Genomic DNA, 121896 nt, shown 5'->3' with positions numbered 1-121896 from the left:
TGGTTACTCCTGTGCGCTGGACACAGGTGAGAGCTTCTCGCGGTCGGTGGCTAATAAGTGCCCTCCTTCACTTCGACGGTTCGACCCAATGTAAGGCATATTTTTTCCTCTCGGAAGCACCAACTGGCAGTGTGTAGCGCTGGTGTTAGAAGCAAGGATCACTCGGGAGGCCAGCGAACAGCGACGCCATCATAGGTACACAAAAAGTTAGAAAAAAAAGCCGCGTCTATTTCGCCAATCGTGCAGACCCACAACAGTATCTCTGTCCGTGTGAACTCTTGTCTTGCCGCAAAACAAGCCCAAATTGTGCGACACTGCACAACCGGGAAACAATGCGTGGCCTTGTGGCGCTAGTCGCGTGAGGTCGTTGAAACCCTGTGTGGCGTTTAGTGTGGCTCTCCTGAAACAATAGATTCCGTACTCGCATGACAGTCGTGGATCCCTACCAATTGTAACAACAATATCGTGGTACAATAAACGGCAGAGTTGATATGCCATGATCCTGTCGCTGTGGAAGCCTGGCATGTGACTTTAGACGTTTCTCCTTCTGACACTTGGTGTGACACAATTTTCTCAAAAACAACGTAGATCCAAACGCAATACTCGAATGAGAAACTTGCTTAGCGACCTTCCATTAGTTGCACATTGCTGACGGAATCACTCTTACCAATTTCGTTAGTTTGTACTGAAATGCTAGTCATTTACATTCACCAGTACATACTGTCCTCCGTCGCAATTTGACGTTTGTTTCGTGTCGCTAAATGCGAGCTAAAAAGTTCTTGTGATATATGTGTGTTTTTGGATTGTTTTTCATAAGGAAACGAAACTTCTTTCCCACTAATGGCCACTTTCTTTTTGAAACACTATGTGTATGATGACTTTGTAATGGTTTGTGTAATTTACGGCGCTACAGTCCTACGATACAGACGTGCGGCATACCTGTAAACTATGCAGAAGTACACAGTTCAGTTACTGTTTTGTTATCTCTGGACTGTAAAGGCATTAGATGCTTCCACTTTAATCAGTTTCTTGAACCCCGGCAACAGAGTAGACATTTTATCAAAGAGTCTGATTAAAATCTGATAATGTATATACGGCTAATAACGGACACTGTATGTCTTCAATTTCTCCCTCCACATGCTAGCCTGCTGACCTTTGTACAGCGCCTTGCTTCCTGAAGACGTGGCTATTACCTTTTGCCGCAGTTATAAGCCAGATGAGGAGTCTCAGAGTACAACAACCATGCAGGCAATAAAAATGTCTCCCACGTGCGTCCTTGTGCTGCTCTGGATGGCGATCATCGTCAAGGTAAACGCAGCGCAGCAATATCTCACCCGTGACAGTGTGTACATCGCAGTGCAATTTCTGTCTGGGGGCTTTACGGAGTCGTACATGCAACGTAGTGCGGATGTGTAAGTATAGACATATAAGCAAGGTATTAGCGTGGCGTTCGTGGCTTCCCGACGTGCGGAAACGTAAAATATGACGACGTTATTATCATATGCATCCATAAAGGGCCAACCTGGTATTATTCTTTTCTTGGCTGTCGAAGGACAAATGACGGTGGACACCAGTCAGAGACTGAAGAATACGTAAGGATCAACATGTCTGTGGAAAACCACCGTTGTGGAATAGTGCGCCAAGTTCCGTGCTGGTTGCGGTTCGATAAAAGATGGTGGTCGATCTGAGAGGCCAGCCTCACCTATTACGAACATGTTGGAGAGACCCGGGCATCTGCCGTATACGATTATCACGCTATCGTTCCCTTAAAAGAAACCCCGAACTAATGACGATTCCTGACGGACGAGGATGTGCAGCAGGCGGTTACGGACTTCTTCACGCAGCAGGCCACAATATTTTACCAAACGGGTGTCTTCAAACTGGGATAATTGCCTGTAGGGTCACACCGATTTTGCCTGATTAGCATATCGATTCTGGACTATACTTCTTGTTCACCCCTTGTATTTTTGTCGTTGGAGGCTTTATTCTCGGCTCTGACATCTTCACACTCTAAAATAGTGTATTAATTTCTCTAGCGTGATACGTATGTCTTAACAAATATGGAATCTGAAATTTATGTTTCATGTCAGGAAAGGCCTTTTTTTTTAGTGTAGCACTAGCAGCTATCTATGATTGTCTTTTTGCCATCAAAGTGCCACAATTTTTGCCTGATCAGTGTTTTACGATGCAATCTCTTAGTATTCACGAAGAAATATAAATTTGTTTCTGCTACTAACTTTTAAAACGTTTATCTCGTACATAACGTCCCACGATTGTTAATTTTGATGCCTAAACGCTGATTTACAAGATCGTCTACCAGTAGTTCTATTCGTGCCTTCGAATTTCTCTAACGTTTCCCTCTTATTTGTAACGCGTTGCATGTGAGCAAGAATGTAATATATTCCCCATAAAGGAAGAAACGATGTGGCATTTTATGACACAGAGTGTTTCACAAGGTGAAACGGATGAAGATTTGAGAACATATTTGCCTTGGTGCCAGCTGTAAACTGCCAGTTTATCCGGTAGAGGTCTCTCTTTAAATCTCGCTGGCTCGTTCGCTAGTTCATTGGCCATCGTGCCTCGAGATAAGACTGTCCAAAAGACGTTTTAAGTTAGAACTGTGCGGCATAACATCTCCTACTGGTGATAGCATCTGACAGTGGAAGGAGCAATTTCAAGACACTGGTACTTTTGTCAGGCGAAATCCACAGGCCAGGACTGTGACAGCACGCATTCGGCAGAGTTTCGCACAAACTTCACATAACTCGTCGTGCTAGCCGAGTCTTAACCATTCATCATGTGGCTTTTGGACGCGTTTTGTTACCCCGTTTATTTTCAACCAATACAGGATTCCATTGCAACAAGCCCTTCATTATGGTGACAACACATGTAGCGTTATGTGTCATTCTCAGCGTGGAGATGGAAGAAAGAAGTATTGTCTCATGTCTGGCGTTCAGCGAACCGTCAAAGAATAAAAATACGGAAAACACAGCTGTCAGATACCAAATTCCTGCATAAAGGGACTTCCAAAGCTTCATGCGTTTTACGCCGTTTATCGGGAAAAAAGAATTGCGAACCGTTCTTTTATTACGGACATAATGGAGACATGGATTTTTCCTCAGTTCTGAGAACACGTCGAAAAGAATGCATCACCGCCACATTAGTAACTGTAGCTAGGAGCATTTCTTAACAACGAGCTGCCTCAAAGATGGGTGAACCGTAAGAATAGTACGGATTTCACATTGCACCATTGGCCTCTGTAACGATTAGTTATTTGATATAAGAATGTAAATGTGCTTCAGACTACATCACTAGCGCATATGATAAATTCTATGTGAAATATGTGAATCATGAGTTTGAAGAAAAAAAAGCTGATGTACGAATTATTCTTTCTTCAGCTCTTGCGCTTTGCATCTTGTTCGCTCTCTGGAATGGACGTGAAGAGTAAGAGGTTCTGTATTTAATTTTTTAGCGTACTTAATAACTGGAAATGCCCTTTATTTCATTAGTTTCCGACACTTTTATGATGCTGTCCTACTAACTGTTAGCCGTTGATATGTATCTATGTAATAAGCCGCTGGAAGTGGACGGCTGGGTGACGTGCCATCAGCGCACTGCCGAATGTACAGTTACGTTTTCTCAAGACGAGCTTGCGTTCTAATTTTCGTTTCATGAAGTTCGATTATCATTGCTGTTATGGTGCAAATCGTTTGTTATACCTCACGGTCCTGCGTTACGAAGCTGTTCCGCTCTCCAACGACGATTTTTCAGTCTGAGTTTTACAAGAATGTGATCATCTCAAGAACGTGACATTATTCCACGAAGTAGTATTTGCAGTTTTACCACTCATATAAAATTCTACTTTTCCATGTCATTATCATTACACTCCTGCTGTTGTCAATGTGGTATGTCCCGCCTCTCGAAGAATTAACATTCACAAATATCACTTCATTATTTTATTTATTCTTTTTTGTTCGGTACATTACACCTTCAAGTTTCCCTGACGTCACGGTACGTGATTTCTTTTTGGAATGGTTTGTGTAAGCGTCCACCTACGTGGCCGGCCATCCGACAACTTTGGCTAAGTGCGACGTTGCGTAGCAACAGCGTCGATGCCAGACGGGATCGCGAGGATATGCTACATGTTCGACTGTCAAATGGGCATTTCGTCGTGCTACCCATGGAAGGCAGAATGGACATTTATGAATGTGAAATCAGAACTTTGACTTTACAAGTAATTGTAAAAAGTGTTTCAAGGGAGTATGTTCATGCCATGTAAAAGATTTATCCTTGTAAAATCGGATGATGTTTTGAAAAATAAAGACTTTGTGTCTCTTTGCACAACTTGAAACTCAACCCAAGTTTTTATTCTCATTCATGTAGAAGATATAGACCTGTGAAACTGGATGAATCTTTTTCTAACAACCTATATTGTCCCCTTCATCATGTACAAATCTTTGTTTCAGTGCCTTCGAATGTTCTGAGTAACAAAAGTCTGGGAAAGGGTAAACGTTCTTGGTTGAATTGTAAAACATATTTGTGGCTTCCAAAATACCTATTCCCATATTGATTCACTTTGTGATTACTAGGATATCATTAATTTTTTTACTTTCTGTATATTACTTTGTTGAAAAAAAATGCTCTGCTACCATGAAGTTCTCATACTTTCATCCGGAATTTAATTTCTCGGTTTTATTTACGGCCATTTGTAGACTTGTAATTCAAATCAGTGCCGATTTTCATGAACTTGATTAGAATGTAACATACTTGAAACTAAAGACGAACTGTTGCTGCAAAGTTAATATTAACAAAATCAGCTAATGTTTGCCATGTGAATTAAGTTAGGTACTTTTCATAAAAATTATTACCTAAATTTATATTGTTATTGTCAGTATCTGTGATTCAGGATGTTGTCTGTATGAATTCCTACCGTTTTTAAAGTATATAACGAATGCAAAGGCTTAAAAAATATTACATTAAAAATGCGGAAAATCTCCTTGACAAACCTCTATTAGAAGCAATGAAGGAAATCTACGTACTTATGACATATCTCTTTCAAGGTTAATTTCTCTTATCTCAAGAGGAAAATGATTCTTTAAGAAGAATACGCATTGTCATTCCTTCAGTGTACCTATGTACATGGTTTCTGTGATCAGAGGCAATTAAAGAAACTTATCAGGATTTCATATTCAACAGTACTCAGATAAATTATCACAATATTGATTAACAACTGAGTACGACTGTACTGGAAAATTATGCAATCACATCTGATACTTACTTCCTGAAATTATATCTCAATCAGTATTCGATGGTAGCGATCCAAGATCAATTTCGCGTAATATGGCTGAAGTTAACCTGGAGGCAAACGGAAGTGAAAAATGGGTAAAAAAAGCGAAAAACGGTATATTCTGCATGAAAATAATTTTTCTTCGTTGGCTAACATCGGTTGCTTGTCATTTTAAACTCCAGATGGAAAAATTTTCCTCAGGAGGATTTCTGTCAATACCGATTTTGACAAAGAAGGAAGGAAGGAAGGAAGGAAGGAAGGAAACTGTATCAGACTCAGTCAAGATTATGCACTGTATGATGAAAAGTATTCGGACACGCCCAAAAACATACGTATTTCATATTAAGTGCATTGTGCTACCGTCTACTGCCAGGTACTCCATATCAGCGACCTCAGTAGTCATTAGACATCGTGAGAGAGCAGAATGGGGCGCTCCGCGGAACTCACGGACCGAACGTGGTCAGGTGATTGTGTGTCACTTGTGTCATACGTCTGTACGCGGGATCTCCACACTCCTTAACATCCCTAGGTCCACTGTTACCGATGTGATAATGAAGTGGAAACTTGAAGGGACACGTACAGCACAAAAGCATACAGGCCAACCTCGTCTGTTGACTGACAGAGACCGCCGACATTTGAAGAGGCTCGTAATGTGTAATAGGCAGACATCTATCCAGACCATCACACAGGAATTCCAAACTGCATCAGGGTCAACTGCAAGTACTATGACAGTTAAGAGGGAGGTGAGCAAACTTGGATTTCATGGTCGAGCGGCTGCCCATAAGCCAGGCATCAAGCCGGTAAATGCCAAACGACTCCTCGCTTGGTGTAAAGAGCATAGGCATTGTACGATTGAACAGTGAAAAAACGTTGAGAGGAGTGACGAATCACGGTAAAGAATGTGGTGATCAAATGGCAGGCTGTGGGTATGCTGAATTCCCGGTGAACATCATCTGCCTGCGTGTGTAATGGCAACAGTAAAATTATGAGGCGGTGGAGTTATGGTGTAGCCATGTTTTTCATCGAGGGGGCTTGCACCCCATGTTGTTTTGCGTGGCACTATCACAGCACAGGCCTACATTGACGTTGTAAGCACCTCCTTGCTTCCCACTGTTGAAGAGGAATTCGGGGATGGCGATTGCATGTTTCAGCACGATCAAGTACCTATTTATAATGCACAGCCTGTGGTTACACGACAATAACATCCCTGTAATGACTCTGTCCTGCACAGAGTTCTGACCTGAAACCTACAGCACACCTTTGGTATGTTTTGGAACGCCGACTTGGTGCCAGGCCTCACCGACCGACATTGGTACCTCTCCTCAGTGCAGTACGCCGTGGAGGTTGGGTTACAATTCCCTAAGAAACATTCCAGCACCTGACTGAACGTAAGCCTGCGAAAGTGGAAGCTGTCATCAAGACCAACGGTGTGCCAACACCATGTTGATACCGATGGAGGGCGCCACGAACTTGTAAGTCATTTTTAGACAGATGTTCGGATACGTTTGATAACATAGTGTAACATTCCAACGAAAGATGAAAATGAAAAAGAATTTTTTTTTATTTCATTACTGAAGAATGGAAATATACTTTACCGCTACCAAACCACCTCTCAGGAAAATAAATGTTTAATTTATATCTGAGTTCAATATGTTTTGTTTCTATAAGCTGTAAATAAAACGCATTTGTCTTACAGAAACCGTGTGTATTCGTTTAAAAACTTATTCCTAATATCATTTTTCACAATTGTCAGAAATGTGTGGAAAATTTGGTTACGAATATTTTTAAACAAACGCTAAGGTGGTTCTTAGGATAAAAAAAAGGAAACACTGAAAATGAGAAAGATGTGTACGCGACAGCAAAAAAAAGTGGGTCACGCCTGAATTACAACGTGTAGGCTGAACCTGAATGTATGCAACCAACATAGCATATCTGTATTGCACATCGTCGCAACCCTCCACAGTACAGTCGTTGTAAGATACTCAATGGGTACCGCTAGAGACTACTAGAGAACACTGGTCTTTATGACAGTCCGTCCAGATGTAAAGTAACACCACGATAGTAAAGAAGAAATCAGACAGTCCTTAACGTTTGAAACTAAACTTAATTACAATAAGTGACATTTCAAACATAATGGGACAACTAATTTTGTCACATAAATCGTTCAGTAATCCTTAGGCACAATTAAATATTAGAGACAGTATATGGATTTATAAAGTTGTATGGCAATTGGAAACAAGTTCTTTGCTGTCTAAAAGGTTTACCCAACACATGCTGATCGTCGTTCAAAGTTCAACAGGGAGTGGTTTCGCATCAACTTTATGTAATACTAAGTAGTTAAAAGAGAACTTGATTATCGGCGGCAAGCACTCTACGGAAATTGCAACATGAAAAGCGAATCACAAGTAATATCATTGTTCACATTACTCATCAACAGGTACTTGTACACAAAGTTGTACTTTAAATGACATGGCCAACGTCTTCGTTCTGGATCCAGATGCAAACCCAGAACGTAAAGCCACTGTTAACCAAGCATAGCTTTGTGCCTTATCGAGACGCGATCACTAGACAGAAAGAGACGTCAAATATTGACGTTTGCACCAATATCAGTTATCAATTCTCAACTTGAACGTAAATGAGGATAATGTTTGTACAAAACCAGGAACCCTAACATGACAATTACCTTCTTGGTAATTAACCTCTAAAGACGTTGTATATTGTTGCATTGTCAAGGAACAAAGGATGCACATGTTTACAATTGAAATGCCGCCATGTAATGCTGGTGACAAGGATGAAAACCCTGCACCTAATCGGATTGTTGAATAAGTACGTAAAATCAGAATGTAGATATCACAGTTTGTCACCAGTAGTGGGGTTGGAACCTTATATGACGACTGAAGTTTTATTTCCTGACTGTGATTCGAACCCGGCGCCTACCGCCGTCGTTGTCTAACCAGGAACATACGAGAAATGTGCAATGTTGGTCCACCGTTAACGAGATGTGCGCACGTTTAACTAGAAATAAGACGACGATAACGTCTATGCTGACTGAGAGTCGAACGCCGCACACATGGTAATGAAGACACGTTAATAATCAAATTCTTATTTAGTAGTATCTAGGAGAAGCATGTTTAGTTGCAAACCTTAAGACCTTTCTCATCCCTAGTAAAGTGTTGCCTAATATCTGCGATATCATGGTGTTAATTTACAAGTGGATTGACTCCCGTAAAGAGCAATGTTCTCTAGTTGTCGTGTATCATTGAGATGTAAATGAAATGCCTCAGCAGAAGGTAATTTCCGTCGTGCAGCACGTATTGTCTCAGAGACACTGAGTACATGTTATAAGTGCACAAAACGTGTATTATATACTACGTATATACTATTATTTGGAGACGCTGCATCCAAGCTTGTTTACTTTTACATTCCGCTTAGTTCAAAAAATGGTTCAAATGGCTCTGAGCACTATGGGACTTAACATCTTAGGTCACCAGTCCCCTAGAACTTAGAACTTCTTAAACCTAACTAACCTAAGGACATCACACACATCCATGCCCGAGGCAGGATTCGAACCTGCGACCGTAGCAGTCCCGCGGCTCCGGACTGCAGCGCCCAGAACCGCACGGCCACCGTGGTAGGCTCCGGACTGCAGCGCCCAGAACCGCACGGCCACCGTGGTAGGCTCCGCTTAGTTGTCGTGGTTGAATACACATTTACTGCAGAGCGCTTACAAGAAACAACAGTTTCGTGCGTCATACTATTGCTAGCTAGGTGAAATATTTTGTGGTAGCTATGTTTAAAATGAATGTATTTTTGAACGTATTGTTCGTCAAATATTTGAATGAATCGTCAACTGTATGTGTGCCTGTACATGTTATAGCATAATAGCTGTAGCTGCGTTAATTTATACAACAGACTTGGGTAGGTGAGGCGTAACTTTTTATAGTTCAAGGGGTGATCGTATCCTTGCGGCCCGGGTCTGTACTAGCCGCGGCTCGCGAGCTACGGGCCAGCCAGGCTGACCGAGGTGAGACGGAAGTGAGCGAGCTGGCGGTGGCGTTTGTGGGCCAACAGCCCGGGACGAGCCAGCACGGCTGCGCCGCATGCCTCTCCTTCTGCCGCTTCGTTTGATGTAAATATGTTTACCTCCCCTCCTGGCATCAGTATAAGAGCGGAAAGCAGAAATACACATCAGGCTGACTGCCGTAATGGCTCGCTGGGAGAGGCATATTCGAGATAGAGTCGTCGCTTTCATTTAAGAAGCAGGATGTTCCATCAGAGAAGCTGGCAGACGGTATGGCGTACCACATACTACTGCAACGAGATGGTGGAGGACCTGCCTTGAAAGAAGCACCACCAACAGTTCTTCTGGCTCAGGCAGGAAGAGAGTGATCTCACAGCAGGAAGACAGGGACCTACTGTCTAGGAGCAGAGAAATCCCTTTCTGAACGCGAAGCAGTTGCGGCGGGAGACCAACTTCCTCGGCTCCTGTGATACGATTCGCCGAAGTCTGAGGAACGCTGGACTGCATTCACGACGATCCGCCGCGAAACAAGGGCTCAGCGAAGACAACGCTTTATACCGGCTAGCATTTGCGGAGCTCCATCTGAGGGCGTCGTGGGATAACGTCATTTTCACTGATGATCAGGTGTTTTACACCAGTAACGACGGTCCACGAATCGTTTACAGGCCGCAAGGGACTCGCCATCGACGCGAATATGTAACCACGACGAGAAGAAGTGGCCGGCTATCTGTTACCTGCTGGATTTGATTTCTGCGAGGGGGGCGGGAATTCTTCACAGGCTAGAATTAACTCTGGAGAGCGTGCAGTATGCCCACATATTGGAAAATGTGATGCATCCGTCAGTGTGAATGCTGTACGCAGAAGGGGACATCACATTGCAAGAGGACCATTCTCCCATTCACAAGTCTGTATTTGTTCAGCAGTGGCTCTCCACGATTGGTGTCAACGTCATGGACTGGCCGCCCCGGGCGGCTGATATGAACCCCATGGAAAACATGTGGGCTGAGGTAGCCAGAACATTAACAGAGAACTGGTCACGAAATCAACAAACTACTGCGGACGCTCTTTGGGACTGCGTCCTGGAAGCCTAGGAGGAAGTTGATTCTTCAGGGCTGTTACGTTCGACGGCTTATACATTCTATGCCAAGACGCATGATAGAAGTACAAAATAATGAAGGATTCTGGATAAAATGTTTTGTTATGTCTTCTTTTTCGTCATTTTTCCTCACTGGAAGCTAGTGGAAGATCGTGTGGCAACAGAAATGATACAATATGGCTTAGTTTTCCTTCGAATTGCCTTTTTAATTCAAGTGGGTTTCTTCTGAATATACAGTTTGTTAAATATCCTATTTTGATTTCATTTATAACCTGTCTAGATACTTACAAACTAATCAGCGTAGATGGACTCTGTCACAGTAGTTTTTGTTATTTCCAATACATCTCTCTCTCCCCCTCCATCCATGTACACAGCCTCCATCCTACGCACAATACGCAATATATTCTGTTTTCTCGTTGTTAATATCTCCTCTATTCTCTCTCACACTCTCTCGCTCTCTCACAATATCGCCGCAAGTGCTCTTCTGTTCCTCTCCCCCAAAACTTTATAAACAAATCTAGCGGCTTCCATTGACGCTACATTTTCTCTTTTAATTGCTACTGTCTTTACTCTCTATCATTCCTCTCAATACCTATAAAACCTTATTCTTTGATCTCGATTTCCCTATAACCCAATCTGAAAACAGTCCTTCCTTAACCCTCGGTCTTAAGATAAAACGAACTGTGGCAACATCTAAGTAAGCAGTACTTTGAAAGAATTTCGTGCTAGTATTTTGCAGTTCTGCACTTCTATCCATTCCCAGATCTTGCCCTCCTTCCTGTTACTCTTCGCTTGACATCTGCATCTAGATCTAAATGAATACCCTACAATTCATAATTATGTGCTTGGCAGGGGGTTCTGTGGTCTGGTGGATTAATCTTGTATTGATGTGTAAAACGTGTAGATTCACATCTCACGTCAGGCGTAGATTCTTAACACAAAGTAACGCTCCTTCTCCCCTAGTAACCCCAAGTGCAGAATGCCAGTAAGCTCCGTAGTTCAATATCCGCAGTAAAGATAACATCACTTCGCTGCCGACTGGGGCAGAGCGGCATTCGTTTGAGCTGTGACAGATGGAGAAACCCCGGAAGGCAGAGATTTTGTCACCAACAAGCTGTCGTAAACTAGGAAACGTATTTCATTTAATGAACCAATGGCCATGTAAGTTCACAAGGCTCTTACTTTATTTGAAACTGAGACGTTGATAATTGTGGTGCTAGACTGGGATTCGCATTCGATTTCACTGTGCTCCCCAAGATTACAAACTCTTCTAGGCCTTCTCGGAAGGCACCTATCTGGTTCCGAATCCTGATCAGCACAAAATATTCATTATTTCATTTCAAGCCCTAGCATGTGCACTCCGAACTACTCGTGAAAAATAGTTGCATTTTCAACGTCTCTTTGTGCGTTGTCAGCTGTAACGTATTCGTTTCAACTCACAGCCACATCATGAGCTTTTTATCAGAACATTACAAGATCAAACGTTTCCTTACATCTTTTCAAGTTCAAATATTCCTCTCCATCCTACTGGCGAAAACGGATTTGGGTTTGACATTGTGTTCGTTGTGATCACCATCGAAGATATGTTGTGGATTCAACTTCTAGCCAGCAGAGTACTTTCCATCACATCATTGAAAGTACAAACATGCAACTCCTAGATATTATTGGAAAAGAATTTGGTAGTTAAAGTGTCTTCATGACCACGTGTCCGGGGTTTGAATTCCATTCAGCACAGAAATTTTCGTCGCCTGATGTCTAGCTAAACATGCGCACATCTCGCTACTGGTGAACCAACAATAGCTATTTATCATCTGTTCCTGGCTAGAAAAAAATGTTTCAAGTGGCTTAACATCTGAGGTCATCAGTCCCCTAGAACTTAGAACCGCTTGAACTTAAGTAATCTAAGGACATCACACACATCCATGCCCGAGGCAAAATTCGAACCTGCGACCGTAGCGGTCGCGCGGTTCCAGACTGTAGCGCCTAAAACCGCTCGGTCACTCAGGCCGGCGGCCTGGCTAGAAAACGACGGCCCTAGATGCTGGGTTCGAATCACAGTCAGGTAAAAACAATTCTATCGTCATTTAAGGTTACAACATCTCGCTATTGGTGAACATATTTGATATTTAACTTATCATTTTACGTACGTCATTAACAATCCGATTAGGTGCTGGGTTCGCATCCCTGTCACTAGCTTCATATGACGGCATTTAAATTTTAAACATGAGCATACCTTGTTCCTTGTGAATGACACCATAATAAATGTCGTTGGGGGTAGTTCCCAGGAACGTAACTGTTATGACAGGATTCCCAGTTCAGTACAAACATTCTCGTCATATATTTTCAGGATCCGAATTGATAACTGATATTGGTGCAAACGCCTACACTTCACGTCTCTTTATGCCTAGTGATCGAGTCTCAATAAGGCACAAACAAAGCTTAGCTTAGTTAAGAATGGCTGTAGGTGCTGGGTTTGAATCCAGGTCCAAAACGACGACGTTGGTCGAATGATTTAAAGTTCAGATTTGTGTACACAATGATATTACTGGTGATTCGCTGTTAATGTTGAAATTTCCGTAGAGTGCTTGTTGCCGTTAATCGAGTTTTTTTACTGGTTCGTCCAATATCCAATTTCCAGAGCCACTCGCCGTTGAGCGACGTTCAGCACTTGGATGGAAAACCTTTTCGAGAGCGAAAAACTTTTTTCCAATTGCCGTACAGCTTTGTAACTCCGTATATTGTCTCAGGTATTTAGTTTTGACAATGGATTACTGTACGATATATATAAAAAATCAGTTTTCTCAAGACTTTTGGAATGTCACTTGTTGTAATTAAGGTTAGTTTATGAGTGTTATGGGGTGTCTCATCACTAAGAATGTGTTTACTAATAAGTTTTGTATGACGATATTAGTTGACACTTAGGCTGACTGCCATAAAGACCTATGGTCTCTAGTAGTCTCTTGCGGTACCCATTGTGTGTAGTCAAATGACTTTACCCCACGGGGTTTTGGTGTTTAGAGGACCTGCAACACATTTACGTTATGTTGGTTGTATTCGGCAGTGGCCCATTTTTTTTTTTTTTGTCAAGTGTACAACTTTTAAATTACCCGTGGCGTATAACATGTTCCATCCTCAAGGTGTTCGCGAATCACTTTGCAATTATTTCTAACTGAGCAGAAATTTTTCATATTCTGTTTCTTTCCTTTTTAATTTGTGAATATGACAATTTTACCTTCTGAAAAATTACCTGCAACTAAGGACCACCCTAGTAAACATGTGTGTAGAGCGGTACCCTGTCAATAAAAATATAATAGTGGTTCAACTCTGCAGAATGAAAGAAACTATAACGGCTATAACTTGTGTATTCGCTTATAACTGAAATGGTGTGACGTTGCTACAGTGTGACGACGTGCTGGTGACCGTGCAGCAGGGCACGCTGAGGGGGACCACGGCCACGAGCGCCTACCACACGTCCTACACGGCCTTCCTGGGCATCCCCTATGCTCAGCCTCCACTCGGGGAGTTGCGCTTCCAGGTGAGTAATCACTGTGTAAACGACACAATAAACATTGATCATTTAAATTAGATGTTCCAGAGACATATTAAATCTCCTCTTTATCTATGATAGAGAATACATACCAAACCAATGAATTAAATTTTTTACCAAGGCCGGTATTTGAAGCCACGTCTTCTGCTCAATAGTAAAATGTACTAAGCACTGCTACTTCCTGACTCTGTGACTAACACAGCTGCACGGATTACCTTGCAACAAATTTTCGTTCATTGTTTCGGCCTGTATTCATGATCATAGATGAAGTTGAGACTTAACATGTCTGTGCAACACATAATTTATATATGAGTAATATTTTACATACGATTGAGGTACAAGCAGCAGTGTCCCCATTGCGTTAAATGGGAAGGTGCTATTCCAACGTTGGAGAGTCTCTGCGGTTCAGATACGAATTAAGAAGGGGAACATCGACATAGGCTGAGGCGAGAATTGGAGTTTTTACTGGGAGGGAGACATACTAGGCCATGGTAATCCTTGCAGTTATTCACTCACGTTGTCATACACGTGGTTAGCGCATCTGTCTAGTGAGTAGGAGTCCCAGGTTTGAATTCTGGCCTTGGTGCAAATTTTAATTATTTGTTTCGGCCGGTTTTCATTATCATGGACATAGTAAGTGATACTCAACAAATCTGCCTACGGGTGACCTCTGTTTCCAGGTGTGTTCCAAAAAAGTCAGCCTATTAGCGTTGAGCGTCCTGATTATTTTGAAGGCACTCGACCTGCACCTGTATCCATTTATAACTTAACGATACTAGGAGGAAACTATAAAATGACAATAAATACGACAGCAGACTATATGGGTATGTACGGGTGGTTCCTCTTCAGTTTCTTCTCATGCAATCGATGTTCCGACAACTCTCCTAGGTTACTCTTCAGTAGAAGTAAACATAAAGCTTATATTTTACAGTGTTTAGCTAACAATGGACACTAGAAGATCCCAGCAGGTTGGTCAATATGTCGTTTGTGTAAGAAGGGGTCTAACAAACTTTTCTGGTAATTACAAAATTACCTTAGGTGGTAATATCTGCTATAAATACTCTTACTCAAGTTCTGCGTCTAAACTCATAAATTTTTTCTTCTAACGTCACGTTTACCAACCACTGAACCTGTTTTTATCATCCGATTTTATAATATTGAATAAGCCATATACAGCTATTTAGTCAGGTACCCTCATAAATTATTAGCGTAACGGATAATCAGGATGTATTAAAACGTGCGTAGTGGTAGGTGCGGTCGAAGAGAACGGTTTTGATTTCATTTCAATAAGACCACTCCATTCTCTTTTTTAGAACACACGTATTTAAGTCACGTCGATGGTTTGAGACTTACGTGTGAAAACGAATCTGGACTGGAATGATGGGATGAAATCAATAAAAGAATGAGATCATTATGACAAAGAGTGGCAGTTTACTTGAGAAAAAAGAAAAACTGCACAATGCCGAGTAGGGCTCGAGCTCTCAGGGTTCGGTATAAATTTGATTATTTATATAGATGGTAATAATAATTTCATGTGTCTCAGTGCACTATTACCAATGCCTTTTCTGTGAGTTGCATGTCTCTGACCTACACCAGTTATCCAGCCAGGGAGAAAGGGACCTACAGTTCAACGTGAAATCCGCACTACGTGTTCTCTCTGGTGTGTCCTCACATCGTTGAGAGTTGAAGCCTAGGCTAAAACGAAGACTGAAAAATCCGTCGTCCGAGCGAGATACGATCGTACAACCTCTGTGTTGCAATACACGCGCTTTACCTCTAGATCACGTTTTATACAGTCTACCGCTCCACAAACATTTTTTAATTTTTTTTTTACAAAAATGGGGCCTTCATCGATCTCTATGATCCGACCAGAATATGCCTTCACTGGAGAGCTTCCTAGCTTCCTTCAGCCGCTTTCAAAATATCCTGAAGTACTTAAATCTTCCTCTCAAGATGAACTAAAATTTGTATGTTCTCCTAAATCTCAAACTGTCTTTTTCTAAGCGTAAATGATGACATATTTGTAGTTTGACAGATGAACTGAAAGTGCTCTAGTTTGTAACTGAATAACGGGAACTAAAAAATCTTGCATAACAGTCTAGTTTTTCAGTCTTCTCAACAATGACTTATTCATGTGTACTAAATAAACGTATAAAGACTTTCTCGGCATGGCCTTCACATTCCCGGCTAATGTAACTTAAATAAATGTCATCTGTAAATATATGCATAGATACACATACAAGCACACACACTTACACACAAACACATACACACACACACACACACACACACACACACACACACACACACACACACACATTGTACTGATTGCTTGCTTGGTCATTAATTGTTGTCTTCAGTAACGTAGTATCCACTTTGTCTTTACGAATTGAAGGATCACCCTCAAATTTATAACGGATAGGGCGTATCGTTCTGACTATTTGATCAGGTCTGCTGAAGTCATCGTTTAAAATACCTTCCTGCGGTTTTTCTTATGTTACTTTGTTATACTTAAGATATTTGCGAAGTTCTCTTTATACTGTTTTGTCGCCGGCAGCCTTCGACGCTGTATTATGACGTACGTGAAGTCTTCTTCAATTTTTTCTTCGTCGTTTAGAATATATTAAACTGTGTGTCCTTTTAATTAGTGTACCGAAATCCTTTCGAGCCTAGCATATGGCACGGCATTCGGACTGGGGAAGTTTGCTGGTGTTATGGTATCTGGGGGTATTCGAGTACTGTGTACCAACAGCAGCTGAATAACGCACCATATCTGTCTGACCTTGTCACAAACGAAACTTTGGCCTTCACTATCTCATAGGTTACATGTGTTGCACATACATGAATTGGCTAATTGAATGGAATATAGTTTGACATTTGTCGATCTCGTTGGATAGCGATTTTTGTGTGTAGATAGTATCCCAAATAACACACCAGTTATGATCCTTGTCTTTTTCTTCTATATTTTTCATGGGATTCTACCAGAATTTAATAAATTTTTATTTGCTTTGGCGGAATACTTGTTCGAACGTAACTGTATGCTCCAAGGAAGTGCCTGAAATAGTAGAGGTCACGTGAAACATGATGAACATCAATCGGAGCATTTTGGTGAGGAGATTATATTTAATTGATCAGGTATACAACGAGCATTCTTCGGAGAATTGCATGTACTGTTAAAAGAACGAGTTTATGCCTTTTTGCTTACGTCCCTGCGGTTTAACCCACCGTTCCGCATGGGGAAGTCAACGTATCATATTCGTCTTCAAAGATATTTCCTCTGGCTACAAACTGGCCAAAGGCGAACAACAACCTTTTTAGTATGCCGCTGGGAATTGGTAACACTTTCGGAACATAGTCTAAGTTGGATATGATATAGGTAGGTACCAGTACATGTTCTTGTAATGTATCTAATTTCCTCACGCTTTAAGCCGTAGGCATGATATAATTTTGTTGAATATTTTTCTATTATTTAAGTCAGTGGTGTTCTGTATCCTTTTCCTTAATCCTACGCACAAAAATTTCTTTCTAGAAAGGTCTTTTAATTGTGTACGGTCTTACAGAGCTATGCCGCGTCCGATATGTTTTAATCCGTATATTTTCCAGTTCAGTTTGGCACAAGATGCAACTTCATATTTCTGTATTGTTTGAAGTGGAGACTCTATTTATTCTGCGTTCATGGCAACAAATCCAAAATCATCTGCGTAACTGCGACACACAAAGTTCCGTCCATTGATAGTCAAAATTTGTAGCTGTTTCCTCTGTATAGTAAGCAGTGGTTCGATAGTAATCGAAAATGGTACCATGATAGACACTGAACTGACTAAACTTACTGAATTGTCAATATTAATAGAGCCACTGAGGTGACCATTAAATAAAGTCCTTGAATACTATTTCTGAACATATTTTGTATTATTCAAGTGCACTGGTGCGGGAATCTCGTTTCATGCAGTATGTGAAAAAAGAACTAATGGCTCACCCTATCGAAGGTATTTTCTAATTATAACGTTACGACGGTGCATTTCATCCTCCAAGACTACTCTTTGATATTATATCGCTATGGCTCGTTAGTTGATCTGCCTCTGTCAACACTTGTTTGGCATTTTCCAGTGATCTTATTCATGACTGTCTTCAGCCTTTCGCTTACTACATGTACGAATATTTTATAATCGCTGCTGAACAGCGTAATGGGTCAAAAATTCGTGAGGTTGTTACTGCACGGTTTTTTAGGCTGTAAGGCTACAATCCCATGTTGGAATTCTGGTGGAATGAAGTTGTTTGGTTCCATCAGTTCATTCAAACGGCAGTTAGTTACGACTTCATTTGCTTGATACAGTTCCGCTGGTTGGCCATAAAACCAGGAGGTTTATTCTACGGGTTTTGCACTAAAATGTCTTCTAATTCTTCTTGAGTCACTTCTGCTTTCTGCTGGTTTGCATCCACTGTACTAAGTCTTTGAGACAAGTTTGTTTTAAACCCTGAGAACAAATTCTCATCAATAATTTTATTTGACGCGGGGGCAGTGTAGTTATTATGAATGACATTCCTAACCTCGTACTGTTTAGTAACTGTCACTCTGGCGTTGGGTTTGATTTTTGTCAACTTTTTTAACTTCCTCGTCTACTTCCACGTATCATGCGATACATGTCTGCGTCTTCTTCCTGGAATGTATTTAGGGCTGCCGCCCTAAATTTAAGACTTTCTAGTTGTTTCCGTTTCAGAGTTAAAATGTTTTCTCGAACTTGTTTGATTTTCGAAAAATTTGCTATCACAATGGTGTCAAGTTTGTACGCGTCCCGGAGAGACCGAAAATAAAATTCATTTGTTCTCTGGTACCACAGACATTTCTACCAAGAGTAATTCATTAAGGGTTTCCTGCTTTTAGGTTTAGCGTATTGTAGCCATCAATCTAACTCTGAGATTTATGTATTGTATTCGATTTGACATTCACTTCTTGACGATCAGTATTACGCAAATGTGCTGTATTGAATTACTTTTGCTGCTTTGTCATGTTTATGATACAGATATAGGCCGCTTGATTCGAGAAAATCGTAGTCTATAGTTCGGGTGTAACAGTTGGGTCGCTAAATTCTACGATACGTAAACTCTATCTAGCCGACTACTAGAATAACTAATTGCATGCGTCGATGATGAGCGTCTACCCTGTATGTTGTTGTTGTTGTTGTTGTTGTGGTCTTCAGTCCTGAGACTGGTTTGATGCAGCTCTCCATGCTACTCTATCTTGTGCAAGCTTCTTCACCTCAAAGTACCTACTGAAACCTACATCCTCCTCAATCTGCTTAGTGTAGTCATCTCTTGGTCTCCCTCTACGATTTTTACCCTCCACGCTGCCCTCTAATACTAAATTGGTGATTCCCTGATGCCTCAGAGCATGACCTACCAACCGATCCCTTCTTCTGGTCAAGTTGTGCCACAAACTTCTCTCTCTCCAATCCTATTCAATACTTCCTCATTAGTTATGTGATTTACCCATCTAATGTTCAGCATTCTTCTGTAGCACCACATTTCGAAAGCTTCTATTCTCCATGAACCATGGACCTTGCCGTTGGTGGGGAGACTTGCGTGCCTCAGCGATACAGATGGCCGTACCGTAGGTGCAACCACAACGGAGGGGTATCTGTTGAGAGGCCAGACAAACATGAACCAAAACGGCCTTGCTGTGCTGGTACTGCGAACGGCTGAAAGCAAGGGGAATCTACAGCCGCAATTTTTCCCGATAACATGTAGCTATACTGTATGATTAAATGATGATGGTGTCGTCTTGCGTAAAATATTCCGGAGGTAAAATAGTCCCCCATTCGGATCTTCGGGCGGGGACTACTCAGGAGGATGTCGTTATCAGGAGAAAGAAAACTGGCGTTCTACGGATCGGAGCGTGGAATGTCAGATCCCTTAATCGGGCAGGTAGGTTAGAAAATTTAAAAAGGGAAATGGATAGGTTAAAGTTAGATATAGTGGGAGTTAGTGAAGTTCGGTGGCAGGAGGAACAAGACTTTTGGTCAGGTGAATACAGGGTTATAAATACAAAATCAAATAGGGGTAATGCCGGAGTAGGTTTAATAATGAATAAAAAAATAGGAGTGCGGGTAAGCTACTACAAACAGCATAGTGAACGCATAATTGTGGCCAAGATAGACACAAAGCCCATGCCTACTACAGTAGTAAAAGTTTATATTCCAACTAACTCTGCAGATGACGAAGAAATTGAAGAAATGTATGATGAGATAAAAGAAATTATTCAGGTAGTGAAGGGAGACGAAAATTTAATAGTCATGGGTGACTGGAATTCGTCAGTAGGAAAAGGGAGAGAAGGAAACATAGTAGGTGGTTATGGACTGGGGCTAAGAAATGAAAGAGGAAGCCGCCTGGTAGTATTTTGCACAGAGCATAACTTAATCATAGCTAACACTTGGTTCAAGAATCATAAAAGAAGGTTGTATACATGGAAGAACCCTGGAGATACTAAAAGGTATCAGATAGATTATATAATGGTAAGACAGAGATTTAGGAATCAGGTTTTAAATTGTGGGACATTTCCAGTGGCAGATGTGGACTCTGACCACAATCTATTGGCTATGACCTGTAGGTTAAAACTGAAGAAACTGCAAAAAGGTGGGAATTTAAGGACATGGGATCTGGATAAGCTGAAAGAACCAGAGGTTGTACAGAGTTTCAAGGAGAGCATAAGGGAACATTTGACAGCAATGGGGGAAAGAAACACAGTAGAATAAGAATGGGTAGCTATGAGGGATGAAGTAGTGAAGGCAGCAGAGGATAAAGTAGGTAAAAAGACGAGGGCTGCTAGAAATCCTTGGGTAACAGAAGAAATATTGAATTTAATTGATGACAGGAGAAAATATGAAAATGCGGTAAATGAAGCAGGCAAAAAGGAATACAAACGTCTCAAAAATGAGATCGACAGGAAGTGCAAACTGGCTAAGCAGGGATGGCTAGAGGACAAATGTAAGGATGTAGAAGCTTATCTCACTAGGGGTAAGATAGATACTGCCTACAGGAAAATTAAAGAGACCTTTGGAGAGAAGAGAACCACGTGTATGAATATCAAGAGCTCAGATGGCAACCCAGTTCTAAGCAAAGAAGGGAAAGCAGAAAGGTGGAGGGAGTATATAGAAGGTTTATACAAGGGCGATGTACTTGAGGACAATATTATGGAAATGGAAGAGGATGTAGATGAAGACGGAATGGGAGGTAAGATACTGCGTGAAGACTTTGACAGAGCACTGAAAGACCTGAGTCGAAACAAGGCCCCCGGATTAGACAACATTCCATTAGAACTACTGACGGCCTTGGGAGAGCCAGTCATGACAAAACTCTACCATGTGGTGAGCAAGATGTATGAGACAGGTGAAATACCCTCAGACTTCAAGAAGAATATAATAATTCCAATCCCAAAGGAAGCAGGTGCTGACAGATGTGAAAATTACCGAACTATCAGTTTAATAAGTCACAGCTGCAAAATACTAACGAAAAATTTATTACAGACGAATGGAAAAACTAGTAGATGCGGACCTCGTGGAGGATCAGTTTGGATTCCGTAGAAATGTTGGAACACGTGAGGCAATACTGACCTTACGACTTATCTTAGAAGAAAGATAAGGAAAAAGCAAACCTACGTTTCTAGCATTTGTAAACTTAGAGAAAGCTTTTGACAATGTTGACTGGAAGACTCTCTTTCAAATTCTGAAGGTGGCAGGGGTAAAATACAGGGAGCGAAAGGCTATTTACAATTTGTACAGAAACCAGATGGCAGTTATTAGAGTCGAGGGGCATGAAAGGGAAGCAGTGGTTGGGAAAGGAGTGAGACAGGGTTGTAGCCTCTCCCCGATGTTATTCAATCTGTATATTGAGCAAGCAGTAAAGGAAACAAAAGAAAAATTTGGAGTAGGTATTAAAATTCAAGGAGAAGAAGTAAAAACTTTGAGGTTCGCCGATGACATTGTAATTCTGTCAGAGACGGCAAAGGACTTGGAAGAGCAGTTGAACGGAATGGACAGTGTCTTGAAAAGAGGATATAAGATTAACATCAACAAAAGCAAAACGAGAATAATGGAATGTAGTCAAATTAAATCGGGTGATGCTGAGGGAATTTGATTAGTAAATGAGACACTTAAAGTTGTAAAGGAGTTTTGCTATTTAGGAAGTATAATAACTGATGATGGTCGAAGTAGAGAGGATATAAAATGTAGACTGGCAATGGCAAGGAAAGCGTTTCTGAAGAAAAGAAATTTGTTAACATCGAATATAGATTTATGTATCAGGAAGTCGTTTCTGAAAGTATTTGTTTGGAGTGTAGCCATGTATGGAAGTGAAACATGGACGATATCTAGTTTGGACAAGAAGAGAATAGAAGCTTCGAAATGTGGTGCTTAGAAGAATGCTGAAGATTAGATGGGTAGATCACGTAACTAATGAGGAGGTATTGAATAGGATTGGGGAGAAGAGAAGTTTGTGGCACAACTTGACTAGAAGAAGGGATCGGTTGGTAGGACATGTTTTGAGGCATCAAGGGATCACAAATTTAGCATTGGAGGGCACCGTGGAGGGTAAAAATCGTAGAGGGAGACCAAGAGATGAATACACTAAGCAGATTCAGAAGGATGTAGGTTGCAGTAGGTACTGGGAGATGAAGCAACTTGCACAGGATAGAGTAGCATGGAGAGCTGCATCAAACCAGTCTCAGGACTGAAGACAACAACAACAACAACAACAACAACTATTCTCTTCTTGTCCAAACTAGTTATCGTCCATGATTCATTTCCATAGATGGCTACACTCCATACAAATACTTTCAGAAATGACTTCCTGACACTTAAATCTATACTCGATGTTAACAAATTTCTCTTCTTCAGATACGCTTTCCTTGCCATTGCCAGTCTACATATTATATCCTCTCTACTTCGACCATCATCAGTTATTTTACTCCCCAAATAGCAAAATTCCTTTACTTCTTTAATTGTCTCATTTCCTAATCTAATTCCCGACTTAATTCGACTACATTCCATTATCCTCGTTTTGCTTTTGTTGATGTTCATCTTATATCCTCCTTTCAAGACACTATCCGTTCCGTTCAAGTGCTCTTCCAAGTCCTTTGCTGTCTGTAACAGAATTACGATGTCATCGGCGAACCTCAACATTTTTATTTCTTCTCCATGGATTTTAATACCCACTCCGAATTTTTCTTTTGTTTCTTCACTGCTTGCTCAATATACAGATTGAATAACATCGGGGAGAGACTGCAACCCTGTCTTACTCCCTTCCCAACCACTTCTTCCCTTTCATGTTCCTCGACTCTTATAATTGCCATCTGGATTCTGTACAAATTGTAAATAGCCTTTCGCTCCCTGTATTTTACCCCTGCTACCTTCAGAATTTGAAAGAGAGTATTGCAGTCAACATTGTCGAAAGCATTTCGTAAGTCTACAAATGCTAGAAGCGTAGGTTTGCCCTTCCTTAATCTAGCTTCTAAGATAAGTCGTAGGGGTAGTATTGCCTCATGTGTTCCAACATTTCTACGGAATACAAACTGATCTTCCACGAGGTCGGCTTCTACTACTTTTTCCATTCGTCTGTAAATAATTCGCGTTAGTATTTTACAGCTGTGACTTATTAAACTGATAGTTCAGTAATTTTCACATCTCTCAACACCTGCTTTCTTTGGGATTGGAATTATTATATTCTTCTTGAAGTCTGAGGGTATTTCGCCTGTCTCATACATCTTAGTCACCAGATGGTAGAGTTTTGTCAGGACTGGCTCTCCCAAGGCCGTCAGTAGTTCCAATGGAATGTTGTCTACTCCGGGGGTCTTGTTTCGACTCAGGTCTTTCAGTGCTCTGTCAAATTCTTCACGCAGTATCGTATCTCCCATTTCATCTTCATCTACATCCTCTTCCATTTCCACAATATTGTCCTCAAGCACATCGTCCTTGTATAGTGGTGGTGGTCGTTAGTGTTTAACGTCCCGTCGACAACGAGGTCATTAGAGACGGAGCGCAAGCTCGGGTTAGGGAAGGATTGGGAAGGAAATCGGCCGTGCCCTTTCAAAGGAACCATCCCGGCATTTGCCTGAAACGATTTAGGGAAATCACGGAAAACCTAAATCAGGATGGCCGGAGACGGGATTGAACCGTCGTCCTCCCGAATGCGAGTCCAGTGTGCTAACCACTGCGCCACCTCGCTCGGTCCTTGTATAGACCCTCTATATACTCCCTCCACCTTTCTGCTTTCCCTTCTTTGCTTAGAACTGGGTTTCCATCTGAGATCTTGATGTTCATACAAGTGGTTCTCTTATCTCCAAAGGTCTCTTTAATTTTCCTGTAGGCAGTATCTATCTTACCCCTAGTGAGATAAGCCTCTACATCCTTACATTTGTCCTCTAGCCATCAGTGCTTAGCCATTTTGCACTTCCTGTCGATCTCATTTTTGAGACGTCTGTATTCCTTTTTTTCTGCTTCATTTACTGCATTTTTATATTTTCTCCTTTCATCAATTAAATTCAATATTTCTTCTGTTACCCAAGGATTTCTACTAGCCCTCGTCTTTTTACCTACTTGATCGTCTTCTGCCTTCACTACTTCATCCCTCAAAGCTACCCATTCTTCTTCTACCGTATTTCTTTCCCCCTTTCCTGTCAATTGCTCCCTCATGCTCTCCCTGAAACTCTGTACAACCTCCGGTTCCTTTAGTTTATCCAGGTCCTGTCTTCTTAAATTCCCACCTTTTTGCAGTTTCTTTAGTTTTAATCTACAGGTCATATCCAATAGATTGTGGTCAGAGTCCACATCTGCCCCTGGAAATGTCTTACAATTTAAAACCTGGTTCCTAAATCTCTGTCTTACCATTATGTAATCTATCTGAAAAGTGTCAGTATCTCCAGGCTTCTTCCATGTATACAGCCTTCTTTTATGGTTCTTGAACCAAGTGTTAGCTATGATTAAGTTGTGCTCTGTGCAAAACTCTACCAGGCGGCTTCCTCTTTCATTTCTTTGCCTCAGTCGATATTCACCTACTACGTTTCCTTCTCTCCCTTTTCCTACTACCGAATTCCAGTCATCCATGACTATTAAATTTTCGTCACCCTTCTCTATCTGAATAATTTCTTTTATTTGATCACACATTTCTTCAATTTCTTCGTCATCTGCAGAGGTAGTTGTCATATAAACTTGTACTACTGTAGTAGGTGTGGGCTTCGTGTCTATCTTGGCCACAATAATGCTTTCCCTATGCTGCTTGTAGTAGCTTACCCGCATTCCTATTTTCCTATTCATTATTAAACCTACTCCTGCATTACCCCTATTTGTGTTTATAACTCTGTAGTCACCTGACAAAAAGTATTGTTCCTCCTGCCACCGCACTTCAGTAATTCCCACTATATCTAACTTTAACCTATCCATTTCCCTTTTTAAATTTTCTAACCTACATCCCCGATTAAGGGATCTGACATTCCACGCTCCGATTCGTAAAACGCCAGTTTTCTTTCTCCTGGTAACGACATCCTCTTGAGTAGTCCCCGCCCGGAGATCCGAATGGGGGACTATTTCACCTCCGGAATATTTTACCCAAGAGGACGCCATCATTATTTAATCATACAGTGAAGCTGCATGCCATCGGGAAAGATTACAGCCGTAGTTTCCCCTTGCTTTCAGCCGTTCGCGGTACCAGCACAGCAAGGCCGTTTTGGTAATTGTTACAAGGCCAGATCAGTCAATCATCCTTGACTGTTGCCCCTGAAACTACTGAAAAGGCTGCTGCCCCTCTTCAGGAACCACACGTTTGTCTGGCCTCTCAACAGATACCCCTCCGTTGTGGTTGCACCTACGGTACGGCTATCTGTATCGTTGAGGCACGCAAGCCTCCCCACCAACGGCAGGGTCCATGGTTCATGGGGGGAGGCTACCCTGTATGTGTCAGATAAATGCAGTTCTTGAATTATTTTTTTTTATATTTCAGTGCAGTTACTATAATGTTGAGGTTGATCTATGGCATGAAGAGTGTATTTAAAGTAAATTTGATTTGAATAGTGGCGATACCAGTGCCAATGGCTTGAAATAGGAACAGACATCATCTTTCTGGCACGCATGACAACTTTCGCTTATGTCCCATAACTCCTCCTTGGTGTTGCAACTTATTTGCAGGCGTTGTACTTACGTAGATGGAAACAAACTGAGTATCTAGCCTCTGGCAATTTCGCTCGTGGCGTCATAATAGGAGAGAACACGGAAAAGCGGCCCATTACTTGTAGTGGAAACGAACGCGCACCGGTACAAATTTTACAGTTTCATTGGCAAAACTCACACACAATATTGTTAACTCGGCTTACTGGTTGAATTTTAAGAACAAATTCATTCAGGAATTCAGTCGTTCAGAATAGTTCATAGGGAAGAGCAGACCCACGTTGTTAGTTCAAATTATTATGAATGGTGTGAATTGTGCGTTGTGAGCACACTTGGACGATATTTAATCAAACGGGTTTTACTGACCAATTTTAAATGCGGAACATAACCAAGACCTAGAACCTAGAAGTTGTTTTACCTCAAATTACATGGGTAAATTGTTTCATTAGGACTCACTTAAAACTGTTAAAGAATGTATATACAAATATGTCTCTGATGTCGTTGTACAGATGTAGGAGTTCGGGCTATGAATATTAAAGATTGAAAGTCAGAACTAAGAGGTATGTTCTTTAGTAGAAAATTTTGTTCAAAAAAAGTCCCAGTTCATAAATCTCAGATAGAAGGTACACATTTCAAGTTTTAAATGATACCAAAAATGACTCCATTTGGCTGTAGGCGTTTTTTATTAATTGGACAATTGCGATTTCAGTCTTTGAGCCATTGTCAACTGCAACTTGGAAAGATATTAGTCCATGTCAGACATGTCTGCATAACACGCCACCATCGAAATATTTTAATTCATGGACTGACGTCTTTCCCAGATGCACTATATAGCGGTAAAACTACTGAAATCAGGGTATTGGAAATAATAACAAAGGCATAATATTTTCAAATGGCGCCAAAGTTACGTTTTAAAATTTTTATTATGATTTAGTCTACAGCAAAGGACGTACCATTTAACTCTTTCTGGAGCTGTCATTAGCTAATCGCTAAGTTGTCCGGAGTAGACAACATTCCATTAGAACTACTGACGGCCTTGGGAGAGCCAGTCATGACAAAACTCTACCAGCTGGTGAGCAAGATGTATGAGACAGGCGAAATACCCTCAGACTTCAAGAAGAATATAATAATTCCAATCCCAAAGAAAGCAGGTGCTGACAGATGTGAAAACTACCGAACTATCAGTTTAATAAGTCACAGCTGCAAAATACTAACGCGAATTCTTTACAGACGAATGGAAAAACTGGTAGATGCGGACCTCGGGGAGGATCAGTTTGGATTCCGTCGAAATGTTGGAACACGTGAGGCAATACTGACCTTACGACTTATCTTAGAAGAAAGATTAAGAAAAGGCAAACCTACGTTTCTAGCATTTGTAGACTTAGAGAAAGCTTTTGACAATGTTGACTGGAATACTCTTTTTCAAATTCTAAAGGTGGCAGGGGTAAAATACAGGGAGCGAAAGGCTATTTACAATTTGTACAGAAACCAGATGGCAGTCATAAGAGTCGAGGGGCATGAAAGGGAAGCAGTGGTTGGGAAAGGAGTGAGACAGGGTTGTAGCCTCTCCCCGATGTTATTCAATCTGTATATTGAGCAAGCAGTAAAGGAAACAAAAGAAAAATTTGGAGTAGGTATTAAAATTCATGGAGACGAAGTAAAAACTTTGAGGTTCGCCGATGACATTGTAATTCTGTCAGACACGGCAAAGGACTTGGAAGAGCAGTTGAACGGAATGGACAGTGTCTTGAAAGGAGGATACAAGATGAACATCAACAAAAGCAAAACGAGGATAATGGAATGTAGTCCAATTAAATCGGGTGATGCTGAGGGAATTAGATTAGGAAATGAGACACTTAAAGTAGTAAAGGAGTTTTGCTATTTAGGAAGTAAAATAACTGATGATGGTCGAAGTAGAGAGGATATAAAATGTAGACTGGCAATGGCAAGGAAAGCGTTTCTGAAGAAGAGAAATTTGTTAACATCGAATATAGATTTAAATGTCAGGAAGTCATTTCTGAAAATATTTGTTTGGAGTGTAGCCATGTATGGAAGTGAAACATGGACGATAACTAGTTTGGACAAGAAGAGAATAGAAGCTTTCGAAATGTGGTGCTACAGAAGAATACTGAAGATAAGGTGGATAGATCATGTAACTAATGAGGAGGTATTGAATAGGATTGGGGAGAAGAGAAGTTTGTGGCACAACTTGACTAGAAGAAGGGATCGGTTGGTAGGACATGTTTTGAGGCATCAAGGGATCACAAATTTAGCATTGGAGGGCAGTGTGGAGGGTAAAAATCGTAGAGGGAGACCGAGAGATGAGTACACTAAGCAGATTCAGAAGGATGTAGGTTGCAGTAGGTACTGGGAGATGAAGAAGCTAGCACAGGATAGAGTAGCATGGAGAGCTGCATCAAACCAGTCTCAGGACTGAAGACAACAACAACAACAACAACAAGTTGTGAAAATTTTGTGCACATCACATGTGGTTAGGCAAGTGTTGAGTCATGTCTATTTTTCTATTAATTCTAAGCAAAATCTAGATTTGCAGCTCCACAGTACACATCTTCAGGTTTGTTGGCTATTTCTTGAAACAAAAAATCAAAACTCCAAATGAAAAAAAGGTACTGTGGTTCGGTGGATCGCTTTTTAAGAGCTAAATTACGGATACAGAAGTTTGAGAGTTAGATCCCGGTCGCTTATAGCATTGTTGTGCGTAACTTATCGCCTTTTTCACGTCTGGAAAAGCTCATTAATGAGAAAAACGTCGAGTTGAGCTGTATTTCAGACTACACGTTGAATACAAAAATACACCGCCCGTAACACATGGAACGTCCGTTAAATTCTCTCGTGTTTGAATTTCGTTTACTCCGTTTACTCCTGGAACAAAATCAGTCAGCTGATTTCGAGAATAAATATCTGCTCTTACCCCAACAGATAACGCACTGTGAAACAAACTTCTTGTACCAGCAAGTGGTAGCCTCGTTGGAGCGTGGCTCAAGACCTTGCTGATGGTGCCGTATCTTCGTAGCTCATTCGTACATCCTTAAGCACTTAAAGTTACCTGCTGTTACTTGTAGTACAGATGGTAGTACACAGCGCTTCAGCATGTGAACTCTGAAGATGAACTACACTCCGAGAGCCGTTGCTGCACCCTTAAATAGCAAAAACATTTAGTAAAATTTTAATTTATTGATGAGATCCAATGTCTTCCACTGTGGTAGGTATATATTCGTTGCGTCAGTTGCCTAAAGTTACGAGAGCGTTTATCAGAATTCACGAAGCGCACGTGACCATAACTACTCTTTATCAACACTGCTCTATCGGCCCGAACGAAATAGTTATGTGCACTTGAATTTACAACTTGAATCTGCCACTACGCCGCAGTGCTATGCGACATATGCATTACGCTCTCTGCCTCCCTGGGCGTGAAATCACGATGTCAGGGTAGTTTTGGATCCGCTAGCAATCAATGACTCTATGTTTTCCAGCACGTAAAAATGTAGAAGAACCATCCGTCAAAACTACAGTAGTAGCATAATCACAACACTGAGGCAAGAAACAACCAGATAGGTAACATTGTCCCACTTACAAACATGACTTGGAGTGACGTCGTCTTCTACTTCATAAGCTTTTGTTCATTACCTGTAAGCGTCTAAGACTGTGTAGATAGTTACAAATCAGAATATACTTTACCACAGCCACTCGGAGTGGCCGGCCGGTGTGGTCGAGCGGTTCTAGGCGCTTCAGTCTAGAACTGCGAGACCGCTACGTTCGCAGATTCGAATCCTGCCTCGGGCATGGATGTTTGTGATGTCCTTCGTTATTTATGTTTAAGTAGTTCTAAGTTCTATGGGACTGATGTCCTCTGATGTTAAGTCCCACAATGCTCAGAGCCATTTGAACCATTTTCTTTTGGCCGCGCTGTTAGAGGTGGCATGACACTGACTGCGCCGCCCCTCCCGCTGGAGGTCCGAGACCTGCCTCAGGCATTGGCGTGTCTGTGTTTGTATTGTTCTTAGCATAAATTAGTTTCAGTTAGTTTAAGTAGTGTGTAAGTCTAGGGACCGAGGACCTAAGCAGTTTGGTCGCTTAGAAATTCACACACATTTGAACATTTGAGCATTTGAACTTTACCAACACCAATTCACTGTCTGCACGATTTTAAGTGATCGGATGTTGTCGGCACGACATCAGCAAAAGGACTGATTAGGGTACGCATGTGGCTCTGCCATTCAACAGAAATCCGACCTCTTCCAACATCCTCACTGCTAAGTTAACATTTATGGAATGCAATGACGTCAAAAAGTACACTTTAATAATATTAATCCTCCGCATAATTTAATGACCTAACTAGATCACTCAAAAGCAAAAAATTTCAGAATGATACGTAAAATAGTTTTCACCGCATCCTGACTCTTATAATACATTGTTTTATGATGGACTGCTTTTCGTTTCTTCGGGTGGACTGCCCCACCAAATCATATCTGAGGCGGTGTCGGCCCCTGCAAACTGCGTCGTATTTTTAGTTTTGCCCCTTTTAGTATGCTTCCAGACTTCTAGACACCGTAGTGTGAACTCCTGCCATGCTTCCAGAACTTCTTTTGTTCGTTTACACACTCATTCCAGACAATGAGTTCTTACGATCGCCGCCGCCAACGACGAATTCGGATTACCACCCCTAGTCAAAAGTCAAATATATCGTCATCCCAAGCTTAGATCATGAGGTGGTTTTCAAACTCTCACTTTAATAAAAATTGACATCCATCTATATTCTGTCCATTTGCTTCCTTCTCTTAATCATTATTTTGACGGGGGCAGCCGAGTGAATCGTGACAAAGCATCTAGACCACGTGGCTACCCGACGCGTCGGTGACAGATTTATCTTTACGTTAAAAGAAAAGGCAAATGGTCGAAATTCAATATTTTGTAGCATAACCATTCCATATTTAAAATTTCGAGGAAGTTATTGCTCATTGCAGTCATCTATTGAAGATTAGCTCCAAAAGAGCTACGAAATGGCAGGGATGTTGATCTCTAATTTTCACCTGTTGTCCCTAATAGACCAGACATTCGCTAGGGGATTAAGATCATGTGATATAATGTGCTAGTCAAAGAGTGATAGTGTGCCTGTCTTTATCACAGCAGGATTGTACACGTGTAATCCTGTGAACTTAACTGTCATAATCTTGGTGAATGGGAGTGACTATAGCACAACTGCTCACAGAGAACATTTAAATAACTATCCTTGTTCATGTTCGTGGTAAATTTAAGGAACAGCTCAACTCACTTCCTGAAAAAATTCCGAAATATTAGTGCAAGGTGTTCGGTTTGAACTATGAGCTCACTTGTACGCTTCCTTAGGCTGTCGGTGCGTCCTACGATTTCCAGTGTTAGAATCTAAATTGCGACACGTCGGAACACAACGCATGTCTCCAATCAGCTGCTATCCAGTTTCTGTGTTGTCTGACCCACTGAAGATACTCAGACTTACGTGGCACTGCAATACCCTTTCAGAAGGTAACATAACTTCAAAAAATCCCTTTGATGCACTTGCTTACGTAAAATTATATTCGAAAAGGTCTGTAATTGCTCTAAACTCAGTAGGAGCAGCAATTCCTGGTTGTGGCTGAAAAGATTGTGGTTGACAAAGCGTAATAACAATCGCTGGTTACTGTTGGCTGAGAATTCTTACAAACACTGTTCTTACGTTGTATTATACGGTTGTGAGTGACACATTTCTTAAGGAAATATTCGAGAATCTGCTTTGATACACCAACAAATCATGCAACTTCATTCATGTTGTAGTCGTGGTCATTCTGCCATGCCTCCATATCGAACAATCTGATTGCGATGAATCCACTCAGCCAAAAGCAACATACATACTACTTGATTGCCTTGACTTACATTAGAGTTGAAGGGTGATATTGTATCCTGCGACAAGTTCTACATAAACTACAGTGTACCAGAGCAAACAATGTGCTGTTTTATGAGGGAGAGTTACATCTCGTCTGGTGAGACTATGTGGAAAACAAATTTTTATTATTGTTATTTGTGATTTAGATTGCACAATGGTAATTTTTTGATGTATTCAGAACGGCATGTGAAATGATCTGCATCGCAAAACAATATTTACTTTAGAGTGTGGTAATTGCACTTCAGCATACAAGCTACCCTCTTATCGCGTTGCTCGGCGAAGTACGCATCTTGGCCATAGGAGAGTAATATCATGTGGGAAGGACATTGCGCTTTGTACAAAATTCCTTCTTGAAAGTCCACCCACAAAAGGACATGATTTCTCGGTATGTTTTATCTTCTTTAAACAAATGAGTGTCAGGAAGGTGAGTCATGGATTGAGCACTGACATAATTTATCACTATTTATAATAGTGCCTTTCTTGAAACAGGTATTCGAGCAACTATAAAACCTCCACTGCTTATAAGGCAGCTACTTTCGGAATGTGTTCATATGAGATAGGACAATGTGTATGTAGACGTGAGACAGAAGCTCACAGTTAATTTCTCGCAGCGTCCGCAACCGGCCAGCGGCTGGGAGGGCGTCCGAGACGCGACACAGTACGGCAGCGACTGCGTGCAGGAGACGGGCGAGGGCTCGGAGGACTGCCTCTACCTGAACGTGTACGTGCCGGGGGTGCCGCAGGAGGGCGCCGGGCTGCCCGTGCTCTTCTACGTGCATGGTGGAGGCTTCGTCAGGGGCAGCGGCTCCGACCAGAAGTTTGGGCCGGACTTCCTCGTCTCGTACGGCGTTATACTGGTCACCATCAACTACCGCCTCGGACCGCTCGGTGCGTATTAGCCAACCTAAAATATTGTTACAGACAAGGTACATTATCAGAACACTAACTACTGGGTGAGACAGTTAAGACAAGCCAGCCAAAATACATGTGGCACAAGTAAATACCTCGAGGGGCGGTAATGCCAAGTTAATTGACAACATAGGGATTGTTTTGAGATACGCAAGTAATTATTAACGTTTCTACTGAGTTACGACACAGATTTTTTTAAATGGCGCTGTATCCGTTTTCTGTGTCGTTTGGAAGAGTTTTCGAAGGGAGCTTCAAGTCTATGACATGTGCTTATCTTGGACGAAGTATCAGGTAGCAAAATAACACAGCTACAAATCACTGTCCTCGCATCAGAAGAGGTTACATGATCGCCTGCCTGACTGTAACAAACGTAAGCCAGCACGTCACTCAGGTGCATTTTAACTGTGTATTATCATGAGTATCATACCTAAGACACAAGCGGGTTACCCTGAACAGTGATAGATGCTATAAGGCGGTTCTGGATAGGCGATATAATACACTGGATTTCATCTCGACTTACGGCAGGGAAGGATATCTTCAAAAACGCCCGGGTTTCAGCGTAGAGTTATTGTTTTAATTTTCCGCTGAAATATAAATACAGATGTTTGGAGAGAGTACAGGCCACTGAGCGTTTCCCGAACCATCTAAGGACCTCCATATGATCTGTTAAGATGGCATGAGTTGAATGGTCGGTTCATCCATCATGTTCATACCAAACAGATAGCCGTTTGCAGAATGAATTCTCACTCTGTACGGTAGCGTTTGCTGACAGGAAGTCTCCTGGCAGATTCAAAGTGTTTTCTGGACCGGAAATCGAATCGAGGATCTTTTCTATTTGCTGGCAAGTGCTCTACCATATGAGCACGACTCACGACGTCCTCACAGGTTTACTACCACCATTTCAACTTCTAATCTCCAAACTCCACAGAAGTTCTTCTGGGAAACTTGCAAGACTAGCACTCCTGAAAGAGAGGATGTTTTGATGTGCCACCAAGATTCATATTAGAGCACACCCCGTTGCGGAGTGAAAATTGATTCTGTAAACAATTCCCTAGGCTGTGGCTAACCATGTCTTCGCAATATCCTTTCTTCCAGGAGTACTAGCACTGCAAGCTTCACCAGAGAATTTCTGTGATATCTGCAAGGTAAATGAGTAACTGACGGGATAAAGCTGTGGGGACGGTTGGTGAGTTGTGCTTGGATGCCTCAGTTGGCAAAGCACTTGCTGGTGAAAGGCAAAGAACTCAGGTTCGAGTCTCAATCCGACATACAGTTTTAATGTGTCAAGATCTTTCGAGTAGTTGTATGTCCTGTGGGATGTCTTCCAATCTGTGACAGCATATCTGTAAGATGTTTCTTCTTAGACTCTTACCAATAAAATGGGGACCAGTCGCACATTTCTGGAGAAACGGTGAGTGAACTTGCGCAAGTACGACGTCGTTTATCTAGTTCCCTCATTTAGCGTCAGTTTTTAGTTGACGCAGAACTGTTTTCCAGAGTTCGTTGATAACGTTTGAGGAACGGTAATCGATTCTGAAAGGCACTGTATGAAGCTGTTGATGGCGCAAACACAAAATACGTTGGAATATGGTATTCGTAGAATAGCGCTTTCACAGATCCCATTCGCTCACTCGAGTAGCGTCGTAATGTTTTGTGGATTTTCTGCTGGCGAGATCAGGATCTCTTGCAGATACAAGCACACCACTATTCCAACAGTCTGGCAGCATTTGACATAAACCGATACTATATCCGCTTTATTTATTTTTTATTTTACACGTCTCATTCCGAAGGACCAAATTGAGAAGCAAATCTCTAAGGTAATGGAATGTGTCAGTACATGAAATAACATAAATGTAATAACAGATAAAAGAAAATGGTTATGAACCAAAAAAAGACAAGCCATAAATTTAAGCAAATTCAATCAGTAATATAACACAGAAATCAGATTAAATTTTCAAGGAACTCCTCAACAGAATAAAGGAGTAACCCATGAGGAAAGTGCGTGCATTACTGCTAAGATTTTTGTGTTCTTGTGGTAGCTTACTAAAAAATGGACGCAGCAGTATACTGCACGCTTTTCTGTACGAGAGTGAAAGAAATGAGATCTAAATGCAGACTAGATTTCTGCCTAGTATTAACTGAGCGAAAGCTGCTGATTCTTGGGAATCAGCTGATATTGGTAACAAGAAACGACACTAAAGAATATATGTAAATTGAGAGGCCAATGTCAGAATACTTAGAGTAATGAACACAGGTCGACAAGAGGTTTGCGAACTCACACCACTTTTTGCCCGATCCACCCGTTTCTGAGAAAATATCTTTTGAGAATGGGAGGAGTTACTCAGAATATAATACCATACGTCATAAGCGAATGAAAATGAGCAACGTAGACTTATTTTAGTGTCGAACTATCACTTACTTCACGTACCGTTCAAATAGTAAAAACGGCAGCATTAAATCTTTGAACAAGATGCTGAACGCGGGCTTTCCACGACAATTTACTATCTATCAGAAGACCTAGAAATCTGATCTGTTCCGTTTCACTAATCACATGACCATTCTGTGGAATTAAAACGTCGGGGTTTGTGGAATTGTGTGTTAGAAACTGTAAAATCTTGGTTATACTGTCATTTGGTATTAGTTTATTTTCTACAAAACATGAACTTATGTCTTCAACTGCACTGTTTGGAACTGCTCCAGCGTTGCACACAACATCCTTTACTACTAAGCTAGCGCCATCAGCAACCAGAAATATTTTAGAATAACCTGTAAAACTAGAGGGCAGATCACTTACATAAATAAGGTAAAGGAGTGCCCCAGCACTGATCCCTAGTGCCCCCCTCCCTCCCCTCCCCCCCCCCCCCCATTTACCTGTGCCCCTCTTAGACCCAACATCATAGCCATTCTGAACACTGTGGAGAATGATCTTTTGCTGTCTGTTGTTAAAGTAAGAGGTGAACCAATTGTGAGCTACTCTCCGTATTCCATAATGGTCCAACTTATGGAACAATATTTTGTGATCAACACAATAAAGCACCTTAGTAAAAACAAAAAATATGCCTAGCGCTCTAAACCTTTTGTTTAATCCATCTGGTACCTCACATAGGAAAGAGAATATAGCATTTTCAGTTGTTAAACCACTTCAAAAACAGAACTGCATAATTGATAGCGAGTTATGCAAAATAAAATTATTACTTATCCTTACATACACAGCGTTTTCAATAACTTTAGCAAACAACGATGACATAGACATAGGTCTAAAATTGTCTACATTATCCTTTTCTATCTTTTTATGACGAGTCTTTACTACTGAGTACTTTAATCGTTCATAAAACTGACAAATCTTAAAGAAAAAATTACAAATTTGGCTAAGTACGGGACTAACATGTGCAGCACAGTGCTTTAATATTCTGCTAGGTACTCCTTCATATCCGTGAGAGTCCTTGGTCTTCAGTGATTTAATTATTAACTCAATCTCCATCTTACCAGTATCACCGAGGAGTGTTTCACCCATCAGCCTCGGAAAGGCATTTTACAAGAGAGTTTTATGATTCCCTGTACTAACTAGGTTCATATTCAATTCTCTGACAGTGTCCAGAAAGTGCATTTTCATTATACGCATTGTGAATAGCTGTAGAAAAACTTGTCTGATAGCTCAACAGCATATCACAGACTGAAGAGCTTGAAGCGTACTTTTAGGTACTCGGAATATACCGTTGTCTCCTGATGGTGGGTCAACTGTTTTCAGTGCAGTTGTTGGCTTATTACGATCAAAATTCCATCTAAGTCATACCCTCTAAATTCTATAGAAAAAGCAACTAGTTGCATTAAAATGCAAAGTTGGTGTCATAATCAGGAAGCATTAAAAGTAGAAAATTACTTGCGTACCGGTACGTCAGAATATTCGGTATATTGTCCGATACAGAGTACCAAAAACTAAGCATCAGTATGCCGTATTTGCTTTTTGTAGAAATATTTCTGGTGGCGTTTCGGCTGGTCTCTCTTAGGTGCTCCACCCTAACTAAAGAACAGTACTTGATGTTACATATGATGTCAATGATCTCTGAGACAACCGAATGACCGGTAACAAAAATGAAGTATTGGTTAATCAATGGTACTAACACCGGTAAAAATTTTCGCACCGTGAATAGAATCTAAAAAGGCCTTGATATATTGACTGCTATTCGCCGTTACTGGGTATGAATGTACAAGCATTAAGTATAGTTATTGGGGACCCGTGTCGCATAATTGTGTCAGAAGTAAGCTACGACCGGCGTCAGTGATGACAAAGGGCATATCACTCGTTATCGATGTGTCTCCATCTCAGTCACGAGGTTTAAGAATACCAAATCTGAGGTGGCTGGTCGCCTTCACGCTGCAACAGACGGCTCAAATGCTTTCTTTGAGAACGCTTTACGTACATCATGTGAGAAAAATACCGTTGATGCATTCACGTGGGACGTTCAGCCGTATCAGGGACTTACTACAGGCTATTCATAAATGACAGGCCACTTCAGTTACTTCAGTAACTCGATGAATAATTATGGAAAGGTGAGATTCACTCTTTCAGTTGTTGTTTTATCATCTGCGTTGTATCAACCACTTGTGTCCCAGATACGATAGCTCTGTTAAGGTGTCAATTGGTTTGCAGGCTTCCTGAGTACTGGTGACGAGATGGTCCCTGGCAACGCGGGACTCAAGGACCAGCTGCTGGGGCTCTCCTGGGTGCAGAGCAACATCGCACGCTTCGGCGGTGATCCTCAGCGTGTGACGCTGGACGGACGCAGCGCTGGTGGTATGTCCGTCTCCTTACATCTCATGTCACCGCTGACCGCAGGTTTGTACAACATTTGTATCAGCTGGACACTAACAGGCTGTGGTGTTTGTCAAGTAAATCTGCTTTCATTTTCGGACGTCGCTTTCTCCTTGTGTAAAAGTACCACACCGGGTGGGGAAGCATGCAGTTTGGGAGACGGACCTCCCTGAACATAGCCGCCTCGATAATGCGGGTTTCTCGAGTTGAGATTTGGGAAGTTGGGTAGTAGTTAGGCAGATGGTAAGACCTGAGGGTCGGATAAGAACGCCTGACGTGACGAAACATAAAGAGAATCTTAACTGAAAAGAGCTGTTTTGATTAAAGTGGTTATTAAAATGATATAAATGTAAACGTCGACAGAAGGTAAGAGGTGGAGAAGTCGTAAGGGGAAACGTATTAATTAAGTAATAGAGTGGTGGCATATATATTGAAAATCTATTAACCAAACACGTCGGCATTTTAGTGGTAAAGTATTAAAGATTAACAACCGTGCAAGCACAATTAGCGCTGGTACTTTCCCGAAACATTATTTGATTTAACATACAGTAAATTTTATAGGAAATACTCCAGAGTGACGAAAGACGAGTGAAATTAGTTACCAAGACAAGCATGATTTTGAGTACGAACTCAACTATTTTTATATTAAACGTTTCGTCTGTTTAACACTGACAATAATAACAAGTACTTTTACTTAAGAATGGCTATAGCCACAGATGTTATTTTCTCCACTAAATTTCAGTGTAAAAATGCTGTCAGCCATTTCCAAGATTAAAAAAGAGACTGGGTTTTGGTAATATTCACTCTGTCTGTGCTGTAACTTACCCGCCTTCACCACTATGTAACTTCTTAACCCCAATGATATAGATTCCAGTAGTCTTGATTAAATCTGCGATCCTTAAATGAATTGATTGATGATTCCATGGAGTGTCCTGTGCACCACGACCAGATAATGGATATACTTGGAAGGAGAGACAGCGTTGGTCGTATTTTGTTGTTTTATTAACCGCAAAATCGATTTTCGATGCGGGTTTCTCGAGTTGAGCCATCACATAAATATGTGATCGCTCTAAACTTGTTGACAGCAGTGCCTACCAATGTAAAGTATATATCACAGCAATGAGGATGGTCACTAAGTGATCGAAAATCGATTTTTGCGGTTAAGAAAACAACAAAATACGACCAACGCTGTCTCTCCTTCCAAGTATATCCTTAAATGAATGGTTTTTATAGACTGAAAGGCGGAGAAATGATAGACTAGGTGAGGTCACTCTGCGTCATATTTTTTCCAGTGGGTAGGTTCCAGCTTTTTAGTGCCGTTCTATAGGTCTGCTGCAGTCATAACATGTTTATAGAAATCGAGTAACTTTCCATAGACAATTTCCGTAATGCGTGTGATAGGAGTAAGTCTGAACTTGGATGTTCCAATATTCTGTGCTACAGATTCCTCAATTTGATATTGCAAAAGCACCTAGTACAGAGTGGCTGATTAACATCTTATTCTTTTCCTCTTACAATAAAAGTATTTCATTTTTTTTCGTCTAGTTGGTTCAGAAGACTTGTGACTGTTCACACGTTATTGTTTTACAATCTTGAAAGTAATCAATGAGGAAGGTAACTTTCGAACTCTAGAAAAAGCTAATAGGTTCCCTGTGGATGGAATCGCCTTAGGCGATTTTAGTACAGTACACAAGCTTCCACCTGAACATCATTTAGTTTATGAAGTCAATTGGCACACCCATACGACATTCTAAATATCAAGAGAGAGCGCAATATCTCTCACACTCATTTCATCACTCCAAGCATCGTCCAGTTTCACGTTTGCTTTCTGAAAACATTCAACTGAAGAGGTATCACCCTTGCACAAAGATCTGTTTAGTTAGTTATTCGGATAAAATCTGTCCCATTCTTTCTTTTCGTGTGTCTCAGGTAACCACACTTAGGTGTTTCATTATCTAGAGACGTAAGATCACATTTTCCGTCAACTGCCAGGTAATTAATTGTTGAAAACAAAATGATAGATTTGTTGTAGACTTTGTCTAAATTTGCATGAAATTTCGATCACTAAGTTTTATAAGGAGTTTTCATTGAGATTTGTGTCGTATGGGGTTGTGTTGGAGATTTCTTATGACTGTTATATCTACTGGGTTCGGATGTTATTGAAATGCTATTCATTAAAATTATTTCTTTCAGCTATGACTGCACAGTTGTAACTTACCTATAGAGATGTATGTACTGTATTCCTCCTTTAAAATGTGTACAGAGTTATAGATTTTAAAGTGTATTATTTGATCAGTAAAATAGATGAAGATATACAGGGTGATTCAAAAGTTAAGTAACATAGGACAAATATGGCGCAACAGAAAACCACCGACATACTTTGAAAGATGGTAGTAGAATAAAAGTCTATTAAACATAGGATGTAAAATGCATATCTTACGAACTATGAGCTGAGGGGTGGTAGTGTGGAGATTAACAAGGAAAACATGTCCATTAAGCAAGGGCTCTACAGTGCATACCTCAAGAGTTATGATCACTTGTTCAGTAGTTGAGTTGCACAGTATTAAATACGAACCAATACCTACGGCTATATACATTTTAGAGTCCATGTTTACTGGACATTTATTTCTTGTTTAGTCCATATTACCACCTCTCAAAATATGGAAAGCAAAGAACTTGCAATAGGACTGAATTGTTTTTACAATGTCTAAGATGAAGAAGTGCTCGTAGCTCTGAAGGCGTGCATTTTAGAGTGACTGTTTACTACACGTATTTATCTTGTTGCTGTCCGTACTATTACCTCTGAAAGTTTATTGGTGGAATCTTGATTCACTCTATTCGTCCTTTGGGGCATCGCTTTTGAATCACCCAGTATGTGATCATATCTTGCGTAATGAACTAATGGCATGGTACAAGCTATCGAGAAAAACCTATTTGAACAGATTTTGTACTGTCTGCTAACATTCACAGTACGAAGGTTTACTGGTGGTAGGAACTATTGTCGTATTTTTGTCATAGCTGCAATGGAAGTATGTGCTCTTACGTTGTTGGGCTCGACATTTTCGTAATCCTTTTCGTTTGTTGTTAGTGTTTTGCAAAAAGATTTCATAACGTTGTTCCATACACATCAGAAGTTGAGGTTTCTTGGAAAGAGGTTGGTCCTGTAATTCGTGTTGTAGTACTCATACGCGGCACCCCCATGTGAACATCATACAAAGGCAAGTCGACGTATCCTGATAAATGCAGCCATTCGTCATCAGAATAAATGAGTCTTATTGCATCTTCTGTGTTTAATAGCAACTCGGACGTATTACAGTTAACTATTGACAGGCGCCACATAGTCGTTAATAGTACATCACATGGGGTCTTACAAACCTTGCCCAGCTGCTGTCTAGATACTGACCTAACTCAGGACTTCTGTTTCCTGTTACTCTTCTTGGCATTCCTTGTGTGTTTAACTCACAGTGAACTTGGTTTGGGGCCTTACCATATCGTGTTTACAGTGACGCATTCGCACGCAGTGCCAGTGTTATAGATCATAAGTTTTGGAACTCCGACAGCAACAAGTCCAGCTCCAGCGTCAAAAGTATGCGGCTCAAGAACATCGACGCCAAGAACAGCTGTCACTGCAACAGAAGCAGTACAAAGCACAGTATGTCGCCCTCCTGCGGTATCTGTCAGTACCCAAGGCGAAGCTCCAACCACCCGTCCCCGCCTGCGATGAGTCTTCGGATGGATGAGAAGTAAACTTCGGTCCTCTTGGACTGAAATGTTTTGCCTGTAGCATTTCTGGTATGCAGTCCAGAAATTGCAGCCAAACTCGCAGTACTACTTATTTGTCTTTCACTGTAGTCTGTGTTGTGTTAACTGTTCGCTACTGTCAGCAGACGCACCTTCTTGCAGCTAGACTGCAGTTTATTCAGTGTCATATACAACATGAGCAGCCTTGCGGAGCGTAGGCTACGTTCGTAATCAATGATCTGAGATGTGACTGTGCGCCCTGCCACTGACAGGGATGTTGCAGCTGAAGCTTTGGCTCAGTCTGAGCCCAGCGCTGGTGAAGTGCGTAACATTGCTAAGTCTTTTGAGATTGTTTTCGCAGCTCTGCTTGCCTATACAAATGACAGTCAAATTTCTCATCGTCGCAGGGTCACTCATTTGTTCATTTCATTCAACAGATCACGTAATTCTTCTTCACTTTCACTCAGGATAACAACGTCATCAGAGAATAGCATCAATGATATCCTTTCACCTTGAATTTTAATTCCACTCCTGAACCTTTCTTTCATTTCCACCATTGCTTCTACGGTGTACGGTTTGAAGAGTATGGGTGAAAGACTACATGCCAGTCTTACACCCTTTTAATTCGTGCATTTCGTTCTTGTCGTCCATCGTTATTATTCCCTCTTTGCTTTTGTACGTCTTGTGTATTAGCCGTCTCTCCCTGCAGCTTACTCCTACTTTTCTGAGAATTTCGAACATCTTGCGTCATATTATATTGTCGAACGGTTTTTCCAGGTCGATAAAGCCTTTGAACGTCTTGATTTTTCTTCTGTCTTGCTTCCATTATAACTGCAATGTCAGAATTGCCTCTCTGGTGCCTTTGCCTTTCCTAAAGCCAAACTGATCGTCATCTAACACATCATCAATTTTCTTTTCCATTTTTCTGTATATTATTCTTCTCAGCAACTTGGATGCAGGAGTTGTTAAGCTGATTGTGCGATAATTCTCGGGCTTGTCAGCTCTTGCAGTCCACGGAATTGTGTGGATGATTTTTTTCCAAAAGTCAGATGGTGTATCGCCAGAACCATATATTCTACATATCAACGTAGTCGTTTTGTTCTCACCTCTCCCAAACATTTTAGAAATTCTGATGGAATGTTATCTAACCCTTCTGCCTTATTTTATCTTTTAAATTCTGATTCTAATACTGTATCCAATATTTTTTTCATATCGACGCCCGTTTCTTCTTCCGCCTTATCAGACGAATATTCCCTGTCATAGAGTCCTTCAGTGTACTCTTTCCACCGATTCGCTCTCTTCACTGCATTTAACAGTGTAATTTTCATTGCACTCTCAATGTTACCACCCATGCTGTTAATTTCACCGAAGGGTGTTTTGACTCTTCTGTGTGTTGAGCCAGTCCTTCCGACAATCGTTCCTATTTTGATTTCTTCTCATTTTTGATGCAACCGTTTCCTCTTAGATTCCCTTCACTTCCTTTTTCTTTCATTCCTAAGTGATCCACATTTCTTTATCCCTGTGTTTCCCCTACACTTTTGTACTTCCTTCTTTCGTTGATCGGCTTAAGTATTTCATCTGGTACGCATGGTTTCTTCACTGTTACCTTCTTTGTACCTACGTTTTCCTTTCAAACTTCTGTAATTGCCCTTTTTAGAGATGTCCATTCCTCCTTAACCGAACTGCATCATTGCCTTAGAGAACTTCAAGCGTATCTCTTCATTCCTTAGTACTTCTGTATCCAACTCTTTTGCATATTGACTGTTCCTGATTAGTCTCTTAAATTTCAGCCCACTCTTCATCACTACTACATTTTTATCTGACTCTGTATCCGTTCCTGGGTCGAGTTACAATCCAGTATCTGATTTCGGAATCTCTGCCTAACCATGTTGTAATCTAACTAAAATCTTCTCGTATTTCCTGGCCTTTTCGAAGTACATGTCTTCTAGAACAGTATTCGCTTTTACTAGCTGCAATTTATTACAGAACTCAATTAGTCTCCCTCCTCGCTCATTCCTAGTATGAAGCCCATATTGTCTCCTAACCGTTTCTTCTTCCTCCATGTCCATTACATTTTCATCCTCCTTTACATACTGAATTACCCGTTCTATATACTCAATACTTCCTCTGTCTCTTCATCTTCAGCTTTCGAAGACGACATGTGTACTTGAACTATCTTTGTCGGTGTTGGTTTGGTGTCGATTCTGCTAAGAACAACGCTATCTATCACTAAACTCTTCACAGTAACACACTCTCTGACCTACTTTCCTGTTCATAACGAATCCTATACCTCTTACACCATCTTTCTGCCCGGTTGATATTATCCTGTACTCATCTGACCAGAAATCCTTGTCTTCTTTCCACTTCACTTCACTGAGCTCCACTATATCTAGACTGAGCCTTAGCATTTCCGTTTTCAGATTTTCTAGCTTCCTTACCACATTCTAACCTCTTACATTCCACGCCCCGATTCGTAGAGCGTTATTCTTTCGTTAGGTATTCAGTCTTCTTCACTTGGTCGCCTCCCCCTTGGGAGTCCCCTCCCAGATGTGCGAGTGGTGGACTATTCCGGAACTTTGCCCAATGGAGATCATCATGACACTTTTCTCAGATGTCGGCCACGTGTCCTGTGGATAAACGCTATGTGCTGTTAATGCAGTACTGACCATTGTATTCTGCATCCTCATGCCGTTGATCACGATGATTTGTTCGCCTTTAGGAGCTGTTTCCCATCACAAGGACATGAGAGTGAACTGAACCTGTGTTTGTTCCTCCGCCACTTTCACAAGGCCGTTGGCAAAATGAAAGTGGCTTCTTACGCCGTAAGTCTTCGGCCACCAATGCTGACAATTTTTATTCAAAATTTAATTGGTGATCGGCTTCGAACCCGGGACTGAGAACGCTTAGCTTACTATCCAAAAACGCTACCACTATAATACCACTGGTGTAAACCATAGTGACTTACTTCAGAAACTTCAGGTTCGACCTGACTTCAGCAGAGGGAATTATAGAATCAGATGTCTACAGTGTACAACAGACTGTTGGTCCTGTGACGAATGGGATCACTTCTCACTCATTAGTCAACAAGCGACCAATAGGACGACACATAGATACTGACCGTCACAGCTGTGGAGTGGCCGGCTCACCTACCATCGCCAGAGCTCACTTTGAACATGCTGCTGTTCGGCCAATCCGTAGAATTCCAGCTGAATACCGGCATTCGCGTGTGTTTATTCAATGAGGACTCATGCTGTCGGCTCGGCTCACCCCCACTGGAACAATCCCAGCGACTGATCATGGCTTACTTCCACAGAGTCATACTTCCACAGAGTCATTCCTCTCCTCGGAGAACTGTTGCTGGTGGCTATTTAAAAAACCACTCAAAGCATACTAAACTTCTTAGGTGTACGCTCCCCTACTGCAACTAACGCTTTTGACTTAGATGCCTCTACCAGTTTTGGGTCCAAACTACAGGAAACTTACCTGGGTAAAATCACGTACTGTACTAAGCTTATTCCCTTAGTGGGCATACCGGCTATTTATTAGTCATAATTTTCTGGATGATCAGTGGAGATCTACATCAATACTCCGCAAGTCATCTGACGGTGTGTGGCGGTTGATACTTCTGATACGACTAACTCATCCCTCCTTCTCTGTTCCATTCGTAAAAGGCCCGTGGAAAGAATTATTGTTGGCAGACCTGTGTATTAGCTCCAATATCTCAAATTTTTTCGGCGTGGCCACTTCGCAATTGTGTGTGGGTGAGAGTAATTTGTTGTCCGACTGTTCCTGAAAAGTATTCTCTCCGAATTTCAACAGTCAACCTCTCGGTGATGCATGACATCTCTCTTGTAGCATCTGCCACTGGTGTTTGTTAGCTATCTCTGTTAAGCTCTCGCGCCGACCGAATGATCCCGTGAACAAACGCGCCGCTCACTTCTTACAGTACCACGTGGCAAGGGTTGGAATATTTAAGAACCGTTCTAACAAGCGCCTTGTTAGCCGCTTCTTTCAAGTTTGAGTTACATTTTCTTAAGAATGTTCCAATGTGGCATCTGCTTTTTATACTATTTGTTTTGTGTAGTTATTCGACTTAAGGTCGCTCTGGATAGTTACTTCTAGGTATTTTACGATGTATACTGTTTCCAGCAATATGTCACGAATAGTGTTGTTGTAAAGTAGTGAGGTCCATTTCCTATGTATACATAATATGTTGGATTCATTTACGTTCAGTCAGCAGCCAGAACCTGCATCATTCACCAAACCTCTGTAAGTCTTCCTATCGTTGCTACGTACTTCCTTATAGACAATAGATCTCTTGGTGAGTGAACATTCTTAACAGTTTAGCTATCTGTAATAGCACAAGTACTGTGATAACAAATAAAGAAATTATAATTTAACTACGGGGTCTCCTTGTAACACTAACATGGTGAACATTCGTAACATTTTGAACACCATGGCTGTATACTGATGGAATTCTAATTACACATAACTGCCACCGGCCATTTAAGTGAGTGAACTGCACAATGGTACATCCTCTGCGTACCTTCGAGAGTGCGTGTAATACGATCCGAAAGCAGATATGGACGTTTTATAATGGATTTTGTCCATCTGTATTAGGACAGAAATCCTTACTCTAACCCTTTTACAGAAACTTCTGATTTCTTTTGCTTCTTAACCAACGGAAAAAAGACACACAAAGAAGAAGTTGTGCAGTATAAACAAAAGTTGGTAGGCGTATTTCTACATCTGAAAGATGATGTCCAGTCGTATTTCGCGCCAGTCGCATAAGAGTGGCGCTAGTAACACCACGATGACGATGAAAGTCAGGTTTACTTTAAATACAATGTGTAACGGTCATGTGCGTTCCTTAACTTTGATATTGGACGTGATGAGTTGCTGTTAGTCGTAAGTGCCTTTAAGGTGACAAAGTCGCCAATATCAACATCATGATGAGTTTGAATAAAGTCGTGTAGTGGGGCTACGAGAAGCTAGATGTTCCTTCTGCGATATTGCAGAAAGAAATGTCAGGACTGCAGCTACTGTAAATCATTGCTGGCAGCGGGGGTCACGGGAGTGTACGGTCGCAAGAAGGCCGTGCTCCGGACGGTCACGTGGCACTACGAAGAGGGAAGTTCATCGTGCTGGGGATATGGCACTGGCGCACCGTACAGCATCTGCAGCAGCGGGTTGAGCAGCAGCGAACTGTTACATTACGGTTACTTCAAGGAGAGCTCCCAGCCAGACGCATTGTGATTCGACTTGTTGTGCTACCATTTATGAACAGAATTCCAAGGGAGCGTTTTCCAACAGTATAACGCTCGTCCACATACCGCTATTGTAACCCAGGATGGAGTGTCGACATGTTGCCTTGGTCTGTGCGACCATCAGATCTGTCTCCAATCGAGCACATGTGGGATATCATAGGATGACAACTCCAGCGTCATCTACAACCAGCATTAACCGTTCCACTATAGACCAACCAAGTGGAACATACATGGAACTCCATCCCACAAACTGACATCCGTAACCTTTACAACGCGGTACATGACCATTGCAAGCTTGAATTCAACGTCGGTTACACCGGCTATTACTGTACCACCATTTCACATTTGCAACGGCTTGTCTCACGCTTTCATTAACTTGTGATCTTGCCAATGTTAATCATTTAAATATGTTACCTAGACAAACGTATTCTCAAAATTTCGTTTCTCTAGATTAATTTTTTTTTATCTTTTTGGGTGTTGTGATATTTTTCCGTCGTTGTATTTTTGGATTCTTGCAACTACACTTACGACGTTCCTTGCGAAGTGTGGTATTCCTCCTCCTACTGTAGTCATGAAATCAATTACTGTTCCATAATTATGTGACAGTGTAGGTTCTCACATAAGAACTGGAACTTGTACGACCACGAACGTTATTTTATCACTTCGTTTATTATGCTGAGTCCCATAAATACTCACGATAAAGTCCAGTAGTCTGTACATCAGGCGACATAGGTAAGATGAGCCTGTTCCCGACACGGATGTGCAGCTTCATTCTGCAATACAGGGGTAATCTCTCACGCAAACAGTAATCGACTCATATGTCGGTATGCGACAACAATATCTTCTATGGGTAAACCCTTCCGTGGCTCATAGGGAATAATGGAAATGCCTCATTTCAGCTCGGACACTGCTTCTCTTTGGCAGTCAGTGACATACTTTTCTCACTATTAGAGATGGTGGATATTATTTGAGCTGCTGTTGTGCATCAATAGTCAGCCAAAATCAACGTGAAAGAGTAAGTAACAACAAAACACAAAAGGAAATATTATCACATAAAAATGACGTGGAACTGCACACGAGCCTTATGTTTTGAATTTCTGATCATGTGCGCTAAAAGTGACCAATCATTCGTTAAAGTAATTAGTTATCCGGTCACTCAGTCACAGAGTAGTTGTTTGTAGACCTTATTTTTCCAGGGAAACACGAACATGCGCAGGTAATGAAGAAAAATTGTGTCTATCGCAACTGATTTTGTCATTCTGTAAGCAAAGCTTCCTAACACAGAACTGCATGTAAACATTTGACTTTTGGAAAGTCTTGTGCGTCATACAGTACATTAGAAACGGTTATCCAATTTCTATATTTGATAATAGTCTCTAATTTTACTTCCCAAATGTAACTCCTGCAATTCCTTCATCGATTAAATGAAACCAGCCGGCCGCGGTGGTCTCGCGGTTCTAGGCGCGCAGTCCGGAGCCGTGCGACTGCTACGGTCGCAGGTTCGAATCCTGCCTCGGGCATGGATGTGTGTGATGTCCTTAGGTTAGTTAGGTTTAAGTAGTTCTAAGTTCTAGGGGACTGATGACCACAGCAGTTTAGTCCCATAGTGCTCAGAGCCATTTGAACCAAATGAAACCAATCAACACTGAAACGTACCTGTTAATGGATGAGATTATATCTATCCTCGTGGGATGAGCTAAATGAAATGTACCCACTTTATGGGTACACAAGGGAAACATGAATTAATGTACTGGACTTGCCGAAAATAAAGTGCCCCATATATAATTATAGTTTATTGCCCAGGTGAACCCATAGTCAAATATTAACAGAGGCTAACTAGCTACCGAAATTATAGCAAAAGTAATTAAATTACGGCACATTTATTTCGTAAGAATTTACTCATAGTAGGAAAAAGTAACATAGCAGAAATCTGCGTTCAAGACGAGCAAAATGCGCATGATGCTTTAAACTGTCTCAGTTACACGTCGAACACACTATTGGCTCGCAAGGTACTGGGAAATCCAGTATACGTAAAAGTGGTGTTACCTCAAGAGATCAGGGCAGAATCAACTTCAAACGACGTGGCAGAAATAACTGCTTCACCCATGGTACGAGGAACATGCGCAGGAACGAATACGCGCAACTAGCAGGACATGGCAACACAAGATTCACTGCAATAGGAAGCTACGCGCTATTCGGGAAATAATTGAAATTACATAAATTACAATCATAACTAAAGCTTTAAGAGTCAGCCCGATTAGCAGTGCGGTCTAACGCACTGCTTTCCTGGCGGGAAGGCGTGCCGGTGCCCGGCACAAATCCACCCGGCGGATTGGTGTCGATGTCCCGTGTGCCGGCCAGTCTGTGGATGGTTTTTAAGGCGGTTTTCCATCTGCCTTGGTAAATGCGGACTGTTTCCCATTACTCCGCCTCATTTACACTATGTCGGCGACTGCTTCCCAAACACTGCCTCTACGTATGCGTACACCATAATTACTCTACCGTGCAAACACTGCGGTTACACTCGTATGGTGTGAGAAGTTCCCGGGGTGTCCACTAGGGGCCGAACCGCACAATAACCCTGTGTTCGGTGTAGGGAGGCGGTGGGGTGAGTAGACTGCTGTAGAATGTTGTGGGGTTGTGTAGCACTGAGGGCTACGGTCGGAAAGTTGCCTCTCCATCGTTTCTAGGTCCCCAGTTCAATACAATACAATACAATAAAAGGCTTTAAGAAAAGTGTAAAGTTATCGTGACATTTCTAAATTTCACACAATGTCACTCTCAGTTAAATTTAAACACAGAAGCGGAAACAATTAACCGTCTTCACAGCACCATAGTCACAATCCCATTCTGTGTGGTTCACGATCAGAACCCCATTCCTTACTTCTCCAGAATCGGACCTTGAATGATAGAATGGTTTTATGACTGAATATGGTATCCCACCGAAGACGGGCACCGAAAACCAGCGTCAGGCAACCAAGACTCATTGTTATTTGTCGACCTACCAGAGAAGAGGAAATTTTCCACTCGAGTCCCCTACTGTTGTGTTATGTCACTGAGAAAAGTCCACTCTATAATATGAGCAGACAGTCACCGTACTAGTCTCGTTTTAGCCTATGAGACAAATCCCCTTCCATTCAGTGTATTTTTGAAATATTTTGACCAGACCAATGTACCACGAAAAAGTGCGCTCATTTACACAATGCACAGATAACCGCCATTGCTGCCACTGTCTAGTTGCCCAAAGAGGTTATCCTGTGAGTTGGAAAACTAGCTTGTCCAGCGCATTCCAGCCCAGAGTGTAGTGTGTCAGCCCCTTGCTTCTCTTGAAAGACTAGCGAGGGATGTTCTGCACCACAGTGATGCCCATATGTATTACGTGCTAGATGTCTTCATTCTATGAGAAGCAAACAGGGTGGTCTTCCACGAGGCAGGCGGCTCAAATGAGAACCCTATTAGACGATATCAAAATCTGACTTGGTTATTCCTTTCAATGTTAGGAGGAGTATGTAATTGCATACAAATTGTAATTAAAGGTTGTGCTGTTACTGTAAAGAAATTTCCAATAATTCTCGAAAACGAGAAAAAAAGGTTTGTTTGAATGTGAATGAAATTTCTCCAAGGCCGCATTAGTTGTGCACGGGTTCGTTATTAGGATGATGTTTCCTAATAAAGGACTCCGAATATAGCTAATGCAGCCTTGAAGACATATCATTCATTTTTTTAAAAAGTTAGAAGAATCTTTTACGATTGATTTGGAGAACATTTGGAAACATCTTTGCAGTAATGAAGAATAATATAAGCTGCGGTTTCCTAACTATACAATATTCGAGAGTAAAAGTAGCTACTGCTACACTCATTGCAACCACTTATGCTCTAGCTAATATGTTTACATTAAAATAACTGGCAGAACTTAATCTTAAACGACTTTTGATCACAACAAAAGGATTTCTCATCCAAACTGCACTCAAGTGTACCAAAACCTTCCTATGTTCACTTATTAATTTGTCTCTTTGTTATCCGGCGTCGGACAGATTTGCCATATTAGCTGGCTTGGGAGGGAGTGAGGAGTGCAGGCCCATATCATTATTTATTGATCGTGAAAACCTAAGGAATACCATTGCACACTTCCTTCCTAGAAGCTGTACCACTTTCGCAAACGAGAGTGGCACAACAAATGACAGTCAAGAGAAATATATGAGAGGGATCTGACAAATTTCTCTCAGGATCTACATCCGTGTTTTGCAAGCCACTACGAATGCGTGGCAGAGGTTATCTCCCACTAAACCACCCCTGTTAGTCATTTTTGTTATGCGTCCCATACACTTGAGTAACATTCTTGGACGGATCGAACGAGCTTTTGTAAGCAGTATCATTTTTCGTAATTCTACCTGTGAACTGGAGTCTTCAACTGTTTCACCTTTGCCTGAGCCAATGAGAACATTTCATTTCTTTTCACATTTGTCTGCGTTTTATCTCAAACTAAATATAAAAAAATAATGGTTTTATCATGTTTAGTGTAAAGCCATAAAACGTTTAAACTGTTAACTGAAAGAGCTTGTAAGGGAAAGAAAATCTGGTAGAAACGAATTTAGTAGTGTAGATAATAATCCAACTTGGCTGCCAAGTGCTGACTACCATATTCACCTGTGCTTGTATTGAACTATTGATGTGTGTGTTTTTATGCCTGCCGCAGGTTTCTTCTCGCAGCTGATAGACCAGAGCGGCACCTTCGTTGGCGGCATGTCCGTGGTGCAAGATCCTGGGTACCACGCCTTCAGACTGGGTTCCGTCCTCGGCTACGAGGCAGAAAACTCGCAGCAGCTGGCGCAGTTCTTACGCTCTGTCAACGCCACTGACCTCCTGTTGGATACGTCGCTCTTAATGACAGATGAGGTGAGTCCTGCTCTTACCACATGTCAGAGGATTTCGCAATTTGGAACACTTAGCGTCACCTAAGCACAGCCTGCTACGTACAATGTTCGGTCTGGAAAATTAAAAGCAATTTTCAAGGAACAATATGTAAATTGTTCTCGATACAGACACATAAACAAGATCACTGACAAATAATAATACAGCAGGACAATATACAGGGTGAGTCACCTAACGTTACCGCTGGGTGTATTTCGTAAACCACATCAAATACTGACGAATCGATTCCACAGTCCGAAAGTGAGAAGAGGGGCTAGTGTAATTGTTTAATACAAACCATATAAAAATGCACGGAAGTATGTTTCTTAACACAAACCTACGTTTTTTTAAAATGGAACCACGTTAGTTTTGTTAGCTTATCTGAACATATAAACAAATACGTAATCAGTACCGTTTGTTGCATTGTAAAATGTTAGTTACATCCGGAGATATTGCAACCTAAAATTGACGCTTGAAACCTCCGACGTTCAGTTGCGTGTTGCAACAAACACGGGCCACGGTCGGCGAGCAGCATCTACAGGGACATGTTTACGACGACGACCGTGTTTACGAGTATGGCTGTAGTGCACTGTTGTGGTTTTGTCTAGCTGTCGCAGTGTCGGCATGTAGCGCTTGCTGCTATTATTATTCTGCATTCGTCTCCACACGCAGACCAACTGCAGTACACCGTGTTACCAGGCGTCTGTGCTAGTGTAGTTTTGTAGGAACTGTGACCATGGTGTATTCGAACTCTGAAAACGCGGAGATGATACTCATCTATGGCGAGTGTCGACGAAATGCAGCTGAATCCTGCAGGGTGTATGCGGAACGGTACCTGGACAGAGAGCATCCAACGTGCCGCACATTGCAAAACATCTACCGCCAACTCTATGCAACAGGTATGGTCGTAGCACGCAAACGAGTCCGTAACAGGCCAGTCACAGGAGAAGCGGGTGCAGTTGGTGTGTTAGCTGCTGTTGCCATGAACCCACATATGAGTACACGGGACATTGCGAGAGCCGGTGGACTGAGTCAAAGTAGTGTCATGCGCATACTGTATCGTCACCGTTTTCACCCGTTTCATGTGTCGCTACATCAGCAATTACATGGTGATGACTTTAATCATCGAGTGCAATTCTGTCAATGGGCATTAACAGAGAATGCGTTGCAATTCTACCCGTTTACCGATGAAGCGGGTTTCACAAACCACGGGGCAGTGAATCTACGGAACATGCATTACTGGTCCGTGGACAATCCTCGCTGGCTTAGAAAGGTAGAGCGACAGCGACCGTGGACTGTAAATGTATCGTACGGAATCATTGGCGACCACCTCATTGGTCCTCACTTCATTGCAGGGGCCCAAACAGCTGAAACATACATCGCGTTTCTACAGAATGATCTGACAACGTTGCTCGAAAATGTCCCACTGGAAACGCGTCGACGTATGTGGTATCAGCATGATGGTGCACCTGCACATTCCGCAATTAACACTAGCCTGATCCTTGACAGGATGTTCGACGGGTGTTTCATAGGACTTGGAGGACGCATAAATTGGCCACCAGCCCGTCCTTCTGATCTTACACCTCTGGACTTCTTTCTGTGGGGTACGTGCCTACGACCCCAGAGGATATGAAACAACGTATTGTGGCAGCCTGCGGCGACGTTACACCAGATGTACTGCGGCGTGTACGACATTCATTACGCCAGAGATTGCAATTGTGTGCAGCAAATGATGGCCACCACATTGAACATCTATTGGCCTGACATGTCTGGACACACTCTATTCCACTCCGTAATTGTAAACGGAAACCACGTGTGTACGTGTATCTCACCCCTCATGGTAATGTAGATGTGCGTCAGTGAAATAGACCAATAAAAAGGTGTTAGCATGTGGACGTAATGTGCTGTTACAGTCTCTTCTGCATCTAAGGTCCATCACCGTTCCCTTTGGATTCATACGTAATTCGGTGCTCTCCGATACACACGATCGAACAGCGGAGGAGTGTAATTAACATTTTACAATGCAACAAACGGCACTGATGAAGTATTTGTTTACATGTTCAGATGTGCTAACAAAACTAACGGGGTTCCGTGCATTTTTTTATAGTTTGTATTAACCAATTACACTAGCCCCTCTCCTCACGTTCGGTCTGTGGAATCGATGCGTCATTATTTGATGTGGTTTACGAAATATATACAGTGGTAATGTTAGGTGACTCACCCTGTATTTTGCGGCATTGTCTACACTTATTTTATGGTACAGTATTAGCTAACACCTTTTTGATTCTGTTTGACTCTGAAAAGCAGAGATGCAGTGTGGCATGTGATTCTGAAGGAACATAGAATACCTAAGGCACATGAAAACGTATCCGTACATTCAGCGTTTAGATACTACCATTCACCGTATGTGCCATATATTACAGTGGAAAACTAATGTCATGTAGCGTAGAGATGGTGTTAAGAGACACACGAGTAGTGACGTAATGCAGGCTCCGGATTTCTGGGATACCATCAGTACTTTGGAATGTCGACAGCGAGGAACGCCAACACCACCATCAGCAGCATCTGAAGAATAACCCTAGATCAGGCGTCGAAACGTTCAGTTCGGTTTCAAACATAAAAAAGCTCTAGTAATTCATTCTCGTCTTAAGCGTTTCCCGGGCATTTAGCACCTAATTGGAAAGCTGTAAACTTCAAGGCCACAAAAAATCCGTAGGTTGTTACAAACACTCCAGTGCCGCAGTTTACATGAGTCATCAAGTAAAAAGACGCGCAGGAACACCGATTAGAAGTGAGCAAACCTCAGAAAAAGTGTACATGAAACTTTATTAGTCCTGGAACCAATAACAACCAAACAGAACCTAGTACAAAACTCATGACGCATCAAGGAAATAGGTGTTACCTTATAATTTATTACAATTACAGAATAGTGTTCACATGTCGGTAATAAATCAATATTAGTGATGAAGTGATGTTTCACTTAGCCGGAGAAATTAACAGAAACAATATCATGACATAAGGATCGAAGAAATCACGTACTGTCATTCTGCTACTTTCGATACTCGGAGATGTTTTGTGCCGCTTCCCTATCAACATGTGTTGGATCTATTTTCCTCCAGCGAATGAAACCTTCAGAGGACACGTGTCTCTATACATATTGGAACACATAATGTTATCGACAGATCCGGTAAGTGTTGATTTTCCGACAAGATCCGAATAGTAAAGAAGTGAAGAACGAAGGGACCACCTATGCCTACGAGGGCTATTCGGAATGTAAAGAGCGGTAGGTCGCAAATGGAAACCACAGTGAATATAAAAACTGTTTTATTCACAACAGTTAGCTACAACTCCCAGCTAATTATCCCCATAGTCGCCGAACCGACTTAGACCTTTGTCGTAGCGTTGTACCAACTTTGCAATACCCTCGTTATAGAAGGCAGCCACCAGTGCTTTCCGCCAATTCTCTACACTGGCCTACAGCTTGTTGTCTGTGCCAAAATGTTGTCTGCATAGCCAGCGGTTCATGTGAGCGGGGTGAAACTCAAGGGAGACAATTACGTGCCGTATTGTGGGTAATCAAACATTTCCAATCGAAAACGATGCAGGAGCATCTTCATTGCCCCTGCAGAATGCGGGTGAGAATTGTCTTGAAGAAGAAACCGCATGACAGTTATGTAATGTTGGCTGCATTGCTTCCGGCTAAATTTTTCACCAGGCCCTCGTACTTGGCGGGAGGCACTATTGTTCTAGGAATCTTTATGTGCTCCATGTGTGCTCAGAACTAAAAGTGACGGCGTAACGTGATCGAGGGGCATACTAGAGACACTGCCCAACACACATGTGCAAAACTTCATCGGATTTTCACTGTGGTTTCCATTTCGCGTTCAATGGTTCCTTACTTTCCGAACATCCCTCGTACATCCAAATCAACATGTGCTTAAATATTCCTTAACCACAGAGTAGTGCACTTTGCAGGGTACTTCATACCAGTTTTGGCTACGAAAGCTTCCCATTTACGTTCCATGAGCATCTCTTTTACTTTCATGTGAGCCATAGTGACTCTACGGCGCATCGCTGAATTCGATATCAGCTTCCGTGCTCATTTCGTCTCTCCAAACGCTGCAGCAATGCTCTATTCTTGAGAACACTATCGTCCTATATACAATTTCCGTTATATACACATCAAAAAAGGCATACATCATCTCGGTTCCGAGAGTTCCGGAACCTGTGCAGAAAACTGGAATAGAGATAAACACAAACATCAATTCTGCCTTTTTTATTGCTCATGAAAACCACACGTTGCATGTTGTACCACCACAAAGCGAGACCTTCAGAGGTGGTGGTCCAGACTGCTGTACACACCGGTACCTCTAATACCGAGTAGCACGTTCTCTTGCATTGATGCAAGCCTGTATTCGTCAAGGCATACTATCCACAAGTTCAATGAAGTACTTTTGGTCCAAATTGTGCCACTCCTCAATGGCGATTAGGTTTAGATCCCTCAATGTGGTTGGTGGGTCACTTCGTCCATAAGCAGCCCATTTCAATCTCCCCCAGGCATGTTCGATTGGGTGCATGTGTGGAGAACATGCTGGCCACTGTAGTCGAGCGTTGTCGTTATCAGGGAGGAAGTCATTTAATGCACGATGGGGGCGCGAAATGTCGTCCATGAAGACGAATGCCTCTCCAATATGCTGCCGATATGGTTGCACTATTAGTCAGAAGATGGAATTCACATATTGTACAGCCATTACGGCGACTTTCAATGACCACCAATGGCACCTCAAAAGAGCGGGGGACATTCACCCTGCTGCACTCGCATGGACGGTGTGTCTAAGGTGTTCAACCTGACCGAGTTGCCTCCAAACACGTCTCCGACGATTGTCTGATTGAAGGCATATGCGACACTCATCGGTGAAGAGAACGTGATGAGAATCCTGAGCTGTCCATTCGGTATGTTGTTGGGCCTATCTGTATGGCGCCGCATGACGTTGTGGTGACAAAGATGGATCCCACCATGGATGTCGGGAGTGAAGTTGCGCATTATGCAGCCTATTGCTCACAGTTTGAGTCAACTTGGCGGCGTTGCTGTCCGGTTTCCTCCGAGCCATAACCCGTAGGTAGAGGTCATGCACTGCAGTAGTAGCCTTTGGGCGGCCTGAGCGAGGCACGCCATCGACAGTTCCTGTCTCTCTGTATCTCCTCCATGTCCGAACAACATCACTTTGGTTCACTAAGAGAACTGCAATACTTCGATTATAAAGTGATTATTATTAATTGTTCAACTTCAGAGAAAAGCACAGTCACTGGCAAGTCTTCTACAATTTTATTCTAAGAAAATTACGTAAACCTTACTTTCCTCGTTGTCGGTGGATTGACGGAAGTCCACGGCGACGACACAATGTGGCAGCGGGCTTTTACTGTTGCGACTTGGGCCCACAGTGCGCTTCACATTTAAGCCCTCGTTTCTTCAGCACTATGCCCATTAATCCATAATAACTTGCCCCGCCATGCTTCCAGATATGCCGACCATTACTTTCTCGTCGTACGTAGATTCACACACTAGCTGTTAGATGTAACACAGCTAGGAATAGCAGCACTCGACTGTACGTCTTACTCCGAGCACGGCGTCACTGCTACTACAGCCCGCTGGCGCGCTCCCGCGCCCAGCGGCACGGCAAAACATTAACTCTGACTTCAACGTTAATTAAATATGCCCTTACTTGCCAGTGTTAAATATTACATAATTTAAACATAGTATTTACAATACATATTTACACTAGACAGTACATCGTATACGAACAGTTTCATGCGTTAAGTAAGCGAAAAAATTCATAGCAAGGACTGCGTTATAGCGACACACTAGTTCTGCAAGGTTCACAGGAGAGCTTCTGTAAAGTTTGGAAAGTAGACTATGACGTACTGTCAGAAGTAAACCTGTGAGGAGGCGGCTTCAGTCGTGCTTGGGTAGCTGAGGTGGTAGAGCACTTGCCCGTGAAATGCAAAGGTCCCGAGTTCGAGCCTCGGTCCGGCACACAGTTTTAATCTGCCAGGAAGTTTCATATCAGCGCAGACTCCATTGTAGAGTGAAAATCTCATTCCCGAAAGTGAATGTTGTTAAAATTGAGGAATGGCTGTTGCACCCATAGTGGGGATGAACACTTTCAAATGTAAGCTACCGAATTAACAAGGGTCGACATCAATAAAAAATTAATCATTGTATCAGTGACCCAGCGATAGTGTGGATACCATTTTTCGATAAGTTAACAGAAGTTCAAGATAACGTTTCAAGCACAAAAGATAACGAAATTTTGTACGGGGGATAATAAAATAGACATCATTAACGAAACTAGTACCCTCTAACCAGCCTTATTAGTTTTGGCAGCTTGTTTTGGTCAATAATCTAACAGCAGTAGCTACAACAACAAAGTCTGTAACAGACCACATGGCCACAAGTATGGAAAGTGATACGTGTGATGTAGCTGCACTTTTCCTCCGTTTCTCACAAATAATAACGTAAACAGTACAATGTGGCAAAATACCGAAATTGCAGAGCAACAAGATATCTTTTATTGTAAGACAAAATGTAACATGTAACAAGAGAAGTAGGAAACTATGCTAGAATGATGTGTGCAGAAAATTGAGTGTAATTGCAAAAATTTCTATTTTGTTCACATTATTTAAATTGATTTTTGAAAACATATTTATAGTAAGGTGCTGACCGCTGCAAAAATGTAATGCAGTGTTAGAATAATTTACATCACAGACAATAAAGCAAAGCAGTGTGGGACATCATTAAACATGTAACAGGGAAAAGGCATAAGAACATACTAACAAGGGAATTGGAACAAGTAATAAATTGTCCATGACAGTCAGAAAATTATGTGACTGGTAATTTTTCAGGTACTGTAATGAGATTAAAACAAATATTTCCAATAAAAATAGCATACCTGTAATTAATTACACACCTGTTAATACCAACTACACAGCATATAGACAAAGTATACATATGTGCACTGAAGCAACACATACAAAGTACAAAAAGGTAAGAAACAGTATACTCCTAGTACCACTGAAGTCAATATGACCTCATAACAGTATTGACAGTGTATATTTCTCTTGTATTTCAAGCTATTCTTTTGAAGATATGTAACTTTTCCCCTCTTGTCGACAGTATCCAATAATGCTTTGATGATTTTTGTATTTAAAACACATTATAATTTATTCAAGATGTTTGTAGTTGAACAAATGGGGTCAATATGACCCCTTAAGCTCATTGAAAAGATATGTCTCCCAGTTTTCAAAACTATTACATATAAAATGTATGACTTTCTCTATCTGAATCAATTGTATTGAATGATGTTTTGTTCAGTTTTATACTAAAAACAGACTAAGAATTTATTAATTTTTTTGCTATGAATACTGGACTCAACATGACCCCAGTCCTCTAAGGCAGAGCTGTTCATTATATATATATATATATATATATATATATATATATATATATATATATATATATATATATAAGAAGAAGTCGTAGAAAAATACTGGTTTATTTCCCTTCTGTAGTCAATCTCGAAAGTAATTGAATCACTTTCTGACAAAGATAGATTATTTTGTGAATAGGAGATCAGGTCGATTAAGTATAGATTTTAGTACTTACGCAGAACCTTCTTTTATAGGTTCTGAGGTTTTTTGTGTCTCATTAGGGCACTACTAAACACTTTGTAATAAATAAAGAAACATTAATATGTGATTTAGGTGGTTATATTCACAAAATATTCACAGTAATCATGGACTAATACAATAAATTCATTTCCTTTTTTAATGAATAAAGAAGAGTATTAAACTGCTTGAATAAATACCGCCTTTTAAATGGATCACAGTTCATATTCCAAAGTGATAGAAGTACAAAAGCAACCATAGAAGAATTCACAAAGATGATACATGATACTCTTGAGAAGGATGACTGCTTAACAGATGTGTTCTTAGATCTTTCTGAGGCTTCTGACGTTGTTAACCATACAATTCTACATAATAAGGCAGAATTATTAGGATAAGGAAGATAACTAATAACTGGTTCGAATCATGCCTAGAAGGTTCGGTACAATAAGCAGAGATAATGCAAAACAGGAAAGAGTAACCTCTGAGTGAAATACTTGCCAACACCAGAATACATTGAGAAACGAGTATCTCATGTTAGCATGTTAAGATCAACACCTTCCTCATAATTTTAGTCTTTACTGACAGCATCAACATTATAATCACTGAAAAAGCAATAAAATTACTTCCAGGAAAAGCAAAGGAAGTCCCTGAAGAAAGATTACCATTGATCAGTAATTAATAAAGTTATATTGAACATAAACAAAGGAAATGGAATAAATTTCATTATATAACGATAATATTAAATGAAATGTAGAGGATACCCCTATAGATTGCGTGAAAAAGATAAAAATTCCAAAAATGAACTTTGATTCTCAGTTCAAGTGGTGTGAATAGGTAGCATCCCAACAATACAGTCCGTTAAACTTCCTAACTGTGATCCCATGCGTAAAGAGTTCAGAAACAAGATTATCAATTCTCAGTACTAGAATACTGAAACTGAGAAGCAAATACAACTCCTTGTCAAGAATTCCAATGACAGCATATTGAACGATGAAAGTATTTTTGATATGGAATTACTAATGAATGAAAGAATTGAAGATGGTGTTTCATACAAATAAATGTAAACGCTGACTGAATATTCTAGTTGCTTTAGGTAAACTTGGTTAATTTTGAAATAACAAAATCACAAGTCTAATTCAACACACTTCAGTACTAAATCAATTAATTGCATATATAACCAATTTCGTAATTCATTCTTTCTGAGGCAATTATTCCCATTGATTAATGAATTTAGTATGCCCACAGTGGTCTGCATAAAATTTCTAATAAAACATAACGGTCTGTGATTGTTGCAACACTGAAATGACTTTGTACAAGATAACACATAGATGTCTCAGCATTCTCACACTTACCTTCAAAAATTTATTTTTAGTCAAACTAAGCAACTTACAAAATTAAAATTTCAAACCACTGAAAATCACTATGAGAGATCATCTGTCGAAACAATGCTGAAATACAGCACACAATAATATAGAAAGAAAAGCAAATTTTCTTCAGTGTATAACTTATTTATTGCCAACATTCAAAATAAATTTAATAACAACTTTCGAACAAAAGAAAACAATCCAAAGGCCTGTGACTATGCAAACTGGGTATGAGTTGATGAATTATTCAGGGGAAAAATATTTGATATAATTTTATTTAATCCTGTTATATACTTTAAATATTCTGTCATACCATTATAAATTTTGGAATCAGGAACCTATCTCAAGCAATAGTGTTATAAGACAACAATGTAGTCTGCCACACAAAATCTATGCTGGTGCAGAACGTTATGTTACTGGAAAACTACTGCTTTCAGAAGAGTCGCTGGAATCTATAATTTAAATTATTGGGCACTCTGCCAATTTTACAGTCGAATGCTGTAAACATGTGGAATTGTTGATCTTCAGCAAAAAAGGTACCGAGCTGCTCAGTGTCTAAAGTTTGTGACAACGTATTAATATTTTTCGGTATAAGATGTTGTCACAGTTTCCTTCTGTGCCCACTGCAGCCCACGAGTCTGAGGCCTGTGAGAAACCCACATACTTTCAATTCATGCATTACAAATGCAAGCAAGCATAATCAGTTGTATATGAACACACTCCGAAGCTCAGAAATGCTGCTAATGCACCAACCAGCAGAAATCCTTCCCTGTGTCCAGAGCACGCAGCACACCAAGATTCAAAATTACTGTTACGAAGATGTGTCAACGCTGTCCTTTACAATTCTCTTTGCCCTACTGTATCCCAGTGATTACTATGTTTACATATTATCATTGTAATCATCGATTCCTTTTACGAAAGTGCCCATCATCTGACATTCAATGGAAATGATAAACCTAGGTTACTTTACATCTGAGTAAGAAAACAAAAACTATGCACAACTGAATGATATTTACAAACAAAATGTCGTCTACATTTTGTGGTCGTAGAGTGCTTCATTAGTGTCATTAGTGTGTAACACCCAGTATACATGTTTATACTAAATTCTTAGCCATGGAATTCCTTTCTAGGGAAAAATTGTATAAAATATGAACACTGGTTATCAAAACACAAAAAGTGACTTCGAGAATAATAACCAAAAATAGAAAACTGACATTGTATAGATCTGTTCAGAATTTTGGGTATTTCTGTTACGTCATGAAACTACATTTAGAAGTCCTTTAGACACATAAAAGTAACCTTGGTAAGTACTGCACAGAAAGCTCAGTACATGTGTAGTGAGAAGATAATGACGTAAGACAGATCTGAAAATGAAGAATAAACGTATAACTCGAAACAGCACTTTCCACCTGACGATAACATTATACAGGGTGACACAGAATAACGGGAATATTTGAAATGAATAGTGGCAGCCATGGGCAGGTGGCAGCACTGCAGGTACATGACAGTTAGCGAGTAAACAGTCCGTCATTTCAGTAATCGTGCGTCAGTGGAACAGACAGCAGCGTGAGCTAACCATAAAAATGTTTTATGAAAACAATGATAGTTTGGTAGCGGCGGAGAGGGAGTTTCAACGTTTTTATAATTTAGGATGTCATTATGCCGTTCTGTCAAAGTACGCGATAAAATGAACTTTGGAGGGAATGGATCTGCCCTCAAGATGAAACCAACAGGACGACCATGAAGTGTGCGTTCTCCAGCGCACATTGATGTACGTGAGTTTGTCTTACAGAGCCCACGGCATTCAATTCGTAAGCAAGCAGCAATAGTTAGAATGACCCGGGAGAGTGTTCCCAGAATTCCTCATCTTGATTTAAAATTTCATCCGTAAAATCTACTGATGGTGGAACAATTCAAGGACAACGATTACCGGTTACGATTAGGATTCTGACAACAAATGATAACAAAAATAAACAATAAAGAAGAATTTCTAGACAAGTTGTGGATGTCAGATGAGGCACATTTTCATCTCACAGGTTATGTGAATGAACAGAACTACCGTTAGGTGGTTAAACACGAATCCTAACGACGTTCATGAGCGTTCTTTACATGCTAGTAAAGTGACAGTATGGTGTGGTGTTTCATCGCATGGGATTATCGGACAATATTTTTTCGCAAATGAACGGCAGACACAATAACTGTCAATGCCAATCTTTAAGTGGAGATGTTACGAACTTTCGTTACATCTCGATTGGAAAACTTTCCAAACGTTCAAGAAGCCTGGTTTCAACAGGACGGAGCGGCATCACACACTGCATGGCAATCAATGCCGTATGTGAGAGAATTATTTGGCAACCGTGTGATCTCACGATTTGGTAACATTCCTTGGCCCCCATATCGCCAGATTTATCCGTTTCTGATTTTTTTCTTGTGGTGCTTCCTCAAGAGCAAAGTCTACACGACTCGACCAAGAACCCTAGATGAGTTAAAACAAAGTACACTGGACGCAATTCACAGTATCCCAGCTGAGATGTTGCAGCGGTCAATGAGCAGCAGATTTCATGGATGTATTCGTACAGGAGGACGCCATCTAAAGGACGTAATATTTAAAAAAAAAATGATTAATGCTATTAATGTTTCGGAAATGACAAAACGGTAAGCTTTCAATTACCATGAATGCAGTTTCTTTCTTTCATCACTTCTAGTTTTATTGGATTGTGGAAATGTTCCCGTTTTCTATATTATCCTGAATCATAACTGACCCAAAGAGATTGAAGACATTAATAAAAAGAGTTTATTTATAGAATGTCGCTCAACAGTAGCTGTTAATTAATATGGTTCATACAGTGAAAGATTACTTAGATAACAGACACTAGTGATTTGGTAAAAAATGTAACACAAGTAAATTGTAAAAAACGTTCATAATAATAATAATGATAATAATAATAATAATAATAAAGTATGTCACTGGAGACAATATTTCCGGGTTATAATGTTTCTTTTTAGGAATATTTTACTCTCAAAATTTTGCAGTGTATGTAACTAACACGTTATTTACTGAAGTCAACATCTCGCCCATCATGGAGGGGCGCAGGCACAATTTTTCAGGCATGGGAAGGGGAAGTTGCGGTATACTACAGGCACAGCCTACACCGTTAGTATGATCCTGATGTTATCGGATAGAATATGTAGTGTGTGTAGTGAATGGTAATGAGAAATGAATTTAACGTGATGTAGCAGCTTTTTACAGTATTAAATAGCTTCTTTGCAAAACAGTTTTGTACATTAGAGATGAAACGAACTAAGCTGCGTTGTTTTAAACAGCCTGACACAGTATTCAGGAGGATGCAGACTCCAGTCTTCATCTGGCTTTCATGGTTAGGATTCTCTGTGATTTCCGTAAATCAAATAAGATGGTTCCTATCACAAGCCACATCTGACTACTAGCTCCATACTTTTTAAAGTAGACTTATAAGCATGTAAAAGCAAGTATAAATGAATCATTTTTGTGTGTTTTCTTAAATTTTTCCACCAAGAGCTGTTCACTATCGTTTTAAAAGTGATTCACATATGAACAAACTGCTTCTACCAATGAGTCCGCCATGGCCATCCCTACCAAAGCTACTATGCCATCGTCACTTTTCATATAGCTTCTTAAAACGACATCTCGACATTTAATCTATGTGACGCTGGTATTCCAGTCTAATTTTATCATTTTGTTTGTTGTGGATATTACCTTACCCAAAGTTACACCAAACAAGTAGCTGGATCTTTTATGAATTGGTCACAGACAAAATCTATTTCACGTGCCGCACTGAGTAGTTCCTTCCTGTGCGGTTCCATGATGCATAAAGCTTACACCGTATAGTTATAGTCACTTTTCTCCAGGTCAACCAGAGTTATAATGAATAACATTAAACCACACTTGTTGAGAGACACTATAAATGGACCAGATACCCGTTGCGTTACAAATTAAACTCTCAATGTGACCGCGTAAGTGTGGTGTACATATATCAAGGTTACAGCGGAATGACAAATTGTTGGTTGAATAGATACAGGGAGTTAACCAAAACTCCTTACACGCTTATTAATTCATGCATCAGAATTGTAAATTTAATGCAGTATTTACATTTCTCTTTCAGCAAAAACTGTACATGGGTTACGGCGTTTGGGCACCCACTATCGAACCGGATATCAAAGGTGCTTTCATCACAGAGTCACCAATTCGAACACTGAATGCAGGCACTTTCAACAAAGTGCCCATCATGATTGGGGTGACGTCTGCTGAAACTGGTAAGTGTACGGAACGAGCGTGGCACGTGTCCAACCTATAAAGGGTGAAAAATGGTGTGATGTTAGGAGTTGAAAATCCCACATTAAAAATAGTCCTCCTCTGCACTCTGGTTGACAGAGTTATTCACATGATTTTCTCTTTACAATACATGTTCTCTAAGGAATATGTGGCATCACATTTCCAAGCCTTCTTGGATGCATCAGTGACTGAATATCGTGTAATTCCGCCCACTGCCTAATTCGTTTGAGGCAAGGTGTCGTGTTTCTTCAAATTTCTCTTCCACCGACAATCATTAGCTACAAGAGTGGTTTCTTTCGCTACGCTTGATATGTCCAAAATACACATCTTTCCTCTTCTTAATTGTATTGGATGGTTCTAGATTTCTGCTAACACCGTAATTAATTCCTAATTTGTAACTCTGTTCACCGTGTTTTTAAGTGCTTTGTGGCGCATCCCACCCTCGAAGGGAATTTTCTTAATGGGTTCACTTTTAATGACCAACACCGTGCACCATAAAGAATTATTGTGCAAACAAGCTTCTAAACCATCGTCGGAAGTCAGTCCAAACTATTAACGCATTAGCAATTATTTAAATTTTTAGTCTTCCCATTTACTGACCCAAGTTTATTAAGCTTACAGTAATGTATGACGTGATCATCAACACTCATCAAAGATTAAATAGCATTTTTGGCATCATCATAGGTGTAGGATTCTAGTAATTAATGGTTACTACGATTACACACAGGTAAATTGGTACCAATTATTATGTCTCTGATTGTGCCAATTTATACACTTGAGCTCATACATACTCTATTACATCATAATCTTTTTCAATAGTTCTTCAAATCATAGATATGTTGCACTATTATCGTTCTGCTCAATGGCGCGAAGAAGTGGTTGAGTTTAAATGAAAAAAAAAAAAAAAATGAAAACCGGGTTTCAGTTTCCACTCCCTTAACTTCTACATAGCCTAAATGTTGAAACACTCTTTCTTTCATTACCATTTTTTGTATGACGAGAAAAATCTGTAAAAACTGAATTACCATACACAAAGATTGCCATCGAATTTTCCAAACCCTATTGAATAAAATACCAACAAAAAGCGTTACCTTATGGCATTAAAATTTGTTTTTGGGTTTTGAAAATAATTTAAGGCTCTTAAGATGATGATGATTAATTTTATTTTTTTAACGATGTATACACCAAAGATTAGATGTGTGCCCCTATTACTTTAACGAGCTTTTGTCTGTCATACATTTCAATGAGCAATTACTTCCGCACAGCCAGCATAGTAGATGATGCTGATCCGTATTCATTGGACAACAAACTGAAATTCGATGCAAATAACTAATGCTTATTGATGCAAATGAGAAGCATTTATGTCGTTCAATTAAACCCAGGTCCGTAACTGTGATTTTACATAGTTTGTAGAGCGTAGATAAGTGCTGAATGTTTTGTGGAGATCGCAACAGTCACAGTGTAAATCATTAGTACATACGCTTTAGAAGTGTAACGTAGAGATATCAAGATGGAGTAATGTGCCAGTCATCACTCTTTCATAAAACTTACCCTTTATGAAGATCACAATCGGTTGTAAGCATCTCCATGTGTACACATTGATTTATTTAACAATACCAGCTTGAATGCGTTAGCTGCCAGTTACATTTTTATGTAATGAGCTTACGTGTTTAAAACTTATCGTTGTATATCGTGTCGTGGAGATACCAATGAAAATCTAATGATTTTCACATATTTATTGCTATTATCGAGATTGTTCATACTGAATGCAGGGTTTGAAACCAGCCCACTATATTAAATTAAATTATGAGTCACAGCGAAGGCGTTGAAAATAATCACGTTAAGTTAATGATCGCTTCAAAGCATGGCACAAATTACGCAATGCACATTTACGACTTTCAAATAGTGTTTGGAATTAGTGAAAATCGCCTTTTAATTTGAGCCGTGAAATACATTTTATGATTATTGACACATTTATTCCTAAGAATTATTCAGATGAGTTAGAAAGTTCAAAATGGTTTAAATGGTTCTGAGCACTATGGGACTTAACATCTCAGGTCATCAGTCCCCCAGAACGTAGAACTACTTATAGCTAACTAATCTAAGGACATCACACACATCCACGCCGAGGCTGGATTCGAACCTGCGACTGTTGCGGTCTTACGTTTCCAGACTGAAGCGCCTAAAACCGCTCGGCCACTCTGGTCGGCCGGTTAGAAAGTCATTGTACACCACAACCATTGCTGACTGAAGAAGTCTTATAAAACAGTAACTGTTGACCATTCTGTCATGAATGATAGATGATCAAAAATAGTAAATGTGTGTAGTGTAACACGTGAGGTAAGAGATAACTGGCTTATGAATGCTGTTGAATGTTGAAATTTTTCATTGAGTCGTTAACAAAATGTTATGTTATCTAGGGGCCAATATTCTGAATGACTCAGTCAAGGTTAGCAACCTTAACGAAAATTTTGAAGCAGTGGTGGGACCATGCCTCCATCTACAGACGACGGATGAGCAGACGCAAGCAGCACCTAAACTTAAGAATTTCTATTTTGGCAACGAAACCATCAGCCTAGATAATCCTGAACCTTTGGTCCACGTAAGTAAATGCACTGGTCATTAAACATTTCACTGCACACAAATTACGATGAATATTGTGTACTGTTTATGACTGTAATACTTAGGTATTACACTTATTAAGGAGTGAGATACGGCGGTGAAGTGGTAAGAATCTGGACCCTTATTCTGAACGACGCCTTTTCATATTCCCGTCTGGTCACCTGGTTCTGTGATTTCCTGAAATCATTAGAGAGGAACGCTACGGTAATTTCTTTCAGAAGGTACGGCATAATTTCGTCTCCATCCTTTCTTCTCCTGCGATCTGCCGCCCCTTCTCTAATTACTTTATCCTGGACGGTACGTTAAACCTCCACAGAAACTGAAATGAAGGAGAGAAAGTCTCCTGCATTTAAATATATTAAGAATGGCTCGGAAAGTCAGTGAACGAAGGTCAGCTTTATGTATGCCATACTGTTTCCACTACCCAGGACAAAATTAGATTATGAACGGGTACACTGATTCAACAAAATGTATTGTCTTGTGTGAATGCCTCACTACTGATGACCATGAACAACAGCTTACGCTTATGAATGCTAAACATGTAAAAACAATTAACTCTGAAGTTTGTCACATAGAGAATAAAGTAGAGTGGCAAACAGAGAGCCAGCAGTGGGCACTGCATCAACAACTACATGATTACTCAGAACTTAACACTTACGGGCTTAGCAGAGGGTTCATAGAACCACATTCGAATTTTTTTCCGGCCGATCCACTCTCGAATAGCAAGTGGGAAAAAGTAGTAGTCTTGGCCTCTAGGTTTTCTATGTGATTTTTCATATTTAAGTTGTTCGTAACTGTAATCCCTGGGTATTTATTTGAATCAACAAACTTTATATTTGTGTAATTTATCGTTAAAGCGAAACTTAACAGAATTTTTAGTAGTCATATGGAGGACCTCACACGTTTGATATTTAGGCTCAACGGCCTTCTTTTGAATCATACAGATATCAGTCCAAATCATTTTGCTATTCCTTTTGATTTTCAGATGGTAAACAACATAATCTGCACACAGTCTTGAGTGCTGCTTAAATAACCCCCTAAATCATTTATATAGAGTAGTAACAGCAGACGACCAGTAATACTTCTTTTGGAAATCCTAGATATCACTTCAACAATTTATGTATTAGAAAAAAGTTTCATCTGTCGTTCGAGATACAGAACAAATTCTATGTGCGTTGACGTGCTTTAAATTATTTTTGGGTAACGTCGCGTTTCACAATTTTATTTATTTATGTGACTTGCAACATGAAACAAACCTAGTGACGAAGGTAACGATGTTTGAGTGTGAAGAATGTGTAACATGGAATGAGTGCTTGCAACGAATGGCTTCATGTTTGCCTACTTTTGGGAACCACTTCTTCGTTTCTGAATAAAAAAACGTCAACTACAGCTGTCGATGTCTTCTGTTATACGGACAAATTCTGAAGTGCGGTTATGCTGTTCTGCGTACCCCTATGATGCTATAATCTGATCTCCGGTGACCTAGAACACAATATAATCATGCAAGTTACTTAAAGGAAATGTAAATGTCACACAATGGAAACCTCTTACTGAGCGATAGTTAATAGGCTTGGCCCAATCAAGGATGACAATACTCATAGACATATTAACGAGAGGAGGAATGATCAGTCTATAACGGAAAAACGTGTCACTGGAACAATCATATTAATTATCGAAAAGCAAAACACATGGTTTACCCACTGAGATAAACAGTCGAACAGGGGATTCTAACGGTGAACTCTAACCCTGGAGTAGGTGGGTGAGTATGATAAAAGCAGAGTTATGCGAATAATACACGAATACGACCAGTTACTGTAAGCATGATTATTAAATTACAGGAAGAACACAGAAAAATAAGTTCGAACACCAGCAAGAACCGCCAAAGCGCATGCTGAAACGCCTAGCTGGTTGCGAATTACTAGAACGGAATAACTGGTTCCTGAAAAGAGTGAACTAATATCGCATATCCATAGAATCAGTGATTTCAACGCTGGTACATCTTACCAAAATTCTGGCTTAATATACGGAAGGCAGCGGCAGTAGCGGATGGAGTCCAGCTCTCTTTCTGTATTCAGTACTCAAGCGGATACACCCTTCAGTGTGACCGCAAGACTTACCTCACCAGGCGTTGCTACTCATCGGTTCATAGTAGCCTCTGTCGTGAGCTTTTACTCTTCCATATCGTAGCAGCAAGTGTACTTGTTCTGTACGCTCTGAAACTATGTTGTCCCTATCACAGCCAGAAACCCGCTGGGCAGTCGTGGCAGACATCGCGACTGCCATATAGTAAAACTCAAGTAAATTTGTTGAACGATATGTAGTCTTTTGGAAATATACGCTGTGTTTAACAGATATATACTGTAGGGTGGGGAGGATGGGAGGCAGGCAGAAGATCTCTCCCACTCCATGGTGCAATTTCGAGACAACGTGTGGGATGCTCACCGTGGAGACACAGATGAGAAAGTGACCGCTCTACAGGAAAGCAGAATGCAGGATTCTGGAATTTAAACAGAGAATTTTTTGTGGTGTCGCTCCTGAGGTGTCGGAGATTCACAAGCTTACTTCATGAGAATGACACCTGGCCAGATTTTTTATCTTCCAAAAACGCTTCTTTGAACAATACTGTGTTTTTCTCTGTCAGATAGCTGTCCCGTCCACCGCCTAGAATGCGGGGGTGGGGTAATTGAATGCCGCTCTTGCTAACTGATGTGATAAGCCTTGGACTCTGAACATCTTTATGACTGTCAGCTCCTTTTAAGATTCTTGTCCTTTTCTAGCCAGCTCAGAGGCTCTGAACTGCGCAGCCTCTTCACCAAACTAAAAAGAGAAATGAAAGAAAGCGATAACAGGAACAGTTATTGAAGGTACTGAATCCAGCTTGCAATCATATGCAGTATCAGAGGCAGATAATATTGATCAAAGGTGTGTGCATAAAATATTCTGAAAAATGTTGCATGATAGCTTCAGAGAAAGAACCCCACATAAAATCACCGTCTGGCTGCAAATGAAATGGATACTGATGAAGTTATGCTAAGATTCGTCAATAGCATACGCTCATCAAGGGAATTTTAAGAGGATAAGGTAGTGTGTTTGTTCTGCACACTCATTGTCTAATGAGTAACGTGTCAATGTCGGCAATTTTTAACCAAATGGCAAGTTAAACGTACTGAGAATTCACAAGCATACTTTTATACAAGCCACCTCACGTTCACACATAAATGCTGGTGAAAAAGGATCTTTGTTTGAGGGACACTCATGATAATAAGGAGAACACAAGAAATTACATTAATATTCATTCACACTAGTTACTTTTATGTGGTCATGTATTAGCGTAATGTCATTATAAACTCACACGTATTTAGATAACTTGACATTAAGATCTACACATACTCTATTCAGTTTACAGTTAATTTCTCCATTCACATTAATAATATTACAGAATGAAATCAATCACTCATCGTTAACACAACATATCATACAACACATGATGTTGCGCAAAAAATGACTTACACAGCAGCATGTCCCGTAAAACATATCGAACAACAACTACATAATATTTTACATCGAAAAAAGCCATGATGTAGAAAAATAGATGTGTAGGAAATTACATCGAATTATAAAAGAATGAAAATTATAAAAACTCCTGTTCAAAACAAACAATATGTATGTTTAACAGTTCTTATAACTCTTGTGTTACTATATGTCTGTATACCAGTACACATTTATAAATTCTAAAAAGTAAACATACAACAAACGAAAAGTACAAAAACGACTACTTATGCTATTCACAACTGCTTATATGCAAACACTTTTGTTATTGCGTGAAAAACGTGATGTGCATGTCGGCAAATAAGTAATGTAACTGCAATCAGTGAAGACAGCATCAAGTACAAGTGCTTGCAGTATAATAACTTTCATCTCAAAAGTGACAAGGTTATAGGTACCCACAAACTGTGACACCACTGATGGCATCCGTTGAACATTACTACATGAGTGACGAATGAAAACGTGAAATATCTTATCAGCATCCAAATTTGCAGCGCTGTTGTTGGTGTACATTAAAATTATGGGCTGTTTCTTTCACGGTCACTGAACATTACAGGAAAGAAAATACAAAACCAAACAATGGCTTCACTGTTCCCGATTAAAGCATTGTTCGCGATGCGAATTTTTTTTGACATAAGGTTCGATAAGTGAGAAACGCAGAAACGAAAAGTTTAGTTTTTACAGCCTAAGTAAATCTTCCCACAGAAGCACCTCAAGATATACAAGTCCAAAATTATTAGTTTTTCCTAATGATACACGTAGTTTACTATTAACTTGCTGACTAGCATAAAGTTTATGTCCAGGTATGCTCCTTATAAAAATTAGTCCCTCGCCACACCACGAATTTTCTAATTATGTCAAGTTCGACATTACCCTACTCTAAATACGACCATTCTTCTACGAGCTTGTGAGCAGTTATAAAAGCATTTTTGACTCAAAAACCATGATTTGAGGTTGCGGCACATGTAATAAAGTGTTAATTCTTCCACATACACACAATAAAGAAAGATGACGTCATTAGCAGCAGTACTCTCCCTGTCGCTGACCAGCATGACTCACGATTGAAGAGCTAATGTTCACTGCAAACACATAGCATCTATATGTGTAGGATGACCTAATGGTGTCTCAGTGTTCATGGAAATAGGCTTGTAAGACCTGTCATACAGGTTGCTAAATGTTAAGGCCGACTAAAAGCCTCTCTGAGGGTTCACAGTGAATTTGTGGGTTTGATGGCCTTTGTAGAGTGACCATGTACACTGCAGAAGAAGATGGTTTGGTGGCTGCCTTAAGTAGGTGTCAGGTCCCCCTTAATCCCTTGTACTGCGGGTGTGGAGGGGGAGGGAGGGATGTGTTGGGAGTGGGTGGGCGGCAGTGCCGAAAAACCGGTCGCTGAGGGGTTGCGTCTCTACCTGCAGGTGATGGTGGCACACATGGAGAAATACGCTGCTTCCTATCGCTAGCTGCAGCTGGGCTGAGGAATAGCGGCATTGACGCAGTTGTGACTCGCCCATTGGGAGACTCCTCCTGTTCCCGCCAATGAGTCAGTGACACTTTGCTGCCAGTGAGGTCAGCTGCGTCAGTTCGACAGGGCTCCCATCTCGACTTTCCGTTTGATCATGAGTTTCACATTGGACGCAGGAACCCTCCAAGTGTTTACATCACAACATTGAACATGCAACAATGAAGTTCCACATAAAACCGTTACACACCGGAATTATATGTACATAAGGAAAGATAATTACAACAAATCTGATCAAAAGAAAGTGTAGTACTAATCACGACTCTGTGGCCACAAACATTTTGCAATTGAATAAGTACTGTGACTCTTATGGCTTAAAATGTCCAGCAGATACTGTGGCATTTAGACCTTGAAACACGATATGAATTTACAAGACATCTACAGACATAACTTAGGCTCCATAAAGGTTTAAAGATGTTAACTGAATACGTTCAGGCTCCTTAGATTCACAACGACGTCAGAAACATCCGATGAGTAAAAAATAATTTTACACTAGTCTAAAAATATTGATGAAGGTCACTGAAGAAAACTGTTTGTCAGCATGGATAATCACAGTTATTGGACATGCAATTAGTGTGCATAGCATGGACTTTTATTGTTAGATTTCTGAGATATCCCTTGTACTAGACGGTATTTCCTGTACACATACTGAGCAAGCATACTTTGAAAGTTATCAAAACGCCCTATAATCAACGACTGTATTGGTATAAGTGACATACTCCCTGTGATTCATGATGGATCTTCATCTCCCTCCTTCTATGTTATTTACTTTTCTCCTGCAGTTTAAAAAAACCCTATTTTTTTTTTAAATTTACGCTTTAGTAGAACAGTCCTGAAACACACAAGGATCATGAAAATAACATACATATGATGACTTTGCAATGCATAATTTTTTTTCTAAGTGCTCTCATTATAATTGAAAACTCTTCACAAACTCTATTTGCCATACCTGTACTGGTCTCCATATTACCCCTATATTTTTGATTTCAACAATTTCTAGCGTTCGTGGGTGGTATTACTGCTGTAAAATCTTTTAATTTCCCTGAGTAAACATATTCAAAACACACTGACGAATCGTACATTAATTATAAAATGATTGGACAAACGTAACTTTACTTGAGATTGTGTGTTACAAAACTAATTTTCCTCCTAGAATCGCAAAGTGCTTCTCGCTATTGTAGCATTTAACCACAAGTATAAGAAAAATGCGCATAAGCTCAGACCTTAGTCGCGTCGGCAAAAAACCGTAACCTCGGCTCTCCTTGGCGGCTGCTAGTAATTACAAAGTGCATCTCGTTACTGGGTTCAGACGTCAACAGTAACACACTGGGCATCGTTATCGGGGGACATTCAACCAACGTTTCGTCCAATGCTGTCACTGCCATAATTCTTTCAGTACTCCCTGGACGAGTTAAACATCAGCACGAAGTCGTCCACATACTATTCATCGTTATAACTCCCTTCTTGGCACCCTCCCCCAAGGCTACGAAAATCGTTTCTCTACTACTCAACAAATTTCTTAAGGTGAGAAATGTTCCGTCTGCCTTTCGATTTCCGACACCTATTTTCAACTGCTCGTAATCTCAGTTTCCTCATAGTCATCATGAATAATCTTCTTGTCCTTGTATGGCTTACAGCATACAAGGAGAACGTATATAAACTCAGTATGAAATGTTTAACAAGAAAGACACATTTAGCACATATAAAAGTCGAAATAACTTTGGAACTTTTTCCAGCAAAAGCATCGAAACTAGAGTGTGAAAGGGATTCCACAGTTGACAAAGTGTATAAGAATGTATAAGAATTAGAACCTTGTACGAGGGTAAGAATCTGTCTTATAATGTGATGGAAGAGAAAATGAAGGGATGCCAATTTGGAGGACATAGAGAGTAAAAAATTGGGATTTGGTGCAGCTTTGGAAGGACTGCGCTGAAACAAGACAGAAGAGAGAGAGGTAACGCTTCGGCATAAAATCTAAAATCATCTTGATGCGTGAGGTCCTTGTGAGATACCATTCAACATTCGGAAGACTGTCTTTTAGACAATCCCGAAGATGAGGGCCCATACACGCCAGAGCTATTGCACAGCCATCTTGGCATCTCGTGTTTCCAAGTTATTGCCTGGAATAATATACAAAAGGAAGGAAATTCAGATTGAGTACTTCTGGATGATGAGCAGTTTGGTTTTATGAACAGTCAAGGTACAAGAGGAACAGTTCAAAACACTGCGTGTGATAGTGTAAGCAAGATATAGAAAAAAGGAGAGAATTCCATAGGACCTATTGAACTAGAAAAATGGTCGACAGCATTAAGTACTGCTAAATTTCCGAAATATTCAGAAAGACACGTATATATGGTAGTGAAAGATGACTAAAAATCAGTTGGTTCAAGAAACCAGAGATAAAGAATAGAAGACAAAAATACAAATGCTACAGTTAGACGTATACAGAGTGTAAGAAAAATATCGATAACAATGACAATGGAAGACAGAAGACCGTACGGCGGAAGGTATTAAGGAACTGCAAAAATGAAACTAGTGACAGCCTTAAAAATTAATAGCCGGCCGGAGTGGAAGAGCGGTTCTAGGCGCTACAGTCTGGAACCGCGCGACCGCTACTGTCGCAGGTTCGAACCCTGCCTAGGGCATGGATGTGTGTGATGTCCTTAGGTTAGTTCGGATTAAGTAGTTCTAGGGGACCGATGACCACAGCAGTTAAGTCACATAGTGCTCCGAGCGATTTGAACCATTTAAACAACCTTAACATCCAAATTGTGGACCACGTAAAACTGAAATAGAAAGAATTGTGCTACTTTGGAAACATAATGACCGGTGATTGAGGACACAAGAAACACATACGAAACAGGCTATCATACGTGAAGCGAGCATTCTTCACGGAAAGGACTTTTGAAATATCCGGCATAAACCTTAATTTGGGAGAGTATTGTATGTCTGGAGAATAGAATTGCGATGTGAGTGGATTATAATCTGTGGGTAATTAGAAAAATGTGCCATTCCTCTAAAATTTCATTTAATGGAAGGACGTTGAAAATTAAGAAATTAAATGAAAAGAGAAGAAGATATTTTCCACAAAATTCACTGGGCAAGGAATATTATGTGGAAAACACAAACAAGAAGAAGCCACAGGTTGTCAGAACGTCCGTTAAGGCATCAGTAATGACTTACGTGACAGAAACGAAAGCCTAAAAAGGACAAAAATTGTATGCAAAGATACACGTCACAGCGATATACACATCAACAGTTAGCTGTAGCATCACGTACGCAAAGTATAGAAAGGCAGTGCATTGCCGGAGCTGTTATTTGTACTTAGACAATTCATGTAAAAAGGTTTCCGTCGTGATTATGGCCGCACAACGGGAATTAACGCAAAATAGAAATTGGAGCTAGACATACAGGATACTCCGTTTCTGAAATCGTTAGGGAATTTATTATACCGAGATAAAAGTGTCAAAAGTGTGCCGAGAATGCCAACTTTCTAGCATTACCTTGAAACGCCCCCTTGGAAAAATTATACATGACTGTGCTTAAACTGACACACAATAGTTCTAGCGCAATGTAATCTGACCTTTATAAATCCCTACACTGGCCCTGACTAACAATAACCTACACCTTTCACAAATCACTTACTTCACAAAAGTCTTCGTTACTACTTTAACACAGCGAGCTCCACTACTGCCAGCTAAATAAAAGATTCAGACTACTGAAGGCACTAACTACTGATATGCATAGCTAGCAAATGAAAGATTTTGATAGAGAACAAACAATGTATTTACCTTAAAAGTGTTCAAAAATCATAATATATGTAGCAGTTCATGAAATCCATTCTTACAAATGTACTGTTTCTGATAGACACACGTCCAGATCATCCGCTCTCAAAACCCGCCATCTTACTTCCCCACATCCACCACTGCTGGCGGCTCACCTCCAACTGCGCAACGTTACGCGCTGTTAACAGCCAACAGCCCAACACTGCAACGTCAGACAAGAATGCAAACTAGCCACAGACTGCACACAGCACAGCCAGTGATTTTCATACAGAGCGCTATGTGGCGTTACCAATAAGAAAACCTAAACAGCCTACTTACATAGCCCCCATGCTCCCCACAAAAAATTTTGCAAGTTGTTTTGGTCAGTGGCCAATACGTATTTGTTAATTTTTTTTTACAATTACAATAACAAAGAAATCATATGCACACACTTATTGATACAGTGGTGGTCAAAAGCTAAAATTTTCTCACAGTCCATAAAGACAGTCCTGATCATTCATCACAGTAAAATTGCAGTTTTTTTCTCTAAGTCTTAGCAGTAAAAGACAATGCACACGGAAGTAGTGGATTTCAATGCAGTCTTGAAGAAGTAGTGTTGTCCTTCCAACAGAAAGACAGTGCTGACTCTTGACATGCAGACAGGTAATGGTCCACAACAGAGCAAACCTACAGCAGAGTCAATGGAAGTTTTGAAGACTATTGGTAGGTAGGTCATCACAGAGCAGACGCACTGTAGTACTGGTAGAGATTATGGTATTGGTGGGCCACCAGAGGTGCAGACCCACTCCTTGTAGAGATAATGGTATTGGTGAGTCATCAAAGGTGTAGACCCACTGTAGTCCTTGTAAAGATAATGGTATTGGTGAGTCATCAAAAGTGTAGACCCACTGTAGTCCTTGTAGAGATAATGTTACTGGTGGGTCATCAAAGATGCAGACCCTCTGTAGTCCTTGTAGAGAAGGCCAGCTGCAATCTGTTGTGACTGTGCGGGTGTACAATCACCATTGAAGTGTCTTGCGGATAATACAGCAAGTCCATAACCAACATTTGTGCACTCACAAAGTTTTTGGAATTGTCCTTAGAACCAGCAATGCTGTTATCCAGTCCCTTGCTGATTTATTAACACACGTGCAAACACTAACAGTGCCTACTTCTCACATATTGTCCATACACTGTGACCAACAGAAACGTGTGCAGTGAAATGTAACTTACAAGTTACTTAATTTGTAGAACTGGTGTCAATTGCAATTTTATAACATAAGAATAAAATAACAAAGGTACAAAGTACATCATTAAAGAACATAACAATATAGATAACATTTGTAGTAACACAGGCTTTACAAAAGAATAGAAATAAACACATACATTTGTGTTACAGGAATTATGACATAAGTAAATATATAAAATATTGAGAATAGTTTTCGAAACATTAATTTCACACATGAGCATTGAAACAGAACAGAATAAATAATGTTTAAACATTTTTACAAAGAAAATAACATATTATAAATGCAAATTATATTTGAGGATAACAGTATTCCTCATCATAGTGAATGTAGCTTAGTACTAGAAAATTCTACAACATAAATCTTATTAGCTAAACTCATAAAGACAGGAAGAACACAAATACACAAGGGTATACAAACACATAGCGGAATAACACGAAAGGATAGGACAGGGTTTATTTTCAGTGTAATATTTGGTATGGCAGTCCAACCAAAAACTTCATTCCATAGATCTTTCGTCTTATTTCAACATTTGTTTCCATAAAAAAAATCCTATCCAAGCATGATTTCTGTATTTATATGTTCACATATTTCTCACCTCATTATTTATTTTCCATTCTCATACCTCATCATTTATTTCCAAGAAATTCCTACCTAAACCTGTTGTCCTTAAACCCCACTTTTTTGTTCATATCCTCTTTCAAAATACTTTTGTGGCCAAACCATTTTCCTATAGCTTCTCAATGCATTTATTCCAACTCGTTATCTTATCTAGACTACCCCATCTTGTGGCGAAACCATTTTCCTATAGCTTCTCAATGCATTTCTTCCAACTCGTTCTCTTATATACAGGTAGACTACCCCATCTTAAGCTAACTTAAATCTACTGATCTCAGATGATAAACTAAGGGTTGAGGCAATGCAGCAGCACAAAATAATTAACACAATCAGCAATGACAAAAAAATGGAAACTGGCAAAGCAAGCAGCAGTAAATGTAATAACTTATATCTAAACATGACAAACCCACAAACAGAAAAGTCAGTACACTAAAGACAACAATGCAGATAAGGGAGATGTCTATTCACATCTTAATGTCTATGTAATTAAAGTGGTGCACCACAACTTATTCTACAAAAGAAATTACCAAGTACTTTAAAAGAAAATTCTGTATGCAGTTCCTGTAAAGGTAAATGTCTTTTTGTGCTCTTTCGTTTTTTTAAGTACATCATAAAGTTATTATTTACTGGATCTCTAGGCATAAAATATTTATATTAGTACATCTATAAAATTTTATTTTAATCAATACTGCAGTGCAGCTAGATACTAGATATTAAACAAAATGAGCAATCTCTCAACTTCAAAGACAATAGATATAAAATGTTTCTCATCATTTCATTAGGCATTTTAGTAAACATCATAAATTATGTGTTCCACAGTGTAATCATATGTTTTCAAGTTTGAGCGTGTCGTATTTGCAATGCTTGCTACAAAGTAATGTCAATAGCGGGGATAATGGGCTCCTTTTTTCTCCACCTGTGCCTCTGAAAGGCACACAATAATAGCTTTTTTCCAGACGACTGTCGCGCACCTGGGTGTCCACGACCCATTACGCGAAGGTGGACACTTAACTTTCTCACCGAAATACTTACGACACTACAGTGACAGACTCATATAAAATTTCACAGGTCGGGAATTTGCGTTACAAATGTGTAGAAACTAAATCTTTTAAATATAATAGTGTTCAAAAAAATTTTCGTCGGCATTGTTATACATTCACGCATTTACACACAGTTCACAAGTCAGAGTCCCTAACCACTCCTCCTTATTCCGTACCTTATTACACATATACATATTCATCAACACAACTTCAATGTTTCATCATAATAAAAACATAGCCTAATGAGATTCCTCATGTAGCATCATCTCATTGATCATAACTCTTTAAAGTACGATTCTTGGTTTCCATCATCCTTTTTCACAAGTCAGAGTCCCTAACCACTCCTCCTTATTCCGTACTTTATTACATATTCATCAACACATCTTCAATATTTCATCATAATAAATACATAGCATAATCAGATTCCTCATATAGCATCATCTCATTGATCATAAACATACCTCAACATCATAATACACATCGTCGTCTTAATAATAACATCACAACAGCTCAATCACATCTCAAAATCGTCGTAGCTTTCTGAATATTTTAAGACCTACAAAAATTCTCTGCTCATTTCAGAAGTGTCATCTACCTCAAACGTACTTTAAAAATCGTGATCCTATACCAAATACATCATTCAAAGATCTCACAGTATCACAATGGTTCCGAAAAAAATATGAACAGTTCATACAGTGCAGACAAAATATAATTTCATAAGTGTGAAATTATGCAGCTGTGTAATTGCGTTAACATGTGTCACTGACATAGTAAAAAATTCTTTGATTCTCTGTTAAATAATCAGAAAGCTGTGTAATTTATGTGTTAGAGAAATATGGTACTTATGTGTAAAGTTGTATAAGCAAATACCATATTAGCTAGGGCTCCTTGTGGTTGCCAAACACATGGTACACAAAGCAAGTGTGTACCCCCTGAGGATTAATGTAATTATACCCTCAGGTGTTACAGATTACAGTAATGGAATGAAATATATCACGGGAAATCTTTGTATCATTGAAATTAAAAAAATTTTAAAAATTAATGTTCTAAGTACAAAATTAATCACTCACATACGTGTCCTTTATCGCTAAATGTGCGTCTTTCTGTAAGATAATTCTGTGAATGTGTCGTAGTTATCGTCCTCCAAAAGCTAAGTTCTGCTGAAGTCAATGTACTTACCTCGTCATAAACAAAAGTGAAATGCTGTGTGTATAGATTTCATAGTTATTACGTACATTACCGTGATCAAGAAAGTACTATACTGTAATGTACTGTTGTGCTACGAAAAAGGCTGTCTCATTGTAGCTGTACCACAAACGTTACTACTAAAACATGTTTTACTTTCCAGAAGAATTCAGACAAACTGTGCAGATACAGCACAAAAGCAACAATGTAAATTGTGTCACACATTAGTAGCATCGTGATATAATTGTGCAGCTGTCAAAGAAACCAAATGCTAAGTCATCTTTAATCCCACAGAAAGTACTTCAAATAAAGAATGTCTTTTCAAGTAAACCAAAATGTTGCATCAAAATCTCATTAGGAGTGCCGGTATATGTTATAAGTATGTGAGCCTTATAGTCGTTACGTGATCGTGCAACTAACAAGCAAGAATGTACAAATAACAACACTGTGTTGTCTGTGCGCTATAACAATGCATTCGTAATTTCTGTTTAAATAAGTTCTCTTGGTTCTAGACTGGATAGTTAATTTTAAAGCATTGCTGCATGTTAACAGTTTCTCAGTGTGGCAAGTTGTGCTAGTAGAGTGAAGTGAAAACTTTTATAGCAAAGACTAAGTTAAAAAGACGATTATCTCTCAAGAAACGGTTTTACATGTGAAATGTGGTGCAATCCTTTACCCTTTCTAGTCCGCAGAGTTTCAACTTCAAAGTAATTATTATGTTGTATACGTCGGTAAGGAATGCTAACATTTTTCTCAAGGTTAGCGTCCATGTTATTTTTCTCTGAGCCAGCCGGCGCACGTGGCTGCCTGCGATGCAAGGCGTACGCCGTTATTGGGATTAGGAGACGTAACTTCTACAAATTAACCTTGTCGAGAGGGCCCTGACCTGGCTGAATCCCACCAGTTCTGATGGAATTCAGGTCTGTCGTTTTGTTGATAGTTTAAGTAGTTTCTTGTTTGTCGGTCATGTGGTGGAGAATTTCTCCCGAAATCGTAACTGCGCGGTGAACTGTTGCGTCTGAAGTTACTCTGTCTCCCTTGATAATAATTATTTTGGTTCCCATATTGTCTGTTTCTCTGGTTGTCTCTGTGATAGTCATTACTACAGAACTGCGATCTTTCTCTGTAACTATTACTACTCTGCCAACGGTTGTCATACGGGTGGTGTCTGTTTTGGTCATTATTTGCGTTATAAGAATAGCCTTGTCGTGGCCAGTTATTATTTCTTTCATTACGGAATTGTGACGGATGTGACATGTAATTGTTGTGTTCCTGTTTTCGCGATTATCAGTGTCAATTTCTAATTCTTGTAAGAATCCCTGAAAATCTTCAATATCGTCTTTGCAACGTCCTGCCAAAATAATATGTCATAAATGGTCAGATAATTTGATTAAGCAAATGCGGATGAGTTCTGAGGGGCTGTATGGGTTTGACAGGTACTGATTCTAGTGCAACATGTCTTCAAAATATTTCACAAGACTGGAAAATTCAGATTGTTCGAAATGTTTCATCATTATGATGCTATGTTTTACTCGGTCTTGTGTGGCTTGAGACCAGTATGTTGAGAGGAAGGCATGATAAAATTCTCCTTCACTATGGCAATCGTGAATGACAGATCGCATTCTCACAGCTGGTTCATTCTCTAAGTAGCCACACATGAATTCTAATCTATGCTCTAACGACCAGTTGGGAGGAAAACAATGAGAAAATTGATGAAGCCACGCTTGTGGATGAATGTCGTTGCCAGAATTCTGAAATGTTTTGAATTTACGTGTAGTAATGAACAGCTTATAGTCAAAATCATCATGTCGGCGAGTCGCATGTCGTCATTGTTACGTCGTTTCGGCGGTTCCATCTCAAAATTCGGTGTACCTTGCCAATTTCTTTCATAATTTCCGAAGTGCCTTTGTCTTGTTAATTTGTGGCTGTTCCGTATTTCTATGTCCCTCTTCTCGTATTGGAGAGCGACTGTCATCTGAAATATGTACTTCTTGTATTACCTGTGTCAACTTATCTTGTACTTCCCGGATTTCTCTTTGGTGTTGCGTATTAATGTGATTCTGATTTTGTTTGAATTTCCTAATTTGTCCATACTCTTCAGTGTCAGTAAAGGCTACAGGTCTTGTATCATTCAGATCATCATCCACCTTTGTAGATAAGTTAGTGAACTGATCTGAAAGTTCGGCTACTTTCTCCGATAGTGAACTTATTTCCTCAGAGTGTTTTTCTGAACCAAGTTTCAGAGTGTCCACTTGTGTTGAAATCGTATCTACTGTGTCCTTTAAGTTTTCCTGAGTTTTTGAAAGTTGCGTAACCGAATCTGTAGAGGCAACTGAGTCAATTTTAGCTTTCAAGGTCTCATGATTTTCATGATCAGTAGTTTGCAGTTCTTTTATGGCTGCTTCGTGACTCTGTAATGTATTTTCATGCCGCGAAAAAATATGTTGGAAATGCTCACAAATTTGTGTTTTTACATCATTACAGACTTTTTGACATTTTGATTCAATTTTATGTAACTCAGTAGTTAAATCTTCACATCTTTGTTCAAGTGTGTTGTGAAGATTTTGTTCCATTGCGTCTAAGTTTTGAAGATTTTGTCCCACTTGTTTCTGATTTTGTTCAGGTGTTGTGTCTAACTTTTGTAGCGTTTGTCCCATTTATTGCATTAACTGTAATAACAATGCACTGGTGTCTGAAACATTTTCCTCAGTGCTATTCAGCAGTGCATTTGAACCGGCAATATTCGCATTTTGTAAAGCAGAAAATGTGTCATGACTTATTTGAGAAAAAGGTGAGGAAGTAAAACCTAAATCTACAGTATTTGCAAGATTGTGTCCTGTCATTTCGGATTCCTGAGGCGAGCTGTTGACGACCGATCGATCGATAATGCTTCCCTGTTCACTATTTGTTTCACTGTCCACGCCATCATTTGCCGACCACTCCATTTCCCTATACACAATTACCAAATTACTACTTTGAATGTCTGTTAATTCATTACACAGTGGTGCTGATAATCTATGTTCATCGTCACTATTATTTCTCTGTTTACTTTGTAGCCTAGTGTTACGTTTTTCACACACCATAATTATCACATATTTCACATGATAACATGGAAAAACACAATTAGAAGAGCAAAATAAGAAAACACATTAACATAGCACTGAAAATAATATCTAGTTAATCGCAAGTGCAGCTGTGAAATACTTGGTGCAAATCTACATGCATGCCACAACTGTTTTACTGTACAACAATGAAAGACTGCAACTACAAAGGAGAGTCTCTCTACAATTACATGCTAGCACTATACAAAAGCTACACTAATTACACAAACTGCAAGAAAGAAATCAGAAGATTCCAGTGAGGTATCCTGGCAGGGTTGCCAGATGAAATGTCCCCTTGCAAAAATAATACATGACTGTGCTTAAACTGACACACAATATTTTTAATGCAACGTAATCTGACTTTTAAAAATCCCTACACTGGCCCTGACTAACAATAACCTATACCTTTAACAAATCACTTATCTCACAAAAATCTTTGTTACTCAAACTACTGCAACACCGCGAGCGCCACTACTGCCAGCTAAATAGAAGATTCAAACTACTGAAGGCACTAACTACTGATATGTATAGTTAGCAAATGAAAGATTTTGATAGAGAACAAACAATGTATTTACCTTAAAAGTGTTCAAAAGTTGTAATATATGTAGCAGTTCAAGAAATCCATTCTTACAAACGTACTGTTTCTGACAGACACACGTCCAGATCATCTGCTCTCAAAAATCCGCCATCTTACTTCCCCACATCCACCATTGCTGGCAGTTCACCTCCAACTGCGCAACGCTACGCGCTGTTAACAGCCAACAGCCCAACACTACAATGGCAGACAACAATGCAAACTAGCCTCAGATTGCACATGGCACAGCCAGTGATTTTCATACAGAGCGCTACGTGGCGTTACCAGTAAGAAAACCTAAACAGTCTACCTACAACCTCTCACCATGGACAATGCAGCGGCCGACAGCCTTCACTTAACAACTGAGAACAGCAGTGTTTTCATAGAATCGTCAGTACTAACAAACAAGCAACATTGCGTGAAATAACCACAGAAATCAACGAATCAGTTACGACGAACGGATCCATCAGAACAGTGCGATGAAACTTGCTAACAGCACAACTTCCTCTACAGCGCCCCTCCTGGTATGTTGATTATATCGGTTGGATCTTAGATGATTGGAAAACCTTGATGTCTCGATTTAAGTTTCAGTAAGCTGATGGTAGGGTTCGAGTGTGGCGTAGACCAGAGGAAGCCATGAACCCATGGCATCAACAAGGCACTGTGCAAGCTAGTTGTGGCTCTATAATGTGTTCACATGGAATGGTCTGCGTTCTCTGGTCCAACCGAACCGATTATTGACTTGAAACGCTTATGTTTGGCTAGTTGGAGATCATTTGTAGCCATTCATGGACGTTAGTTTCCCAAACAACAACGGAATTTTTATAGATGACACTGCACCGTGTCAGTGTGCCAGAATTGTTCACGACTAGTTTGAAGAACATTCTGGACAATTTGACCGAATGATTTGGGCACCCAGATCGCTGACATGACTCCTATCGGACATTTATGGAACTTAATCGAGAGATCAGTTCGTGCACAAAATCCTACACCGGCAACACTTTCGCAACTGTGGATGCTTGTAGAGACAGCTTGGTTTAGTATCTCTTAAAGGGGCTTCCCACGTCTTGCTGAGTCCATGTCACTTCGAGCTGCTGTAACACGTGCGGCAGAAGGAGGTCCGACCCGATATTATGTGGTATCCCATGACTTTTGTTACTCCAGTGTGCATTTCTTCGCTTATGCTAGGGTTAGCACTCCGTGTCATATGACGTTCATAGGAAAAGAAAATTGAGGACGTGTTGGATGACGATCAGTTTGACATTAGGAAAGGTAAATTCACCAGAGAGGCAGTTCTGACGTTACGGATAATAATGGAAGCAAGACTAAATAAAAATCTAGATACTTTCTTAGGATTTGTCGACCTGGAAAAAGCGTTCGGCAATGTAAAATGCTGTAAGGTGTTCGAAATTCTGAGAGAAATGGGAGTAAGCTACAGGGAGAGATGGGTAATATAAAATATATACATGAGTCAAGAGGGAATAATAAGAGAGGAACCCCAAGAACGAAGGGCCCAGATGAAAAAGGTCTAAAGGCAAGGATATAGTTTTTCGCCCCTACTGCTTAATCTGTACATCGAAGAAGCAGTGATGGAAATAAAAGTGTGATTAAAACTGATGGTGAAAAGATATCAACGATACGATTCACTGATGACATTGCTATCCTTACTGAATGTGAATAAGAGTTACGTGATCTGCTGAACGGAATGGACAATTTAATGAGTACAGAATATGGAGTAAATCGAAGAAAGACGAAAGTAATGAGAAGTAGCAGAAATGAGAACAGTGAGAAACTTAACATCAGGATTGATGGTCACAAAGTAGATAAAGTCAATGAATTCTGCTAAAAAGGCACCAAAATAACCGATGATAGATAGAGCAAGGAGGACATCAAAAGCAGACTATCACTGGCAAGAAAGGTTTTCCTGTTTAAGAGATGTCTACTAGTATCAAACATAAGGCGTAGTTTCCGGTACGCAACTCCTGGTTGTGCGGTAGCGTTTTCGCTTTCCACGCCCGGGTTTCCGTGTTCGATTCCCGGCGGGGTAATGGATTTTTTCTTTAAGTAGTTCTAAGTTATAGGGACTGATGATCATAGATGTTAAGTCCCAGAGTGCTCAGAGCCATTTGAATCTCAATTTGGCTAAGAAATGTCTAAGAACGTACGTTTTGGGCACAGTCTTTGGGAAAACCGGAACAGAAGAGAATGGAAGCATTTGAGTTGTGGTTGCTACAAACTAATGGTGAAAGGTAGGTGGACTTAAAAAGGTAAGCAATGAGGAGGTTCTGTCAAAAATAGGAGCGGAAAGAAATATGTAGAAAACACTGAAAAGGAGGACACAATAATAGGACATCTGTTAAGACATCAGGGAATGACTTCTATGGTGCTAGAGGGAGCTGTAGTGGGTAAAAATTGTAAAGGAAGACAGAGAAGGAATACGTACAGCAAACAATTGAGGACGTAGGTTGCAAATGTTACTCTGAGATGAAGAGGTTTGCACCGGACAGGAAACCGTGGCGGGCCGCATCAAAGCAGTCAGAAGACTGACGACTCAAAAAAAAAAAAAAAAAAAAAAAAAAAGTTCTACCCATGGCGGTAGGTGTCTTCCCGACCATATCGCTAAGACATTGTCCTGGATACTATGGATTGCAGATTAAGAACTAATGTCATTTTATATTCCAATGACAATGAATTGTAATGTCGCTAACAATTCGTGCTTTTCATGTCAGTACCTGACTACAGAGCAGAATCCCTATTCCTTCATATCCAAGCAAGTGGAAACAGCTGTAACACAATTAGCCACGAGGAGCCAGCATCTTTGGCTCGGCGTTTAAGTGAAAAATTTAAATAAAGAGCGCCGTCACGTTGTACCGACACTTTCAGTCGAATGTAATTTGGAAGTAGGGAATACTACCACGAAAAAACAAGCACAACTTCAGAAATAGCGATGACATAATTTGAATTCTCTTACATAAAATAAAGTGACCAAGACTTCGCTCCTGCAAAGTTTTTAACAGTCCGTTCTTAGCAGCACAACGTTAGCCAGCTAGTGTTCACCTACATTCAGTAAACATGTATTACGTCGACTGCTGTTGTTCGCCTGATAGTAATATAAGACACATAATAATTCCTAAGATAATCCAACGATTTAGTCTCGACGTTGAGGACATTTTTTTCTCATGTTGTTTTACCTACATGCAAAACTTGAGATCCGCACCTTGTATCTCGAAAGTCCAAATAATTTACGACTTTAACGTTATAATTCGGAAATGTGACGCTGAGGGGCATGAACCTTTCCATACCTCATGTTTGTGACAGAAATACACCATAAGACCTATAAGTTATGTAACACACGTTATATTCGTAGGTATCTGATAGAATAAGCTTGCTGTACATGATGTTGTGTCAACTGAAAATAATTATGGTATGTGGCAACTTGCTATACTGCTGCTGCTGCTCACTGGCTGTTCGTCTCCAGCACTGAGTCGACGAGGGTTTGCTGTACATTAACCCAACTCATTACAGATTAGAAAAATCACTTGGCTTTAGTTACGGATATTGATTTGTTATTCATTAAGCCGTACTCCTTACTTTTTTTACAATCAGGAACGACATGTGTTATTGACCAGTCATGTAGAAGTATTCATCAAGTGAGAGATTCTCAGGAAAAGATGCTAAGTCGCAAAGTATGCAATCTCAAAATTTATCGTAAATCCATGAGAATCCTGTGGCCTGTTAGCGCTTAGTAGTCTCATTTGGAAACAATCTTTGGATTACTCGTTTGTGAACATGTGTCGCCGTCAGACACCGGCGCATAGTCCTACCACAATTGCGTAGGTTAGGGGCAGTTCATTGCACACGACCATTCGCGAACAAAGGCTACGGCCTTCACCTGTAGCGTTTCAGGGAAACAGCGGAACATCTTAGTCTGGATGGGCGCTTACGCCGTGTTTCTGTTGTTGGCGACAATGAGGGAGAAAGGAAAGCGAAAGATAAGGGGAAGGTAAACACCCAGTGCCTCCATGGTGACTACAGCTTTCGAATGATCTACTGATCGACCGTACACCATCTGGAGCGAGACATATTTTCTCGGGTAACTTTGGGATTCACTCCAGGACGTTAACCCATTTGTTGGCGATTACAACCGCATTTTCCTTTGGCGGCGAGTATCAGAGGTGAATATGTATCCTAGCATCAGCACTCAGCTATCTCCTATTTATGTCTGTTAACAAGATACATAGGTAGCAGGAATAATACGAGTATCATAAATGATTTATTGGTATAAGGAAGATGTAACAAAGATATAGGGTGGAATATGTAGCAAAGATATACTAGAGTAAGGCAAAGTTATAAGTGAAAAAATATTTTAATGCAAAACCGTTGACAAAAGTTGTTGGTCGATGTTACAAATTTCGGAATGCTTTGAATTTTCTACTTGTGAGCACAAAGTAGCAACGTCTAGGTTGTAAACGAGATTAACATCAACGTTGAAATCTTCGCCAAGACTCGACCAGAAATTGTGTTAGAGGTTTCAGCTATCATTTCTCCATGAATGAATCAATTGAACCACAATTTCCGCGAATTTTTTCAGACGAAGTCAGTAATATTTAGAGCTTAATAGTGTCTGACGTGTGACCGTGCCTGTCGAATCTCTTTATATCATTTTCTGTGGGGCGGTGTCTGAGCTGTACACGCCTTCGAGAAAATCACATACCTTGGGACTTCTTAAACTATGACAAATGTACCAGCGAGCTCTGCTATAATACATTTGTCTGAATTTTTTTCCAGCTTAGTCAAGACATGAGTTTCTTCAACCCCACCGACGCACTCGTCAGAAGAATAGTGGAAGTTACCGATCTACCAGTCTACTACTACGAGTTCGACTATCGCGGGGTGAACGTACCTACAAACGAATGGGGTAAGTGCAAGAGGAGATCGTTTTGCGAAACTGCTTTCCGCACCATTCTTCTCTTCTTTTTTATAAAAAGAAAATTTCTGCACCAATTTCAAAAATTGCAGATTTATTTTAGCCGTGAGCTGTTTTGGCTTCCCAGGGCATTATCAAGTCTGGTTGTCTCAAGCAACGCAAGTCTGCTCCATCTCGCACCTGAATGGACTCTTGATGCCTGTCGTAGCCACACTTGATCATATTTGTAATAAAAGTGCTATTATTTCCGAAATTCTTCCCTATAGTTGCTGATGCTCTGCGTCTTTATTTACATAATTCTAAACAGGCTGGACAAGAAAAGTCTTGTCTTGGTTCTATTACTACTTATTTTTAGATTTACTCTGGGAAAATTTCGCAGGACGACAATATTAGGCTTAGAATCTTAATATCCAATAATGGATAGTTTTGCCAACATCAGTACTACAGTTGCGACACTTCAAACTAAGGTCATCGTGTTACGACACATTTTAGCACAGCAGTAGGCTCTGGAATGGATTTGACTGTGAGTTGTGAGGACATAGAAAATAGCTATCACTGTCAAAATGAGCATCCTTGCCCAAGAGAAATCTACTAGTATCAAACATAGGCCTCCATTTGAGGAAGAAATTTCTAAGAACGTGTGTTTGGAGCACATCAGTGTTTGCCAGTGAAACGTGGACTGCTGGAAAACCGGAACAGAAGTGAATCGGATCATTTGAGATGAGGTGCTACAGAAGAATACTGAAAATTAGGTGGAGCGATTAGGGAAGGAATGACGAGGTTCTCTGCAGAATCGGCTTCGAAACGAATATATAGAAAATACTTACACGAAGAAGGGACAGGATGCAGGACACAAACGGACATGCGAAACATTTACCAGTACCAATTCCGTGGAAGAACTGCTGATGTTTACGTCCTTAGTATAACTGCGTCAGTTTAGAGTATATCGTGTTTCCCACAAAGAAACGACACAAAGAAGATATGTTGGGAGTCAAATCCAGTGGGTGTCTAGCCTCAATGGTATGAATAGGTAGCTTTGCTAAAAGAAAAGTAAATGGACCAAATGGCTCTGAGCACAATGGGACTTAACTTCTGTGGTCATCAGTCCCCTAGAACTTAGAACTACTTAAACCTAACTAACCTAAGGACATCACACACATCCATGCCCAAGGCAGTATTCGAACCTGCGACCGTAGCGGTCGCGCGGTTCCAGACTGTAACGCCTAGAACCGCTCGGCCACTCAGGCCGGCTGCTGAAAGAAAGCTGCAGCTAGAGCATCACTCTTTATCGAAATGGTACTGTATACAAAATACTGAGGTGTCCAGTGTGCTCATACTGTAAAGACAGTTGTCCTTTTCGTCAAAGATTGTACTTTAATTTTGTGTAATACTTAAAACACACATTAAGGGGTCCTGGAGGACGCTAGTGCCCAACATCAATTTTTTTATTTAATAAAATTCTGTGATTGTTCGTTATATTAAAAATATATTTCTCCGCAGCTCGTGGTCTCGTGGTAGCGTTCTCGCTTCCCGAGCACGGGGTTCCGGGTTTGATACCCGGCGGGGTCACGGATTTTCACCTGCCTGTAGATGACTGGGTCTTGTTGTGTCGTCTTCATCATCATCATTCATCCCCATTACGGTTGGAGGAAGGCAATGGAAAAACACTTCTACTAGGAACTTGCCTAGTATGGCGGTGCGCGTTTTCCCCCTACTCTCTATCAAGGAGTATGGGACTTTATCATCATCATCATCATCATCGTCAAACTCCATTTATAGTACCTCATCATTTCCGTGTTTAAATGCCTTTCTAAAATATATCCGACCCGTGAGTGCTTAGATGTTACGCTACTGTCAAACACAAAATCTTTTCTATACTGTCTGGTTATTTAATTTTTGAGCAGCTATTTCCATAGCAACTCGTGAGGAACATATCGACAGTAATATGAGCAAGGATTTAGTGGAATCGATCTTTCTGTCTATACAAATAGTTTACTTCAGTTTACTTACGTTTTCCACTACCAGTCGTCTTTCAAACTTACATTTTACAATGACAGAAACGAAGATATTTGATTTCAGTCGTAAATTTTACGGTAATCGTTACAAGATTGTTGTTGGAAACCGTAAAAATGAAGAAAATGTTACGCTGCAGTGAAATGAGGTTAGGAATAAAACTTCGTCAGCAGTGCTTCAAAAGGCGAATTGAAACATCTTACCGAAAATGAACAAGATGCTGGTGTTGTAAACAGTGAAAGTAGCGGTTACATTTGAATTAGTAAGTGAAAGACTTCAGAATTGTTTTTGTCTGCCGCTCAGTGTAAATACTATAATAATGAATAATCCCTTACGTTTAGTGAAAACGTAAGTAAGAGATGAGGCCTATCCAGCAAAATATTACTGGTATGTCAAACCTGTAAGGTAATGAAATGTACAATAACACCTCCTGAAACATGCAAAATAGTAAAGTGAAAATTCGCATTGCTTAAGCCATAAGGTGTATTGGATAGAGAAGAAAAGCAGACGAGTTGTTCTGTGGTACGATGGAACTCCTACTGCTGTCAAATTTGAGAGATGTTGTAAACATTTGCACAACACCCTAACAGAAGTCAGTGAAGCATCTGTGCAGAGGGCCACAAAACAAACTATAGATATTTGTCAGTCTTCTGACATTATTGCTGCATTGGACGGTTCCTGGCGATGAGAGGATGTACATCACTGAATGGAGCTGTCACAGTTGCTTCTGTAGATACAGGCAATGTGTTAGACTATGAATGTCCGATAAAACACTGCAAAAGTTGTGCCAGTAAGGTAAATGTACGCAAATGTGAAAAAAAACTTTGGAGGTTTCAGTAGTGGTATGGGAACCAAGGGTGCAGTCTCTATTTTTAGTAGGTGATACACTCACCAACTTGGTGATGATGTCTGTAAAACCTTTAGTAGTATTGTGACTGCTAAACCATAGGGTGAAACATAAATTAATATGTAGGACATGTGCGAAAGAGAATGGGGGCAAAAGATGCCAGGAAAAAAGAACCTCACTAATGACAAAGCAGATGGTAGAAAGGCACACTCACCAAATTAGAAATAGAAACATCACAGAATATTATGGGTTAGCCGTCAGGACAAACACCGAAAATGGCAGTGAGATGAGAAAAGCTATTTGGGCAACTACGAGTATACACAGTATACACGAGTATACACAGCCTCTGCCCAAAAGGGAACCCTTTATGGTACAAGTACGATAGATGTCAATCAAATGGGCAAAAGCGCACACAGGCACACCTCATTTCAAAAATTTGTGTAACAGAACTAAAGCCTTTCTATAAAATTCATTCAGATTCTGAACTCCTAGCAAATATTTATGTGGCAAAACAAATATTCCGATTGGAAGCTCCAATAGTTGATTTGAGGATTTTGTTGGCATGTCACCACTTCAGATTGGTGAGGTGGATGCAATAATATGTTTCAATGATGGATTAACAAGCAGAATAAAAAACATGAAAGACTAGGCTTTAAAACTGGTGACATCATGAAAAACGGGAAGCTACAAGTGGACAGGAAACATGTCACTGAAGTTAAAAAAAATGCAAAAAGCATGACAGTGGCGGCCAGAATAACAAAGAAAAGAAAGAAAACTAAAGAAGATGCAAGAACACTCAGAATCAACAGGATTATGGATTGGAAATGATTTGGCATGTTATCATTTAAAATAGAATGACATGCAAACCTTTAGTTTACATTTAGTATAATCAACATTTTTGCATACTAACATCTCATTATTTCATGCAATATTAAAGCTACAAAAACAAAATTTTGCACAAATAATAATATAATGCTTGGCTAAACAGTTAACCACTTTACTCAACGATGAATTACGTATTTTAATCCGGATCACGCCATGTTTTTTTTAATTATTGGAAGAAGAATTTGACTCCTAATAAACAATTTTTTAAATACACAAAACAGGAAATATGTAGATATTCCTCTTTTGCTGTTTCAATTATTTAATCATTAAAACCATAACATTTGTTTTGGCCTTTTATCGTGACTAGCGAAGAAGTACAGTGTAAAATTACACGAAATTCAGTAGATAATATAAAAATCAGTATTTACGCCACTATGTATTCCATAGTTTAAATTTTTTTCAGTCAGAGGTCACAATGTACAAATTATTTGGTTAGAGTTTCAGTCCAATATCTATTAAAGTTTTTGAGCTATTAAATTTCAAAATACTATTAAAAACTACTGACCTTAATTTAGTAAGTGTACTGCTGATTCTTGGTAGTGAGTGTACAACAAAGATTGCGAATGAAGTAAGACTTGTTTCATAAGAAGGTCTTCTTATCAAAACTTTTATCCATTATGGATGAGGGTCACTGTGACTGTGATGAATAATGGTTTCTTGAAATTACTGCAACTATTCGTCTTTTGATTTGTTCTTAAATTTTATTATCTCATTGCTGGTTTGGAACTGCCTAGCGATTCATCATCAGATGGTACATATTTACTGACTATCTGCAGCACTCCGGACGTCGTGTAGCTGTGGCAAGATGTATAAACGAAACATGTAACCACTGAGTGTGGAGAGCATTATTCACTTCATGAGATCAGTTTTGTTGCTTTACATACAGTTATTATTATCCGTTAGTTGGTTGTTGATGCTCACAGTTTCGAGGAAAACGTAATGAATGTTTTCCAGTGACGTTAGTTTTACTGCACTTCACACACTTAGCCACAGGTAACACGTTCCACATGCTTCACGAAATGTAAACAATCGAAGGAGTACAGCTCAAGTAATGTCAAGAAGTTTGTCTTAGGGCCGACAGACTCTTTATTGTTTTCTTGTATTACACAGTGGTGACAGTAAGGATGTATCTATTTCTCTGTAGCAAAAATAAGATGTAGTTATATGTTAAAGTTGTCATGCGATATTTATAAAATCTCTTCAAGGATTAGTTTAGAGGATATTACATCTACAATTTTAGCAATGAAATTTCGTTTGATGTAACATTAATCTTTTGTTTAGCGAAGAATGATAACACTCCTGAAATAAATAATAAACATCTCAGCATTACTACTTCGTTCTAAATAATAAAAAAGAAGTGGTATGTGGGAGCATATTGTGTGTTTGTGTGTGTGTGTAGACGTGCAGATGTGGAAGAGAGTTTTTTTTTAGTTATTTAGTTTTTCAGGTGTAATTATTCTCTGAAATTTTGAAAAAAGTGTTATTTGCTAAGTCTACTTGTTCATATAAGACGGTTTGGGGTGAATTTTCGTTATGGGCAAAAATTTCTAATTGTTGTGAGGGGTCTATTTTTATTACTTTGTCTAGAATTTGTGGGATATGGAGATTTGCATTGATGTTTGTAATTGACTGATTGTTTTGTGCTACATTGGCTAGAAAATTATATTTATTTAAATCTTTTAAATGTAGGGAATCTGTGTTTTTTCGCCCTGTTTGTCCTATGTAGTAGTAGCAGGAGCACCTGTCACAGATTTATTTATATATACCAGATTTTTGAGAAGTAGCCTGGTTGTTTAGTTTTATTATCTTTTTTTGAACTTTGTTGATTGTGTGCTAACTTATTTTGACATATTGTGATTAAAACAGTTTTTCAAGTCGGTATGAGGGCTGTGTTGTTGATGCTGTTCGGTTGGTTTTTATGTTTTCATCTAACTTGTCAATTATGGATGGGTCATAATTACTGTTGTTGGCTGTTGTATTTAAAATATTTAGTTCCTGGTTTTTACATCAGGTTCATCACGAATTTTTTTATTCGGTTAAGTACTGATCTGAAAATGCTAATTTTGTTGTTTTTGGTGGCATGATGTGAGCTTGATGTTCAGCTGTATATTGTATTTCAGCATTTATACTATTAAGTTTCTCAGCTAAGCATTCTGCTTCAGTGGTTGTCCCATTGTACAGTGTCAATGCTTTATCAACATATCTATTATAATAAATGACCCTCTCATCTTCAATTTTGTTTGCTTTGAAAAATTTGGTTTTTAAATCAATTAATATAGCTGTCATTATAAATAACACAGTATCCCACCAAAATTAACACAAATTATAATTTTTTAGTTCAGCACTGAATCATGTAAACAAAATTCATGCTGAACCTGATGTAAAAACCAAAGAATTACATATTTTAAGTACAACAGCCCACAAGCGTAATTATGATCCATCTATAATTGACAAATTAGATGAAAAGATCAAAACCAACCGAACAGCAACAAAAACACAGCCCTCAATAGCAGAAGAATCTAAATATATCTCCATGCCATTCCTTGGTAACACCTCATTCACAATTGCAAAACTGTTTTAAGCACAGAATGTAAAACAAGTTACCACTCAATCAACAAAGTACAGAAAAAGTTAATAACATTAAACAGTCATGCCACTTCTCACAAATGAGGTATACATAAATTAACCTGCGACAGGTGCTCCTGCAATTACATAGGACAAACACGACGAAACTCTTAAATTCGATACAAAAAACACACAGGTACACCATGTAGTTTTGCAGCCCACGTAGCACAAAACAGTCTTTTAATTACAAACATCAATACAATTCTCAATATCCTACACATTATATAGAAAGTAATGAAAAGGGACCTCCTGATGTAATTAAAGATTTTCACCCAAAAAGAAAATTAGCCCATCTTAAATTAACAAACAGACTTATCAAGTAACCCATTTTTCCAAAAATTTCAAAGAATCACTAGCTTCAAAAACTAAATAACTATAAAGATCTCCCTTCCCCCATTCCCTCTCTCTCTCTTCCAAATTGTCACAACTACTCAACTCTCTCTCTCTCTCTCTCTCTCTCTCTCTCTCTCTCTCTCTCTCTCCTTCTAGTGTGTGTGTGCCCCTGTGCACACACACAATCTCCTCCTCCCGCATATCACCCTGTTTTCATTATTTATAAAAAATAGTTATTCTGAGATGTTTATTATTTATTTCATAAATGTTATCAATCTTCGTAAAATAAAAGACAAAAGAAACGTCAAACGAATTTTTATTGCTAAAATTGTAAATGCATTATATTCGAAACTTATTGTTTAATAGATTTTATAAATACCACATGACAACTTTATAAGTACTTGTTATTTTTGCTACAGAGAAATAGATACGTACTTACTGTCGCGACCACACACTCTTTGACATAACTTTCGCTGTACTTCTTCTTTTAAGTAGGTTTTGTAAAACATGCAGAGCCAACGGACACTAATAACTGTAAGTAAAGCAACGAAATTGATCTCATGAAATGAATTCTGGGTGCAAAGTGCTTAAATGTTTCTTTGTACATCTTGCTATAACTTACGACTCCCACACTGCTGCAGACAGTCAATAAGTTTGTACCATCTGATAATAAATCGTTTAGCGATTGTAAACCGGTAATCGGGTAATAAAACTGAAGAACAAAACAAAAGGCGACAGTTTTCACATTACTTAAATGAAAGAAGAACCTTAGTCTTACGCCATCGGTGTATTCTGTGCAGTTGTTTAATCTACTTTTGCAACCTATCATTCAGTGCTGTGAGCAAACATAATATGTTGGCCGGACCACATCTCTATTTCAGGTGTTGAACACGAAGGAGAACAAGGATTCCTCTTCCTCCGTTATAATGGTGACACTAATTATAACTTGGACCCACAGTCCGAAGAGGATAAAGTCCGGAGGAATATGCTGCGCCTGTGGACCAACTTCGTAAAATACGGGTATGAGTCCTTGTAGTTACTAAAACCAAGTAATGCTAACAGAGCAGCTCAGAGGAGAGCTTAGATGAATCCATATGTCCATTAGTATGTGTTCAAGTAATTCTTTAAGAGATTGAAGTTGTTTCAGTGATTAGTCGTATATCATGTTCTATATTCACTGCATAATATTATATTTATCAAACAAATACCACAACATGTAGAAAATAAATCACCTATTCTGTCTTCCTTACTACTTTGGTGAGGTATTAGAGATAAAGATGTTTTACCTCAGCAGACCTTCCCAGTAATAACATTATTAACACGTAAAAACTCGTGTTTCCAGCAAAATATTTGTCCCGATTTTGCTGGAAACCGATAGTAAGGACCTGAAACGGATCCCATTTTTATTAAAATTTTGTAGAACATGATAAGCAATGGTTGTGCTGCAAACTGTATTTTTTTCGCTATGCCTAAATGTGTTTTTCTTTTCATATTCCCTGCAGCAGGAGATTCCGTTCTTTAGTATGTAGAGGTCACTTGGTTGTACGTACTGAAATGTTTTAATTATACAGCCAAACAATTGCTCTACAGGTCGTACAGTTCAAAGGTCTTTTGAGGGCAGCTTATGTGGTAGAAGTAAAACTGGTGAAATAACGTCGTTGACGATGAGCTTCGTGCCATCCCCTGCAAATGGCGTCATTGGCGCTGCTGGACGTAAACGTCGGATTGCTGTAGCCATTTCCATTTGATTTGATTTGATTTCATTTTATTTCGTGTTCCATAGGCCCAACTGTGTTGGGTTCACATGGACGTGGAACGAATCAATTTTTTTAGAAATAAAATTTGATAATCTTATAGCACATACAGACATTTGAGTACATATTTATATAAAAATTTATACAGTAATTTCTTTGGGTAGCAATTCAGATATGAGAAGATACATATTCTTTTAGAATCATTAAAGCACTACCGAAAAACCGACACAGAGCTCAAGCGGATGTAGAGCTCAAGTTAAATGACATTCTTAGTGGCATTATTTCATTTAGTATTATATAATACTAAAACTTTACAATTTATTTATTTAAAAATTCATCTAGACTGTATAAAGCTTTTTCTCGCAGAAATATTTTAACGCTTTTTTAAACTTACTTGTGTTATGAATCTCTATCTTTATTTCAGGAGAAACAGCACTGAAGAGTTTTGTTCCAGTACAGCGGACCCCCTTTTGCATCAATTTCAGATTTCTATTCTTGCTGTTTATGTCATTATTCCTCCGTGTGTTATGCTCATGATAATTACTGTTTGGTTGAAACATCTCTATATTTTTATTCACAAAACACATGAGAGAAAAAATATATTGGCATATAGTTGTGTATATTTTAAGTTTTCGAAAGCTATTCCTATATGAGCCTCTTGAGCGCAAACCCCATATACTCTTAAAGCTCGCTTCTGGGCAATGAACACTTTCCTTGCTAATGGCTGGTTGGCCCAAAAAATAATGCCGTATTCAATAAATGACTGAAAACAGCCATAGTATGCCACTTTTGCAGTTTTAGGGCCAACATATGTAGTGACAATGTGTAAACCATACGTAGCAGAGATCTATTATGTGCGAAGACCAGTTAATTTTTTTTTTTGTCAAAGTGCACTCCAAGAAATTGTGTTGTTTCGATTCTTTTTATTGGCTGATTACCACATGGTACACTTAATTCTCTCCCTTTTCCAATTTTTGTATAGAACTTAATAAAAATGGTCTTACTACATGAAATAGCACGTCTGTTGGTTCCATTGCAGTCCTCCTACTAAGTAAAACCTATGGCATCATTAGTATTCGAGTCCATGTATTTCCCATTCATGGTCGAGAGGACCTCGTCTCCACACCATACAAGTCTCTGCCTACATCTATATCTGCATCTATACCACATAAGCCACCGTGCGGTCTGCGGTCGAGGACACTTTGTCCCTCCTTTCCTGTTACAATTGCGAATAAATGTGGTAAATTTCCAGCAAAAAAATTTATCCACAAATTTATCCCATTCTTGCTGGAAACCTGTAACAATGAATATTAAATTTCCCTAGTTTTATTAAAATTTCTCAGACAGTCCCTGATTTTATCTTCCTGGTCTTTTCGCGAGATGTACGTAGGAGAAAGTAATACGTATGTTAACTTTTCCAGGAAAATATACTCTTGGAACTTTAATAATAAACCACAAAAAAATGGCTCTGAGCACTATGGGACTTAACATCTATGGTCATCAGTCCCCTAGAACTAAGAACTACTTAAACCTAACTAACCTAAGGACATCACACAACACCCAGTCATCACGAGTCAGAGAAAATCCCTGACCCCGCCGAGAATCGAACCCGGGAACACGGGCGCTGGAAATGAGAACGCTAAGGCACGACCAATAAACCACACCTCGATTCACAACGCCTCCCTTGTAGAGCCATCCACTGGATTCGCTTCATCATCCCTGTGACGCTTTCGTGCTTACAAAATGAACCTGTAACTACACGTGCCGATCTTCTTAGATCTTCTCTGTTTCCTCTGCCAATTCTATCTGATACGGATCCCATACTAATGATAAATGTTTAATAATTAGTTTTATGTGGTTGTTGCACTTTAAATCGCTCCATACGCATAGCTATAGATAAAAATGGGTCTTTCTGTCGATTTATACACAATACGCTACTTGTTTTTGTTGTTTATGTTGTGGATCAATTGCCACTCCTCGCAACAAGCGTCACTCCTCTGGAGCTCTTCCTGTATTTAGCTACTGTTTTCTAGCGTTGCAACGTCTCTACATACTATAGCATCACTAGCTAAAAGCGTCATGGAACTGTCTATGTTTTCTACTATGCCATCTATACATACTATGAAAAGTAATGAATCTATAACTCTCCCTTGGGCTACGCCCGAAATCACTTTTACGTCTGTCTGAAGTGAAGACTTCTCTCCCTTTAGAACGACGTGCTGCGTTTTGTTTGCTAGAAACGTTTCAGTCCAGTCAGACAGGTGGTCTGGTATTCCGAACACTCTTAGTTTGTTTCTTAGGTGGCCGTATGCAAGCGTCAAGGAACATGGCAGCTATCTGGGAACCGTATCTAAAGCGCTGTGGGTCTCGTGGGCGAACATAGCGAGTTTGGTTTCACACGATCGCTCTTTTCGGAGCTAGATCTGATCGAAGTCAGAGATAAACGCCTAAAGCTTTTATCATCTGTTCGACGACCCTTTTTGGAAAGTTCTACTGTACACTGCTGCCAGAAGAGCGGCAAGTTCTACCGTGTACTCTGTGTGGAATCGTATTCGTATTCCGTCAGGTGCATTGTTCTTGCCGCTGTCGAGTGATTTCAGTTGCTTTTCTTTACCATGTCATTTATTTCAGTATCAGCCATTTTCTCGTTCGTGCGATGGTTTAAAGTAGGCCCTAGAGCGTGACCTCCCTCTGTGAAACATGTTTGGAAAAATATGTTTAGTCTTTCGATCTGCTATCTGTTCTGTGAAGTCATATGTAAACAACTCAGGGCAGCTCGAGACCTCTGGATATCTATAACCAGTTCCGGATTGTTGGTGGTGGCACACTGTCAAGATTGCAGATGGTGTCCTCCTTCTATTTGCCACAGCAAGTCGAATAATCCTACGATCTTCTCCTGGTGGTGTCCTTCTGGATAAAGTCGTATCTACTGTTCTTGCCACATTGTAGTCATAAGTCCACATATAACCAGTCCGCCTGAATACGTTCCACTACAGCCAAGTGTCATTGCGATCTGTCGGTATGATAGATAATCCAAGTCCCTCATATCGATGACTCGACCTTTCTCCAGATCAGACAGAAGGCCATAAACTGTCCATACACGTCCTATGGGCATGCTCTGTTACGAACTTCGTCTGAGACAATGTTAGATACACCCAGTGGACATCAAATTCTTCATCTGTACTAACGGCTCTTTTCTTTACGGGAAATACTGAAGATAAGCACGCATAATGATTAACTTTTAATCAACAGTTCCTTCAGGCATGAAAATACTGGATTATCAGTTGCATAGCATTCAGACAAGGTTTTCATGACAGAACGTTTTCAATATCCGTCATTACGTACAGGGTGGTGTACGATTATAATTTCCTATTTTTATATCTGGTACCTTAATATGTCGACATATTAGTGGGTGGGTTGTTTGTTCTCTGCGTCGAACATTCTTCCCACAAACACGTCACAATCTTCAGGCGCTGCCGTTTCGTTCACGGTCATTAGTGTACCACTAAGTAGACTAAGCTTGTCGACATAGACTAACCGTTTTGCATCCACTCGTCCACACGTCAGCACCTGTCTCCTGTCCTGGGAAAAATAAGCACGACTGATTTGCTATTGCTACGTTGAAGTGGAAGTAGTACACAATCTAAAACATACGGCTTGTAATGGTTATTGTTATTAGTCTGCAAATGATGTAAATACCGATGTAATGCTGTTCTGTACACCGTCCCCAGTCATCGACAGAAATGTCTGCAGTTATTCCTATTACCCCTACAGAAATTTCCGAAGCCAGGCGGTTCCTCAAGTGATGGTTATTTATTTCCACCAACAGACTTGCCTATCAGTGGCCAATAACTGTTTTACTCTTTGTGAGCTGTTCAAAAAGAAAGATCACTTTCGCATTAAGTCCAAAGTTTTGCTTAAATCGTACTGTACTGTTTCTTCTGATGCCGATATAGTTGTAGATTTTCCATAAAGCTTTAAATGTCATTTTGTGTAATATCGTAAGCCGCAATTTTCAACACTTTTATCTATATTGCAGTTCTAAAATGATCTTCATGTCGGTTAAGAAAAGTGCGGCCGTTTGTAAACTGTTGCCCACTATAATCTGCCAGATACGAGGGAAGCACAGTGCTGAAGATTATTTATTTGAATAAATGTTACACTGCATAGCTATTTTAATAAATCGTAGAAACGGAACTATCTGATGATGTCACCCTTGTCTTTCGTTATTACGCAGCAGGTACCAGGGAACGAAACAAAGCATCATTTGCATAATCACTATTTCAGGTCCAGGCCAAGAACTTTCTGCTTCCTCTACATGTGGTGTGTGATGATACATTAAAATGAAGTGTATAAAAATAGAAAAATCGCTTCAGGCATGTGTCTAGTAAATTACAGATGATAATACGCCAAAATTACACTTAATCACAGTTTCAAAGAAACGTTTTCCACAGGAACCCTACCCCTGAGGCGGACCCCGTTGTGTGGGAGCCGTACGACCTGAGCAGCCGCAGCTACCTGCTGATGCAGGCCAGCTTCTCGCTCGCGCACGACAGGCTTGGCGAGCGCATGGACTTCTGGAACGAGAACGTACCGCTAGAACCGTATCCTGGGACCTACTGATGGAGTCACATTGGAAGTCACTTGGAAGTTCTTAAATTGTCGTTCAGTAACTCATAGAAATAGCATATAATATTTTAAATGTAATTTCTCTAAATAACAGCTGCGAAATAAAATATTACTCTACAAGTTATTCTTATGTCTGTGATTTCTTTCATTTATTTTAACTAAACGTAATTATACTTCACACGATTTGTTCTTGTCTAAATAACATCATATATTTAGCTAAATTTAATAACTTTTGCATTGTAGTTAACTTTTTTCTGCTGCACTACAATAGAATGCTGGGTGTCCTGTGTATCAGATAAATGGGATTTCCTCTGATACGTATTTCTATTTGTATAGCTGTTTTCATTGATCAACAGAAGGAAATTCTAAGCGATACGCGTCGTATTTGAGGCAATATTGAATCCAAAAATGTATTTTGAGGTAAATCACTACTGCTAAAAACGCTCGTTTCTGTTTCAGTTCGAATATTTCCTGAGATCTACGTGAATTAGTCGATAACATTGCTTTTGTAGCCATACTCTTATTTGAGCTCAACAAATTACGGTAAAATCCACCATTCCATTGAGGGTCATCTTTTGCGAGAGAAATAATTTGGTTCCAGGTTTTTGACCGAGCATCTTCTTTTTGTGGTAGAATCTTTTAAGAACGTGTCTTAATTTTTCTTATATGCTGCTTCCACTATGAAGCGCAATGTCAGAACCGCTCTTGTGATGCATTCTTATAAGTAATCTACATGCATAAACTGTTACGTCGATCGTAGGATAGTCGTCGCATTTGTTTTCAATTGAAATCTGGAAAGCAGAATGGATTTTTGTGTTCTGAAAACTCAGTGGTCTCCAATCCCACAAATTCTACAGACTAACTAAATAATCATTCGGATGTACTTCGCTAATTAGTTTAGAAATCATAAAAGAATATTACCCGTAAGTTGGCTGTTCTCAAGTTATCCAAAGCTGTGTCAGACTCCAATTCTCGTATTTGATACCCTATGTCCTCAAACTCGTCATTAATATCTTCTTATATCACGTAATAAGACAGTTTCTGCCTGCCATAAAAGCCCTCACTGTGTTTGTAGAAGCTGGCGCTCTCTCTTCGGCGGTTCAGAACGAAATTCCTTTTTTATTCTCAATTCCTTCTCAATTCCTTTTTTATTCTCAATTCTAATTTACTCGAACGTTATGTTATATTTTTAAATGCGGCACCTGTCCATCCGACGGCTATTTACTTTTAGATTTCAAAAAATGTTCAAATGTGTGTGAAACCTTATGGGACTTAACTGCTAAGGTCATCAGTCCCTAAGCTTACACACTACTTAACCTAAATTATCCTAAGGACAAACACACACACCCATGCCTGAGGGAGGACTCGAATCTCCGCCGGGATCAGCCGCACAGTGCATGACTGCAGCATCTAAGACCGTTCGACTAATCCCGCGCGGCTGCTTTTAGATTTCTTCACATTCTTTCTGCAGCCATTTCGCTCATTCTTCCGTGCTTCTTATATGAATGCCATTTTTAAATGACTTCTATTGCTATAATACCTTGTACTCCTGAACACTGTTGTACTTCATTCTTTCGTCGGTAAGGAGAGATGTTTGTTATGCTGCCCAAGGTTTTTAACCAATTAACTTTCACGTCCCTTGATTTGTCCATCTTCAGCGATTGAAATACATTCCTCTTCAACGGAACTGGCTAACCGTATTATCCATGTCCTCAGGGATCTTCAAGTGCACACCATCGTTCCTCAATAACCAAGTATCCGACTTTGAGAGACACTGATTGTTCAGTACAATGTTGTTACACGTCAGTGTGCTTTTCATCAGAACTAGTTCTATCAATTAATATCTCCTGCTGGTAAGCTTTAAAATCCAGTTTCGGAATCTCTTTCTCAGTATTATGTAATCAAGCTGGTATCGTCCTGTGTCTCAAGGCCCTCTGCTAGTATAACTCATTCTGACGTGATCCTTGAACGGCGTGTTTGTATTACCTGCTGAAACTGGCTGCAGAACTCACTTAGGCTTTTCATATCTCATTTGTAGTAAAGGGCCCATATTCTCGCTTATCTCTGTTCTGTTTTCCTCCCACTGCTATAGTGATCCAATATCAAACGACTATTAGATTTTCATCTCCCTTTATGTACTATGTTACCTGTTCAATCCACTCATTTACTCACTATCACCTCTTTGTCTGCTCGACTGCGCAGCTTACTTATTTACTGTATTGTAATTCGCGTTGGGTAGGTATCAAGTCTGATAAGAATAATCCTACCACTGGACTCTTCGTAGCAACTCACTCTTTGTCCTGTCTTCTTATTCATAATTACTACCACTGTCGTTCCATCTTATATTGTGTGTAGTAACCTTCAATCTTGTAATTAGAAATACAGGGTGTTTATAAATGAATATCGGGGTTCAAATGGCTCTGAGCACTATGGGACTCAACTGCTGTGGTCATCAGTCCCCTAGAACTTAGAACTACTTAAACCTAACTAACCTAAGGACATCACACACATCCATGCCCGAGGCAGGATTCGAACCTGCGACCGTAGCAGTCGCACCGCGGCCGGCGAATATCGGGGTTTTAACGCTTTATAATATTTATTGTATTAAAGTTACAGTTATAAATGATGTGCAAAATGAAAGAGCATCTCAGACAGTTTTACAAATAACTTTATAAATGTTCGATGTGAGCACCATTTGTCACTCGGCTCACATCGAGCCTATAACCGAGATTTTCTCAAACTTCAGTAAGTGTGCCTTCAGTGATTGTAGCAACAGCTGCTTCAATCCGGTTTCTTAATTCAGGGAGCTCTGCTGGTAGTGGAGGCACGTACACACGATCCTTAATGAAGCCCTAAAGGAAAAACTCGCATGGCGTTAGGTGGGGTGAACGTGGAGGCCATGCAAAGCAAGCCGTGTCATTGGGCCCCTTGCGGCCTGTGCAGCGCTTGGGTGCAGTGAACTTCAACAAACTTCAGCGGAAACATTGCGCACTGCGTATGCGCACTGGTGCCAAACACGACTGTTTGAGTTGCTCTTTCATTTGACATATCATTTGTAACTGTAAGTTTCATCTAATAAATATTATAAAGTATTAAAAGCCCGGTATTCGTTTATAAACACCCTTTACTTATTTTCTGTTTAACTTTTATGACTCCATATCTACATTGAACGTAACTGAGCCCTGTGATAATTTCGCTATAGCAGTGGCAATTCGGGAGTAGAAATTGCATATGTTAGAAGTGTTATAGAAGCGAATACAGCAAACTGCTATTGGCTCTAAGTGCAAATTTTTTCAGCTCTATATTAAGTCTTAGATCATTTGTTATGTCAAGACGGCCTTCCATATGCTACAAACCAACATCGGCCTAGAAATATGAACGGCATGCAGTATCTTTTACACAGTTCCTTACTACGTCGAATTCATAATTTCATACCAAAATTGGCACAAATTGCGTAACAACGCAAAACGTTTTGGAAAAAGGAATCAGGTTAGTTCCAGTCAAATTAGTCTTACTCATGACAGTTGGCCTTCTTTCAATTAAAATGATGCGTTTAGTCTATCTCACGCCGAGTCACTTTCGCACCTGACACTAGCAACCAACGTACCTAAGTACGTCATTTGTGCCACACTGTCACACCATCTACCAAACGGGTGAAAAATTATGTATGAGAGTGTGTGTCACAGACGGAAAGACAGATAACATAAAGATAAAATGGGTTATAACAGAGCGATTGGTAGATGGAATGAGAACAACAACAAAATAGTCGTGACAGAAACCGAAAAGATGGCAAGAGAAGGTATCAGACAACTGACACAAGTGATCAGGCTGACAGCAATGGTCATAATAACTGTACAAATGTCAGCGGAAGGGTAGACCTGACAACAATTCCATATATATTAAGACTCTTTACACTGAAAAGCCAAAGAAACTGGTGTGGAATGCGAAATATTTAGAAATGGTGCTCAAAGCACAACCTCCTGACTAACAACAACGAAATCTGTTGAAAAAAAAAGGCACTGAGCACTATGGAACATAACATTTGTCGTCATCAGTCCCCTAGAACTTAGAACTACTTAAACATAACTAACCCAAGGACATCATACACATCCATGCCCGAGGCAGGATTCGAATCTGCGCCATGAGCAGTTGCGCAGCTCCGGACTGAGCGCCTAGAACCGCGAGACCACCGCGGCCGGCAATCTTGAGACACACGGGACGTACGGCGATCGCTAGTGCTCATTCCTTCATGTGACTCTAAAATTAGTCACTAGACTACTGGACAAAAGCATAATGTGCTCCCATGTACGCTAACCTCTAGGTAGAACACTCCTCCCTACTAAAATATGAGGGAGTAGTCTGGAAAAACATACGGGAAGACCATCTATAGAAAAGAAGGAAGCCTTAGACATGTTTTAACTAGATCAGGTTAAAAAGAGGGCCAGTTAGATCAATATTTTATATGAACTGTAAGGAATGCTTCTGTGATGTTTTCTGTAGACATAATGAGGAAATTTTATGAAAACCTAGGTAATGTTGTTGATCTTCAGTCTCATCGAAGACAGTGTCCCATATCACATTTAAGCCATTTTTAAGTGTGGTAACAAGTAAGAATACTCTCAGAATAGTCCAAGGGAAATGATGGCTTGTAAACTTATAAGGATGAGTACATATATCATTACTATGCGTCTCTTACACTCATATTGTGGTTGATACTCACTATTGTTCCCATGTTAGCTTACTGAGCCGTGCGTGGCTCGTGTTCCCACCATCATGTATTTTACACTCTGTTTTTAACGTACTTCCACCACACTACATTGATTTAAATTGCTACTGTCATTGAGTTGCTGGTTTGCCTGACCGTGACCGGTGTTAGCAGCGCGTATCGATGTATCTCCTCTCGTAGTATCTTTGATGGACTGCCGTTACTTCCCGGTCGTTGTCGGTAGTAAGGAGTTAGGGTCGCGATTTCGGGCTGCCAGTCAGTTGGAACGCATCTGGAACTCAGTCCAGACCTGCCAGTCGGGGAGTTGCAATGCGGCACTAGTGTAGCTGGGGTAGAGCTGTGAGGTCTGCGTTGACATGTCTCGCCTGACCATTGCCATCACGCATCATTTGACCCGGGCCACGGTCTTGGTGGATCGTCGGTCGGTCGTCCTGCCGGACGACGCGTTTTGTATCGCCAATCGTTCTCAAGTCGGCTGTGTGTGTGTGTGTGTGTGTGTGTGTGTGTGTGTGTGTGTATGTGCATCGACTCCCGATTTGTATCGGTGCGTGCTTAGTTACTGTTGGGTATCGTTGAGGTCTTCGTGCAAGTGTTTGTCAGGGTGTGTGTAGTTTGTATGATTTTGATTGGCTCTGAGAGGTAGGTCGTCTCATTGGGCGACGTGTAACTGGTTCTCTGACCGCTTCTAAGTGCCTTCAATTACCATCTTGTGGAACTTAGCACGGTTTCTTCCCGGGGCAGGGATGTCGGGTAGCCAGTGGGGATGTTTGCTCTGCATGATTGGGTCCGAGCCAGTATTTCCTCCGTCGGATGTCTGGCTGTGAGTGGGTGTAGTCGCGGACGGACCAGCAGGCAGTCGGTCGCTTGCTGCGGAACGGCTCCGAAAGCTCATAGATGATTTTTCGTTGAATGGTTCGCACACTGACCCTTGTTCATGGCCCAACATTGAAATCTGCAGCAATTTGCACCAGGGTTGCACTTCTGTCACGTTGAACGGTTCTCTTTAGTCGTCGTTGGTCCCGTTGTTGCAGCATCTTTTTCCGGTCGGAGTGATGCCGAAGATTTGATGTTTCACCGGATTACTAACATCCACGGTACACTTGTGAAATGGTCGTACGGGAAAATCTCCACTTCATCGCTAGTTCGGTGATACTGTATCAAATCGCTCGTTCGTCGACTGTAACACGACGTTCAAACTCAATTAAATCTTGATAACTTTCCATTTTAGCAGCAGTAACCGATCTAAAAACTGCACCAGATACTTGTTGTCTTATGTAGGCTTTTCCGACCGCAGCACCGTATTCTACCTGTTTACACGTCTCTGTACTTGAATACGCATGCCCATACCAGTTTCTTTGGTGCTTCAGTGTCATTATTGGTATCTTATACTGGGTAGTCGAGAGAAACTTTCACATAAGGATACACGTTAGGAAAAAGTAATTTATTTAAGAAAATGAAAAGAAACCTAGTAAATAGAACGCAGTGAGAAAATAAATCTGACAGTTTTTATTAAGGACGAAATGGACGTCAGAACTGTAAATAATTTGTGTCAAAATTCCATAACATTTAAGTACGACTACACTGATTTGTTTTGTTGCTGCTGCAGTAATTGCTAATCCCAGGTGTAAGTAAATGTATTTCTACCAACATATACTGTAGGAAACAAAATTAACATAAATTTAGAATACAGCAGTGCACAGTAAAGTAAGTTTATCACTGTAAATCATCCTAGTCGAAAAATTATTACTCTCTTTACGTTATTTATATTCCCATTTTTTAATCGTATGTAAGTAGCCTATTTTGAGATGCGTTTCCACTTTAAATTTATATTTACGTTTCCGTATGGAGCAATGTATGCCGTCTGTACTGATATTTCCATCTAATATTTTTCTTAAGATACTAGGGCAATGTATGTTCTGTCTTGTGTAGAATACTGAAACTCTGACGTGGAATACTGAAACTCTGACTAGTAAATTTTATGAAACACCAGTTATGAGGCAGAAGCAATCTATTTTTGGATTTCACCTTTAGCCCTACCTTTGTCGCCTTGCGTCTGTACGTTAGCCTAGTGGTATGTAGTAGCAGAACGCAGTCCAGCGCCTGCTAAACGTACGATACAGCTGAGCTGAAAGATTTTAGGAAATTATGGAGTATACCTCAGCTAAAGAAAACCGGTATAACGCAGCAATTTCGACTGTCGTGAAGCAGTCATTTCCTCTTTTTTTTAGGTCTGGTCGGAAGATGAAAACGACTCTGAGTTTTATTGTTTTTGGTATAGTTGATATGAACCAAAGACACCAAAGTCGCTAGGAGGAAATGCCATAGAAAACCGAAGGCCTACGAACTTGAGTTCTTCGCTTGTCTTAACTAATGAATGCAGAGACACAAATAATAATGTCGCTAGTGAGTTAAGTAGAATTAACAGTCGTAAATAGTGAAGTTAGTGCGCGTGAAAATAAAACGAGAGTCCTTCAATGCGTAATGTAACACTTTTCTTCTGAAAGCAGATTGCTTTTATTGCGGATTCCAGTATACTCTTTTGGATACAAGACCCTATTTTTCAACATAATCCTTCTTAAATGCGACGGTCTTACGCTACCTTACGGGGAGGACCTGTATAACCGCATGGTATGGTACCACTTCACTGGTCGACTACGGAGTCAACGACTTTTTGGATCAATAACCTCACCATCATCATCCTCATACTGCATCCCGCACAGTGCATCATTGATTGGGCGAAGCAGATGAAAGTCGTACGGTGTAAGATCCGGCCTGTTGGGTGGATGAGGAAGAACAGAACATTGAAGTTTTGTAAGCTAAAATCGCGGGTGCGCTGACTTGTTTTTGTCACAGAGATGTTCATTTGCAATTTTGTTGCGCGAACACTTGAAATCGCTCCGTCGACTTCCTGAGATTAGCACAATACACTCCATAGTTGTCCGTTATACCATGAGAGAGGACATCAAACAGAATAACGCCCTCATAATTCCAGAATAGTGTCGCCATTACTTTATGGAGTGAGGAGCCGCTTTGAACTTTGTCTTCGGAGCTGAGGTGGCGTGGTGCCTCTCTGTGGATTGCCGTTTCATTTCCGGTGCGAAGCGAGGAACCCATGTTTCATCACCTGTGACGATGTCCGACAGACTATTGTTAGGATCAGCCTCGTAAAGCGTAAGCAATTTCGCGCAGATGGTCCTACGTTTCCTTTATGATCTTCTCCTACACTGCGAGGAACCCAACCGGCACACTCCGTTGAGTACCCCATCTGCTGCACGAATTTGTCAGCACTACCAGCAGAGACGTCCAGTTGAGCAGCGAGGTGTCTGATTGGTCGATCACCTCGAATTTGCGGGAGTCGCAACTGTGTGCGGACTGCCGGCACGCGGGAGACCGGACATGTTTAGGCGACCCTGTTGCGATGATGACAGACACATTGGTCAACGACTTACCGTTCTTTTGTTTCCTTCCAGGTCTTCTTAGACAGTGTGCAAACGCCTATGAATATCTGCTGTGCTTTGGGTTTCCTCCAAAGAAACGCAATGAAAGTTCTCTGCATGGAAGACACCTTCGTTACAGACGCCATTTTGAAGGATACCTAGACCGCCGCCACCTATCTGAACTTCACGGGCTGAATCGGGAATGTTCCATCGTATTCCACACAAAATTCCGCATTTTCCCAACCGAAAGTGGCCTAGAAAAAAAAAGTGTTGCATTAGTAGTTGAACGCCCCTCGTATTACCTGAAAAGCAAAATAAGCTGAAATAGGCCAATGAAAAGCTATCACACATGTCGAAAGTGTGTCGGTAGCCAGTGTGGAAGCTGTAGTGAGAGATTTGAGAGGAAGTGGCGTTTTGAGAAAATAGGGAAAAAGCGCATTTCTTATCACCTGTGGAGCGTTATAGTGATGTTGATCAATAGTTAGCTTCTTAATTCTCCCTCACCAGATAGACCTATAGGTTTTCTGGACATATGATAGCTTACGCTACACTAGAGCTATACTCAGCTTTCTAGCTTCAGTGAGTTTCAAATCTGTTTCTTTTATTGAAACAAGGACCATGTTTCTGGCGTCTCAGATTGACGATTGTAGAGAAGTCTCGTTGCAAAGACTGTTGTCGCTGAGAAATTTCTTTGACGAAGGAGGAAGTGAGTGAGCATGGACTGGTGATGGTCCCGGCAATTAAACAGCCGTTGGACACCGAGGAAGGAACAGAAACTTCGGAGAACCGCGAATAAACCTCAGTAATCAGATAGCAGGTGACTGTTATAGGCCCAAGAGCGAAACCACTATCTTTCGTTATTCATTCAGCTACGTATGGACGACTGTCTGCTTTTTCTGATGTTGTATGTAGTAAGTGATGCTTAAGTGATTCATATTTGCGTCTGCCAATAGTCATAGCTTTCAAGAAGTAATAATGTGGAACTTGTTACTACGTAGTGGTATTCAGCTATACGCTGTTGTCCTGTAATGGTTTCCAGCATGGTGGTATCGAGTCTGTGTGAATACAGCAATGTCCTGATTGTACGTAAGTGAAGTCGTTCTGTAAACTTTACATTCTTCCTTCGCTATGCTGTTCACAGCTGTCGCCTTGTACGTCGTTATATTGTTGATTAACTCAGCTGCATGACGGCTTATAGAATAACTGTTGTCAATTTGTATAGACTTTGTGTACTTCTCTGTAGCAGAAGTAAGGCGTGTTCTTGCCGTATTGATCATAGGATTTTGTCTTTATAGTATGCTTTTGAAACACTACTAAAATTGGTGTCTACCACACGTGTGAAATGTTATCTTTGTACTCTAACACAAGGATAAAGGACTGAGGTATTGTACCCAATGCACGTTTTAATTAAACTATTGTTTTAAAACAGCATTATTTAGTGTGTTGTTGTTGTCCAGTATATGTATATATTTTATTGAATTTAGCACCTGTAATGATTTTTTTTTTTAGTATTTGGAGCGCAGTTGACACCAAAATTACACAAGAGCTATTGAATATATGCCTATGGATGGATATAAACCATTTACATATATTTGTGACTTGTATTGTTGCAGGATGACTTGAAGTTTTTTGTAAAAGCAAACATAAATTTAAATCTGTTGCTGTTATTAGTAAGTGTCTTAAGTGTATTATAAGATGAAGCTTGAATAATGTTGCTACCAATATTAATTAGGAACTGTGGTATCTTTTGGCATTTTTTTCAGCGAAGTGTAATTCTTTGCTTGTTTGGCATAATAAATTTATAAAATGTCTTCTTTGGACACCACCACGTTACATGTAACATCCCCACACTCTCTAATCTTTTGAAAACGAGTTTGTTTTTGAATGATAATCCCTTTGAACAAACAGTTTTTCTTCGTTTTTACCCAGATATGTTTCGCTGAAGTTAAGCATCAGTGGGGTATTTATTTCCTATCTATTGAATAGTAGGAGAATTATTCGCTGCTATATTAACATAAAGAAATTTCATGTTTTTAGGAAGTTTATTTCCCTATACACAACAGAGAGAATGTTTTATGTATATGTGCTATCAAATATGTAAAATATTTTTCTTAAAAACTGAAATTTCTATTTTTAGAGGTAGTATAGACCAAAGTACCTGTAGTTTAACAGAACCAAATGTGTAATACCCTCCAACGACGCTCTAGCAACAACGGAACAGAACGTAGTGCATATGTCAGTGGCCTCTAGTTGGCTGGGAAAGTGACTGCTCGCACTACTTACTGAAATACACCGTCTTGGTTGACCCTGGCCCATGTTTTCGTTGAGAATTATTATATTCAGCATCCCACTGTGCAGCATTAACGACAACATTAAGCAGCAGATCATTCTAATAGGATACAATATCTTCATAATGATTACAATCACAGAGTAACAAGAAGAGAAGCTGGTGCTTGTTCAAGGTGTAACCTATCCAAAAACAAATGGTTTGTAAGTGATACGCCCGCCAAACTCGCTGTGGAGAACAGATGATTAGGATTGTGGAAAGGGCCAAATAAGTTTGGGGCCAGTTTCACCTTAAATTGTAATTTATTGGAATTTAATAACACAGTTACAACGAAAGGAGTATATAGCCGAACTTTTACAAGCAGGAGTTTCAAAATGCAATTCTTTCATGGCTGAAGGCCTCCAAACAAGAAATCTTAAAAATCAACAAGGTAAAAATGCGGTTAAAACAGCAAATAAAATAATTAAAATTAATTTTAATATCACAGCTAGTCCGAAAGCCTCAAGGCAAATGTGGATAGACAAACATAAACAAGATGCAATACAAACGGCCTATGGCCCACAATAACATTTTGATGATTTTAAAATAAATTAAGATAACCTTTCAAAGCCAGAAGGCCGCAATGTTTAAGCTTGCAAGGTAATTTTAAGAATAATGATCGAAGGCTGAATGCCCAAAGCTAATTTTCCAAAATCTTAAAAAATATAAGCGTAAGCCTTAAGTTCTAAGTAGCTGAAACCCGACTAAAAGAAAAGACAACAGAACGGCAATAACCTTTCAGCAAATATCCACTTGCCGGAATTCAGACTTAGTTACATAAAACACAGCAAAACCAAGAATTTTTATTATATCATTGGCTATGATAGATTATAAACAGACAATTAAATACCGGTGAGAAAGACAGTAAAGACAACAGCACTCAGAAGCTTCCAGGGGGTCGATCTGCCCTCGTTCACAGACGGTGAAATCAACTACACTTGATCTGTCGGAAACTAACCAAGGGATAGCCACGGATCGACCGACAAACGACTTGCTTGCCACCAATCGGTACATGAGAATTCTAGCACAAAATGTTCTGGGCGTGATTATCCACAATCAAATATGTATATGTATTAATCTGTCAAAATTATACTTAAGGCACACTCGTGCACCCTTGATGACTGCACACCACAAAGCTTTACGCTCTCCTGGGCCCGTCGACACAGACATTGGACTGTTGATGACTGGAAACATGTTGCGTGATCCCACGAGTCTCGTACCAGATTGTATAGAGTGGATGGACTTGTACAAGTATGGAGACAACTTCGTGAATCCATGGAGCCTGCATGTCAGCAGGGGACTGTTCAAGCTGATGGAGGCTCTGTAATGGTGTGGTGAGTGTGCAGTTGGAGTGATATGGGACCTCTGATAAGTCTAGATACGACTCTGACAGGTGACACGTACGTAAACATCCTGTCTATCATCTGCATCCATTCATGTTAACTGTGCATTCCGACGAACTTGGGAAATTCCAGCAGGACAACGCAACACCCCACACTTCCAGAATTTCTGCAGAGTGACTCCAGGAGCGCTATTCTGAGTTTAAACACTTTCATCTGGAACCAAACTCCCCAGATATCAACATTATTATCTGGGATGCCTTGCAATGCGCTGTTCACAGGAGATTGTGGACAGCCCTGCAGGATTCATCGTGTTTGGTCCCTGCAACACTACTTCAGACATTAGTCGAGTCTATGCCACGTCGTGTTGCGGCACTACTTTGGGGTCGCGGGGGCCCTTCACCATATTAGGCAGGTGTGTCAGTTTCTTTGGCTGTTCAGTGTAATTCACCCTGCTAAAACTCATACTGAGCAATTTTTCTCTCTTAAGTTATGGAATGTGACTTTACAAGCCAAATATTTTGGCACAGCACTTAACTGATCTGAAATTGCAACGTGTATAAGATTCAATAAGTAGAAGCGTTATCAGGCTTAGTAAAGAGAGATCTCACGGCGCTAACAAAGTAATGGGACGAGTTGTCTTAATCTATTGAGAGTGACCAATGTTAACCATTAGGAAATAGTCACCATTAGTAGCTGCGAGTTTACTTGCTACATGGTGCGTTATCTTTTATCAATCTTAGACTGATCGTCACCGTGGACTTTCTGTAGATTCAAAACTGTTACTAATTTCGTATCATGGTAGCTGTAGTCGCGTAATATGTGATAGATAATAAATAATTATTGAAGTGCCAATTATTTATTTCCTTGCAGCGAATTGGTACTATAACTAAGTTAGCGAAAAAAGGGATGGAATATTTAATCTCTGTTCGATAACCAGCTCATAGCAGACGGAGTACAAGATCCGGAAGGGAAGGATGGTGACGGTACTCCTTTCCATTTACAAGGAATCATCCCTGAATAAGCCTTAAGTAATTTAGGTAAATCACGGAGAACTTAAACCTGGATGGGCGGATGGGGACTGAACCGTAATGCTCTCGAATAAATGTCGCGGGTAGGTTTATACAACTCATTGAAATACCTAGACATTACAGTTATAAAACACTTAAACTGGAACTACCACCTGTATAATATTGTAGGGAAGGTTAATCTAAGACAGCATTTTATTGGCAGAATGCTTAACAGATGCAGCAAATTTATTAAAGAGACTGCCTACGCTACGCTGTTCTTCCTTTGATACAGTACTGCTGTGAAGTTAATGCGTGTGAAATCATATGGGACTTAGCTGCTAAGCTAATCAGTCCCTAAGCTTACACACTACTTAACCTAAATTATCCTAAGGACAAACACACACACCCATGCCCGAGGGAGGACTTGAACCTCCGCCCGGATCAGCCGCACAGTCCATGACTGCTGTGCAGTTAGTGATCCTTGCCAGATAAGACTGACAGAGGATATGGAAAGTTCCAGTGAAGGACAGTTCGTTTTGTATTACCCCAAAATGGGGGAAGGAGTGTCATGCGCATGAAAAGCGAGCTGCTTTTGCGAGAAATAAAACGAAGACTTTTTCGTTGCTGTGAGACGAAGTTTCAATCGACAAATTTCTCTTCCAAATGGGAAAATATTACACTGTCGTCAAGTTGCATGGGTAGGAATAGAGCCTGTACGGAAAGATTTAGGTGTTCATTTTTCCTACATGCTGTTACAGAGTGAAACAATAGAGAAGTAGTTTGAAAGTCGTTCGAAGTACCCTTACCAGGCACTTAAGTGTGAATTGCAGAGTAGTCTTGCAGATGTAGATATACATGAAACCAAATATGTACTAGATGCCCAAATATCTTCCTTATTCAGATAAATGCTAGCTGTGTTTCTGTCTAGATAATATAGTTATTGCCTTTTAAGTTTATCTTATCAAGGAGGTACATTGGTAAACAAACTACCCACTCTTCGTCTCAAACCTGGAAAGATCAATCGTATCAGTAATGATTTCACGACGCTTGTATGAGAATATAAAACGGTTCAAATGACTCTGAGCACTATGGGAGTTAACATCTGAGGTCATCAGTCCCCTAGAACGTAGAACTACTTGAACCTAATTAACCTAAGGAAATCACACTCATCCATGCCCGAGGCAGGATTCGAACCTGCGACCGTAGCAGTCGCACGGTTCCGGACTGAAGCACCTAGAACCGCTCGGCCACCGAGGCCGGCGTATGCGAATATAAGCTGACATTATGTAACCATGTACGTATTGTGAATATACAGGATGTAAGGGGTGTAAATGCAGACTTTTTGTATATCGTATTTTAAAATGTAGATAACTGTACTGTTTGTTTTTTCTCTGTGTCAGACAAGCTTCACACAAACACATCACGTAATTTACTACCAAATGTTGTCTGCACAGGTTTAAATGTACGCTTGCAGTATGGACTAAACGTTTTGCGTCCACACCTCAACACTTGAGGGGTTGCCCAGAGGCAAAAAACGTTAATGGCTTTTCTTGTCACAGTGTACTTCGAGGTACTAATTAACCTAAAAATATACCACTCCTAATATGGAGTATTATTAGTCTGCAAGTGAAGTAAATACTTATGTAATGATGTTCAATATACTGTCCTCAGTCGCCAATAAAAATATCTGCACTTTTATGCATTATACACTGTATATCTTAAGTAACACCAAAATCGGTATTTCCCACTTGCTCATAGGCGTTTATATGGTAGCAGCGATCCACAGTGGTGACATTTTCTTTAATAAGTACTTTTTCTATCATTCCACGTTTTGCTAGATTCACAACTAACCGTAGAATACTTAACTACTATCTAAACTTCTCTCTTGCTATACGAGTGGTTGTGACATATATATTAGTAAGTTTTGCATGTTATTGAAAACTGATTTTCATGACGTTGCGAGATTAACATTGAAACTGTTAGGCGTTTCCATTTTCAGGCATCATAAGGTAATAGGAATGTAGTTCGTTTCAATACACGTTATAAAGAGTGCCATTACTATGGAAAACACAATAACCTTTAGTCTGACAGCAAAATTTTTACCGTACCAAAAAAAGAACCACAAAAGATTTGAAATCTAGGTTTAAAGTCTCGAAATTGGTGAGGCGAATGAAAATGCAACGCTTTTTCTACCAGTAACAACAGATTTTGCGAAGGGAGTCAGTTTGGAATTTAGGGTTTTCGGTTTTGATTAGGAGAATATTTTCGAAATATTATTTGTTTTTCGAGAGGTTTGGGATGAATTTCATGATGTCAATTGATGGTGGTGTAACTTTAGGGATGTCACATTTGTGGACAATACGACGTCTGAATAAGGACGGCAAGTGTCTGAGAGGACTGCATACTATGAGCTGTTTCAATTTGTAGTTTTTTTTAAGGGGTATAGTAGGGAACATCATCTTACCGTGATGTTTTGAAGGCTCTTGGAGTAGATAGCATGGGGGAGGGGTTCTTTTTGGGCTGAGAGCTAGCAATATATGTCGTAATGTATTAGCTGTTCACAGGAGCTCAGTCCGTCAGTTCACCTGCCGGCACGTTCACATGAACTCAGTTCGTCAGTTCACCTGATGATGGCGACATGTTTGATCGCCGAAATATTGCGCCCGTTGGACACTCTAGACCGGCAGTACACCCGTGGATATTTCGACGTGCAGTAGAGATTCTCGTAAGCGATCTCATTCTCAGCGAGAGTAATCTTGCTGACACAAGTAGTATGTCGCTTGTAGAGGCTGTGGTAAGACAGTAATTTGAGAAGTAAAGTCAGGCGATGACGTGAAATTCACTAGTATCCGAAGCCCTTCAGTGATCACAAAAAATATCGCACGGTGTTTACCCATAAACTACTAGAAAACAATCAGTCCCAAAACACAGGACAACGGTCATTGTACCGTTGAGTGTTAAGTTGCGTTAGAGGAAATGCTACAGCATTCTTGACAGTGACTCGTCGAATATGGTGAGACGAATATTGTCGCAACGAGCAGCTGTTTAGGACTTGATTACCTGAGATAACTTCAGAGTAAGTCGTCTGAAGTGTTGGGCCACGCTTGGTAGCCAGACGCGCGTAGTTCTCTTTTGGTTACAATGTAGCCCCTTGATAGACAACATGGTGGTTACCAGTAAAACTGCCGAAACTACCGTACTGATGGTTTAACGTTCCAGCGTAGCGAACGTTATAGGATAGTAGGAGGTTTGCGGCAGAGGAACTTGTAAACGTCCTCTAGTGTTATTCGCTCCAGGAGGTGAGAGAAATCACAAAACTGCAGTATTAAGATTGGTTCAAATGGCTCTGAGCACTATGGGACTTAACGTCTGAGATCATCAGTCCCCTAGAACGTAGAACTACTTAAACCTAACCAACCTAAAGACATCAAGAACATCAATACCCGAGGCAGGATTCGAACCTGTGACCCTAGCGGTCGCGCTGTTCCAGAACGTAGCGCTAAGAACCGCTCGGACACCCCGGCCGGCGAGTATTAAGAACCGTGAGAACAAGTGGTAAATCAGTTGAAAAGAGGAAAAGAAACTTGTCCAAGAGAGGAAAAAGTCACTCGTGGAATGTTTAGAATTCGACTGGTATTAATTCCAGGTGTTCCCAAACAAGGCTATGGAAACAGCAGCGATATACATACCAGTGGAAGACTTTTTGCAGACGCTGAAAATTCAGCAGAAAAACGAGGTGTAGATCGGCAACTCATTTATTGTTACAGGGTCATCATAAATGCTGTTTTTAATGGAACCAAGGTCCCCGTGAACCACGGACCTTGCCGTTGTTGGGGCAGATTGCCTGCCTCACCGATAAAGATATCCGTACGGTAGGTGCAACCATAACGGAGTGGTATCTGTTGAAAGGCCAGACAAAGGTGTGGCTCCTGAAGAGGGGCAGCAGCCTTTTCAATAGTTGCAGGGGCAACAGTCTGGATGACTGACTGATCCAGCCTTGTAACACGAACCAAAGCAGCTTTGCTGGGCTGGTACTGCGAACGGTTGAAAGCAAGGGGAAACTATAGCCGTATTTTTTCTCGAGGGCATGCAGCTTTACTGTGTTGTTAAATGATGATGGCGTCCTCTTGGGTAAAATATTCCGGAGGTGAAATAGTGCCCCATTCGGATCTCCGGGCGGGGACTACTCAGGAGGACGTCTTTATCAGGAGAAAGAAAACTGACGTATCATGGATCGGAGTGAGGAATGTCAGATCCTTTAATAGGGCAGGTAGGTTAGAAAATTTATAAAGGTAAAAGGATAGGTTGAAGTTAGGTATAGTGGGAATTATTGAAGTTCTATGGCAGAAGGAACAAGACTTCTGGTGAGGTGGATACAGGGTTATAAATATAAACTCAAATAGGGGTAATGCAGGAGTAGTATAACGGTAGCATGGCGGAGTATGTGCTGTTCTGTCACCGTAAGACCTATATAACTGCAGTATTAGACGTAGTAACTGTTCTAGTCCTGTCTAAAGGCCGCTTACTACACTCACGGTTTCTACTCTTGTAATTACGTTTAGTAGCCTACTTCAGATGTTATTCTACCTTCGGTAATTGAAACACTTGTACACAACTACCTCGTTAACAACCGCTAGTGACCTCAGATGCCACGTAATGGATAAAGCTCGGTCAAAAGTAAAGTTCTCGTATAGTCTTGGTTGCAGCTTTTCTTTTTCGGCAAACTACTTCTTGCGAGTAATAATAATACTAAAAAACACGGTCGCCAGGCAATATAACGAATCGATTGACGTTATTCAACAAATTCACCAAATTTGGTCTTTACTATATTTTGGTTCTTGTTAAAACTTTTCTCTTTTAATAATTCCTATCACTGAAGGAACAGGTTAAAGCACGTAGATAGCTGAATAATGACTGCTTTCAGAATTTGTCACACACACACACACACACACTTAGAAAGCCTGGTCCATGAAAACAACACCGGAACGGCAATAATGCCTGCTTACGTTTCTGAAGGTAAGATCAGCAGCACTGCCTCTGAAAACATGTATTATACACAAGAAATATTTGACGATACTTTTGTTAGTATCGAAATAATTGCAAAAGATTTTTTATACTTGGTTTATCTCAGTTTTATTGGAATAGTTACTTTACGTAATTTCTTGGACAGAAGTTCCCAATAACAAGGTTCACACACTAGGTAGAATTGTTATTTATTTTAATTGCTTCCAATGCTACCTACGATTCTCCACATTTACTTTAATAGTTGCACTTGAGCGATAATTTAAATTTACTATGTAAGAAAACACTCAGTTGCGCAATAATGTTTCGCACCAATGGATTCTCGGTTTCATTCTGTTTAGTATAGGAAAAGAACTCTACTTGGAACACTTTAGGTTAAATGAATAGTTCTTCAGTAGAAAAACACTTAAATGGTTATAGAATAAAACACACAAAAACTTGTCCACACAGCTCGTATACAGAACTGTGGACGGTTAATTTGAGTAGTGTTGTCGTGAGCACAGTCGCTGCTTTGAAGACACTCACCGTTTTGCAGCGACGGAGATTATTACTTGTCTTCGTGACGTCGAATTATGCGACTTATACCATCGTAAATATGAGTTTGGCTTTTCTGGGGATCTGCGTCAGTTTCAGTAATGGATCCCTTAGACCATTTCACATCCAGGAACCAACACACGTTGTAGAAGTAATTTTGTATCTCCTCTAAAGCGTTGCAAACTTATACTTTAGCACCTTCCCTTCACTCACACTTGTTAAGTAGTTAAACTTTAGCTTTGTTTAAACAGCACTGCGGAGTACAGCTTTCGTCACCTGCCTCAACGGTGTCTTGCGCCTATCACACCCACTCCTCCCATCTCTTACCTGCTTCCGTTAGTAGCCAAAAATCTCCACCTTTTCCGACCTTCCAGAACGTCGGTAAATCCCTACTGGTTTCTCCTATATTTAACTTTAGCCCTGAGGTGGCGCTGACTTCACTTCACAAACAATTATACATAGTTAAATAAAATATAATTAATGTTATGTACATAACATTATAAACATTTGTTAATTACATATGAACCTTAAACTTCACACAGTCAAAGAATATTGTCTTCTGCAGACCCTCTTATACACTGCCTACTATAGAAATGTCATTCTTTGCTTCATTAGTGCAAAGTCTCTAGACTCTAAAAAGGTCGATAGTGTTACAGTAGGTTTAACAAAGAATGAAAAAATAGGAGGATCTTGTAGCCAAGATTGACACGAAGTCCACGTCTGCCAATCTAGTACAAATTTATATGCCAACTAGCTCCGCAGATGACGAAGAGATTGAAGAAATGTATGATGTGATAAAAGGAATTATACAGATAGTGAAGGGAGACGAAAATTTAATAGTTATGGGGGACTGGAATTCGATAGTAGGAAAAGGAAGAGAAGGAAATGTAGTAGGTGAGTATAGACTGGGGATAAGGAATGAAAGAGGAGGCCGCCTGGTAGAATTTTGCTCAGAGCATAACTAAATCATAGCTAACAATTGGTTTAAGAATAACGAAAGTTTATCTGTGGGAGAGGTCTGGAGACACTGTAAGGTTTCAGATAAATTATATAATGCTAAGACAGAGAATTAGGAACCAGGTTTTAAATTGTAAGACATTTCCAGGGGCAAATGTGGACTCTGACCACAATCTATTGGTTATGAACTGTAGATTAAAACTGAAGGACCTGCAAAAAGATGAGGATTTAAGGAGGTGGGACCTGGATAAACTGAAAGAACCAAAGGTTGTAGAGAGTTTCAGAGAGAGGATAAAGGAACAATTGACAGGAA

At 40.1% G+C, this 121896-nt stretch overlaps 1 protein-coding gene across 1 annotated transcript; it reads left to right on the top strand.

The window, feature by feature from the left end:
- The first annotated feature begins 1233 nt into the window (after positions 1-1233).
- LOC126355909 (cholinesterase-like) lies at positions 1234-102283 on the top strand. Its single transcript, XM_050006422.1, has 10 exons — positions 1234-1308; positions 13805-13939; positions 32632-32908; positions 37581-37766; positions 51447-51646; positions 64833-64983; positions 67423-67604; positions 89007-89136; positions 96730-96868; positions 102057-102283. The coding sequence occupies exons 1-10, from the start codon at positions 1243-1245 to the stop codon at positions 102223-102225; spliced, it is 1635 nt and encodes a 544-aa protein (XP_049862379.1). The 5' UTR covers positions 1234-1242; the 3' UTR covers positions 102226-102283.
- The last annotated feature ends 19613 nt before the right edge of the window (positions 102284-121896 follow it).

Source organism: Schistocerca gregaria, chromosome 3 (assembly GCF_023897955.1).
Source record: "Schistocerca gregaria isolate iqSchGreg1 chromosome 3, iqSchGreg1.2, whole genome shotgun sequence".
Classification (NCBI taxonomy): domain Eukaryota; kingdom Metazoa; phylum Arthropoda; class Insecta; order Orthoptera; family Acrididae; genus Schistocerca; species Schistocerca gregaria.
This window is presented reverse-complemented; position numbering and strand designations above follow the sequence as displayed.

Bases quoted from the DNA above. Each gene is read 5' to 3' on its own strand.
- LOC126355909 (XM_050006422.1), top strand. From the start codon at position 1,243: ATGCAGGCAATAAAAATGTCTCCCACGTGCGTCCTTGTGCTGCTCTGG. The intron at 13,940-32,631 runs GTGAGTAATCAC...AATTTCTCGCAG, and splicing joins TCGGGGAGTTGCGCTTCCAG to CGTCCGCAACCGGCCAGCGG. The intron at 89,137-96,729 runs GTAAGTGCAAGA...TCTCTATTTCAG, and splicing joins CGTACCTACAAACGAATGGG to GTGTTGAACACGAAGGAGAA.